The sequence below is a fragment of the Acartia tonsa genome, chromosome 11 (assembly GCF_053477335.1).
Source record: "Acartia tonsa isolate MP-2025a chromosome 11, ASM5347733v1, whole genome shotgun sequence".
In the NCBI taxonomy this organism is placed as follows: Eukaryota; Metazoa; Arthropoda; class Copepoda; order Calanoida; family Acartiidae; genus Acartia; species Acartia tonsa.
Window position 1 is genome coordinate 36,223,582 of NC_137270.1, and position 144,179 is coordinate 36,367,760.

Genomic DNA, 144,179 nt, shown 5'->3' on the forward strand with positions numbered 1-144,179 from the left:
TGGATCGAGTAGGTAAAACCCAAAATCTTCACTGTTTTTTTAATATAAAGAATTGTAATTTTAAATAATCATTTCTTATTTTTCTTATCACTTTTTAATACTTTTATTTTTTGCAATTATATTGAAAAAGTTTTATAAGGGTATACAAAATTGCCTTTGGTTTGTGCTTGTTTCTAGAAATTTACGAAATAGACTTTGTTATTGATTTTCAAAATAAGATTTCAAATTTAGATTTTTCTCCTTTTATAAGTTTGTGCCTAAGAAGGTTAATTTTGCGGATTTTTTTTATTTCACCTTCCATTTAAAATTAACTGTGGCCTCAAGATCCGATCTTAATGATGTGTCAATCTTAAAAAGTACTTTATAACCATGTGTGTGTATATATTGTTGTTGGTCAGTAATGCACTTGATGCTCTGCGGAAAGGAAAATCTCTAAATTATAAAAAAAAACTTTCCTTAAAATGGGGTAATTGTACTTTACAGGAAACTTTTTTGCCTCCATCCAAAATATTGAAAGTGCTTTCCCACAAATTTCTAGTTGAGCACTGAACCCCCCTCCTATTTTTGAAATCCTATAAAGTACAATAGTAAGTGTTCGATCTAGTCCGTTCAGATCTCTCTAACGAAAATTGAGTTATATATTATAAAGATAACAGATTTGGTCTAAATAAGCAGATTTATGTAAATGAAATGTAATGGGGAGAATTTTATAAATTCCACCACACTAAAACGCTAAAGATAAGATTTAAGAATTTTAGAGGATTCTCTTAAGGAAATCTAATGGTACAAAAATCCAGTCTAATTAATACTAGCATCTTAGGACTTTCTTGTTCGAAAGGGTAGGAAATGACAGAAAAATAGCCTAAAGCTATCCCAAGAATGAAAATCTAAAAATGAATAAACCATCCCAAGACCTATCTTCCCCAAAAAGCTGAACTTCATCAATTTGTTAGTTATAGAAATCTTAAGCTTCAGACAAAAAACTTACTACTTAATATTATAGGATAATTCTTTTACTTATTTAAATCTTTGTCTGTCCTTCTCTAGTACTTTTTCTACAAATCCTAGGGGCCCTTGGGGTAAGGAGGGGTAGAAGTCGACCTTCCACTTTTTATTTTAGTTTTTAAAAGAAAAAGTAAATTACAAATTTATTTCATGAGAGTCATCTTTTCAGAGGCATTTTTTCTCGGAAGGGTGAAGGTAACCCTCACACAAAATAGTTAAGAATCTTCCCTGGGAAGCATCTCAAGCATCTCATGCTATTACTTATTATATAACCTATCCCTTTCTCTGAAAATCTTTAGTTTAAGCCATTTGGCGGGTAAAAAGAAGACAGGAAGAAGTGTTCCTGTATAGAAGCAGATTATTAGATCCATAAATTGAGATGACAGCAATTTAACCTTTTATTAAAGACTAGCGGCTACGCCCCTATAGGACTCTAGTAGTCCTTTAAGGGGAAGAAAGGTCGACCCACTCTAGTTAATATTTTAGCTTTAAAAAAAAAGGTAAAAAAAATCTTAGGTGGGTAACCTCCCCCAAAATAATTATAAACCTTCCCAGGATCTGTGAGAGTCTACACTATAAATGAGAACCATTTCGGTTCAGTGGTTAGCGAGATCCTTTTACTTTATCATTAGGATTAACAACTAAGCCCCTAGAATTTATGGGATCTGTATTCGATCTTAGCTAAAGGGAGTATGTACTACTATTTTAGACTTAAAAATTTTCTAGGATTTTAGCCATATGCATTGTGTTGAGAATGTATGCACACTCCTAGAAAGATTCATGATTCTTCTTTCAAACACTTAGCTCACTTAACTCCTATGATGGGTTTTACAGACAGTTTCTTCTGCAGTGTTACACCAAATTTCAGCTGAAAATTCATGTGATGCTATAGTGACATTTTGTCATTGGGGAACCACTTTCATTCTCTTTCTATATCCCTTCCATTTCCTATGTTTCCCCTGCTTTTTCTGAATTTACCATATTTCACTCTTTTTACACTTTCAAATACTTTCAGCCAATGGTGAAGGGATAGGACATTGGATGATGAACAAGTCTACGGCCCTATCTTTCCCCATTAGACTACAATAAATGATTTAATGTAAGATGATTTTTCTTGTTGATTTTTCTGTACCTGAAGCAGCTTATAGTGCCAAAAAAAAAATGCACGTCATACAATACAAATGACCAATGATAGGCCAGTATACATTTTACCATTGGTCAATTATAATGTACACTGGCCTATCATTGGTTATGTGTATTGTATTGTATTTTTATAGGCACTATAAGTTGCTTCTCTCTACTTGTTTCCATGACTTTTCATAGTATTTATTTCTTATACTTTTCCTTCTATGAATGTAATCAGGGATTTAAATGGATGAGACAATGGCTCATGAGTTCATGTACATCTCCAATGATAGAATTACCCATTTTATAGATTACAATTAGTTTTTGAAACGTTTGGACGCAGAACTAACTTAACTAACCAATTAAATTCAATAAAAGTCACCAAGGTTGTTAAGTCAACGAATAAGAAAACGTTATTATGAGTCTTTGGGGACTTTTGTAATCAACAGCCCAATGTCACCTCCCTCCCTGGAATGTAATGCAGACATTATTTTTAGAATAATAGATTTATATGCTTTTTGGAATTTTAAACTAAACTAAAGTGAGTAGTTCTGGTAAAGAAAGGGCTTATTGATTTTTTTATTTCATTTCATTGCACAGTGGGGTAAAGGCAGGAATAAATTTGTTTCTCGTATTCATTCGAATCCGGTGGATAAGAACCGGTTCTCATCCATAAAAAAACTATGTCTAGCATCGTATTATATTTAGCTTTCTAAGAATATAAAAATGTACAAGGCCTTGCCATCGGCACCTCGGAGCTAAAAAAACTGGTTTTAATCTTATAATTGTACATTCTATACCCGCGGAAAGCTGTTTATAATACGATGCGAGAAATAACCATTCTTGTTTTACTGACAGTAAAGCAATTCATGTTTTTAAACACCTTTCATCTTTTATCCTAATACCTAGATAAGCCATAAAAATATGTAAAAAGAGCCAAAAAATTTCTACATGACCTTAGCGGGGATATCGATATCAAGACTTAGTTTTAATCAAATTATTATAATAAGGGTGTAAATTCAAGATGTCATTACCTGTTACAGAATAAGTAGAGATTTTTAATTAATTGCCGTACAGATTTATCCCAGCTATAGCATATCTAAACATAATCTTAAATTTTCTATAGTTAAATTAGAACAAATATCTTATCAAATTTAAATAATCAGCTTAAAAGATACTTTTAACAGTTATAAAATAGTAACTACTGCTGCTTCATAACGAAATATATTTCAAAGAAAAAAATTTTCATTATCAATCGCATCTCTTGTAGCAATATTAGCTTGGTGGTTTCAGTTATCAATCAACTAAAAATTTTTATAAAATAATGTGTTTTGAAAATAAATCAAAACTAATATTGCTAACAATTTTCTGATCACTAAAAGAACAATAAAAGGTAAACACACAGAATACATATAACTATTGGATTCTTTAATGAAAGTCTCATCTAAACACGAGTTCTAAGGTCATTTATATATCATAATAATATTACCATAGATAATGGTTATAGAATGCATTGATATTGTGAAAGATTTTTGCATACCCTGATATAATGTTGCTCCCATCTGACAACAAAAAATTTTCCTGTCACAATATCCACATATTCCATATCCATTTCATGGATTATATATTACTAGCGGCTACGCTCCTAGAGGCCTCTAGGGGCACTTGAGGAGAGGAGAGTCGAATTTGATCATCCAATTTTTTGTCTTATATTTTAAAAGAAAAAGTAAAAAAAAAATTTTTTGGGGGGGGTGATTTTTCATTTTTTGGGGGGGTTGGGGGTGTCCCACCTCCCAAGAAAATAGTTATAAACCTTCCTGGGACCTATGAGAAGCTACCCTGTTAAGGAGAACCCAATCGGCTCAGCTGTTAGCGAGATCCTTTGGTACAAACAAATACACACACAGACACACATCCTGATACTTTAGTATAAGGATACTGTAGAACTCTGAATATCTGGCACACAGAAATGATTTAATTTTTGTGTAGATTCGCTTAATTAAATGTCCTTTCTAGAACATTAGTAACATGTACCAGACAACAAACCATTTGGTTCTACATTTTTTTTATGGATTGCTAGACTAACTGTTAAGGAATTTTGGTATAATTTTAATTTTCCATTGAATGAAACATTTGCTTTTTAAGAAATCAACTACAGAAACTAGTCCTAGATTAAATGTTGTAAATAATCATAATCCAGGGCCTGCCCTGAGATCTTAGTCAAAAACATAAATTGGCACTATTTTATTAAACCCAGAACCAATTCATTATGCAATCTACATTTTCCTGGATATTTTGTCTACGGTAGTCCATAAGTGTACAGCTTTGCAGTACATTGTTTCTATTTGTTAAAGCAACACGTATGATAAAAGAAAAAGATTCTGTTTAAAGAAAATGCTTATATTTCAATCAAAATCTACATTTTTGTATTTTTTACCGATCCACTTCATTATGAAAATCAAAAGAAAATCAATGGGGAAAACGTTTGTTTTGCCCTTTTCTCCACTTTTAAAAATTAATTCTGATAAAATAATAATTTTTTAAGGGATTTATGCATTAATCATAATGAAAAACAGTTTAAGGTAGATTTGAATGATTTTTCTAAATAAGAAATAATTGAAAAAAAGAAATTCTATCCCTATCACTTTAGAGGACAGCTGCCAACCCCCAGTCTTATAGATGAAGCTAAATACATGTTAAAAATAAAAAATTAGCCTGAAAAATATACAAAAATGTTTTTTGATGTGTTAAAAAAATCCATTTTAAAATCTTGATTTTGAGAATGATGGCCTTTAAGATGCTCTTACTGGTGGTGATGGTGAGCTAAATGTCATCAAAGTGCATGCCCATGATGAAAACTTATATATTAAACTATGGTCTAATTTTTGTAGTCATAGCAGCCTCCAGCCAAGCAATATTAAAAACGAAAAAAATTGCAATTTTAATTACTAAAATTCATAGAGTAAATAATGTAGTTTTTAGATAATGGTTATATTTCATGTCGAGAGGCTCCACTGGAGGCTGCTATGACTACAAAAAATGGTACATAGGTTAATAGACAAGTTGTTGTAATGGTCATGTACTTAGATAACATTTAGCTCACCTTCACCACCAGTAAGAGCATCTTAAAGGCCATCATCCTCAAAATCAAGATTTTAAAATGGATTTTTTTAACACATCAAAAAACATTTTTGTATACTTTACAGGCTAATTTTTATCTTTAACATGTATTTAGCTTCATCCATAAGACTGGGGGTCAGCAGCTGTCTTCTAAAGTGATAGGGATAAAATTTCTTTTTTTCAATTATTTCTTATTTAGAAAAATCATTCAAATCTACCTTAAACTGTTTTTCATTATAATTAATGCATAAATCCGTTAAAAAAATTGTTATTTTATCAGAATCATTTTTTAAAAGTGGAGAAAAGTGCAAAATAAACTTTTTTTTCATTGATTTTCTTTTGATTTGCATAATGAAGTGGATCGGTAAAAAATACAAAAATATAGATTTTGATTGAAATATAGGCATTTTACTTTAAAAAGAATCTTTTTCTTTTATCATACGTGTTGCTTTAACAAATAGAAACAATGTACTGTAAAGCTGTACACTTATGGACTACCATAGACAAAATATCCAGGAAAATGTAGATTGCATAATGAAGTGGTTGTGGGTTTATAATTGTTTTTATTATTCATAAAAATAGTATAACAGCTTAGAGTACACAAATTTTAAAAAAATTAATCCCAATATCTTTATAGGATGGCATATTTTAAGACCCAAAACTATATTGTTTAAAGAAAATTAGTTGAAATTAGTATAAACTCGTACAATAACGTCTAATATATAATCTATTGTTATATCAAAATCTACCAAATCTTAGGGTCCGGTTCTAGTTTGGTTCGTGGTAAAGTGTGTAGATATTAGACCCAGGGGAACAATATCATTATTCTTGCCCCAATGTAAAAGGCATGAGTCACAGACAAAGTATTAATTAAGATTATCAAATTTAATTTTTTAAAAAAAGCTCTTCATGTATTTTCTGAGAAAAAGGTATCTAAAAGTTGATAATGATATAAGTTGAGTATTTTATTTATTCATGTCATGAATAAAAGCAAAAGTCACAGACAAAGTATTAATTAATATTATCACATTGATTTTTTTGGAAAGCTCTTCGTGTATTTCCTGAGAAAAAGGCATCTAAAAGTTGATATTAATATAATTTCACAACTTTATTTATTCATGCCCTGAATGGAAGCAAGAGTCACAGACTAAGTATTAATTAAAATTATCAAATTGATTTTTTTTTTTGGAAAGCTCTACGTGTATTTTCTGAGAATAAGGTATCTAAAGTTGATGCTGTTATAGGTTGACAATTTAATTTATTCATGTTCTGAATGAAAGCAGTTGTCACAGACTAAGTATCAATTAGATTGTTAAAAAAATAAATGTTATTAAATCATTTTAAGTATATGTTTTGTCATATGCTTTACATTATAGGAGAGGACAAACTTAACATAATATAATTTTTTTAGCACACTTGTTATGCAAATGAAATGAAAAAAATAACTGCCCTTTAATACTAAAATCTCTTCACTTTCTCATCGATAATATGGCTTGATTGTTCCCTTACTATTTTCCTATCTTCTATATGTAATTGTCCATGTTAATATTCAGATAAGTAATGCAAAGTAAAATTTTGGTCACATCTATAATAATAATTCATCTATGATATTGTCATAAAAACAATATCAGTCTAATATTCTAATCTATTATGATTTGTTATTTATGTTATTGTAATAATAGTTAAAAATTGAAATGTTCATCATTAAGTGTAAGGTTGTTCTATCTATCTATATTAATAATTTATCTATGATATTATTCTGATCTATGATGATTTGTTATCTATGTTATTGTAAGAATAGTTAATCATTGAAGTGTGTTTTGGTGCAGGGTGTGAATTTGATCACAATTTTATAACACATGCACATCTTATTGGCAGCGTAGCTACGCTAATTCATACTTGATTGGTCTGTTTGTCTGCACGTCAATGGCTATTAGACATGATTTTTTGCTGAACATGAACTTTTCTTGCGTTTACTTTAAGGTTTAACTTAGATATTAGTTGAAAACAGTAAAAGTGTCTGACTATGACGTCAGAAAAAATTAACAATTAACCAATAAGGAGCCAGTATTCACTGTGGTAAAATATATAGCGGCCTCTCATTGGTTAATTGTTAATTTTTTCTGACGTCATAGTCAGACACTTTTACTGTTTTCATATTAGTTCTATATGAGCACCCCAAAGTTTTTTTTGTAAAGCACAAACAGAAACCAGAAACACATCATGTAACTTTCATAAAAGAATTGAGATTAAACTTTGCTTTTTTGTTGGTATTCTTCCTTGTTTTGATAAGATTTGCAAAAGTCTTATAACTCACATCCTGTTACCTGATAGAATAGACCTATTAGTTTCAAACTCTTTCAATTTTATTTTATGTTTATTTAGGTTTTGAATGAAAGCATTGGAAAAACATAACAACACAAACTAATACTATAATTACTCTATCGGCACTTTCACCAAACTAACCTGTTGAGCACCTATAATACCCCCTCTTATTTTAAAAATAAACTCAAAATAAGGGGTGGTTGATTTACATTTGTTTGATTATTACTTTAGGTCCAGTTAGGTTACTAACGGTTATTGGGTATCTCCGCAAGGTTAGGACACAGCAGGTATAGGTCCAGCAGGGTTAGGACCACCTCTGAAATTAGGCATAAGAAAAAACACCTTATTTTAATAATAAGGAATTTATCACAGGAACTTTGTTTGAAAGGACCACTAAATTAAATGAATTACTATAATTTAAATTAACCGACTGTTTAATATGTATAAATTTCATAAAAATGGAAAAGACACTCTATAACTAACTCTAGTACTGCTGTCTTTCTTCATGGCCATAGTAAATCCTTCTATTTGCAACATTCATGACTACGAGGATAGAGCAATGGGCAATTATTTTCAGTCAATAATACTTTATTTTCACAACTTTCTAAGGTTTTCAAATGGTTATGGATTGCCCCACATGGTAAGGAAATTAGCCCCGCAAGGGTTAGAAATATGAGGAAAGCTACTGTGAAAATATGACGAAAAACTGTGCAACAAAATCTGCTACAAAACTTTAAGTCGACATAATTGATGTGAACCATGTCCAACATTATTGAATTGTCCTATACTCAACAAAGGGGATCATTTTTAAAAGCGAAGCTTTTCTATAATTAGAGTAGGTCCGTGACCGTCCGTCCGAGATAGTTAGCTTTTATTCGTTAATTTAGGCATGTTAGAATTGTCCTATCGATTTTATATTTTGCGTGGTGATTCCTTTAGTAGATAGGTACGATTTAGAAAGCGTAGCAACTCTATAATCATTATCAAAATGTCCGTACGTCCATTTTAAACATGTTGATTTTTTACTTTTTTAACAACAAATTTTTATGTGATCTAATCATCGGATTGATCTGATTTTTGGTATATTGATTCCTAGGACAACAAAGTATAATGTAATGAGCGAAGCAACTCTATAATCAAGTCCTAAAAATGTAAGTATGTCCATAAAATTTATCCTGTATCAAGCAGTTTTTCAACAAATTTACTTACAATTTTGCTATGACTCTTATAAATTTATATTATGATAATTAGGTTCTAACACTATACAATTGTTAATGTCCGTTTTTCCTACCGTTTCAGTGCTTCGCTTTTATGGATGTTGTCATCCTTGTTTCGCGTATTTCCATAAAGTTATGTGTTACCGTTTAGTCAAATGCGTTTATTTAGACGCACTGTTCTTAATTTTGACCAAATGTAAGTTTATGAAATGCCCATAATTTAGAACAGTTTTGGGGCTTTCTCTCAGAGTGCAATTCAATTTATTTAGGGTGGATATAGGATTTCTTTGCTCGACTAAGGACTTTGAGGGAAACCACCTGCTTTTTCTTTCTCTCTATATAGGTCTTAGTATTCCCGATTTTTATGCAATTTCTCAATTTCAATTTATAACACCCGAATTATATTTTTATTAGGTTGACCTAGTTTTTAAAATAGCGCAGCTATAATATACGTACGTACGTCATAGCTCGAAAATTTCAATACATTTATTTTAAACATGTCATAGGGATTGCAGTTAACTGACCTTTTTTTCTCTATATAATTGTTTAAGCTCTATTTTCTGTAGAACTATAGAAAAAATTCCCCTTGTAAAAATATATGTAAAGTATGATTTATACTTGAACTATTATACTTTATTATTAAAGTGTAAGATTATGACTGTAGCTGGATGGTTTTAAGCCATTTTTGGAAGGTAATAGCACCTAGAAAATGTAAAAGTCAATTCCAATCATCATCTTACCCCCATAAAAAAAGCTTAAATTTTCTTAATTTCAATACCCATCCTTAAGTCAAAAACAATAAAATTTTATTTATTTTACAATCAAATGCCACATTGAAGTCAAACTGACTGAAATGCGACATTTTCCACAATTCACAGAATTTGCTCAGGCATTTGTCATAAAAATAAAACTTTTTGGAGACATGGATTGTTATTCACAATAGACAAAAAAATGAAAAGGTACAAAAATGAATGTAAAAGTATTGATGTATAACCCATACAACTACCTGGCCCGAGTATTGCATTCTGCTCTTTTGTTGTGACTTGGCGTGATACCAACCCAAAAATAATTTCATCGTACCTTCTCCATATTTATAAATTTTTGGTAACTTGTCTGACCCAAATGGTTTTGAGTTTCAGGTGGAAATTTAACCAGAAAAATTTAATTTTGTAATTTGAATTGTCTTTATTTATCTTGATTTCTATCCATGAACAAAGTTTTGTGTAGGAGAGAATTTGTAGAATTGCCATGAAGTGTTAGGAAGAGTTTGTGTGAAAGAAAATGCATTTAGGGGTTGTTGCTTTCAAAGTATTTATAGTTAGAGGTAAAGAATTTAGGGGTTGTTGCTTTCAAAGTAAGTATAGTTAGACGTAAAGAATTTAGGGGTTGTTGCTTTCAAAGTAAGTATAGTTAGACGTAAAGAATTTAGGGGTTGTTGCTTTCAAAGTAAGTATAGTTAGACGTAAAGAATTTAGGGGTTGTTGCTTTCAAAGTATTTATAGTTAGAGGTATAGAATTAAGGGGTTGTTGCTTACAAAGTAAGTATAGTTAGAGGTAAAGAATTTAGGGGTTGTTGCTTTCAAAGTAAGTATAGTTAGACGTAAAGAATTTAGGGGTTGTTGCTTTCAAAGTATTTATAGTTAGAGTTATAGAATTTAGGGGTTGTTGCTTTCAAAGTATTTATAGTTAGAGGTATAGAATTTAGGGGGTGTTGCTTTTAAAGTATTTATAGTTAGAGGTATAGAATTTAGGGGTTGGTGCTTTCAAAGTAAGTATAGTTAGAGGTAAAGAATTTAGGGGTTGTTGCTTTCAAAGTATTTATAGTTAGAGGTATAGAATTTAGGGGTTGTTGCTTTCAAAGTAAGTATAGTTAGGCGTATAGAATTTAGGGCTTGGTGCTCTGAAAGTAAGTATAGTTAGAGATATAGAATTTAGGGGTTGTTGCTTTCAAAGTAAGTATATTTAGAGGTAAAGAATTTAGGGGTTGTTGCTTTCAAAGTTAGTATAGTTAGACGTAAAGAATTTAGGGGTTGTTGCTTTTAAAGTATTTATAGTTAGAGGTATTGAATTTAGGGGTTGGTGCTCTGAAAGTAAGTATAGTTAGAGGTATTGAATTTAGTAAGTTGTCAACCGAAGTAATTTGTGGTAGGTTTGAATTTTAGGGATTGTTGTTTCCAAAGTATTTAAAGTTGGAGGTAAAGAATTTAGTAGGTTGTCAATAAAAGTATGTTTACTTTAAACTCATATTTATCTAGTGTAATACTGCAGGTTTATTTGTGGCAGGATTGAATGGACATTAATTTTAGGATTTACCCAATATAACCTAACCTAAAGTGAAGAACTAATACAAGATAAACTGACCCAACCACTGCACTGGTTTACAATATTTTTTTCCAAGCATGAAAATTTGCCAGTTTGTTTTAGCCTTTATTAAATGCCGTATATTTTGAAATTTTGTGTCAATTCAACGTTTTTATGTCCAACAGAGTGCTATGCATTAGTTTTTCTCTGTACCCAATATAACCTAACCTAACTTAGCCTAAAGTATGAACTAATACAAGAAAAACTCCCCCTGATTAACAATTTTTGTGTATAGTCCCTTTCGTGGCATTGCCTCTTAAGGGGCATTTCGTCGTATTTTCTTATTAGCTTTTCATAGGTTATTTAGAATGGGTGATTGCCCCACAGGGTTAGAGCAGCCCGCAGGGGCTAGCATTAGGGGAAAAGCTAATGTGAAAATACGACGAAACACCCCTTAAGAGGCATTGCCACGAAAGGGACTAAACCCAATTTTTTTGAAAGCATGAAAATAATTTGTCCGTTTTTCAGCCTTTATTGAATGCCTTATATTTTGAATTTTTATGTCAATTCAACGTTTTTATGTCTAACAGAGTCCTATGCATTAGTGGATCTGTAGAAACAAAGTTGAATAATGCCGTAATTTGGAGAGTACTTAGGTGGGAATTATACAATAATTAGCCAACTTTAACAATAGGATGAGACAATTTTAACAAACTAGTGGATTCACACATAGCCTCAAGCAAATTTGTTGACATCTTATTTTTTAATCATAATGACTGAATTATGAATACGCCACTAACTTTTTAAAAACTAGCGGCTATGCCCCTAGAGGCCTCTATGGACACGTAAAAATGTTTCTTTTCAATCTATTATTAATCAGTTATTTACCACAAATATTTTTTTTTGACTTTATGGTAAAGGATAACCTCTGGCAGAAGCGTATTGGCAACATGTCGGCTTGCTGTTGGGTTCGAGTCCACATCGCGGCATACTAAGAACGTAAAACTGGCACCTACTGTTGGTATGTCTGGTACGAGAATCTAATAGTAAGAGCAGGGAGACTGCCTTGGCCCTCAGACAGGTGCAATCCATCATATCCATAAAGAGTTAGAGTAACGCATCCCATAACTTTCCAACTAATACTTTATATAAAAAAAAGAAAATTCAGTGCTGCCTAATTCAGATAATTTAGCCTACTTAGTCTTTATCCTATGTTTGCTATCTAACTGCTTAGATTTAAATATTGTCTCATCAATTCTGCAGAGAATAGGTTTAAACAAGAACGATGACGTCCAATGGAAGAGAAGGTTCTGAAACATCAGTCCAACTCACTTTCTTAAATGGAAATAGAATATTTGAATATATTGACAGAGAAAATTTTTTCGTCAATTTAGGTTGCTAATTTAAACTTCATTTATGGGTGAGTTCGTTCATCCAATAGGAGGGGAGGGTATGGAGTAAATGGAATAGGGTTATCATTATTTTAGTCAGCTGCAAGCATGAAAATCTAGTGCAACATCCAAGTAATAATCTATAGATTCTTCCTATAATACTAGTAGTAAATTTGCGAATTTTTTTTTTTGAAGCACATACAAACAAAATAAGATCATTCAGGCCAATCAAAATTAGATTTCCTAAGTTTACTATTTAACAGGGCTCGGCAGCAGCTACAAAGCCAAAATTAAATTTTTTGTTAAGAGAGATAGCCATATTTTGGTTAGGGTTAGACTTCCGGCTGATTTTTAAAGTTGTAAAAAGTTGATTTACCAGAGGCTTAACGGAAGCAGACGCGTGGCCGCCGCGCCTTGCTATTTAGTGCATAAATGTTTGTGTTATGTAGCCATAGATTAAAAAAATCTATTCTGAATGGAAGTTGGTTTGAATCGATGATACTATTGTACACAATGGCAGGGATACTACAATTGATGATAGATTATTTCTTATCTTTTCCTTATTTTTATCGTCTAAATTTTTATTTGGCTAGCTTTTTAAAAAGAGAATAAAGTGTAGTGTATTGAATCAATCATGATATTTTACCATATTATCCATATAAACAATTAATCAATGTACAAAAAATTCCAATTCTGCCCTATTTGGTATTATCTTTACTACAGCTAGTTTTTTCATTAAAGATTTTATGTAAAGTAGTAAGATGTTTATCTTTGTGGTAAAATCTCGTAATGACATATTTCATTTCAGGGAAGGTTTATATATGCCCTAGGCAGGTTTTTAGCTGTCTTTTTCCTAAAATTTAAGATTCAAGAAGAGGCAATCTTCTGGTAGATTAAAAGTAATTCAATAATTGCATCGTTTTTTTGGAGAAAAAATAAGGACAAAAAAAGCATAAAAGATATTGTATTTTAGATATCAACTGAAAATGTAAAGAAGTTATTACTAAAGAGTTTACAATTTTTGCAGTAAAGCTGCTATACAATTCAAACGTGATTTACACAACAGCACTTCAAAAGAAAATGTATGAAGCTTTTAATTCAGATTATCCTGAATAACAACTAATCGTAAATCCATTAATTTGCTCATCTTCTATACAATATCTTAAACTATCGAATGCACCACTAGATTTTAGGGGCTCTGTACTAGGAATGGTGAGTGGGGGGAAAATGCCGAAAACCACCATAAAAATTTATAGCTACCTAGCTTTGTGAGGATTCTTGAAAATTAAGAACTAATCTGAGGTGAATTCTTGAAAAACTTTTTTGGTATTTTAAATCACTAAAATAGTAAGACAAAATTATCCCCTCTAAATTTTTAGGGAGCCTCACTAATTTTAGTTTTTTAAGAATCCACCTCTGTTCCGCGCGACCTTAACGAACAAACAAATAAAATCGAAAAAAAAATAAATAAAAGGATAAATGTCAAAGGAAATCCTGTAAAAATGAATGTTTGATTAAAGTGGAAACTTAATTAACAAGTACAGTAGCATCTCTATTTAGCCAACAGCAATATCTGAACTTGAACTCAAAATGAAAGTATTTATACAAAACCGTGGACAGTTGCAGAAATGGATTTATTATTACTTGAATCTTACATCATATTATCATGTTCTAATAAAGTGAAAAATGTGGCTGGCTAAAATAACGTCACATGACACCATCCACCCCCTACCCTCCTACTAGAAGATCTGAGTTCTATCATAAAAATCATAAAAAGTTATGTTCTTAATCCCTTATATATGTATAACTATAAACAATATAAAAGAAATATTAGACATCAGAGATGGGTTTTCGCGACATTATTTCTTTTGAAACCCCATGAATATGGTCTTTAATCCACTTTAGGGACTGTTCATTTAAGCTAACATATTAATTCTTTACACAATAAAACAATTGAATATTAATTGCAGCTATTGTAAGAACACTTTCCAAAATGAACGTAGATTGATTAGTAGAGAATATTTCAAAGCTAAATAAATATACTCTCTCTGTAGAGATATTAATTTTCAATTAATTCAAACTTTCAGGGAGAAGGATATGACAAGAGCTGAGCTGTTATCTCATTTCCAAAATAGCTTTGAAACCGATTAATATCCGCTGGATAAGAAATGGTTCTCAGCCATATTGATATATCATGTATAGCATCGAATTACAGAAAATTTTTAACGACAATTAAGGTGTAAATATCAAAATTAACACCAGTTTTGTCAGCCCGGGCTTTCGTCCGCTCAGAACAGACAAATTGGTCTTTATCTTATAATTCTAATATCCGCGGAAAGCTGTCTTTAAATAAGATGCAATAATTAAATAATAGAGTCCCTATTTTTTCCTGTCTAGAACCTTAGGTTTCCTGTTGCCCTCTTGGGCTACCCAAAACTCAATATAACCTTACCAGACTAAGGGGGATGGGGGGTAATGCAACCATCTCGTAATCAGTGAGCAAATGGCACTTAGAATTCAAATTAGTCACGAAACCTATCTCCACATAATACTTTTTGTCGCTCAAAAACCTTATCAAAGGGTTCTAGTCGGTAGCTGTTGGTACTAGAAATTTTAAAAATGGTTATTGCTATCATTTAACATGAAGTAAACCAAAAATATGTTTTTAAAAGTTGATTTCTACGTAATTAATGACAAATTTGCCCTGAAAATAGGCAAAAAACGGCTAATCGGCTGAGCCGCCAGCCGTGACTTCCAACTTTTTGTTCGAATTAGGGAAAATAAACCTACCAAGGGTTACTCATGCAAAATTTTTAGATCGAAATTCTAATTCTAAGTGCCATTTGCTCACTGATTGCGAGATGGTTGCATTTACCCCCCCCCCCTTTATAAACGAAAAACTAACCCCCCCTCTCCATTATTTTCAATGCATTTCAAAATGTAAGATGGTTTCTGTCATAGAATGTGCACTTAGAGGGAAACCACTGTAATTTCATTAGAAAGATCTTTCTAGAAAACGAAACTAATTCGGTTCTACTTTACGTGCCAATTACGTTTAGAAAATTACAGTAGAAAAAAACAATTAAAAATTTTATCAACGAATTTTTATTGACTATAGTAGTATTTATATAAAGGAAAAAAATACATCACATAATAATTTTTATTAAAAATATAACGCACAAGAGAAAATAGGTTAAAAAAATAAGTGCAGGGTTGTTGGAAATTATTAATTTTATTACGAGCCATGACAACGGGATTATAATAAATGAAACTGACTGCCAAAAAAACTGGTTTTACTGGCCGTTAGTTTGAATATGTTATGGAGATCTTAATAGATGAAATTAAAATATTATTATCATATGCATTTAAGAATCATTTTTTGTTTTTTTCTTTTTAAAATATCATAAAAAATGCAAATAGATGTACAGGGAAAATATTTATTAATTCTAATCATTTTATGTTTGATTATCTTTGATGTCACTTTAACACCCATTTCCCTTCGTTCTTAACTCGATATTACATGAATTTTCCACGGATAAAAAATTAACGTAGGAGTGGACAATCAATTGTAAATCATATAGTTCCTTAAGTTCTGTTTGTATAAAAACTTTAGTTACTTTTTTTTCTTGATTGATTGGTTCATATTAGCCTTGTGTAAACTTTTCAACCTGTAATTTAAATCTATAGAACGGGGTATTTTGCTTATCTACATAAGAAATATCTTAGTTTTTAAAATATTTTCATTTATTTAAGTAAAAAATCCCTCTTGTAATAATCTTTTAGTGTTCACTATTTTTATATTTTTATGCAACTTTGGACAATTTGTCTTTTTAGGAGTTTAGTTAATTTTTTAACATGCAACGTTTGGATAGGGAGATAACTTTTAACATTCTAATCATATTATTTTTTGTGAAAAATTTAAGAATCAATATTACAAACATCTCCATTCTCAGACAGCTTTCCGCGAATATTAAAATAAAAAAATTAAGATTAAAATCAGTTTTGTAAGCCGAATATCCGGACTAACAAAACTGGTATTAATTCTATTATTTTTATTCTAATATTCGTAGAAAATTGTCTTTAATACGATGCTAAACACGATTTTTCATTATGGCTAAGAGCCGGTTCATGCTAGAATTTTTCCCCAGAAAACCTCACCGCCTTCCCTGTTATGTGTACTGCAACTAAGGTCAGGAATACAGGGTTATTACAATGGAGGGTATTTTCATCTTCTCTGAATTAAAATACAAAATTCAGAGTTCAGATAATATAAATACATTTTATACTACACTTTTCTTTCCTTAATTTCCATGTTTGGTATAAAAAGGAGAATTTTACACAAAAAATATTTTTTACGTCCATTGTCAAATCCTCGCCTCCCTGACAAAGATGCATATTATAAAGCCCAACATTAATCAACTCAAAACTCTAACATTATAGGGATAGGGCAAATTAAGATAACTATTTCTACAAAGAGAGTCATTTTTTTGCGTACTTTCTGTAAAGTTAAATTGTTCTTTATATATATACCAAATGTATATATATGAAAGGTTCATAATTAAGAACAGTTTGACTTAACAAGCGCATTTGACTAAATACTAAAACACAACTTTTCGGAAAATACGCGAAAAGTATGACCCTCTTTTAAAAATGATGTAAATATTTAAAGGACATTCATATAAAACCTGAAGAAAAAACAATCACAACATTTTGTTTCAATAATGAATTCCCTAATAATAACAATCAATGTAGACAAAAAAAAGTTATCTTAAGATGCAATATCCTTGCGCGTTCCTGGCTATATTGTATCATTAAAAACATTTTTTAGATTCTTAGATGCATTAATTTCACTTAAAATTAGATATTCAACTTAAATTTTTGAAGTAAATAATAAATATTTAGTGAAAAAATATTGAGAAAAATCTTCCAATGTAATATCACTCCCTGAAACTTACATCAAATTGTAATCATGGCTACAAATACATTTTTAAGATAAAAAACTTCACTCAGGATTTTTAGTTTATTTTTGTTCTTTTCAGGGTGTAAAAATCAAAGGATAGTCATAACAATTCTAAAAAACGTAGCAAAGGACAGGCCATTATCTATTTGAGTTATATAATATTTGTTTTATACTTGAATTCTCCCCCCACACCCCACAAAAAAGGTAAACTTCCGGAAAAAATATTGAAAATTTAGAGTTATAACTACCAGAAAGCTTAACACGAACATTATATAACCAATTTTTACACCCCTAAAAAGAATCGTGAAAAATAACCTTATACAAATAAATCACATTTTTCATTAATTTTACAATTACGATAAAATACTAATTTTAATAATTAAGATACATAAATTAAATTGTTAAAAACGAACGAATTTTTTTTTATAGTTGAGATAAATGTTATTTCACATAATGTTTAATTTAAATATGTTAGATTTAAATACGGCAGGCTTTTTAATAATAAAATATCAATATCCGAAAAAATTAAAAGTATCAAATAATAATAAGACTCTTTATTGCTAACGTGGCTTCTCTATAAGCCTAATGATAGAGACTGCTATCATTGCAATAAAGCTTATTTAAAGAATTAAACTAAAAAGTAAAAAATTGTTATTTTTTATATTGTTATTGCTACGCTTCTCATGGGTACAATTACCAATGTTAAAATAATTTTAAAAAAATGTTTTCATACATACAAAATTATTAAAAAGCCTGTACATTTAATTTGAAACTTAAAAATGTTTTTTTTGTTGTTGTTGTTTAAGTGTGAGTTTGCTTAAATATAGAAGAGCGTTGTTGTATGTATACTGGATCTGTTGAACAATCATCTTCTCTGAAAAGTAGAATAGAATTAAATTAATGTAAATTAAATATCCCCTTTTACCCTCACCAACCCTAAAATAATAATCCCGGCTTCGAAACTGTCAATGTGCAAATGGATTTTTTTTTAATTTTTTAGTGGGGTTGGGGTTGTTACTTATTTTTTAAGTTCAAGTTGTTACCTTTTTCTTTTGTTTCCCTTGCTGGACTCAACGGCCATACCGTGCCCTAAAATATATATATACACATCTAATAGGGATTTTATAAACAGTTGTCCGCAAAGATGAAAATAACAATCCTATTATGATTCTTATATACAGACAAAATCCGGCTTGTATTAAGCAAAATTTAATTTACTAAAATTACTGTTTAATGTACAATATTTTCTTTATGGAGGAGTATTTTTTTCAGGGGCGATTTCTCTTGGGAGAGCGGAGGTACTAACCCTTCATATAATTACTAGCGGCTTCGCCCCTAGCCTCTAGGGGCTTTGCCCCAAGAGGTAATTAAAGAAAAAAAATTAATTTTAAATAATTAAAAAAAAATTAAGGCGGGATTTTTTTCATTTTTGGGGGGGTTGAGGGTGTCCCCCCCCCCCAAAAAAAAAATAGCCTAAAACCACCACAGGACCAGTAGGTATATTCCCTGAAGAGTAGAATCCGATCGGTTCAGTTGTTACCGAGATCTTAAGGGACGGACAGACAGACGGACGAACAGACATCATTATACTTTGTATTATAGATAAACTATCCATACACCTGTAATAAATTCACTGTAAAAGAAAACCATATGGGTCCAGTGCAGTTGTTAGCGAGTTCCTTCGGTACAAACACACAAATACGACATCCTATTACTTTTATACAATGATTATCCAGAATTGATTAAGGGACATATTAACACAGTGAATAGGACATGTGTTAACATATTGAGAATCTTTGCTCTTAACAAGTTAATAAAACTACAAGATTCCTACATCAATCAAATCTGGCGAGAAAAAAAACTTTATCTAAGTTTGTTAAATCAGGGACGGGGCACCTGGCGAAAAACTTTTCTGCCAGTAATTTCCTGACATAAAATCTTACTGTACAACTACAAATGCAAGTGTTATAGAAAAAAACAATACAACAAATCTTAATTTTGACTGACTGCAGAGTTGTATGCAAAACTATTTCCTTTTGTGCTATATACCCGGAGAGAGAGAGGGGACAATGGGCTGTTTATTACACTAGTCTCCAAAGTTTCATAATAACGTTTTCTTATTCGTAGGCTTAACAACTTTGGGGACTTTTACTGAATTTTGATTGGTTGGTTTATTTAGTTAGGTGTTCAAACGAATCAATCACTAATTTTATTTTACAGAGGGGTTAATTTTGTGTGTCATCATTGGGTAAGTACATCAATTCATTAGACATTGTCTTATCCCTTTAGATCCCTGTGCCTAAGTTTGTATGAAAGTCTTTCTCTAACAAATGCAGATTTAACAGGAACAACACGATAAGTTTATAGAAACCACATTTAATTAAAGCTTGGCTGTAATTAACAGGTCCCATTCCTTATAATTCCTTTAATGTAAGTTTTAGTTAGATTTTTTTGTAAAGCTAAAGATCTCGAAAAATGCTGGTCCGAATAGATTGTACTTTTACAGGGATCTTAATAAATGTCTCGGGGTGGGATTAAAGCTATTTTTCTTAACTCCCTTCCCTCTTATATAGGCTAGGGGCGGAGCAACTAGGGCTGTTTTAAAGGGAGAAGTCAGCCATCATCAGCAGCTAGGACTTTATATAATGAGAAAAAAGAACAATGTCACTTTATAAAAAAATGCGGTTTTAATCTTTACTTATCCTATTTTCCTAAAATTAAACTTAATGCAACAACCCTTTTATATCTAACTAATAAATTCAAAAATTTTCCCTATGCTACTAAACATTTTCTAGATTTCTTAATCTTTATCTTAATATACCTCGATTTTGAAATAATATTTTAAAAACCAAAAAGGCTTATTTTCATTTGTACGTATTATTTTGCTTTCATTTTTACAAATTGAATCTAACATTTATGGGAAGCGTAGGTAACATTACAAGTACACAAAATAAAAGTCTAGCTTTAGATCTTGAAGACAATAAGAAACCATACTTTGATTTTATAATATAACTGCCTACGTCTTTGGTTTTTGACAAAAGTAAAAGATTTGTAGGTGTGTTTGTATGTGTTTTAATTAAAAATAAGAAAACAAGAAGTGAGGTAGGACTGAAACAGTAAAGAAAAGTAAAAAATATAAAGTTTGCTTTAAGAGTGGCTTTGCCATAAAAAATTATGGATCAAAAGTCAGGTTTGATGCTATTTAATTTAACTAAAAGTAAAGGCGGCAAAATGTTTCCTGCATTACATTGATAAACAAGCAGCTACTCTTTAATTTACATACAAGAATTTTGTAAGGTTTGTGGGGGAATTGGTACAGAAGGGTAAGGAGAAATGAGAAAACAATTATGACGTTATCCCTAAAAGCAAAGTGTACATTTCTCAAAACTAAAACTTTAGTATTGTAGGTCTCAAGCCATATATAAAAAAAAATAATATCATACAAGGATTAAAATTCATAGGATCAAAGCTATACTTTACGTCTCAAGAATGAACGTACGTATAAAAACACTTGTAGAATAGACTACTTTGGTTGTAAGAGATAAAAAGATTTATTAAATCAAAACCTCTCTATATTATTATTTATTTATGCAAGCTGCGCTTTCATTTAACTAAGATATTATTGTTTGTAAATTTTCTCTAGGTTATCAAATATTGTCATCGTTATTTGAGACGAAATTCAGCTTATTATGCAGTTGGCTTTAAACAAACAAGGATGGTAACATCCATAAAAGCAAAGCACTAAAGTCAGAAGGAAGGACAAATGAAAATGAACTCTAGTAGTGTCAGAACTTACCTAATTAACAGAAAATTAATTTGAAAGTCTAAACAAAATTGTACATATAATGAGGGTCATTTCTTTGCGTATTTTCGTAAAGGTTGATGTTTCAAGACTTTAGAATAGGAGTAATTTTTTATTATTTTCTTCTTTATTTTGAATATAACCTAAAAATAGTACTGAGATAATTTAGACTTTATCCTTAATTAGCTAAAAGAAGCAAAAGGAAAACCTATATTTACAGGGATATTGCATTTAAAGATTTATTTCTTTTTAAGTAAAGAATCAAATAGGCCCTGCGATGGTTTTAGGTTTTTTTGTTTATAGATTTAAACTATAGAATGGTTTAGGCGATTTTTATGCCTATCTGAATAGAGAGCCTCTAGATGCTAGGGGCGCAGCAGCTAGTATTCTATTACTCCCCCTCCTCATTTTTTTTACTTTTTCTTTTTAATGAAATTCAATATTTAGGGGGAGGTCGACTTCCTTCTACCTCTTACCTTTTTTAATTTATCTCTCCATGTATGAGGTTTAAGATATAATGTATCCTTATATTGATTTTATCATGCAACTCAAGCAAGACTTAGATAAGGAATAGTTATTTATCGCATCGTATTACAGACAGCTTTCTGCGGATATTAAAATTAAAAATTACAATATTAAAACCAGTTTTTTTAGCCCCGAGGGGCCAAAGGCACGGGCTATTATTATTTGTAATTCTAACATGCCTTTGCCTAAATTAATGAAAAGGTCGGACGGACCAACTCTGATCATAGAAAAAGCTTCGCTTGTGAAAATCATCTTTAAATGTAGAGTAATATTATCAATTGTGGTGATATTTTATTTTGTTCATTAGTATCGCCGCAAAAAAAATACCCTAATTTTTTAGTAGCTGCGCTAATGAAAATCAACTTTGTTTTGCTAGATAATTATCCTTGTTAGCAACTCTATGACTAACCAATTATGAATTATTAATTAGGCCATGTGCAGTTTCGTATCAAGGGATTAAAAGCAGCAATTTTCTTATATAATGGACGTAAAAATAAGTGAAAAAAATTAAGATTATTTAGGTAAATACAGAAAATATCTATTCTAAAGTAACTATCAGAAGCCAACTCGAACAACATACGTCCTTTCAAAGAGAAGTCTTTTTTTAAAATGACAGAGTTCTAAAGGTTTAAGAAAAATTGATGTATTGTACGTACATTATCAATTACGGAAAACTTAGGTAATTACTCCTTTTGTAGACTTCAACTACCCTATCAATCCTTAGTAAAAATACCCAAACTTTTAAAGCCACTAAATGGGAGAATGTGCCTATAAAACTTGGGGGTAACAGAGTAATTTACAGCCTAATGTCCGCTCCCTCCCAAGAAATTAAATAAAAATTCATCATTATTATAATTCTTTGCATGTGTTGTTCTAAGAAATAATACAATAGCCTTTAAATTGAAGCACATCCCCATGATTGATGCACAAAATTACCTATTCTGTAGATTACACAATTAGTGGTTAAAACATTTGAACACTGAACTTAATGAACCAGCCAATCAAAATTCAAAAAAAAGTTCATAAAGTTTTTGAGTCAGACAATCAGAGAACGTGCTTATTAGACTTTGGGTACCAGCGTAATTTGTATGTGATGTTCTCTATAGTGAAGTAGCTTCATTATGTGTACTTGGCGTGAAATAGAAAAAATGTTGAAATTACACTGAATTGCTACAATTAGGATTTCATATACACACATAAATATTCCCAGGTGTCAATACATTGTTGCACATAAACATTTCATGTTTAACACTTTATGTAACTAATAGCGGCTACGTACCTAGATTTTTTTATTTTGAATTTAAGATACCTCCCAAAAACTTAGTTTAAAACCTTCTCTGGACCTATAAGAAGCTTCACTGTAAAGGAGAACCGAATTTGTTCAGCGGTTAAGAAAATCCTTCGCTAGAAATAAAAAAATTAATTGAAAAACTTTGGTATTATCCTCTTAGAATCTTTTTTTCAATTTTGCCTGCCTAGCCGCAGCGCTCGGCTCCCTAGCCTATAACCTAACCTAACCTAAACTAAAATAGTTGTTCGTTGTTAATGTCGGGGGGTACTCAAATTTTCAAAATTGAAAAAAAAGAGGAAAACGCCAAAACTTTTTCATGGGTTTGCAAAAAGTAGGAGCGCTTGCTTAACACAAAGGTCTTTAAGAAAAAATAATGATTAGCCAGTTCTATTAAAACACCTAAATACCTTGGCCCCACTTAAAGTGTTTCTACCTACAGGACAAAAGTACCAAATAAGATGAGATGCGCCAATATAAATATTATCCTAAGAAGTTTTACATTGTTTCCAGTGTGGCTTCGAAATTTATTAATATCCGCTGGATTAAAACAGTTTCACGGCCATATTAGAAAATCATGTTTAGCATCGTATTACAGACAATTTTACACGAATAAAAATAAAAATCATAGAATTAATACCAGTTTTGTTAGCCCGGGCGTTCGGCCCATCGGTGCTAACAAAACCGGTTTAAATCTTATATTTTTTCATTGAAGTATCAACAGAAAGCTGTCTGAAATACAATGCGATAAATAAGTATTCTAATATTTGCAGGTAGCTTAAACATTATTTAATCTTGCCTAACCTAACCCATCCAAGTATTCTAAAGGACATTTAAAAACATTATTCAAAGCTCAATTTCTACTACATAGGTACTTTTTTTCTTCTAAAATTTAAAAGTTAATTTACTCTTTTACGTTTATGAGGAAACACCAGCATTACTGAAGCTGAGATTTAAGTGCTTTACTAGTTATACAGTCTAGAAAAGGACATTTGTGTAAATATGTAGCGCATCTATAGTTGTTACAAAAAAAGGATATTTATATGCAAAATCAGCGCAACTATAATGTAGTTAAGTTAGAAACCACTTATGTAAATTTCCAATGATGTTAGACAAAATTACGACATCTGTATATTAGAGTTATTCGTAAAAAATTTCAACATAACTATATTTTGGAAATAACCAATCAAAATTGACTAAAAGTACCCAAAGTTTTGAGCCAATAATGTTTAAGTTATAAAACTTTGGGTTCCAATGTAATTTACAGGCAAATGTTTCTTCCCTCCTCGGAATGGAGCTAACATAATAACCTAAAAAATGCCTTTAAAACATATACACTTTTCAAAGAGACTGACTAACGAACAAGACTTACAGAATAGCTTTAGTACTAAATTTGGAACTAGCCCTCTATTTCAATTCTTTATTGTCTAGATTTGAGACACAGTTAGATAGAAAAAGCAATAAAATAGTGTAAAATTAATTTAGTAGAATCTAAATGTTTATTGTAAACCTAACATATTGAAAAACTTAAAATTAATGTTACTACAAGAATAAGACTAAGGGTTCAATTTTAAATTCTTAGTTAAAGTAGAGGTTATGCCTAAAAAACCGGCATATCTCTCTACAAAACCTATTGTATACCTAAAGTAGTAAAGTTTTTTTTAATCTGTAGCTTAAGATTTTGATAACAACTGAATCAATTGGGTTATCTATTTTAAGGAAGCTTCACATTGGTCCTGGATAGTTTTAGGATAATCTTACTTTTAGATTTAATTCTTAGGGTGGTTTTAGGCTAGTTTCTTCCCTTTCCAACCCTTTTAAATATAAAACCCCTATTCGCTTGTAATGTTATACGGTAGCACAACTATGTACTCTACAATGAACTAACACCTGCATAATTTTTAGATTTAATTCTTGGTTTTTGACTATTTTCTTCCCAACTCTACCTCTTTGATTATAGAACCCCTATATGCTAAGACGCAGCCGCTAGTGATGTTACAAAGTAACACAACTATTTAACTTCAAACAGGTTGCTTCGCTCCTAACCTCCAAGAGAGGTCAGGAAAAACGCCTAAAACTACCACAAGTCCGGTACAAATTAACAGACATCCTGTTACTTTAACATAAGGATATTAAGTAGCACAACTACTCTACAATGAAGTTATACCTGCATCACGGCGGCCACCCCTTCAACTGGTCTCCATAGAGTTGGAGTCCCCATTGTCTCTCTGGATAGACTCAAAGAGGATGGTCAAATCAGGTGTGGATCTGAAATATTTACAAAGTTAAATTTTTAGACTTTATAAAAGCATTTGATGTTGGATAAATATAAAATATGGGCTTAACAAATTAACCCTCCCGCAATTACATCTAACTATTTCATTGGCGTCAGCTGAATTAATGAACGCTTTTATGACTTTGAGTGCATTTAACTGTGGACGACTAGCATTTACTTAGTCGTAGTAGACCTTCAATTCCCAAGAAAAACTCTATCTACCGATACAAAAATTAAGGCTAAAAATAATGGTTTTTAGCTGCTCCATTTCTATACCTTATTTCCCTCGTTTATGTTTTCAAAAATGCTACTTCCGTCTCCCCATTTCTCTTAGCGTATATGAAGGGCTCACCTGGCATAGCAGTAGTAGAAACCATTTTTAATCTTTAGTTATGAGGCGATGTTAAGCCGAAATTCGAACCTATCACATCCCCGATGACAAGCTAATGTGCTAAGCGTTTAGCCACGGTAGCAGGTTATAATAAATGCAGGGTTAGATATGTTTCTTTCCTGTGATTGTACTTAACTGTACTTTATACTTTATGCTTAGCAATAGACATAATGCAGAAGAACAGACTACATCTAGTTTATTATTTATTTTCTATTTGTAACATTACAATGTATAACTTGGCTCTTGAATTTATTTCAAAGTGTATTTGTATTGTTTAACAAAGATGAAATTATCCAGAAGAAGTGTTATTTATTGCGTCGTAATGTAGACAGTTTTCGAGGCGCCGAAGGCCCAGGCTAACAAACCTGGTATTAATCTCATGATTTCTCACTATGGCTGAGAACTGATCATTTGTAAAATATTTTTTAGACAATGAACGAATAGTTGTGTATTCGCCCAATTATAACAAAATTGCCCTTTTTGTAGAAGGCGGAAAAGTTTTAACATTATATTTACAACACAATAAATACTAACTACTATTGTTTTTAGAGTAGCTTCGCTACAACAAAAAAAAAATAAAATAAAAGTTCTGTGTCTAGTCTTCTTACCATTCAATATTCATACTTTTACAAATCAAATTTACATTCTTATCTACAACTTATATTTGCCATTCTAACACATGGGGGGACTTTTTATATTTTATATTGATATGTGTCCAGAAGAAGCGCAACAATAATAATATTATGACCTTTTTTGGTAAAAAAAATGTAAGATGTGTATTATATAATAAAAAATCTTTTGTTCAGTGGGTACCCTTTCAAAACCGATTAATAAGAACCGGTTATAACCCATATTGAAATATCATGTATAACATGTTAATAGAGACAATTTTCTACGAAAATTTAAATGAAAATCCTAAAATTAATACCATTTTGTTAGTTTGGTCCTTCGGCCCCTCGGGGCTACCAAAGGTGGGTTCAATATTATTTTTGTTCCTTTTAATATCTGCTTAAAGCTGTCTATAGTACGATGCGATAATTAAATATAAAAATGTTCATTAATCAACAAGTATAGCTATAAGTTTCAGGTGATGTATTATATTAAACTTTTAAAACCCTGATTAAAGAATTACTACCTACGATTTTAATGAAATGTATAGTCAAAAGGCTCCAAAAAAAGATTAAAAGTAAGATTCCTTAAAATAACAACAACAGAAATAATAAGTAGCGTAGACATTTCGAGGAAAAAAAGTTTATAGATCTTTAAAGACATAACAACATGCGTTATTTTTTTAGTAGCGAAGCTACTCTATAATTCACTTTGTCCGTCCGTCCGTCCGTCCGTCCGTCCGTCAGTCAGTCCGTCAGTCAGTCCGTAACGCTATGGGGGAAATGGGATTTACTCAGCTCCTATAAAAGATAGAATGCTGAAATTTTTTGACAACATTCCCATCAGTAAGGAGCACAATTAACTATAAAACATCATTGGCGTTCGGACCGATTTTTAGCAGGTTTTAGGCTATTTTTATATTTTTCACATTTTTCTCCATATCTTCAGTGTTTATGGTCCGATTTTCAAATTTTTTTCAGTTACAGATATCAAAATTAAATTTCCCGTCGTTTAAAGGAACAACCATGAAGGCCAGACTGCCTTTTTAGCAGGTTTTAGGCTATTTTTATATTTTTCACATTTTTCTCCATATCTTCAGTGTTTATGGTCCGATTTTCAAAATTTTTTCAGTTATAGATATCAAAATTAAATTTCCCGTCTTTTAAAGAAAACAATCATGACGGCCAGACTGCCTTTTTAGCAGGTTTTAGGCTGTTTTTTATATATTTATCATTTTTCTCCATATCTTCAGTGTTTATAGTCTGATTTTCAAAATTTTTCAGTTATAGATATCAAAATTAAATTTCCCGTCTTTTAAACAAAATAACCATGACGGCCAGACTGCCTTTTTGGCAGGTTTTAGACTATTTTTATACATTTAACACTTTTTTCCATATCTTAAGTGTATATGTTCCGATTTTCCAATTTTTTTAAGTTAAGGATTTAAAAATTAAATTTTTTGTCGTTTTAATAAAACAACAATGACGGCCAGACTCCCTTTTATCAGGTTTTTGGCTATTTTTATATGTTTTACATATTTACCCATATCTTTGTTTATTTTGATGCAATTTTCAAACTTTTATGGGATATCAGTATCAAAATAATTTTTCCCATTGTTATGAGCATCTTTAATATAATTTACTTTGACCATCGTCATCATGCAAAATAAAACAAGGTTTCATGTTTATTTTATCCAATAAATCTATTCTTGATTTTAGTAAAAACCTTTTAAATCTACCTGTACGTATTACCATCGACGATTTTTTGTGCTTCGCTACTTATGGATGTTGTCATCCTTGTTATGAATATAAGAGAGGATGAAGAGAAAAGAAGGAACTAATATCTTGTTTATTATTAGCATGACATTGTACATAACATTTTCATTTTAATGGCCTATTATTTACCTCATACATTCATTTGCAAAAGAAAAGAATTATTATTTAAACCTACATTTTGATCATATCATTTATACGACGGAAAGGTTTTTTTAACGCTACTAATAGAGAAGAGGCAAGACGTAACCACTGCACTGGGTTTTTACAACCTATCCAAAACAAAAATAATCGGAGGTGGATTCTTAAAAAACTTTTTGACTCACTACCTCACTAAAATTAGTGAGCCTCGCTAAAAAAAATTGTGAAAAATCCTCAAAAATCACATAAAAAATAACAAAAACTGAATAAAATCATAAGTGTTATTAACATAAGATTTTGTTTAATTTTTGTAGATTTCTAAAGCGATTTTTGAAGATTTTTCACAAATTTTTTTTGCGAGCCTCACTAATTTTAGTGAGGGAATAGGCCAACAAGTTTTCTAAGAATCCACCTTAGGTTTTTTTGGGGGGTGGGGTTATGGGCTAACAACCCTAGCCATCAGAGGAAATTCAGCCGTTTGCAAGTAAGCAGCTAAGAATATTAACAAAAATACAATCTTCCGTATTATCAACTTGGTTTTCCTTGTATTCTATTCAAAAAGCATTTCCAATATCCGTATGACAATAAAATAACCCTTTAGAAAACATAATACCACAAGAAAAAACAATTTGGACATCAATAACCAATACTAAAATATTATGAATATCTTACATATTATCTATCCTACTATATAAAGTAGTACGGTTTTTTCCTTGGAGCTTAATATTTCAATAAATACAGAAACGATTGAATTTTTAAAAAGGAAAGCCTCATATATCATATGTCCTGAGATGGTTTTAAGCCCTTTTTTTCAATCTACGAATACAGACCCTTAATGCTTGGAGTGCCGCCAATAGCCTATAAAACAAAGTATAGCGATATCTGTCTGAATATCTAAAGCTAAAGATCTTATACACAGCTAAACCGATCTAAAACAAGGATGACAACATCCATAAATAGCGAAGCACAAAAAATTGTTGATGGGAATACGTAGAAGTGTATTTGTTAAAATCAAGAATAGATTTATTGGAGAAAATAAACACGAAATCTTGTTTTATTTTGTATGATGAAGACGGTTAAAGTAAATTACATACTAGATGCACATAACAATAGGAAAAAATATTTTGAAACTGTTATTGCAAAAGTTTTAAAATTGGACCAAAATACCAAAGATATGGGGAAATATGTCAAACATATAAAAATAGCCAAAAACTTGCTAAAAGGCAGTTTGGACGCCATTGTTTCTTTTCTTAAAACGCCAGAAATTTAATTTTAATATCTTTAACTGAATTTTTTTTGAAAATTGGACCATAAACACCAAAGATATGGGTAAAAATGTGAAAATATAAAAATAGCCAAAAACCTGCAAAAAGGTAGTCTGACCGCCATTGATGTGTTCTTGAAACGAAAGGAAATTTAATTTTGATATCTTTAAATGAAAAAATTTCGAAAATCGGACCATAAACACCAAAGATATGGGAAAAAATGTGAAAAATATAAAAATAGCCAAAAACCTGCAAAAAGGCAGTCTGACCGTCATTGTTGTTTTCTTCAAATGACGGAAAATTTAATTTTGATATCTTTAACTGAAAAAATTTTGAAAATCGGACCATAAACACCAAAGCTATGGGGAAAATTTGGAAAATATAAAAAATAGCCTAAAACCTGCTAAAAAGCAGTCCGACCGCCATTAATGTTTTATAGTTAATTGTGCTCCTTCATGATAGGAATGTTGTCAAAAAATTTCAGCTCTATATCTTTTGTAGGAGCCGAGAAAATCACGTTTCCCCCAATTCATTAATTACGGACGGACAGACAGACGGACATTGTGAATTATAGAGTAGCTTCGCTACTAAAAAGAACCCTCCCAAAAATTATTGGGAGGGGGGGGGGCCGGGGGGGAGGAAGTCCTGGGGACAAAATAGAAAATAATATGATAATACTATTAAATCAAAATATCTTATTTTTTCAAACATGCCTTCAACTAAGGGATCTAAAGGGACGATGGCCGATAACTTGATGTACATCCCCAATGATGACATTGTCTTAAGAAGCAGGACTTCTGATAAAATAAACTTAATCCATGACGACATGATGTAAATGTTGTAAATCCACAAAATGATATACAAATTAACCTTTCCCGTAATTTAAAATTATTGGCTAAAAAAAAGTTAAGACACTATTGATATGAACCAATCAATGATGAATAGGATTAACCAAAGTTTTTTAGCCAACGAATGACGAAACGGTTTAATAAAGTTTGAGTACAAGTATAATTTACGGTACAATCCCCCCCCCCCCATTCTACCACAACTTTAAAAGGATAAGCCATTATTAGGATCGTACAAAATATTGATCACTATTGCTGCACACTCACAGTGCAAGAAACAAATATTTTTGTAGACCAAATCTTATCCATGAATAGAAACTAATAATTGGGTGCATAATAACCATGAGATTAGTGAGAAAAACAAATATAATCCTTTATTACTATACTAGTTACCTCACCCTCTACTATATTCATTTTCTGATATATTTTTGTTCCTTATCAACTCACAAATTTTGAATACACATCGGAACTAACTATTTATACAAATTGTAATGTTTAATACCTAATCTTTTAATTTAATTCCTTATTATGATTATTTAACTTAGGTTAATTTTAATTTGCAATTGAAGGATTATTTACCAGTGTATAAACTCATTAAGTAAACTTCATGGGAGGGAGAGGACAATGGATAACTCAAAATATTCCCCTTGTACAGTATGAATTAGTTGTAGCCTATAATAGCTTTATGTATTCTTGAGAGAGGGCACTAGAATATAGCAGATCTTAAAAACGTTGATTCTAAAAGCTGTATTTTGATTATCAAAGGTAGAGGAAAGATAAATAATTTACTCCATATGGCCCATCGCTATTTCTACGCTAGAAAAACAAAAGTTCTCACCTAATTTGAGTGATAAGATCTCCGAGTTGTGGATGTTTGTCAGCCCCGGGGACACTGAGTAGCGCAGCAATGGCGCGCATAGCGCTGCGCTTCAGCTCATCCTGCTTCTCATACTCTTGCTTCACACTGTTTGCCTTCACCTACAATAGTATAATCGATGTAGAATATACGTGGTTTTTATGAGTCTAGTGATGGCAATCCGTCGAATTTTTGGGCCGGATTCGGATTTTTGAAGAATCCGTCAAAAAAAGTGGCGGATTCCGGATTCTTATTTTTGGCGGATTCCGGATTCTGATTCCGGATTCAAGCAATATTTTAAAAGGATTTTTAAATTTCTAAAAAAAATTAAGTGCTACATATGTCCTAAAAATCAATGTTCTTGGTGTTCTCTATAATTCACTTCCGAGAATCGAACCAGGTTTTAAAAGATATTATATATAATGATGAAAATCTTTGCCTTCAAAGAGGAGGGGTTGAAAGAAAAAACTAAAGACGCTAATTTTAGCCTACCAAATAAAAATCCGGAATCCGCTATTAAAAAACGGATTCCGGATCCGGATTCCAAAAATGGTCAAAAATTGGGCGAATTCCGGATCCGGATTGCCAACCCTAATTATGACAGTAGAAAAGTTGTCGTCCATTTTCCCTTGGCTGTAGGTCAGGCCGTTCATCCAGTAGGAGGGGAGGGGATGGGGGAGATCATTATTTTAGCCCACTAGAAGGTTCATTTTAATAGTGAACAAGAAAATCTGGTGCAAGATCCAAGTACCTATTAATAAATCTATTAATATTATGCTTTGATTATGTTTTTGTATTGATTAATCTGGACATCCAGGATACACCACGAGATTTTGGTTTATTTCTAATCAAAAACTTGCTTAAGAAGTTTTTATTACGAGTTAAAACGTCCTTTAACCAATATCTTCTTTGATACCACAACTCTTGTCAGAAAGTCATAATTGTGTATGTTATTGAGTTATGCCTGTTTTTTGCTAGTGCATAACCCCTATTCTTAAAAATTATGTCGTGCACCTGACATAGCAGCAGAAAGAATAATTTAAATGTCTTAAGTAACGATGCGGTGTTTTGGACTCATCACATACGAGACAACGTGCGGGTGTAGTAGGTGTTACACCACAGTCGTGGGATTTGTATTGACTACAGTGTTCTAATGAAAAAGGGACGAATTCAATCCAAAGTATCATTGTTGCTGTTTTAATTGAAGTGTATTTGTGCACAAGAAAAATATGTTCCACCTTCCACAACAATAGCTGACTTCCGAGCTAAAACAACTGTTTATTGGAAATCTTAACTAATAAAAAAACACCTTAGAGTTTATCAATTATAATACATCTTATTACATCTTAGGTAAGCTTTACAGTGCTCTCGTAATGGTTTTAGGCTATTCTATTTTGAGATTTAAGTCTTGGGATTGTTTACAGCTATTTTTCTAGCCACTCTGCCTATTTGATACTGAAGAGCCCCTAGATGCTAGGGGCGTACCATTGGTATAACGTAACATAAAATAGAATCCGTAGGTAATAGTACGCTAACTGGGTTAGCTGGATATAAAATTATTAAATAGTTCTGGGAGCTAGTTTCTTGAATATTTCACTAGTTTCAGGAAATACAATCTCTTAAAAGGAAACCTCATCTGTTAAGAGTGTACAAAAAATACTACAACATTTTTTGTAATAGGTGCTAGCTTGAGTAACATCCAACCAAATATAAAGAGATATTTACTATGCATTATATCAAGTTGCCTAGATTTACAAGGACCAAGGCATTCCCTATAAATCTTATGTAGCAGCAATAAATGTATAGATGTATATTATGCAAACAACTATCTGGCCTAAGTTTTGAAGACCCTTTTCGTCTGCTAGCAAATTATTTTTATAGGGACTTGGCTGTGTTTAGTATTCAACGTTATTAGCTGATTTCAAAGACCTAATAAAAAATCGGAACATTCCCAGACAAAGAAGGTAATTTTTTTTTCGCCAAATTCCGTTAAGTTGGGTGCAAGCTTCCAGTCAAATGCGCTTATTAGGTCAAACTGATCTTAATTATAACCTAACTTAAATATTTGCTATTCTGTATTCACACTCCACCTTTATAACCCTCATAAATATGATGTCGTGTTGATAAACATCATATATGAAAACACCAACGGTATGGATGCAAATTCTGAAAACACTAAAATTTTAAGTTATGAGCTTATTTTTAAAGATATCGAGCTGATTTTTTAAATGAAACCTTTTATTACATAGATGAGTTGATTAGCCATCTCATATTTTATTTTTGCACTTTACTTCTAGGGGCTTGTAAGCTCAAAACTTATAAATTTGTATTTTGGGGGGTTGTTTTACCCCAAAAGCCCCTAGAAAATCATTTATTCCCTCGGGTAAAAATATTCATTCCTAAACAAAAAAAACTGGATAGGAATATATCCCATTTCCTATAACTGTACAAACTCCACCCCCCCCCCCTTTCTTTTATTGGTATGTAAATATTTTAACAATTATGGCTATTGGATGGTTTTTTACTAATTTGAAAATAAATTTGATTTAATTGACAAAAAGATGTGTAAGAATATTTTATTATTTTCAGAATTTATATCTTTGTCTTGGAAAAAGATAGGGTTGCAAAATATTAAAATTTTCAAAATGTTTACGAAGTAATGGTATACAAACAAGACTTTACTAAAATATGTATGTAGCTGTTAAAAAAAAGTTGGCAGTTAGCAAGACAACTATGTTTACTTTTGTATACCCTTCTAATCAACTAGCATATAAGTCAATGTTTTTGTTTTAATAATTCAATTATGTAATTTTGTATGTCATGTTCAATTTACGTTTTAGATTAGTCTATAGATTTGTGTCTACCAATTATAAAAATCTAACACTAAAATCAGTGTAAATAAAGCTTTATGGCTCGCCTTCATCCACAATCAAATATGTTTAAGGATAACTTTTGAAAAACCTGAACGTGGTTTCAGAAAAATGCCATGGATTGCCATCCATGATAGTATTATTTTTAATTTTCTAGTTTCGCACAGTTGTAAAAAGTATTCCATTCATTATATTTAATTTGTGTAGTGAGAAATATATATATTAGTTTTCTTCAGTTACTTTACATATTTCCATAACCTGATATACCTTTACACTGTTCATTAATTTCAACCAATTTTTTTAAATCTTGCGATAGTGAAACTCAGATATAATTGAATATATTAGTTCTAAAAACTTGCTCTTTGAAAAGATTTGATTTGGAAAAATTTGATGTTAAATGCTTTATTTAAGTCTAAAAAAACACAAATTAATGCTTAATTTCTTCGTAAGTCATCATAAAAGTCATAGCTTAAGCTATATAAGTTATAGCTTAAGCTATAAAAAAAAACAGTTTCACTATGATATTTTTATCATGGTGTTTTTTGCTGTTGGATATAAACACTGAGATACAGCTCTGAATATGATGGGAGAAAAATATGAGAAGAATGCTTCCATATACAGGGTGTTTTTTTTTAATAAGACAAAAATATTACTTAATTTAACCCACTTGCCATTGACAGAAGTTAATGATCTATATCTTAATTTCTTCATTGGGTTGGGGAGTTTTGTATAAGAAAAAAATACTTAGAGATTTTCAACAAATTATCCCTTAAAAACCGGTTTTTCCAAAGTACCTATTTTTGGAAGATTTTTGGATCATGACAAATTTAAAGGGTGTGCAAAAATGCATACATTTTTAAAAATCAAATTGCACAGCTTGTGTTAATAGTAGAAAAATGCTATGCATACCGTTAGAATCGTCATAAACTCTAGTTTTTGGAAATATATGTTTCATAATTATGCTATTTGTAGTATAGAAGCTACGTTGGAAAATGTGCGAAAGGTTGAAAAGTTTTAAGTCAGTTGGGACATTTTACCACGTAGCTCCTGAACTATGCGTAGTACAGAAATAGTTCTTTAATATCTAGAAACCTGAGTTTATGACGATTCTAACGGTGTGCATAACATTTTTCTACTATTAACACAAGCTGCACAATTTAAATTTTTATAAAGTATGCATTTTTGCACACCCTTTAAATTTGTCATGATCCAAAATTCTTCCAAAAATAGGTACTTTTGAAAAACCGGTTTTTAAGGGATAATTTGTTGAAAAGTTCTAAGTATTTTTTTCTTATACAAAACTCCCCAACCCAATGAAGAAATTAAGATATAGATCATTAACTTCTCTCAATGGCAAGTGGGTTAAATTAAGTAATATTTTTGTCTTATTAAAAAAAAACACCCTGTATTTTCAACTTAGTGTCATACTAACCAGATATATGGATCTAGAGAAAATACTTATTTATCATACATTTTCGTAATAATGATCATGCTGTCAATTTTTAATCACATGGCAAAACCTGAAATTTCTCTAAAAAAAGGTAAAAGGCAAATTACAATCCAAAACAGACAATATTTTGGACATCAATCTCGCCCATGCAAGGTATTTAACAGGTTAACATAATTAAAAACAATGAATTGAAGAGAATGCCTCCATATATTTTCAACTTAGTGTCATACGAACCAGATACGTGGATCTGGGAATATATTCAAATTCCAAATAAATTAGATAGATATTACAGTCCATATCATCGGGGGAAGACATAGATTTAGGTACAATCAACAAAAGTTAAATTAGAAGAGAACTAACCAGATAGTTTGATCCTGGAGGAAAAACAAATTGCAGATTTATTAAAAGTAGGAAATTACAATCCATATAAAAAAGATTTTTAGATCATAAGGATAGCATCATAAATAACTAAGACCTCCCCATCCCAAATTTTTTTTTTTAAATCTGGGACTTGTATAAAATCTAATGAAAGTGAAAGATTTTTGTCTGACTTAAAATTCGGATCCAAATCACTGAAAAAATATTCCATACATTTCTAAGTAAAGCTATCTACCTATGTATGTTTTCACTTATGTAATTCTAATATTCTGATGCTGATGTGTTGATTTATCTTTATTGGATGGAAAGGGTATTGAATAATGCCCTTTTAAAAAGGAAAAAGTAGAAAGTTAAAAAGGCGTTAGTTACACGATATGCATTTGAACTTTACCCTTATCATTGAGAAGAATTTTATTAATATAACCTATGGCTATTATTAAAAGAACTTTTTTGAATGTACCACATAGTTTAAGAATTTTTAAAAATCAAATGGAAGTAATGTAGGTAGGTAAAACTTTGAAAGGCGTTATTTTAACAATAAATCATCATAAATGTCCATTGTCCATGTTTAATGTTCATAATATTACTAAGTAATTGAATGAGGAAATACAATTATGTTCATAACTTTCAAACAAGCCGATCTTTATCACAAGGTTGGTTTAAAAAACCTAACAGTAACACACATTTTTTTTGGGGTGGGGGGGGAAACTTAAAATAACCCAAAAATTCAGGTTTTAAAAAAAAATTTCTCACCCTTTTGGAGTTATTAAATCAACTAATTAAAACAACAAATATTGTAAATATTGAATTTTTATCAAAATTAAAGATTGGAAAGCTTACAATATGGGTTAGGTTATTTAAAAAAAAACACAGGATTTTTTCCAACCCTGGTTTTTCATATTTAAAAATAACAAATCTAGCTACCTTGGTGGTACAGGTTTGTTTGAGGGGCTCTACCAGTTTGTCCAGTTTCTGCAGTACTGCTCCAGGACACAGCTGGCAAACTCTGGAGACCATAAGGTAGGTCAACATCTTTATGTCATAGTGATCACGGAGACCATCCTAAATAAATATTAATCTTGCAGATTTTACTTTTTTTGCTTTTCATGTCTCAATATATTTCTTATTCTTTAATCACTAGGTAATATATTTTAGTCTCTCAAAATTATTATATTTCTGTCTGTGTCATTGTTTCCCATTTGAAATATTTTTTCTTCGTCCAATTGTCATTCAAATTTTGTTTGTGTGTATGTTTTCCGTCTCTTTCTTTACCTATCAAATCTTAGTCCTTTTATTTTTTCATTTTACTGTCTATATATCTTTGGGGTAAGGGATATTAGACTGTAAATTACACTGGTACCCAAAGTTAAACAACTTAATAATCACGCTGGCTCAAAAACTTTGGGTAATTCTATTGAACTTTGATTGGTTGGCTACAAAACTATCATTGTCAAAACTTTACAACCAATAACTTACAATTACAAAAGGTAAAGTTTGGTTAATCATCATTGGGGATGTAAATCAATTTATCGTCAATTGTCTTCTCCTAATAGATCCCTGCTTTTTACCTGAACTCTAGAGAGAAATTCAAAGATATACAATCTATCTACACAAGTTTTAAGAAGTGTATAAATACACGCAAATATCTATCTGTTTATCTATACCTGAACTCTGGATAGAAATTCAAAGATGTCCAATCTATCTACACAAGTTTCTAGAAGTGTATACATACACTCAAATATCTATCTATTTATCTATACCTGAACTCTGGATAGAAATTCAAAGATATCCAATCTATCTACACAAGTTTCAAGAAGTTTGTACATACACTCAAATATCAATCTATCTATCTATACCTGAACTCTGGATAGAAATTCAAAGATATCCAATCTATCTACACAAGGTTCTAGAAGTATATACATTATACATACACCCAATATCTATCTATTTATCTATACCTGAACTCTGGATAAAAATTCAAAGATATCCAATCTATCTACACAAGTTTCTAGAAGTGTGTACATACACTCAAATGCTGCTTTTCTCAGATCAAGACCGTCATCAACCTAAATATTACAGCGTTGATAACTACAAAAAGTAGATTATTTTCATAAGAATTACCTAGAGATTTTAGGAAAAAATAAAATATTAAATACGTTGTTTGTCTTTTAAAAGACAGGATTCAACCAAGTGTAGTGTCTCTTTCATTTTCGAAGATGTTTTAGCATTCATAAAGTTATCCATTTTGTACTTTCTCTTTAGTCAGGGGTGTATATTCTGCACAAGATTTTTTTCCCCGGCTACAAATTTTTTTATTTCCCCCCCCCCCCTAGTTTTTTCTCACCAAGTAGGGGGGAAAATGGAAAAATATTTAAAGAATTCTATATTTTATTTATTTTATCCCTCCTACCACACATTTTTTTAGTTTTTTTTTCACCAATTGGGGCCGGTGGGGATGGAAAAAATGTTTTCAGTTTTCCTTAATTTTAAATTGTTTGCCCTCCAACCACTTATTTTTATTTTTACACCCCTGTCTTTAGTTTTTAAGCTAATCTTGACTCTGAACGCCAGTCCTTAAACAGTAATTTTATCAGCTGTTATCAAATATTAAATAGACTCTGATCATTTGTTATAGTAATGCCCCTGACCCGCCTCGTTTATGAATTTAATTACCTCGTGTTTGAAGGGTCCCATTTCAACTTCTCTAACCAGCTCTTTTCTTTTCTCTGTTTCTCTAAAATAGAATAAATAAGTAGTTGGACAAGAAGATGTCAATAGCATGAAAATATAGTCACCACAAATATTTAATATAGACAAAGGGTAGGTACCCTTTATTAGTTTGAGCCTAGCAGGTAATAAAGAGAAGCTCCCATGCGTGTCAATTAATAATGTGCTAGTCCTCTAGAAAAGTGTCTCATCCTACTACATGACTACTTAGGTCCATACTCTAAGGAACTATAGCTACACACACACTGTACTGCTATCAATATAATGCGTCTGACATAGCAGCCTTATATACAAATTGCCTATAACTATACTAAGGCATAGTATTTTGAATTAAGAAAATTACAGATGTAATACAAGAACTAGATGCACCTGTTAAAAGGCTAAGGTATTGCTACTTTTTATGTAACGCATCTGACATGGCAGCATAACAATATGTACCTACCTGTAAAGATGGGGTAGAACGTTCTTGAGAAGATCACGGATAAGAGATGGTTTGTTATGAGCTGCGCTGTTGAAAGCAACCAGGGCAACTCTGCGAACATTTAGGTCTGGGTCCAGAATACAGTTAAGGAAATCACCTGAAATTTAAACACTTAATAGGGCGGTTTCCCCCAGCAGGGATGGCAAAATAAAAACCACGTGGTTTTAATCAAATGGTTTAAACCAAAAAAAAAAAGCTAAAAAAACCAAAAAAAAACAAGGTGGGATGGTTTAAATGGTTTTTTTAATACAAATTCCTATCTTTCCAGTTATATCTTTATAATAAAGTAACAGGATGTTTGTATGTGTGTTTGTATGTTTGTACCAAAGGATCTCGCTAACCGCTGAACCGATTGGGTTCTCCTTAACAGGGTAGCTTCTCATAGGTCCCGGGAAGGTTTATAACTATTTTCTTTGGGGGTGGGACACCCCCAACCCCCCCTCAGAAATTTTTTTTTTTTAAACTTTTTAACTAAATTTAAAAATGAGGAGGGGGGGCAACCCCCCCCCCAAAAAAAAAAAATGTTCGCCCCCCCCCCAAAAAAAAATTTTTTTTACTTTTTCTTACAAAATATAAAATAAAAAATTCAATTATTAAATTCGACTCTCTCCTCCTCAAGTGCCCCTAGAGGCCTCTAGGGGCCTAGCCGCTAGTCTTTTTATAATGTAAAAAATACAGTCAAAAACATAAATACCTAATTCAAAATTCTTTTAATAGTTTAAATCTTTATACTAAAGGGGTAGTTTCACGAAATGCATTTGAACTTAATTTAGTGAACCGCATATTTTTTCTTAGTTAATGGGGTAAACTACATTTAAATAGCATATATTTGAAATAAATTCAATTTTCTACCACGTAGTTTTTAAAATATCAACACCTGAAAATTGTCTTTTTGTGATATATGCAATTTAAAAAGACGATTTTCAAGTTTTGATATTTCAAAAACTATGTGGTAGAAATTTGAAATTTTTTCAAATATATGCCATATAAATGTAGTTTAACCATTTAACCAGGATAAAATATGCGGTTCACTAAATTAAGTTCAAATGCATTTCGTGAAACTACCCCTTTATACTAAATTAGAATACTTTAATTTGGATATTATTAAAAAAAACCAAAAAAATTATTATAAAAACCAAAAAAAACTGGTTTTTATTAATAAAAACCAATAAAAACCGGTTTAAACCAAATAAACCACACTGGTTTGATCTTTTTAAAAAAAACCTGGTTTTTCCCATCTCTGCCCCCCAGTGCAGTGCCTAGTTGAGCATAGACCCCCCAACCATATTTTTTTTAAATTTTGGAAATGAGGTGCGGTGTAGATTTATGTTTGTTATTAATTAGTTTCGGTTAGGTTATATTGGATACATTGTGGCCCCGAAATGTTAAGGCACCCGCCATGGGGTCAAGAATTAGGAAAAACTACCCCTAACCAACTCATTTTTAATTCTTTTCAAAAATGAGGGAGGGGAATTTTTGAGCTCGCTAGACAACTTGAGTGAGACACCGATATTTGTTTGTGTGATGATATAAATTCTAATAAAAAAGGTGGGAGGGGGCATTAATACTATATTGTCCAATTTATGCATGTAATCAAATTACACTTTTACTTGAAAAAAAAAAAAAAACTTTATGTTTTGCATTACCAATATTCGCCTTCAGTAGATTATCTATGGGCTGAGGTTGATCAGTGATGGTGAACTTCATGGCCGTCACAATGGTGGTCCTAACCATGGCTGACGGAGAGGTCAGGGAGGCCTGCAGGGGTACACAGATAAAGTGTGAAGAAATAGCCAAGAATTACTTTTCAAGCAAGGCTTCGAAAAAGATTAATATTGACTAGATTAGAACCGGTTCTGAAAAATCATGTATAACATAGTATTACAGACTATTTTCCACGAATATTAAAATAAAAATTAGGAACTCTATACCAGTTTTGTTATCTCAGCCCTTCGGCCCATCGGGGCTAAAAAATCTTGTTTTAATTCTATAATTTTTATTTTAATATACGCGTAATGCTGTCTATAATACGAATCGATAAATAACTATTTGAAGTAAAATCATTCATAATTACATAAAAACATTATTGCTTGCATACCTATGTAGAAAATATTATTTAAAATCTCATGTTACTAAGTAGGTAAATGATTCCTATGATTTATGTTTCTGGGTTGGTAAGTGTGTCTTGATTATGGTTTTAAATGCTTTAAATGGATAGGACAATTCTATCAGCTGTCTAATTATCACTTTATCCTTCCTGTAGACGAGGTACTAGCTCCTCTGGTTTTATGAGACACAGTTTGCCCAAACATTCAGCTACAACATTCCTAAAAAGAATTAAATTAATTGGATCATTCCATCAAACGAGTATGCTATCACAACTCATACCTTTTTAATGAGACAAGGCTACAAAGTTCCTTAGGTTTTAAAAGATGAGGATTGCTTTAATTAGCAAAACAATATACATTTTTGTTTCAAAGAACATTGTGTATAATTCGAATAAACTAAAAAGTTGGAGGCACACTAGTTTTATATATGAAATTTAGATCAACTTATTACACACTATACAATGGATAAAAAATTGTTTTCATTTTTATGGCAAAAAGTTGTTTTTCTAGGTATGTTATTTATTCTTTAATCATAAGTAACCAGAATGTCAACGTTCACGCGAAGCGAAGCTTAGAAGTATGATAAATGTGAAAATAATAAGAAAAGCAGATGGACGTAAAATGTGAAAAATAAATGGAAAGTCGCAGTTAATTCCCAGGACGGACTGATAAATTGTATTACAATGTAGCTTCGCTACAAATAATAGTTATTATTTTGACCACAAAAACAAAACCGCTCGTTATATTATTTTTCTTCCAATTAATATTACATATCATGTACTTACTTAAACCAAGATAACAAGTGATTTTAATTATGTTATGTTCCTACTAATCTACAAAACAAGGGTCCATTTTTTGCGTATTTTTCGTCAAGTTGTGTGTAAGCCTCTAGTCAAATGCGCTTATGAAGAACAGTTGACTATAGGGAGAATAAAGTAAACAAGATAAGGTGTAATGAAACCTAATGCATTTCTTAGTTGAACAAAAAGATTACTTACTTTCGTCTACAGATATAGAAACCCCTTAAATGATTAGAAATTAATTTCTGCTACTTTTGGCAAAAGACACAAACTTTATGTAGACCATTCAAATAGATATCTTACTACTCTATCAAACTAACATCTTAATACTCCTAGAAATTACGATCTACTGCTTTAAGCTTAAAATCGGTTGAAAAATGGCTGATACGGAACACTTTATATAGACAGGCAGAAATACATCATGTTACTTTGAAAACGGCTATTAGCCGAAGAGAAATGACTAAAAGAGTGTCTTATATAAAATAAAATAAGTAATTTTTATAATTCATAGAAATGTAAAACAATTTTAGGAATGAAGCCAAATATTTCCACAACTATTCCAACTATTTAAAACAAGTGCAGAACTTAACTTTACTTAGGAATATAAATTAAAAGACTTATTTTTAATTTTCTTTAAGTAAAGAAATGAAAATATTATTGTTGTAAGTAATAAATCTTAAAACTTGAAGTAATCTTTAGTGACTGTCAAACTATACAACCGTAGCTCTGTGGTAAGGCACCGAGTTACGCTAATGAAAATTCTAACCAAATCGTTTTGATATTACAACATGTTGTGTCAAATTCTCCTATCAATTCACGCAACCTCCCACTAGTTGCGGTAGAAGGGAGATTGTTAGTTAGTTCAGATGCCTAATAATCAAGTGAATATTACTAAAACATTCTTAATCCAGGGCTTCTCTGTGAAGAGTGTCATTCATTACAGTGACATAATCTGGGGCACCTGCCATACTTAAAATCGGCGAGGGTGAGGTAACAACGAGGAGCTCTCATGAGACAGCGTGTCAAGTTATACTTGAACGTGGGGCTAGAGCTGGCCCTGGCGGTTACAAAAAAGTGTCTCGTAATACTCTATGAGTCTTAGGAACTGAACTCTAAGAAATTATGGGTTATCAATCAAGGGCAAACACTTGCACCAACAGACATAAAAATGTTCAAAGAATATGAGCTACTGCAAGTGTATAACATATCCTTAAACAAAAATAAATAAAGAGTATAGGTTCATGAATTAGATTGGTAGATTGTGTATTTGTTAGTCTTTCTTTGTTGTACAGTTTATACAATGTAACAAAGATTAGATCATCTAGTCCCCAAAGGGAAAGTTTCATGCCGTATTTTAATCAGTAAAGACACTTACTTAAAATAGTGATACTTCAAATAATACTCGTGAATTGTTTAGACTAGTTTTAATGAAGTAAAAAAAATATTGTTCATTACAAATTTAACAAACTTGAGTATGCCAAAACTACAGGCATATTAAACATTGAATTAGATACTGCATATATTAATAAATTGTACATTACTAGGTAATCTATGTATCAAGAGTGTCTTGAAGCAAATGATTAAAGGCTTAAAACAAGGTACCTGAATGCTAACCATATGCGTACTAAGAAGTGATGAAACTATAACGATCCTCTAGGAAAAGCAATAACACAGAATTACAGACAAACCATATTTAAATAGCAGCCGGGGTACTAAAAATTTGCTATTTTGCTGGAGCACCTATTCTGGGACTAAAAGGCTCTCATGGGAATCTCAAATACTTCCTACTTCCAGGTGTTCATTAGCGTTGACAAGAAAATTAATAAGGATAGCAAAATAAAACAAAGAGGGTATTTTTTTTTGCTTATTTTCCGTAAAGTTGTGTGTAACGATGTAGTCAAATGCTCTTATTCGGTCAAACTTATTAGGTAATTATGACAATTTCATATATATACATTTGGTAATAATTAAGAATACCTCGACTTAATAAGAGCATTTGACACCCCAACTTTACGGAATCGCGAAAAAATGACCCTATTATAAAAGCTTGTCTTCTATATAATACACAACAGAGATTTTAGATATTTTAAAGAATTCAGATTTAAATATCATCCACAGTATATATTTAAGTATATGAAAATATTTATGTATTTCCAGTAAGGCTGTACTGATTGTTCCACACTTTTAAGCAAAGTTTAGCATTGTTAATGGGCTGGTTTACGGCTATTTGACTACTCGTCAGTATGCGCTTTTCTGCAATTTATTTGTAATATGTATCTAATTTTAAGCTTGAATGTAAAAGCATAATTCAGCACACACAAACAAGTACATAGAAAAGCATTGAAAGAAACATTATATTCCATCTAGGGATAAGAAAACGGACGATACATTTATTTATTCTTCAATCTATATTGGTGGAAAAGTTTGGACACTGCTAGTTTTTCAACAATTAAAATAAATAAAAATCCACAAAATTTTAAGTATGTGAGAACAGGTTTATAAAACTTTGAATAGCAGAATTATTTACAGTTTATTATCCCCTCCCTCCCTGATTTAATACCAGTAGAGATGGAAGGATCAAGACAAAATGGTAAGTTAACTTTAGCCCAATAACAATCTTACAATTAATGTCATTATATGACTAAATATTTTTAATCTAGATTAAATGAAAAATGGCCCGCGACTAGGTATTATAAGGGGGGGAGGGGGAAGTTTGTACAGTTATAGGAAATGAAAATTCAGTATCAAATTTTGCCCTGGCCGTTTGGGCTTGTTTTCATAGTTATCAACCTAATTCTTTTTGTAAGCTCTCTTATATGAATGGATCTACCTGTAAAATTTTGAAAATTGAATTTTGGGACTTTCCCACTAGTGGCTAGTGGAGCAAAAGACCCCACCAAACACTAAAATTTTAAATTAGGAGCTTATTTTTAAAGATATCGAGCTGATTTTTTAAATGGAACCTTCTATTACATAGATGAGTTGAGTGGCCACCCCATATTTTATTTTTGCACTTTACTTCTAGGGGCTTTTGGGGTAAAACAACCCCCCCAAATACCAAATTTATAAGTTTTGAGCTTACAAGCCCCTAGAGGTAAAGTGCAAAAATGAAATATGGGATGGCTAATAAACTCATTTAAGCAATAAAAGCTTCCATTTAAAAAATCAGCTCGATATCTTTAAAAATAAGCTCATAACTTAAAATTTTAAGCCCTAGAAGGAAATTCCAAAAATTAAATTTTCAAAGTTTTATAGGTAGATCCAATCATATAAGAGAATTTACAAAAGGAATTAGGTTGATAACTATAAAAACAAGCCCATACGGCCAGGGCAAAATTTGATACTGAATTTTCATTTCCTATAACTGTACAAACTCCCCCCCCCCCCCCTTATTGCCATTTGTTGTATATTTTACTCCTGATAAGATGGTTTGGTTTTCCCCCTTTCTCATGAAATGTCCCTTTAGATATAGGGAGCAGCCGCTAATTGTGTATAAAGTAAATAGAGATTTGTAAGAGAGCTAATTGCCGTTTACTATCATTAGGAATCTTGTTTTGCATACAGGCAGAGAAAGAGATGGATATACAAATAGGTTTCAATCATGTAATGTTTTTGTCAAATTTTAAACAATCATTAAAATCCTCTTGAAATCAAGGTGCATTTGTGTTGTGGTAAAAAATAAATGAGTATTTTTTTGTATGTTTTTATTTTTTTGACTAGATAAAATTTTAAATTAGCTTACCACCTATAAATCAATGTAAAAAGTATCCTTAGTTTTTTTTTGGTGGGGGGAGGAGAATAAAGAGAAACACAATTTTCTTTGTTACAATTTTGAATAAATGAAAAGTTAAATAGAATTTTTTAGATAAATCTATTATCCCTAATAAGCAAACAGCATAAAAGAATAAAAGACATATAGCTGAAGGCTAAATAATTAGTAAAATTGCATCAGGGTTTGAAGATGCAAGGGGTTGCAGAAAAAGCAGTTTTGGCATGGCATTCATATTTTTTCCTGGCAAAATCAGTTGAATGTTTTAACGGCTAAACCATAAGTACTACAGATTTTAAAGCTTAAAAGAATTATCTTATTAATAATTAAACATTTTGTTGATATATTAAAAAGGTTCTGTGTATGAATATTTTGAAAACAATCAAGCAGACAATACCCAGACTATTCTATACAAAAGTGATTTCTAAAACCATTTTGTGAATAAATTTCACATAATATGGTCATATATTTATGTTATTGGTAGATTTAGATCCCTTCAGTAAAACACAGTGTATGTAAATCTGGCCATATTATTGGTTAAAATGTGTACACATTTTAGTGGCAAAAGGGATTTACTTTTTAATTTTATCCATGTATACCTAATAGTTCAGCTAAAAAAATTTAAAATAGCATTCATAAAATAGATTCGACCAAGAATTGCGTCAATCATGTAAGTTATTGGAATGAATCAAGGATCTAAAGGGATAAGACAATGGCCGACAAATTGATGTACATCCCGAAAGATGATACACAAACTTATTCCTTCTTTAAATTTTAATTAATTGTTTAAACGTTTGAACACTCAACTTTATGAATCAACCAATTAAAATTCACTGAAGTCCCCAAAGTTGATTGTCAAACGAATAAGAAAACGTTATAAAAAAAAACTTAAGGGACTTTTGTAAAAAACAGCCCATTGTCCCCTCTCTCTCCATGGGAATAAATAATGTGACTAAAAACAAATTTAATCAAATAGAAATTCCTCTTTAATTTAGATAGCCAAACTACAAAATCTACTAAAAAAATTGATAAGTTATTTTAGCCCGTGCCTTCGGCATCTCGGAGCCAAAAAAAATGTTTTTAATCTCTGTTTATAAAGCTGTTTATAATACGATGCGAGAAAAAACTATTCTGTTATTACAAGTTTCTTACCAACTTTAGACCCCTACCAAAGTTTGAAATCAAAGCCGCCTTCAAAGAGAATCAGAATAAACGACTTAAGTTCTTCTTCTCAAAGGAAGTAGACAATTATCAATAATAAATAAGTAACTGGATGAGTGTGTGTATGTTTATGTTTAGTCAGATCTTACAACAAATTAACAGCTCCCAATTTTCAAGAAATAAAGGACATAATATTGAAGCTTTGCGAAAATAATAACCAAAATATTTTCTCGTATTCATTCGAATCAGGTGGATAGGAACCTGTTCTCATCCATACGAAAAAACTATGTCTAGCATCGTATTATATCCAGCTTTCTACAAATATAAAAATGTAAGATTAAAACCAGTTTTTTAGCCCCCAGGTGCCGAAGGCTAAAAAAAAGAAAGCTGTTTATAATACGATGCGAGAAATAACCATTCTATTACAGCTAGGTACTAGCGCCTACGGTCCTAAAATTTGAAAATTAATTTGTTTTTAAACAAAATTACTCTTTACTGTGCATTATATTTCCTCCTTTAAAATAATATTTAGTCTTTTAAACAGATAATATATTTACTAAACTCATCGTTAAAATTATTCTTTTTTCTTGCACCCTTAGGGGTTTTAACATCCGTAGATAGAAACACAATGTGTGTTTTTTGATGTTATGTGTGTATAAAATAGAAACTGCGTAGGAACATGAGACTATAGAATTCATAGAGACTGTATTCTCAACTATTATAACAGTTGTACGGACAAACCCTAGTTATAAAGTAAATTCACAGTTAAATATATTTGTATTGTGTTTGTTATAAAATATTAACTGCATAATTCTACTTACAAACCTAAAAGTCTTCAGCAGAAACTTTATAGGCTTGAATCAAAATCAATCCTGTTCATACAATTATGCAAGCTTATTATTACAGCGCTATTTATGAACTAACCCTACTGCTAGCAGTTTACATTACCATTTCTTACCATTATGTTCCATACAATTATGGAAGCTTATTATTACAGCGCTGTTTATGAACTAACCCTACTGCTAGCAGTACACATTACTAATTTTAACAATTATGTTACATACAATTATGGAGGCTAATTATTACAGCACTATTTATAACAATTATGTTACATACAATTATGGAAGCTTATTATTACAGCACTATTTATAACAATTATGTTACATACAATTATGGAAGCTTATTATTACTGCGCTATTTATAACAATTATGTTACATACAATTATGGAAGCTTATTATTACTGCGCTATTTATAACAATTGTGTTACATACAATTATGGAAGCTTATTATTACTGCGCTATTTTTAACAATTATGTTACATACAATTATGGAAGCTTATTATTACAGCACTATTTATAACAATTATGTTACATACAATTATGGAAGCTTATTATTACTGCGCTATTTATAACAATTATGTTACATACAATTATGGAAGCTTATTATTACAGCACTATTTATAACAATTATGTTACATACAATTATGGAAGCTTATTATTACTGCGCTATTTATGAACTAACCCTACTGCTAGCAGTTCACATTACCATTTCTAACCATTATGTTCCATACAATTATGGAAGCTTATTATTACAGCACTGTTTATGAACTAACCCTACTGCTAGCAGTACACATTACTAATTCTAACAATTATGTTACATACAATTATGGAGGCTAATTATTACAGCACTGTTTATGAACTAACCCTACTGCTAGCAGTACACATTACTAATTTTAACAATTATGTTACATACAATTATGCAAGCTTAATATTACAGCGCTATTTATGAACTAACCCTACTGCTAGCAGTACACATTACTTTTTCTAACAATTATGTATGTTCCATACAATTTTGGAAGCTTATTATTACAGCGCTATTTATGAACTAACCCTACTGCTAGCAGTACACATTATTATTTCTAACCATTATGTTACATACAATTATTGAAGCTTATTATTACAGCGCTATTTATGAACTAACCCTACAGCTAGCAGTACACATTATCATTTCTACCCATTGTGTTCCATACAATTGGAATCTATTTAAGGCAGACTACTCTCCAAGTGGATGAAGAGATAGGTCCATTGACAGATTATATTTATAGCGTGGTTTTAAGGACTGTTGGCTGCTTACAGGATATTGAATACCTGATTTTAAATGCCCAATGGAATTTTATTTAAAAGTAATAATATGATGATATTTAAATTTTTTTGCAGTAGCTGTTTTACATTTTATAGATCAGGCTCATGACTGACCAAAAATATGTTGTAAGCCAATTTTTGTTTTTTACTTCTACTAAAAATATAACTTGAGACAAAAAACTTCCAATATTGTTATAGAAAATTGTAACTATATTAAATTTTATTCATCTTTCTTAATTAAGCAGAGTACCAGTTTTAATCCAGTGGAAAAATCAGAATTACCACTGCCCTGCACAAAATAAATAAATTAACTCACCCCATATATGTATTTGAAAATAACTTAATTACTCCTTGATGCATGATCTTTCTTCCCTCAGATTTGTTGTAAAAGATAAAAATAATTAAGTCAGTATTTTCTTCTTTTTGTTGCTTTCATGTTTACATTATCTTTAAATAGAACTTGAGGGGATAATATTTACAATACAATCAGCACTACTAAACAAGAACCATTTTGCAAATACAGTAAAATATAGTAAAAACTGTGATACATAGAGATATTTTTTATATGAAAATTAGCATGGTAAACTCAGGTAAAGTTTAAACTGTAAATAAAACTGTAACCTCTAGTTATTGTAAACTTGATCTCTAATTTGTTGGTTTAAAAATTTTGTGTACAAACTAACAATGTCCAAAATTTCCACCAATAATTTACAAAATAAAAAGTTTGCCTTATATTATAATAGGTGTCTTATCACTTAAGATCCCTGAGAAAAGAAAATTTTCAGATTTGATAAATTTCCTTAAAGGAAGCCTGCTAGAAATACACAGCTATAGCTGCTGAAAGACTGCCACAAGTGCCCGACACTGAAAATTTGAAGCCTCCAGCTTCAATAAAAAAAAAGTTATAGGCTTTTCGAAATGAAAAAACTCACTTCGACTGTGTCTAGTGATAATGCTTTGATGCAAATTGTTTTTCATATAAAAATTTCATTACTAATGGGTTATGCTTGTTTCCATGAAATATATGAACACTTTTCTCAAGAGGAAAAAGTTTAAAATGACATTTAAAGATTATGCTTCAAACTTAGTTGAAAAGTTTTATTTTGAATGAGTACAACTTGTACCTCCTGTCAATTAGAACTCGCCAGGGATGGAGATATAGGATAACTGTTTCCCTCTAGGTGCCTAGTAGAGAACAGAAACCTCACCCTTATTTTAAAATATAAGTAGGGTTAAGAGGAGTTCTTTGTGTTTGATTGTCACTTTAGATCAGGTTTGGTTATTTTAGGCGGGGGGTACGGAGGAGGGGGAGTAGGGGGTTAAGGGCTTCTGTGCTGGCTAGGAACTTTGAGGAAAAAGCATGAATAGAATAAGAGATTATTTTCTCTACCCTTCCAATAAAGTCTGAGTTTTGCATTTAAGAATTTGAAGATAAATTGATTGTCCAATATTTCCATCCCTGTATCCTTGAATCTTGAATCCAACTCATTAACTTTTCATATTCAAATCAAAATACTTAATGGAAAGTTTATCTTAAAGTCTTATATAACTTATGTTTTTGAAGTGTTTATTAAGCCTTTTTTAAACAAACTATTCTAAAGAGGACTATCCACAAACGAGAGCACGTGATTCTAAGTACCTTCCAGCATTGATCCTAAGTATTTTCTTTTAGAATATAATAGTTCACCATTTATTATTAATGTATTGACGAGAAAATATATGTTTCACCATGTTTTTTTTAGGTATTTTAATTGATTTTGAAAACTTTTATGAAGCTAATTCTTTTAATAAAATGGATATTTGATGATACATATGCGAATACTCGTGTTATATAGATTTTAAATTAATCCATATTAGCATTAATTTAAACATACATATGAGATATAGTAAATGTTCTTTTGACTTTTTTTAATTTTTACAGTTTGACAACCTGGACAACTAAAGACACCTTGAACTCAACAAAACGTTTGAGTGAATTTTGATTAAAAATACTGGACATTTTTAAATATTTCTTCAAATTAAAGTGGTGAAACCTAATTTTTTTCGTCAATTTATTAATAATTAATAGTGACCTATTATATTCTGAAAGAAAATACTTAAGATCAATGCTAGAAGGTATTTAGAATTACGTGCTCTCGTTCGTGGATAGTCCTCTTTAGGGTTGGTTCAAACGTGAATCCCTTCAAAACTGAGAGGATTTTTGTTACCATTAGGTCCAATTTAAAAAGCATAGAGGCAGTATACTAATTGCCTGAAACTCCGTACATCAATTTTAAATATGTTGATATTTTTTTATGTCTTACTAAACAAAATCCACAAGATCTTTTGGCCTAATAAGATTACAAATGCTGAGCCTTTAGAGCGCAGTGATATGTCAGACATCAAACTTACAATAAAACAGAGAAAATGGAGATGGTTGGGGCACACTCTAAGGAAAGGGCATGATGACTTAACCAATCAAGCCTAGACTTGGAACCCCTTCACGGGAAAGAGGAAACCAGTTAGACCAAAAACAACCTGGAGGAGGGAATTCCAGGATGAACTGAGAGATGAGAATTTATCATCTTTCAATGATGCCTCTACTGAGGCCCAATTAAAAGAAAAAAAGAGATAAATGGCGATGATGATGACTAAACAAAAAGTCCAAACGGCGAATCCTATGATGATTAGACACCATGTAACAAGCTAAGCTTCTCTGTGAGAGTAAAATGTAAAATTCTTTTAATATAAAAAGCGATGTTAGTTTGTCCCTCTCTGATTAATTAAGTTTAGCTATTACTCTTAATTTCAAGAAGATTTCCTTAAAAGAACCTATAATAATTAATTTGGACATATTGTCGAAGTCATATCAATTTGAAACCTTTATGACGATATTTTAAAAATCTAGAAACCTGAATTTTCTTAAGTTAGTGAGTTTGTATCCTACATGTTATCTTAATTATTCTTACAAAATAGAGGGAGGGAGTCCAGGGTTTTAACTAATCTTCACTAAACAAAGATTATTCTCTTTACATTTACATTTCTAAAGAATAAGTGGATACAATTTCTGAACCTTGTTAACTAGGCAAATTTTCAAAACATTGTTCAAGCTAGGTAAGTAATTCAGCAATTAAGTAAGTTTTCAAAGAATTGAGACTCAGAGGAGGAGGAGGGATTTCACACCATATTAGTTGAAATTAACCCAAAAGTAGACTAAATTAATGGTTAAAAAAATTGGACACTGCTGATTTACATGTAGAACCTTATCAAGATTATAAAAAATGTTCCAAAAGTTTTTAAACCAACAGAGGAGAAAATGTGTTTATAAAACTAAAACTTTGGGGACAAGTGAAATTTACATTCTACCTCCTACCCTGCATTTTACTCTTTACCATAAGAAGTCCTACTCCACAAACACACACACACAATAAGAATTATCCTGGGACCAGCTGGAAAATATTGAAGACAATCCACAATCAGAGAATGGACCATGATGCTGCAAGAACATACAGAGAGAGAGAGGACAATGGGATGTTTTTTACACTAGTTCCCAAAGCTTACCAACTTTGGGGACATTTAATGATTTTTGATTGGTTGGTTTATTAAGTTGAGAATTCAAACGTTTCAACCAATAATTTTTATCTACAGTAGGGGTAATTTTGAGTTTCATCATTGGGAGTGTACATCAATTTATCGGCCATTGCCTTATCCCTTCGGATCCCTGAAGAACATGGATTTGTTGATTCTCTCATGGGACAGTAGTAGGGTAGTGCGGGGTTATTCCGGTCAATTTTTTGCTTCAACTTAAAAAAAAAACATACTTCCCAAAAACTTTTACCGGTTTTTAAGAGTGCAAATGAAAGATATGGCAATAACAAAGAAGCCTGTCTTGGTCCCGTTAAGATCTCGCAACTAGAAGTCGGTCAAAAATCGGTTTTAAGGGCGGCGGTTGGCCTATACCGGAATAACCCCACCGGTGGGGCTATTTCGGTCAGTTGACTTTGGGGGGGTGGAACACGCCCTTAAAATATTTTTTTTAACATTTTAAACTATGAGTAGAAAGCTGAGGTCATTAGCTATCTAACGGTACTAGTCGCATGCAGATCAGAAAATTTTTTGACCACATTTTGCCCATTTTAAAAAATTCGGTAAAATCGCAAAAAAAAAAACATCAATTTTTTTCATGCAAACTTTTTTTTAAAAAATCATACTTTTTATTATATGATTAGGTTTTTTTAAGCTTTATACATAAATTAGAGGCAATTTCTGATTCGCAGGTCTTGGAATTTCTTGAAAAAAGTGATTTTTTCCCAAAAAAATTTTAATTTTAAAAATCCTGCCAGTTTTGACAGCAGTTTTTGATACATTTTTTCTTGTCTCAAATTGGCTAGGATTGACCTACAAGGGTGGTTAAGGTGTCTAAAGATGCAAAATTACATGCCTGACAATTAACTCGAAATGATATGGGGTCTAACTCTAATATTTCAACACATTTTATGCAACAGGAATTTTGAAAATGCAAAATCTTGAATATGTACTCTAAATCTTGGGAGATAGAACCCATATCCTGGGGAGTTTTTGTTAGGACATGCAAAGAGCTTTCTATAGACACCTTAAACACCTTTCTAGCTTAATCCTAGCCGATTTGACATAAAAAATCCAAACCGCGCAAAAATCTCGAACACCCTCTTATACGAAAAAGATGCAAGGGTTTCATATGGAATTTTAAATCTTCTAGCAGTCTTTCTAATAGACATACCCCTTCATACATGAGCCAATGCAGCTGATACATCTTCAGGAAAATATTTAAGACGTTCCTTTGGGTGATATACTCTTCCCATTACTATAAAAATGTGTCTGAAAAATTTTTAATGTCTTTACAAATTGAAAAGCTTAGGCAACAAAACATGACATAATACAAGCAGTAAAATGACTAGTAATGTACATCACACAACAGGCAAGGCAATGATTAAAGCTTAGGTCATGCATTTAGGTTGTTTATGCTTCCAGATCACCTAAATAAAACATTAGGGTATTATACAGTTATAAATACAGTAATAAAAAAAAGTAAAAAAAGTGACCGGAATAGACCCTTTTTTTGAGACGAAAAAAAAATTATGAAAAAATCAAGTTAGAACAACACCTCCAATTGCAAACGATAAATGAATGCCATATCTTTCATTTTACAAAAACCTGGGGGTCGATAGGACTTACCATTTTTTCACAATTTTAGATTGAACATGGCCTATTTTGAAATTTTTTTTTTGCAAATTTTTTGCAACTTTTTGAGGGCAAAAAAATCATAGAAGGAGTGATCTGACAAAAATTTGAAAGAAATGAAAGAAATGAAAGTATATGCAATAAACTACAACTTTGCTTTTCTGAAGATCTCTCGCAAACGTTTAAAACACCGTTAAAAAACGGTTTTAAAAAAGTTGGTCGAGTGACCGGAATTAGACCCCCCTACCGCATTAACCCCGCACTACCCTAACCAGGTACTAGACAATGCAACAACATTTAACTAAAACTTCAAGAATGAGATGGCAAGAGCTAAATTTTTGAAGGTTATCAAACTAATTTATGTAAAAGAGAATAGTCACACTGCTTTAATACCTTCAGCTGAAATACCTGTAAATTAGATCTAAATTTAATTTTTATAGACAAATAGTTTTATTGGTCAATTTTCACTAAACAATTCTTGACAAATGACAGTTTACATAAGAAATGTAAAATCTCAGTAATCTACTTGCTCCACTCATAGAAAACCTACCTATTTTATGTGTATGTTAAGGTACATAACACTTTCACAATAAAATTCTTAACAAATGGCAGATTACACTATAAAGGTAAAATATCAGTGGTCTAATTGACATAACTCCCCTCTACAAAACACGTATTGTATGTGTATATATGCTGGGATCTAAAGGGATAAGACAATAGCTGATAAATTGATGAACATCCCCAATGAATACACAAACAAAATCACCCTTTTTGTAGATTGAAATTTGTGGTTGAAACGTTTGAACACTCAATCTAATTACCCAACCAATCAAATTTCACCGTATTCCCCAAAGTTGTTAAGCCAACGAATAAGAAAACGTTATAATATGACTTTGGGGGACTAGTGTAATAAACAGATCATTGTCCCCTCTCTCTCTGGTATGTAAGTATATAAAGAAGTGGAAGCACACAAACTCTTTTCTTATTCACACCACATTAACTGTGCAATTAAACTAAATCGACTGATTCCCTATTTTCAGGGGTATTATACTCTCCTTTTTATCATTTATAGACATACGTAACATTCGAATCCGGTGGATAGGAACCGGTTCTCATCCATACGAAAAAACTATGTCTAGCATCGTATTAAATCCAGCTTTCTACGAATATAAAAATGTACAATCATAAATTTAAAACCAATTTTTTAGCCCGTGCCTTCGGCACCTCAGGGCTAAAAGACTGGTTTTAATCTTATAATTGTACATTCTATATCCGCGTAAAGCCGTTTATAATACGATGCGAGAAATAATTATCAAACTGTAACAGAGCCAATTTAAATGTGATTTAATCTACAACCCATTTTTCTACCAAAAATTTACAACTTCCTTCACACCTCAAATTTCATTATTGAAGAATATTCACCTCTTTAAAAGTTAGTTGTATAAAACTCATAAACATGAGGCTAAATTTCCACCCCTCCCCCCATTTCTATCTTCTTTAAGTTAAACCATTTAAAATCTTAAAACGTTACAAGCAGTATCAGTTTAATTCAGTAAACACGTTTTGTTTTATATTATTAGACATATGAATTATTTTAATATTAAAGGCAGCATTTTTTGGTGATGATTCCATTAACCAGTGAAAATAATCTGTATTACTCACTCAATCCGTTAGTCTGTCGTAATACTATGAAGCCTTAGTATTTCTATATGGTATAAAATGTAATTCACCCATCTTAAATAAGACTGTTGAAATTTTCTTCCTCAACGAACATATGCTTTGTAATTGACTTTGTTCATCGGTTTGTTAGCTGGCCCATAAGTCTATAAGAGAGGACAAAATAAGATTTTCTCAGCTACTACATGTGAAATGTTTCGAAACTTTTTGTGAATGACCAATAAGTATCTACTTTTTATGTTTTACATTCATCTGACAGTCTGCACATTACATTAAATAATAAATGCAAATATGATTTAATCACCTGCTAAAGTTTTTTATCCTAAAGTTTAAGTTCGTTTCCTTTATAAAAAGATCTTATTTTTATTTATATTCATAGCCTTTAAATCCATATCTATATTAGTTTATTTCTCAGATATTCCTGGGGCTTTTAACACAATTGGATATGAATAAATTGTGTATAAATTCCTGCAAAGTATTTGTTTTGGCCGGCGACTTGTGCCAGAATTTCATTGAATTGTTTCATATCTATAATACAAAGAACGATGTCTGTCTGTATGTTTGTTTGAACTGAAGGATCTCGCTAACCGCCAAACCGATCGTGTTCTCCTTAACAGGGTAGCTTCTCATAGGTCCCGGGAAGGTTTATAATTATTTTTAAGGAGGGTACCACCACCCTCCCAAGAGAAATTGACAAAATAAAAAAAATAATAAACACAGCCCTGCGGACATGTTTGCAATTAGCTAAAAACATAACTAACACCGTCTATCGGCGAAACAATTATTTTTGGCAAGTAGCTGATTTTAAAATAGATTGAAAAGAAACAATTTTACGTGTCCCTACAGGCCTCTAGGGACGTAGCCGCTAGTTTATTATAGCAACAGGATATCTATTTATATATTGCCTGCTTGTTTCTCTGTACCGAAGGTAAATAGTGTTTTTCTTTTCAGTGAAACTCCTTGCAGGTCACGGAAATGTTTATCACTATTAAGAAGCGGGTACCATAAATCTCCAAAGAGAAAAAAGTCTTGAATTTCTTCAGCATCTTATTAAAAAATAAAATTCGTTGATAACTCCCCCTTTTCAAATAAATTACCCGAAAGAAAAATTTAAAAAATTAGAATACAAAGTGCTTTTCCATTACGTATGAAGTCCAAAAATAACATATTTCTTGTTTTATTGGTTCATAGTAAATCAAACAAGGATTAATCAAGCATTAACATTATTAAGAAAAGTTTTTTGTTCTTTACATCATTTTACACTAATTCAAAGCTGAATTAAAACAAAAATGTTTGTTTATGTGCCTTTATAGATTCTTGTCAACTCTAAGAAAAGAATGCAGTAAAGCCGATCCAGATTATATTCACGTACAACTCTAGAGTGTTCAAACATTCTTACACAATAAAGAAAAATTCTTCAGCTAATTCAAATGTAAGAGTCGCATTTAAGACTATATTTTACCTATTAGTTTGTCGAGTACGTGAGTTTCAGGCAATGAATAAACAATGAGAGGGTGTGTTGTCTGATAAGTGTAATTTGTTAATATGAAATATTGGTTCCATATTAAAGATGCCCTTTCCAAGATATTCTTAAGACAAGTTTTTTGTCTGTACTTTACAATCTCATTAACTGTTAAACCGATTGAGTTTTCCATTCTAGATCAACTTTAAATAGGCCATTAAGTGGTATGTATAAGGTAATTGTATTCAAAATTTTTCTTGTGGTGGTTTAAGTCTTTTTTTTTTGCCCACTCTCTTCTTATTCGACTTCTAACTCCCCTAGATGCTAGGGGCGAAGCCAATAGTAGGACAAACAAATCCAAGCATGGAATTCTATAAGCAACGTTTCTATATATTCATTGTTGGGTAAAAATGTTACTGTATTCTTATGAATATAATTTTAAGATATTTTTTTGCGCAATTATTTGAACACTAAGCTATATGTCCTTACTTAACAAAGTAGGATAAATCTTGTAATTTTCTTCTCAATATTAGTCAACTCTTTTTTTTCATTTTTTATAATATATGTGCAATTTTTAAGACATTACACCCCAAATATCATTAAATTACTTTTAAAATAAGTTACAGACAAATTTTCTTAGATATCTTAAGATATGTTCCAAAAAATGAGGGAAGAACTCCGCGTTTTTTTTTGTGCAAATGTTTTTTAGCTTCTTGTAGCTAGAATAGCTTTTTTATTTATATAATATGATTTTATATAGGAAAGAAATGTTATCCGTCTAAAGGGGTGGTTTCACGAAATGCATTTGAACTTAATTTAGTGAACTGCATATTTTTTGCTATTTAATGGGTTTAACTATATTTATATGTTACATATTTGAAATAATTTCAATTTTCTACCACGTAGTTTTGAAAATATCAAGACTTGAAAATTGTCTTTTTGTGATATATGCAATTTAAAAAGACGATTTTAAAGTCTTGACATTTTAAAACTACGTGGTAGAAAATTGAAATATAATGTATAAATGTAGTTTTACCAATTAACCAGGAAAAAATATGCGGTTTACAAAATTAAGTCCAAATGCCTTTCGTGAAACTACCCCTTTATGTTACAAACCCCCACCCTTATTTTTTTCAGGTATTGTAATGGTTTCATTAATAAGTATACCTATCCCAAAAATTTTAGCCTCAAACAAAATGTTATCTTAAGTATAGCTTATGAGAAAACCTTTAATATAATAATTTAAATTTCCGTAAACGATAAGATAAGGTTTCAAGTAATTTGGTTAGCCAATGCATTTTCTTCATTCATAGTTTTGAATGTACCAAATTACCAAGGATTAAAACCGGTTTTAAAGAAAAGATCAAAGAATGGCAATTGACAATCATAGGCTTGATCTTTCTTTGATGGCAAGAGAATAAAAAACTGTCCTGTAAATATCCGTAGTCGATTGCAGAAAATAGCCCTAAAAATCCTTCCAAACACTTATTTTTTAAATAGCCTTAACCCATTAAAGGACCTATGTCAAGACTCCAACGGTTCGGTGGATAACAGGATCTCAACAATGTTTCACAAGTGTATTTTAGATTTAAGTAAAGCATTTGACGATTCCAATCTAGTATTTCAAATAATGAAAAAGGGATTATTTAACTAGTTAAATGTGTTTAAGTATTCTTCTATACGTCTAATTCTTTTAGTTAATCACCTTTCAGCCAATTTAAATCTGATTTGAAAGAGGTTTTTTTAAATAAGAAAAAAAGTTAAATGCGAAATATTTTTTCTCAAGATCAAATATTCTTTGAAAATGTATTATTCGCTATTTAAAAAGATATAAAACTATATACGTATGAAAGATAGGATGATTTAAATCCAGAATATATGGATCCAATTAAAATCATCATTTCCAACTTTTCCATAACTTTACTCAACTTCAACATTTAAAGTATTTTTAAAATAATCTTATCTAACTTTTAATCATATTTCAGATAATTTTAACTTTAAGGTTAAATATTTAAATCTGGTAAACTATGCATAGTAACCAGAATTCATTAAATGAGTGACACCCATTAGAAAACAAGCATTTTTTTAATTTTGACTGCTTCAAATCTACAACCATAAATAATTTTGGCTTGTTAAGCAACTGACATAGAAGCATATAAGTTAATTACATGATTTTTCTTTCAGGAAAATATTTTGGCAGAAAAACTGACAAATGAACAAATACAAAGCCAAAACCCGAAATAAAAAGGCAAGATATAAAAAAAACAACAGTCAAAGCCTGGATAATGAATGCATGAGCATGTCGCCAATAACCCTATACTTAACAAGCCGGACTTTCATTGCATGATCTTTGTCAGGAAGACCTAACTGGCTTCAATGTTCAAGTCTGACTAACAGTAACAATACAAAAACTGGCGGTGTTATAAATGACGCAAATTATTCCCCTTATCATTATTATTTTTTTAATTGGGAAGGGTATATACTCACTAGGCACTCTCTTGAAAAGCACCAACAAACATTATCTTACCTTGTTCCTTCTTCATCGCATTCTGTGTGTTTAAACAGCTGATCCCAAATACTTGGAATATACTGGTTCAAAATCTAAACAACAAACAAGGACGATTAGCAGGGTATATTTGTAGAAAACACCAGGAAGAAAGTGAAAAACAATGTGTTTCTGATTTAATGCATATATTAATGGAATCCACTTGGCATTCGCCTCTTATTACTGTATCTTTACTGTTTCTAGTACCGTAAGAGTTAGAGAAGGAAAAAAAGGGAGAGATGCCAAAGGCACGGGCTAAAAAATTGGTTTTGTTTTTATTATTTTACCTATTTTTAATAAAACTGGATATAATACGATGCTAAACATAATTTTTTTAGAATGACTGAGAACCGGTTTGTTCTAATCTGACGGATTTAAATCGGTTTCGAAGCCATACTGAAAAATATCTACCTGTACGCCAGTAGGGCTGGCACTTTGTCCAGAAATAATTTCTTTTAGGGAGTGCAACAACAAATATTGGAGGCGGGGGGTAGACTCTATCTCAGTAAGAATAAAGGGGAGGTATTCCTGAAATTAAAGGTATTATCAAAGTTTTTTTTTGACAATTAAACTTTAAGTATCCAACTACATTTAATAAATTAGTTTTTCTGTCTATTTTTTACAACTTATTGTATTTCTACTATAACATATTTCTTTTAATCAATCTAATTCTCTTTCTGTCTTTTGATTTATTTTTATTGATCAGTAATCTAAAGACTAAATCTTACTTGACTAAAATATTGTTCAGACCTAGTATCTACAGTGGGATGCTATCAAGGTGACCAAACGCTAAATCCAAGTTTTGACTTTGCTGAGTCACTAAGAAGAGCTGCAGTAGACCAATCTTGTAGGTTAAGATGTCTATAAAAGCTATTGGCATAACAAAGAGAAAACTACAACGGACTTAGGGTCTATCTCTCACCCAGCTCCCACCAGAAGGGCGAAAGTGACATCGATACGAGGAAAATTGGTCGCCTTGAAAGCATCTCACTGAATATCTTTAATGTAACAAGGTCTATGTTTTCAATGTAGAGAGTTGTTAGATGAAGAAACCGTTTCTGTATGTATGCATCTGTGCCTGACTTTGTAACGCTTTACATATTCAATTCTATACCTGTAGATTGCCAAGGGCAATGTTGCCCAAGGCATAACTGGCAGCAGACTTCACTTCCTCTGTGGTGTGGGCGAAAGAATTTAAAATTGCTGGTTTCAGCGCGGGGATTTTACTTAGATCTGCCTTGCGTCCAATTTCACCTAAACAAGGTTAATTCAGAGACGCAACAATAAATGTTAATTTTGTTTGAATATGATACAAACATTATGCCTTAAAACTAGGGATGGGAATCCGTCGAATTTTTGGGCTGGATTCGGATTCCGGATTCTGAAAGAATCCGTCAAAAAAAGTGACGGATTCTTGCGGATTCCGGATTCTTATTTTTTGCGGATTCCGGATTCGGATTCCGGATTCTAGCAGTATTTAAAAAGGCCGTCCGTCACAGAGGGATAGCTTTTTTCGTTAATTTATCACTATGTTACTTGGTTGAAGCCTTGATTTGTTTAAAGTGTTGACTTCCAGCATAACTAAAACATTTACATTACATTAGTAATTATTAAAATTTGTTATGTAGAGAAAAAATTTAAGAGGGAGTTGTAAGAAAAAACTCAAGACGGTAATTTTAGCCTACCAATTTAGAATCCGGAATCCGCTATAAAATACGGATTCCGGATCCGGATTCGGATTCCAAAATTGGCCGAAAATTGGGCGGATTCCGGATCCGGATTCCCATCACTACTTAAAACCTTAGGTAGTATCCTACAAAAATAAACAAAAACTAATGCTGTGATAAAAACCTTTTGAAATAACCATAAAATGATCAAAAAATACCTATCGTCTTTGAGCTAACAAAATTGAGTAATTATTGGAATACCCTTTTACACACACAGTGAGCATGAGAAAGGGCTAGAATAGAACAAGTTGTATTTGGAACCCCCCAAATAGTCCTGTAAAGCTAGTTTACTAGCCTCAAATCAATTATAACTAACCCTATTTGGAATATCATTCTTCATCCTACTAACATCCTTAAAAAAATGTGTAGGGCATAAATTGACTATTTAAAAAACTCTTGTAAACAAAGTTAAATTTTGGAAAACCGTAAAAACATTTACCTATAGCTAGCAGGGAGAAGGTGAGGGCATAATCTGGTTGATTTGGAATACCCTGTAGGAACTGATTAACTACAGTAACAGCCTGTTTTGTTTGAAAGATATAAGGATAGAATTAAAGCTATTTTTTTGTTTCATGAAACAAAATAATCAACAATACTTCTGGGTTGTAGAAGCTAATCAACCCAAAACTTTTAAACCAACGAATGAGATAATGTGTTATATAAGTTATAAAACAGTTTAATTTACACCCTAATGTCAATCCAAGCCATGCATTGCTCAAAGCGTAGGGCACTTTAAATACATAAACTTCTTTTTAGAACCTCTGTTTTGGAGATCCTTAGAGTCATACAAATGACTTATAAGCAATACATTTTTTCAGTGTTGCGGATCCGAATCGGGATCCGCAAGGATCCGCATTTTTTGAGTCCAAGGATCCGGATCCTGGGGTATAAATTTATGGAAAACTCTACCTAAATTTATATAAAATACCTAGTCACTTACAAATTTTGAAATATCTGGTAACCTTGTTAAGATCAGCTGATTCACTCCCACACTCTTTCCTCTTCGAGATTAAAGAATAAATATTTTTTGAAAAATTTGGTGATTTTATTTTTATTGTCAAGGATCCGGATCGGCACTGACCAAATTTGGAGGATCCGGATCCGCATACAATCAATGCGGATCCGCAACACTGCATTTTTTATGGAATAAATGGAAAAGGTTAGAACTATATGCTTCTTAGATAAAAAATATTTAAGGTTTTGTTGTTTAAGCTTTTTTTTATCAATTCATCCATATATTATATTCCTGAGTGGTATTATTACTGACAAGACTGGCGACACACTTGGCTATGTTGGCCCGGCCCTGCTTGTGCACGTTCACGCCGCAGCTACCCATCACCTAATTAAAATTAAAACAGGCCATAAATGGTCAAGTACTGGTAAGCCTAAACGGTACAGTAAAGGTCATCAAGAGGTATCTAAATGGTCAACGGTAAGCCTTGTTTTTGAAAAGCAACGCTTTAAATAAGATGTCTGCTTAATATATACATTTATTATACACATTTTTATAAGAAATTTAAAGCTTTTTCTAACACTTATCTTTGTAATATTTCAATTTGAGAGACAACTTTTAAACAAAAAGATTCTGTAATGCATCTTAAAAACCTAGGTAAAAACTTAGTTTGTGTCAGAAAGAATAAGGACTGTGTCATTCTAATAACGTACGGTAAAAGATATCATCTACTGATATACAATTACAATGCCATTTTCAACATTCAGACATATTCGAATAATCAAAGGATTGGTTGTCTGTTTAGTAATGCACGCATCATGACCAATGATCATGAAATAGTCGATGGATTGAAATTTAACATTCAATTCGATATGTAAGCGTAAGAAAAATTATCCTCACCTGATTAACCAGCTTATTGAGTAGATCCGAATAGGGCAGGACTTGGGAGTTAGCAGCTACAAGAATTCTGAAAAATAATATTTATCAGTAAAAGCAGTAAAAAAAGAAAAGGGAACTTTTACAAAGTTCTCTTTATTAATAGAATATTTAAAGTGTGATTTTTTGCCATAGAATTAAAAAAAACTCCAATTTAAAATTAAAATAACATTAAACCTTCCCTGGACCGATGCAATGCTCCTCTAAAATAAGGAACTCGATTGGCTCAGTTTATATCGAGATTTTATATAATATAATAGGATTGGGGTTACCTGAAAAATTCCAACATGGAGGCCAAAGCACCGCCCTGGAGAAGTGGGGATTCTGCAAGTTTCAGAACCTAAAATAATGATTTGGATGAATCTCCTAGAAAAATTGTAAGATTACCTGTCAATTTGTATTGTTGAATGTTAAGCAAACATTAGTACTTTTTTCCCGAGAATTAATTCTTATGATTAGACATTAGACTGTAAGTCATTCTGGCGCTTTAAAGTTTATAAATAATTTCTCTTGTGCATTGCTTAATAACATTGGATACTTTTCTTTATTTTTAAATAGTTAGTTCCAACTAGCAGCGTTAAATCTTTTCAACTAATAATTTTTATTTTTATCGTTGGAGAAAATGTATGTCAATTCATCGTCCATTGTTTCATCTAATTAAAAAGAGTGTGTTGTGATTCATGCTCATGATTCATCTCACATTAAAATTTCAGTATATTTACGCACCTGAGGAAGGGAAGATTTGCTGATGTACTGAATAGAAGTGGGATGAGTGGCCACCACTGACGTCATCAAGGTCAGGGTCAGCTGGGCAATGTGCAGGTCAGTCTCGTTCACCAACGGGGCCAGTTCACTCAACACGGTCACCAACATTTCATCACTGAATAGGTAGATGGGTGTATTCAAGCACAAAACTTGATTGATTACTACTTAGTAAAACAATGCAACTTATACAAGAGGAATAATAAGTTCTAATTTTAAAAACATTAATAACATTTTTGTGCTATTTATGGTTTAAGAGCTTCGATGTAAAGTTCTAGTGGATTGATAATAAAATGCCTTGTAAAAAGTAACAAAATCATAAAAAAACCTTACCTGATAACATTGCTATAGTTTCTGCACAGAGAATCAAGGAGGGATAGTGTGCTCAGCTTCAAGGCCCTCTGATTTTTCCTAAAATAAAAAGACGAATATGAACAATTGTAACAAAGGTCCTTATGTAATAAGATGATTCTGTAATGTAAAAATTACAATTTATATATTAACTTGTAGGTTTATCTGTCTATCCATTTTCCAATCAATCTATACCTGAGAAAACTGGACAGGACGGGAAGAGTTTCTGGCAGGATGACCCGCAGGTCAATTTTCAACGGAGAATTCGAGATTGATGTCATAGCCTTGACGGTGGTCAACCGCAAGATCTCATTCTTCAGCCTGTCCAGGAACATGGGTAGACAGCTGGGCAGTTCTGCCTGCAGGCTGTCACCAAGATGTGCAATTATTTGTCCCATGCAGGAGATGGCTCTCTCCTTCACTTCTTGGTCAATATCTTGGGCTCTCAACCTTTTAAAAATTAATAAAACAAAAATTAATATTAAATAAGAAATGAGCATAAAATAAACGTCTAACACCCAGTATTTACCATTTTCAAATATAAAATAGATATTTTTGTTGTAATTTGTATTTGTTATAAAAAAAATTGGGTGTAGGAATTTTTTTGGGGGGTGGGGATAACCCTAAGGTTTAATTTTGTTATCAGATAATTTACCAGTGCCTCTACAAAATTGCCTAAAACCTTGCTTGGACTAATGTAACACTTCTCTATACATCATAATGGAATGTTCTGTCCAGAAGTATTCGTGGTTATTAGCAGACATACAGTAAACATCCTTTTTATAGTTTATACTAGCGGGCACGCCCCAAGGGACCTCTAGGACCGCTTTAGGGAAAGGAAATGGTCGAACTCTTTACATTTTAGTTTTAAAAAGATTTTTTTTATAGTTTGAGGAAGATTTTTTTCCGGGTACGATTTCTATTTAGTGGGTCGAGGTATCCTCTCCCATAATATCTTAAACATTCCCTACACCTACACTAATAAAGATAACCAAATCGGTCCAGCGGCGCTAAGTGAGATCCTTCGGTACAAACACACAGACAGACAAACATCCTTTTAATTGTGTTCAAGAATAATACCTGACAAAACAGCACTGATAGATGGGTGTGGTGTACTTGGTAAAGTCAAAGTTAGTTGGATGCGAGTCCAGAGGTCGCAGGATCTTCACTAAGATCTGTAGGACCAGCAGGGCTTCACTGGAAATTTTGTAGAAAGAATCCCCAACAGTGCCAATAACAGCCGGTACTAAATTATTCAAATATTTTAGATTAAATAACAATGTAACATATGCGAAGCAATCATTCTACCCAAAGGAGAAAAGTAAATCACATGATTAAACTGTAAAAACATTAAGTATTTAGTCAAAATGACGACAGTTAATCTAAATCTAATCTATTCTCCTCTTCTAAATTGTCAAACTCCCTATACATATTTAATTTAAATATTGAAAATCATAATGATTAAATTATCGCATTAGTTGGCTTTATTTGGATATAAAATATTCTTAAGTAATAATTTTTTTATTCTAATAGTTAAACGATTTAAATTAATAAACAAGTTTTAATAGGGTAAAGCGGGGCGAACTCGGTGTTTTTTTCGGTTTTTTGAACCTGCAAATCGTAAAAATTATTTTTTTAAAATGGGACCAAGACCAGTAGAAAGATCTCGGAAAAGTCGATCAGGTCCTAAAAGGACGTAAACCTAGGACTTTGGGAAGTTTGTCAAAATTGATCTCTAAAACGGCACCGACTTCGCCCCGCCTTGAGGCGAAGTCGGTAGGGCATTTTCAAGCTTCGAAAAATCGATGACGTATTGATTTTATTACAGCATGCCTAAAAGGTAAAAGTTGCTAAATGTAATAAAGAGTATGCACAAAAAAATTTATTAAGATAGGTCAATTTTTTCTACCAAAAAAAATAATTTTTCCGAAGTACGCGAAATTTGACTTTTTTTTTCGAAAATTTTTTTGATAAAAATCATAAAAATACTACTAGAAAAAATAACTTTTTATGACTTTAAAGGCCTGATCCTTAAAATTCAGGCAATTTTGAATAGATTTGGCCAAAAAAAAATTAGTTCTATTAGCAAAATTTCCTAAAAAATCAAGTTGAAAAAAAGAGAAAAGTTTGGCAAAATCTGTGGTCGATTTTCCAGCTTCAAAAAACCTATGACATATTGATTTAATTACAGCATGCCCTAAAGGTTAAAGTTGCTAAATGTAATAAAGAGCATTCTCAAAAAAAATTATGAAGATCGGACAATTTTTTCTACAAAAAAAAATAAATTTTTTCTAAGTACGAGAAATTTGACTTTTTTTCTCAAATTTCACTTTTTTATATAAAATTGAAAAAGTTAGTATAAAAAGTGAAAAAACCGAATTCGCCCCGCTTCACTTTTAGCCGATTTAAGAAAAAACTATACAAGCTTTTTTAAAGTTTTAAACGGAAATGGATAGCCTATTAGATTCTTAATAAGTCCCCTTAAGACGTCTAAGCTCTAGCTCTTACCAGTTTTTGTCCAACTTACCGTTTTTCCGACCGAAGCAAAAAAATCGAAAAAAAAAATTTTTGTTGTCCGGCTTTAAGACCCAATAAGTACCCTAAAAATTCATCTCACAAAAATTTCATTTTATACTTTTTTGTAGGCAATTTAATAAGGAACAAATTTGATTTAATGTTTTTTTCTGTCGGTCGATTAGAACATGGAGAAAAATATCATTTAATGAAGGTGGTAAAAAAAATACCGACTTCACCTCAAAACCGAGATCGCCCCGCTTTACCCTACCTAAATAAAATTAACCTTCCGGACATTAAAATTATCGATGGACAAAATTTTGATACTATTTGTCTGTATCTACCATTGAGAATTCAATAAAAGTCCCAAAAGTCTAAGTCATCAAATAACATCAGATGTTTATAAAACTTTAAGGTATAATGTCGCTTTTCTCCACATGGGTGCACGCACCACCTTATCTAGTATATGAGCATGAGGATGGAAGGCTGTAGGATGATGGGTGGACAACAATAAACCTTACCTAGAATATGAGCGTGTGGATGGAAGGCTGTAGGATGATGGGTGGACAACAAGGACTGGATGAACGACAGTGTGTCAATCTTCACGTTGCTAGAACTCTGTTTGTCTATGAAAAAAGATTAAAAACATCTATACAGGTACAGAATTACAAACAATTCATAGAAATATTACAGGGATGTATATTCTGCATGGGATCCCCTGCTCAGGGGGGGGGGGGGGGGGGAAATAAAAAATAAGTGGTTGGAGGGAAAAAAAATGTAAAAATTAAGAAAACTGAAAACATTTTTTCCATTTCGCCCCCCTCCTTGGTTAAAAAAACTAAAAAAATGTGTGGTAGGAGGGATAAAATAAATGAAATATAGAGTTCTTTAAATATTTTTCTATTTCCCCCCCTACTTTTTCAGAAAAATCTAGGGGGGAAAAAAAATAAAAAATTTTGTAGCAGGGGAAAAAAAATAAATCTTGTGCAGAATATACACCCCTGAAATATTATGACCGGAAATATTTTGACCATTTTATATCATTGTAACCGAATAAATTACATTTTCCCCTTATAAGGGTACACTTATGAAACCTCAAGTCTCCACAAATGCATCTTAGATAGCAGCCGAGAAAATCGTAGAAATCTCGAATTCTCCGATATTAAAATATCATATAGGGGGAGGGGGGGGGGGGAATACATTCTACTAACTGATCCTCAAAACTTTATATGCCCCCCCCCCCCCTATAAAATTTAAAACTAGAACGTCCTTGATATTTAGTATTATCATTTTTGCCTGATTCCTTGTAGTAAACTATGTATCTACCTGAGAGGCCATATTGAATTCCAGGTATAATTGCTGGAATATGTTCTGCAAGACAACCAGGCAACACATCAATCAACTAAAAAATAAATAGTGAATTTCTGTTTAAGTTTTTGAGAAGCGAGGCTATAAACTTATGGTACTTTTATTAGATTTTAGCTACTTGCCAACTAGTAATTCTATACTTTACGAAAAAAAAACGATCTACAGATGGGATAGATTTCCTTAATATCATTGAGGATGTGCATTAATTTATCGTCCATTGTCTTATCACTTAAGATCTCTGCAAACAACCAACCATTTGATAAAATTACATTTGTATGGAAGTATTACCTTAGTAAGAAGCATGAAGCAGCCTTGTCTAGTTCTGACAGACTTCTCCCTCATTTGTTTGTGTACAGCTTTAACTACTGCGGGCACCTTACAAAGAAACAATACATCAATCAATCAATCATCTAATTAAATTACTATATATCAAACATTCAATAGGATATTATTTAGGACGACAGTAACTTATTTATTTACAAAGGGCGGCGTCATGAAGAACATAGGTGGTCATTATGTTTAATTAACTATATTAATGTTATTTAGATTACTAGCTTTTTTTGAACAAAACTTTTCTGACTAACAAAACTTTTCTAACTTAAAATGATAAAAGGAGATTTGTAGTAAATGCTCATTTATAATCTTTCAGCTGAATGTCTATGGGTTAATAAATGATTAAATGTTTTTATGTCACAGTTTTATTAACTTACAGACTAGGTGAGTTTAATAGCAGCTTGGCTACTAACAGCAAAAAGAAAAAAATCTGCGAAAATTTTCTACCTGATTTTGTAGGGCGGAAATAGGTCCATCTTCCACGTCCATCATATTTCCATCCTAGAAATAAATACACTTGTCCTTGTTTGCTTCAAAAATATTTGTATAAAAATATAATAACTCTTAACCTTTGGCGTTATAATGTTGTTTTCGTCAAGCTGAAGCATGTTTGTTTATTTTATTTCAATTTGAGTCAGAATATCTATCTTTTAAAAGATCTAGCTAACCAGCCTTTAAAGTTCAAAGGTAGATCAACATTTCAAGAAAATTGAGGTTCTTAAATGTCTTGTTGAGTACATATAATGAGGGGGGTACTTTAACATGTTATTTTTTATCTTATTCTGTACATAAAGTACTTTTACCTGATAAAATATTCCAAAGCACTAACACAAGGACTATACAATAAGAGATATAAGTTTTCCGGAATTTTAATGTAGGGAGTAGATTTGAAATCTGCATCAAATTTTAAGGATTTTTTATAAAATTCGTTTTTTGTAAAATTCTTTATCTAAAAGCGAAAATACATTTTAAGTTAATTAATTTTGACCAATAGTATAGGTGGATTTTAAACTACCTGCGCTCTAATTGGTTGAATGATGTACGACATCCAATCAGAGCGCAGATTTTTTAAATCCACCAATCACAGATGCCAAAATTAATTAACTTAATTTGTATTTCCGCTTTTAGATAAAGAATTATACAAAAAACGAATTTTATAAAAAATCCTTAAAATTTGATGCAGATTTCAAATCTACTCCCTACATTACAATTCCGGAAAACTTATATCTCTTACTATACAATACATTATTACATAGAGAAACTCACTTGTGAAATTATATTGACAATAGGTTTAGTCTGGTTCAACAAAGCAATGTAAGCGTGGAACAAATCAGCCTTCACGTTCTCTTCTCTTTCTTTGAATCTAAAATAAAATACATTTGAGTATAAATATATAGAGCACTCTTTAGACAACCAACCCTTTTGACATTCTTATTTGAAAAATTTAAAATAATATGATTTGATTTCTAAACGTATGTTTTGATGAAATTGAAATTGTTTCAGTGGATACCTAGTTAGTTACTTTGATTTCTTTCTATCTATTTAACAAGGGGTAACAGAGATAGGAGTGAGTCGTCAAAACAAACCTATTTAAGATTTTAAAATGTTGCTGTAGATAAAAAGTATGTGCCATTGAAAAGAATGTAAAGAGTGGGGACATGGGATACACTTAACCATAATCAAGCCCAACTAATAATAATTCAGACAAAGGTCATGCAATACAAAGAACAATGGTTTTCTGCGAGAGATTGGGAAAATAAAAAAAACTGAGTAGGTAAATATTACCTACTCTTTTACAGTCAGAAGCGTTTAGTCTTACAGATAATAAAAATTGTAATTGCAGAATAGTTATTTATCGCATCGTATTATAAACAGCTTTTTGCGGATATAAAAATGTACAAAGATTAAAACCAGTTTTGTTACCCCGATATCCCAAAGGCATGGACTAACAAAACGGGTTTTAAAATTATAATTGTACATTTATATATTCGTAGAAAACTGGATATATTACGATACGATAAAGGATTTTTCAGTGTTGCTCAGAACCTGTTCTTATCCACCGGATATTAATCGGTTTCGAAGCGATACTAGAAAAGTATTTACCTGGCAATAAGTTGTGGTGAAACTTGTTTATAAAACATGTCTAATAATTCAGGATGTGTTGAAATGATGGCCTCCAGACATTTGGCAGCCGCGCGACGCACCTAAACGAGAGATAACATGGATAATATTACCCAAAGTCAAGTGGTTTTCCTTAATATTGAAGAAAAATTGAAGGTTTAGAATTAAGAATTGAGTAGAGTAGTCTCTATTTTTTGTAGAAAAAAATTAGGCCAGAAGAGATAATTTTAAGGGAGATTTATATGACACTAAAAAAGGCCTAAAACCTTAACTTTATTGCCAATTGCGATTAGCGGACATAGTAGAAAAACAGATATTATTATAGTTTTAATTTAGAAGGTATTTAAAACATTTTTTATCAATCTCCCCAACATTTCAATTACTAATTTACATAACTTTCTCTTGTCTCTGAAGTATCTTAAAAAATTGAGATTTATTGACAATACCTTCCAAGACACGTCATCATCATCAGAATATTCGTCATCGGATCCATCTTCCTCCATCTAGAAACAAAGACTTTGTTCAGTAAAATCACTGGAATTAATAAATCTAATGCTCTATTCAAAGTTTACAATTTTGTTTATTTATTTTACGGTTTATTTGGTTAAGTAAAAGATTTGTAATCTACCAATAGCATCACTATTAAGGTGTCATATTTTTTTATTTCACTATCCGCGGAAAACTGTATATTAAATTACCTCAGAATCACATTCCATTTCTTCCTCATCGGCATCATCGTAATTGTAATTTGGATCATATGCGATATAGTGCAAACATATCCTAGATAGAAAGGTTGCGTGTTTATATTGAAACCAGGAATTTTTTTACTTATAGGTAATTTAAAGAAAGGGGCAGACTTTATCATGTCCCAAAATGCTAACATCCCAACTATTAAAGACAACCCAGCCTGTGATTGCACGAACTTTGTCTGATAATACTAACTAATGAGGTGCGTTTGTTTTGGGCCAAGGCATTCCCTTTACTTCACTTGCTATTAATGTTGCTTAACTTAAATAGCAGCACCAGTAGGTACAATTTTAACGCATTTAGTTATAAAGCGGTTTGAGTCAAGATTCGAACACATCACCCACATAAAACGAGGGATTTCTAGAATCAGAATCCCAATACGATTTTACAAAAAAAATAAGGCTCGAATTGCTATCCTTAATAGTAGAAGATTTAAGAGTGTCTTTTAACGATTTATGTACCAGTTAAAAAGCGTATTCGTTCATAATAAGACCGGTTTTACTTCAGTAGAAATGAAAACGATAAAACCTAAAAATCTTACTTTATAATATCAGGAATATGTGGAGACATCTCAGAACCACATTTGAAGGTCATGGCCTCAAAAGCCTGAAAATATGATATGAAATTAAAAAGGATAAACTTCTACCTACAAAATTTTAAAATGAAGTAGAAGTATGTTTTGAAAATCTTTTAAAGAAATTTCTCACCAAGTAAATGAAAATTAGTAGGTAGGTAATAAAGACATTAAAAAATCTGGAAGTCCGCTAGTTTTACTAGTTTACATAAGATACCCCCATAGTAAAATCAAACTTACAATCCCGACCTTATTTAAGATAGTTGCTGGGCTTATAAAAAGGACAAAAAACCTGCAAAACATTTTCTTTCAATTCATCATCATCCGCCTCCTTCATGTTCTTGATTAACAATGGCATAACTCTCTCTACGCCATCTCCAAACCTTTCATAAACAAAATTAGTCTCTATCAAAACTTTATGAAAAGACTAATGTCCCTTCGTCCATAAACGTACAAGCACCATAAGACAGAACTAAAAAGTTTTATTTAAAACGGCTATTAAGGCTATTACAAAAAAGTTACAAAACATGATGTTTATAAGATCAGTTTTTAGGTATGTAAACTGATGCCTACAATTTACAGAAATGAATGTAGAATATAAGAGGGTAAAAAATGTCGTCAATTTAGCTTGCTAACATGGAAATCGGTCATCCAGTAAGAGGGGAGAGGATGGGGTAAAGGGGGGAATCATAATTTTAGCCCGCTGCAAGTTTCACTTTAGAGCATGAAAATCTGGTGTAATAATATATCCATTTTTACAAAAACGAGAAAACGTCAATTTTTTAATAAGTGGAAAAAGTGAAAATTATAGGTATCTTTTTGTTTCAGAGAGACATAAAAATTGTACCTATGTCCAGCTTGTCTACAGACGGCGCCTACTGCTTGAATATAGGTTCTGGTGCTGGAGGAATTGTTAGATTTACTGAGCTCATCCAGTAACATGCTCACCAACTAAAATTAAATATATTTTAAAATATATATATTATATATTAGTGTTAGCATAAATAGTTTGTATAAAGAAAGAAGAGGGTAAAATAACATTATAGAATAACAAAAACAATGTAAGGTAATTTATTTTGTTAGTTCCTTGTAGTAGAGTATATTTTAAAATAAAAAAATCAGGAATGAGGTATCGCCATCAAGCGAAAAAAATCTAAAATAATATTTGGGGGGGCAGGTCGTCTTTACTACGATGTTGTCATATCATTTCAATTACACTTGAAATCTTTTGTTTTCATTTGGAGGGAGGGTTTCATGACTCCAAATTACTATTTTAAAAAAAACCTTCTGTAGGCTAGGAAAGGAATATGAAATCCAATTACATCAAACATTGCTGATTATTACCTTCATGTAAAGAATCTGATCACAAGACATGACAAAGTGTCCGAGACAGATAATTGCGCGTTTTCTGACCGCTAGCCGCTGGCTTTTCAGCTGCGGCTGAAGGGCTTCCAAAAGGCTGGCGTGAAATTGAACTAACAGTCCTCCAAATCTAGAAAGATGGATGAATTTACATCAATATTTTATAAATGAAAAGATATTAACAAATAATATCTAAGTAAATCAAAATTGTTGTAGACTGTCCATCCCTCTACCATGCATTAAAGGGCCCCTAGATACTAGAGGCCCAGCTAAAAGTTTTACTAGCAAGAAGAATTTATCACTAATATGAAGGTTAATATTCCTATCTGGTTTTAGGTTTTATACCTGGATAATAGGTCTGCAAGGATTTCCAGGGCCTCCAGCTGAACTGAGACGTCTGATTGTTGTGAAATTGCAGCTGACAAACGTCCTAAATAAGAGGTTTTTGGTGTTTTAGCTTGTATTTTGTATAAGTTGTAAGTTTCCAAATACTTTTAGTATTGTTAATATTTGCTTTGAGATTACTTCTTAACTTGTAGTTTACGGTAATTCAAGGAAGCGATTCAAGGCCGTAGATTAAGCACTAATACCCAAAAGTCGCAAGTTTAGAAAGTATAATAAAAATTGTTGATGGTACCTGTCATTGCCTTGCAGACGCTGGCAGCAAGGCTGGTGGTTGTCATAGGCAGCTCGTTGATGACCGTCTTCAGACCAATGGAGGAGATATCCCTCAGCTGTTCCTTCTCCCCCACCATGTTGTTGCATAAGTGGTCAACAATGGCCTCCACTTGTGTGTCTTTTACCTAAAGGGGACTATGCACGAACGAGAGCAAGTGATTATGCACCTTTCAGCAATGATTTTGAATTTTTTTTTTAATATAGTCTTATCGACTGAGAAAAATAAGTTTCATTATCAGACTTTTATATCTTAATTTACAACCCCTTGTTCTAAATATACATTTCTCATTTATCTTCGAAAAAATATATAATTTATAATTTAAACTCGTTATACATTTTCAAATTTTGTATGAACCCAAAAATGCCTTACATCACTGCTTGAAGGTGCATAAAAACACTTGCTGTCGTTCGTGAATAGTCCCCTTTTAACATTTTCTTATTTTTTATGAAAAAAAAAGAGGACAAGGTATCCAATCCATAGAAAAGAATAGGGGATGTTACGAAAAAATTATTACAGATCAAACTATAGCAGGGAGAGAAAGGGTATTGGATTGATCCTCAAAGCTTTAAACTGGCTTAAAAACTTGAAGTACCTCAATTGAATTGTGATTGGTTGGTACCAAACTAGTAAAGTCCAAACATTTTAACCCATAATTTTAATCTACAGAATGGATAATTTTGTATAGGTATCATCATTGGGAACAAATTATCGTTCTAAGTCTTATTCCTTAAGATCACAAACTCAATAATTAAGAGAATGTTAATAGTTTTAAATAGACATCTAATGGTAAGATTCTGAACTAAAATACCAACAAACACTCACCTTACAAACAAGAGGACCAAGACATCTAACGGCAAGATTCTGAACTTCTCCATTATTATCCTCAAGTAGCCTATTGTAAACAGTAACGCAATATTCTACTGGATGAATGAATAAGTTTAGGATTTTTTTTCAAAAACCATTGGAAGATTTTTAATTTTTACTCAGAAATACCTTGGTCGATAGATATGAAAAATGTCTTAAAACATTAAAATATTGACGTAAGTCGATATTTCAGTGGCCCCTTGGGCTACCTTATTTCTAAGAAGCTATAAGTATATCTTTAGATTACTAGAGTGTTTCTAAATTACTATATCCTTGAATTACGAGTTCTTTAGAACTCCCAAATATTAAAGTTACTGTTCCTTAGGAGCATTTTGACGACCTTTTTCTCGCTATCATCATCCAGCTTGATGTTATCCTTCTGCAACTCGGTCATCAGGTCGTTGGTAGCCATAAACCTTATAAAACAAGGATAACATTCATAAAGGCGAAGCTAAACATAATATTATATTGGTGGACTAGCTAATCTCTTTATAACATGTATTTAAATATACTTTGGCCTTTGGATATGCAAGTTAAAATTAACAATATACCTATCTTTATTTATGGTTAATTTATGCATGTTATAAATGTCCTATTGATTTCAAATTTGGCATGATGATTCCTATAACAATAGGGTACGATTGAGAAGCAAACCAACTCTATTAACGTTACCAAAAAGTCTGAAGGTCTAAATAATATACTTGATTCTTAAACTCTTATGACAACATTTTATTTATATGATGTTATCCTATTAATCTAATTTGTTGAATGATTCCTAAGACAATAAGATACAATGTTAAAAGCGAAGCATCACTTTAAAGAAGTCCTATACTTTTACGGAGGTTGTCGTCCTTGTTATTGTAGTATTACCAACGGGAATAGTTATTTCTCGCTTCGTTTTATAAACAGCTTTCTGCGGGTATAAAATGTACAATTATAAAATTAAAACCAGTTTTTTTAGCCCCGAGATGCCGAAGGCACGGGTTAAAAAACTGGTTTTAACATTATGATTGTACATTTTTATATTCGTTGAAAACTGGATAATAATTCGATGCTAGACATAATTTTCGTATGGATGTGAACCGGTTCTAGTCCACTGGATTAGAGGGGGCAGGAAGCGAGCAAAAAAATAAGAAAATTATAGTAGTTGGCAAAAATATTGTACCTGAAGTCCTTGTCAACACTTGTCATTTTCTCCAACAAGTTGGTGATCTGGTAGGCAGGTGCTGCCATCATCACCGACCTTTTTTTAGTTTACCTCTGAAATGTTGGACGTTAAAATCACCGATTTATCTTATTATGTAGGTATACTTTAATTTATAATGATACATTAAATAGTTTTGTTAGGATGTTCATAGTAAAACTTTCAAATAAGGGAAAGGAAGGCATTCTCGTAACTTTACCAAAATACTTATGTAATCGAAATGATTTATGTATTTTATTCACAAAGCTATTTTTCAGTTACAGGAACAAAATAACTGTTTCAAATTATTGCATGTCGATATAATTCGCCCAAAAATCATTTTACATGGTGTTTTTTTGTACAAAATTACATGATTCCAACCCCTTTAAAAAAAAACCTAGAAAGACTTTGGAAGATAAATCATTCTTATGTTCTCTCATTTGTTGGTTTGAAAACTTTGGAGATTTATATCAAATCTTGATTGGGTTGTACAAACTATAAGAGTGCGAACTCATCGATAATTTATTTATGGGTTAATTTGTTAATTTTAATTGGGGATCTAATTGTATAAATCGTTCAACGTCTTATCCCTTCAGATCCCTGTTAAATCATATTTTTTATTTGTTGAATTCTAACTCATATAAATCATAGAGGATATTTTTCATGTAAATTTTAAAATATTAGGTAAAATCCCATAAATCGCCTGGGTAACCAATCTCCCGCATTTATAAAAAATATAAATTTTGAATAAAATTTAGTAATTTTCTTACATTAAGTATTAAGACAGAATATAACTGGTTTTATTTCTTAACAAGAAAAAGGGTAAGAAGTTGGGGTTTCACTGGTGATCAACAAGATTTTACCAATTCAATTTTAATAAACTAATAACTATGAAGAAAATGAGTTAAGCTGTTCTTGACATATTTGTCTCCTTTCTGTTAGGAGTTTATTTTTGAATCTAATAATTCCATAAACTTCTTCTCCTTTCATATTGTATAACTTGTCAGCTCCCAAAACAAGCTCTCTAAAACAATAAAAATTCATTTTAATTTTTAATATTTGATAATTGCAATACAAATATACTTTGGATGCTACCCACCATTTTACTTGTAGTTAAACAATATAATACTATATTTAATAATTTTGTTTTTAGTAAAATTTTCTAAGTGCTACAAAATTCCTTAAAATGAACTATCCGAATCCGCAATTTCCATTGTATTTTATTAGAATTACCTTTGTGCTGCGTTTCTTTGCAACTGCTTAGTATAATATTCAACTCCACCTTCTAAAATAACAAAATTTCATTAATATCTTTTATTTAGTAGTTGGGTGCTTCTATGGGTGTATGAGTGTTTCTTACATTTTTAAGCTAATGGGCAGAGCTTTCCATTTTTGTTTGTACATACAAAAAAATATTGTGGTTATTTAATAAATATTGCAAAATGAATTACCTATCGGTTTAAAATATTGTCGTATTAGTATTAGAAAACTTAACCTTTCCCCAATAATTCCAAACCATATCCTTATACTAAAGTAACAGGATGTCTATGTGTTTGTGTGTTTGTCTGAGTGTTTGTACCGAAGGATCTCGCTAACCGCTGAACCGATCGGGTTCTCCTTAACAGGTTAGCTTCTCATAAGTCTCGGGAAGGTTTATAACTATTTTGGGGGAGGGTACCACCACCCTCCCAAGAGAAATGACAAAAAAATCGAAATTTTAAAAAAAAAATTTAGGGGAGACTTCAACGTCAAATAAAGAGGTATCGTACATAAAAAATTAACTTTAACAAACAAAAACATTTAAAGTGCCACTAGAGGCCACTAGAGGCCTCTAGGGGCGTAGCCGCTAGTATTATTATAAAGAACTATTTAAGATATTTGTTTCATTTTTTTATATATTGACCAATCCCTGCTTGCCGTAAAAATGTGCAAACCTGCATATTCTCTGGATATTGAAGCTGCCCCTTGATCCATTTTTCCTTGATACATTCGATTTAAAGCATCCTGAAGGAAAATTAAATAAAATGTTTGGTATTTATTAGGATTGGGAAGGATATCCGGCCAGATACTGGATATTGAAACTATCCAGATACCGGACATCAGGCTGTTTTTAAATGCCGGATATCCATTTATCCGTAACCGGATATCCGCCAATTTGCCGGACTTTGAACGTTGGTCAGATATCCGACCCAACCCAAGTATTTATGAAAACTAGTAAAAGTAAACTAAAAAGCTGTTCTTTAATATAATAAGACAAAAATAATCATAAAACGACTTATTTCAAGTTCAATATTGATCTCGTCAAAAGCAACTAGGCTCACTAATACTATACAGGATATGCTACCCCCCCTCCCCCTTGTTATAGTTTAATTTAAATTAAAAGAAGAAAGTTTTCTGTGCGCTACTAGATGAAAACTACCCAAAACTATTATTTTTATATTTTCGCTTAGTTGCATAAAAAAGGGGGGGGGGGGGGCGAAAGTGACACTTTTTGAAACCAAAACTAAAAGTCAAAGGAACTCAACTAAAAAAAAGAGTTACAGGTCTGACATTTTGCATGGTAGTTGCTTTAAAGGGGTACAATATGGAACTGTGAAGAAACGGCGGCGCAACCGCCGAAAACCGCCGAGAAAAGGCAAAAAAAAATTCGGCTGGAAACGGCGGTTTTCGGCGGTTGCGCCGCCGTTTCTTCACAGTTCCATATTGTACCTCTATAAAGCAACTGCCACGCAAAATCTCAGACCTGTAACTCTTTTTTTAGTTGAGTTCCTTTGTTGACTTTTAGTTTTGGTTTCAAAAAGTGTCACTTTCGCCCCCCCCCCCCCCCTTTATAAATTATAACAAGATCAATATCGCTCATAACACGGTAAGATAAATTTGAAAAATATACAAAGCAGCTATGCGACAGAAAAAGCTACTTGCCTTGGATGCAAAATAAATAAGAAGAGAACAATTTAGAACAGACGCATAAAGCGCCCCCCTAACAAGGGGAACTTTCTTGAATAATTTCAATGTGTCATTAATTTTTCTTGAAAATAGATGGCACATCATGATGCAAACAGCGCCAAGAGAACCTGTACAATAATATATGTTCTTTCTTATTCGATAAATTAAACTTATGAAGTGTCCTATTCCTATTTCATTGTACTACTAGCGGCTGCGCCCCTAGCATCTAGGGACTCTGTAATTTAAAGGGAAGAACTGAAAAATAGCCTAAAACCATCCCAAGACTTAGATTTTAAAGATAAAACAGTCTAAAACCATTACGGGACCTATATGAAGCTTTCCTGAAATGGAGGACTCAATCTGTTTAGTATTTATCGAAATCTTAAGCTTCAGACAAAAATACCTTATTACTTTATATATTAGGATATAAAATTCTACATTTGATAGCATATAACCAATTGGCACTCAATCTGATATTCATGGAAAAAAAATTATGAATTTCACAACTATGCTTCCATTTTCTTACCCAATAATAGGTAAGGACATTCATCAATCACACAACCAATCCCTTGATTTTATCAAAGTCTGGGATGATAGCAAAAACACTTTGACAGATAAGAAAGAACACAATTCCTTCAACAAGATGCGGCTTAAGATCTCTAACTTTCACAATTTCTCTGGCAATTACAAACTTCTTGGCATTGTCAGAAAGGACCATTCCTTCAGCTAAAATTCTAAAATCAGGGATCGTTAGTCGTCAATTTTCTAAGGGTTACCTAAGTAATACCTTACAAAATTAAACCAACTTTTTTTAGTCAGAAACTACCTATGCATGGTTGCGTTGCGCCTGTTTGTTGGTCAAGTCTTTCCTTTAGGTACAAAGTTTACATAATTTTATCACGTCCAAAAAGTGTCATTTATTAGTAATGTTTTATCGATTTTTTAAAATTACAATATATCTCAAATAAAACCTTCTCTTTGTAAGTACATTTCAATGTCAACTGACGATCACTTGCCTTGCATGTTCTGACGATCTCTCTTCGTCATTCAAAGTTTTGACAACGGCAGTTCCTTTCCGTCCATATGCTAGAGATCCCAAGGGTACCTAAACAAAGACATCAATGTATAAACTCGAATAATCTTTAAAAAGCTTTGCTATGACTTGTATTTCTATCGTTACACCACTTCTGTGCCCCTAGCATCTATTTCTAGGGGAATCATGTTTAAGGGAACAGAAAAATAGCTTAAAACCATCCCAGGACCCATGTAAAGATTCTCTTAAATGGAGAAGTCTCTCGGTTCACTAGTTAGTAAGATCTTACAAAAAAACCTTACTGCTTTATATAATACTTTAATCTTAAACATTAGCTTGTTGTTGCGGTGTACTTTTAGACATAATTAATTGTCCTTGTTAAAATAATAATTACCTCATCTAAAGACTGAAACTTAAACCAGAATGGTATCCCAACCATAGCTTTGTTGTTTAGCTCTCCCCAGCTGTATGTATCATTTAGGTTTAACATAAAAACGTCTAAATTATCTCTCTGTTCCTGACTGAACTCCATGTCTTGAAAGACTTCAGGTAATATATTCGTCCTGAAAATAAAATTTTATAATTGGGGATAGTTTAAAGAATAGGATTTTAATTAAGAGAGGGAACGTTATCGAAACTATTTAAGTAAGGGGAGGGGGGGGGGAGGTTTCTTTGAAACAACTTAATATTTTTGACTAAAGCTTTACTAATTTTAATAAGTAATGTGCTACAGTTATAGCAAGGAGTAAACACCTGCCCACATACCAATGAACCTAACTTTAGTTTACACATGAACCACTTGATGGATCATGCAGATATTTTGGACTTAAGCTTTGAGCTTCGCTGTTGTTGAATGGTGTTATCCTTCATTTTTAAAAGCGAAGCTTTTCTATAATTAGGGTCGGTCCGTACGTCCGTAACAGTTACCTCTTTTCGTTAATTTAAACAGGTTAGAATTGTCATATACAGGGTTTCGGATCCGGATCCGCAGACTCCAAAAAATGCGGAAAAAATGGAAAAATCTACCTAAATTTATATAAAATCTCAGACATTCTCTTGATGAGAGCCAATCTTTAAGGTTTAGGTTCAGACTTGAAAATTAAAAGTATTTTTGACTTTGAATTAAAGAATAAAATTTTTTTGAAAAATTTGGTGATTTTATTTTTATTGTCAAAGATCCGGATCCGCACGGACCAAATTTTGAGGATCCGGATCCGCATAAAATCAAGATTTTATGCGGATCCGAAACCCTGGTCCTATAGATTTCAAATTTGTATGCTGATTACTATAACAGTTAGGTACGACTTAGAAAGCGAAGCAACTCTTTAATTTCTGCCAGAAAGTCCGTACGTCTATTTAAAACAAGCTTATTTTTTACTTTTTTAGCAACAAATTTTGAATATTAAAAATATAATATTAATCTGATTCTATGAATACTGATTCCTTTTAAAACAAGGTACAATGTGATACATGTACAATGTACCATTGTACATATAAGCTTATCCATTAATATTCAGTTCTGACACTCTATTAGTGTTGATGTTTGTTTGTCCTCCCATTTCAGAGCTTCGCTTTTATGGATGTTGTCATCCTTGTTTTTAATCAGGTTTGGTCATTTTCTAAAGAGAAAAAAAACTTGCAAAAAAAACCAACAAACAAAAATATTACAAAATAGCTTCGCTTCTATCTTATCCAACTTACTTTGTATGCACGTCTAATTTGACTGTTATTCCACCTTGATACAGATGATAGAAGTCCTTGACATATTTCATGAGAAAAGAGTTCCTACCCCAGTACTGAGCAACATACAATCCGGATCCTTAAAAGTTGAACAAAATATGATGTAATCAGGAGATGTGTAGTTTCCTTAAAAAATCCTATTTGTAATTAGGTTTTTTGTCTTTAGAATAAGATTTTAATAACTACTGAACTGATTGAGTTCTCCATTACAGGAAAGCTTTACAAAGGTCCCATAGTAGTTTTAGGCTTTTTTTTAAGATCTATTGGTTTTTCGCTAATTCTGCCCTTCTTTGCCTTCTAGGTTAAAAAATATTCACCCCAAGCATGTAAAAGAGTTTGTACGTTCCTACAACAGAAACTGTTAGGTTAATTTGATTTTAAAAATTAAGAATAGTAGGATCTTTTTGAAACTGTCTGGCAAAAGTTTATCTATGATGATTCATAACAATTTATGTAGCAAGGCTACTATAAAATTATACTACATAGGTAGTTTCAATATATAAAAAAACATAAAGATGAACATTTTGTAACTTACCTGTTATAAAAGCAGCCAACACAGCCTTTCTCCCCGGAGGGGTTTGCCACCACCTATAGAATCTTATATTACGTGGCAATGACTCCTGAAAAAGTTATGAATATTCTAAAAGGAAATCATTCTTATATAATAAATGTAACAAGATGTCTGTGTGTCTGTCTGTACCGAAGGATCTAGCTAACAACTGGACAGTGGAGCTTCTCATAGTTCCTTAGAAGGTTTATAACTATTTAGGGGGGTGGTACGGTAACTCCACCCTCCCAAGAGATATAATCGCCCTTGGAAATTTTTTTGTTTAATTTTAATATTTTTATCTAAAATGTAAAGTGCCCCTGGAATCGCAGCCACTCATACATATCAAAACATCTACATCCATTAATCATATGCATAAAATCAATTTATTATCTAAAATGTAAACAAGGATGACAACATCCATAAAAGCGAAGCACTGAAACGGTAGGACAAACGGACATTAACGCTTGTATAGTGTCTGATCTGAATATAAAAGTATAAGAGTCAAAGCAAAATTGTAGGTAAATTTGTTGAAAAACTGCTTGATATAGGATAATGTTTAAGGACATACTTACATTTTTAGGACTTGATTATAGAGTTGCTTCGCTTATAATATTGTTCTTTGTTATCTCAGGAATTAATATACCAAAAATCAGATCAAACGGATAAATAGTTCACTTAAATATTTGTTGTTTAAAAAGTAGAAAAATCAACATGTTTAAAATGGACGTACGGACATTCTGGTAATGATTATAGAGTTGCTACGCTTTCTAAATCGTACCTAACTACTACAGGAATCATCATGCAAAGTTTGAAATCGATAGGACAATTCTAACATGCCTAAATTAACGAATAAAAGCTATCTATCTCGGACGGACGGACCGACTCTAATTATAGAAAAGCTTCGCTTTTAAAAATACGTCTGAAGAACAACCATAAATTATTATTTATTTTTAAATAATCCAAAGATTTTTGTGTCATTGCATTCATACGTTAAAATAGAATTTCTTAAAATGAAAAATAAATCCCACCCCTTAAAGAAAAATAACTTACAATTGGTATTTTTGTAGGAGTAGGGCCGCTGGGCTTGGCAGACTTTGTAGCACCTACAATTGGATCGAACTTAATGCTTTGTTCGTTCTTAGCGCCACTCATTGTACGCTTAAAATATTGCAACCATCCTTTACCGTTCTGAAATGGCTGATTGCTACGAAATATTAATTTAGGTAATAACATTTTGTTTAGTCTGAAATTAGAAAATAAGATACAGTACAAAAAATATCACTCTTTTAACTTTTTATTTTTCTCATCTATAGAATTTTCAGCTAGTTTTCTTTTTGATAAATCCCTAAGCAACACTTCAGCAGGAATCTTAACTGAAGCCCTGTACATATCTTTATTAGGGGCCACACTGCGTACAAAGGCAATCTCTTTGAGGTGAACAGTGTCCAATGTAATTCCAAGATATTCTTCGACTCTTTGTAGCACGTCTTTATGGGGATCTTCAGCCTTAGAGAATGTATAAACATGGAGAATAGGCAAAGGAAATTCGTTTCCAGATATTTTCTCTCTGTCGTTCCATAGAAGGCCTTGGAAAACATCAATTAAGGTGACCGCTAAGGCCGGAAGGTTCATAGTTATATGAATATCCCTATCTTGGCTATTTTCCTCTTTGTACATAGCCAAAAATTCTTGCAGAAAAACTTGTTTAATAAAATCTCTAGCATCCAAGTTACAGCAATTTATTCTGTCTTCCCTAATTTTGTTCTTTTTAGCATTATACTGGAGCCATTTGTAAGATTCCGGGTTTAAATCGTTTGCAAAAACGCGGCATTTTCGCGCAGCAGGTATTGCAAACGGGCCCACACCTGCACAAGCATCAAACAGTATTGAATCACTTTTCAACATCTTGACAATCCTCTCATGTTCAGTACTTAATCTTGGATTCCAATAAACCTTAGAAAAGTCAAAACTAAAAGTGTTTCCATTTTCTTTAACTGTGACCTCAAAATCTTTCTCACCCGCCAGAACTTCCAATTCAAAGTTCCTATAGGTATTGTCAATATTAGATGTTTTGGCCACTACAGTCTTTATTCCCGGTAGTTCCATAAGAACATGCCCGATAACATTCTTGTATGGTTCAGTATAATCCTTCAGGTTCAAATGTATAATATGTCCTATTCTAGAAAAGCCACTCACATCTTCTCCATCGGGTAAAATATGCTTTAACTTGTCATTAGGATTCCAATTATCACTGGTTAATGTAAAATCTTTCAAACAAAAGTTTTCGTCCTTAACTGATATCTTATCTAAGTGTTCTTTAACCGTTGACAAGTCACTAAAAGATTTTACTGTTTGAGGACTGAGAATTATCAATTTGTCACCTCCCACATCTGTAGCATTTTCTGACATTTCTGCCGGCTGGACGTTTGACAGGTTAGGCATTTTAAAGACAAAGTTTTTCAGTGGAGCTTTAAGTGAACTAACATGTTCTGACTTTACCCTAAGGCATGGTAACTGCACTTTTTTGTTAAACAGCTCGGGTCTCCATTCCTTCATGCCCTTGACAGCCTCTGGTGGTGATATTGAATTCATCTTCGATGATTTTCCTCTAGCTGTGTAATAAATGCAACTACGATGTAAGTGGAATAATTTCGGTTGAAACAACATCCGCCACAATTTAAATCCAATGTTTACATTTTCCTCTGAAGTGAATAAAGAAGGTTATTTATAAATAAAGTTTAAATAATCAACTTATAAATGACGTGTACATTTCACTCTACTTAGATTTAAGTCATATTAAAATAAAGATTTGACATAAAATTTGAGGCTACGGGCACTGCAAAAACTATTGGAAAAAGAAGTGCAACAATAAAGAGCTAAATTAAGTTTGAAATGCTCTTCTACAAATATTAATTTGTGAGATTGTTTACACCAAAATTAATGCTGAAAAATGCTTGTACCAATGTACGTTTGATGTTTTTATAAAAAAGAATTCATAAGCTTTAACAAACAAAGAAAATTAATTACTACAAACAAAATATTTAAACGCTTTTGTACTCATATTTTATAATCATTGTTTTCTTGATTTAGTAAAATTTTGTAATACAAAAAAATATTAAATTAGGTATGACAGTGCTTTATTTTAATAAAAATTTTCTTAAAACTTACAAATCAATTTGCCATATAATATAAAAAACCAATTATGTATAGTAATTTTTGCATAAAAACATAAATAAAATGATTTTTAGTTTGTCATGAGCGGCGAAAATTCGGCGTGTGCGCGTTGTGTAAGGAAATGCCGCGATTTTGTCTAAAATATATATTTAAAAAGACGACATTCAACATTTTATGAGAAAAAAAAGGGCAGCTTCAGATATTTTTTTATCTTTATACTAGCGTAGCACCCATGGAATATAAGGGCTTTGTATTAGAAAGGGTAAAAAAGGGTCAGAAAAGAGCCTAAAACCATCCCTTAACCAATATCTGAAGCTTCCCTATAAAGAATAGGATTCTTCGATGAAACATCTCCAAGTCTCAGACTAAAAATCCTTACCACTTTATATAATACGATAGTATTGTACCTTCCTGGACCTGATAGTGTCATTGTTATTAGCCTAGGTTTAAGAACCCAAATAGTTTTTTAACACTGCTAAAATTTTACGTATTTTGTACGCCCAAGGGTTAAGGACACTCACCAACTAAATTAACCATCTGAATTTAGCACTGTATGACGTCATTTAACACTGTTAAAATTTAACGATGGGTACGATCGTTTAACAACATTAAACGATCTGTAAACACGTTTGATTTGGGTCACGTGACCATTAAAATAAGCTGAATTTTGATAATTTGTCTGTTTGTTTATATACCAAGCCAAACCATTTTTCATTTACTAACATGGATGTACATTTCGTACAAGGTTATTAACTTTTATTAAATATTCTCTTTTTTTAAACAGAGTGTCAACTTTTAACTTTTGTTAATTAAGTTTTGCAATGTAATTATAAAAAAGTTTGGTTTATAAAAATAATAATTTAAGGTCAGGGGATGCATCTACCATTTTTGTTAAAGCATTTAGATGTTATAGCAAAAACAGTATAAATGTCAAAAAAGTTTTTTTTAAAGTTTTCAAAAAATAAAATAAAAGATAAATGATGTTATATTGAAAAACTATATTAATAATTCAGTAAAATGGCTGAGTTGCAATGAAAGGCAACCCTCTATTGTTTTTTGCTCTTTAAAACTTTATAACTGCCCAAATACTTATCTAAATTTGAAACGACGACATATGACGTCGACATATGAAATGACGAAATATGGAGAATGCCAAACCAAACACGGCAAAAATATAAAATTTTTCTATGGCAACCCTTAATAGACCTTGTTTACAGCGTATAACATTTAACTTTGTTAAACGTTGGTTAACACTGACGCATGTAAACAAATGAAATGTCCTTAACCCCTGGATGGTTAATTTGAAGAGTGTTAAGATTTAACATTGCTAAACAGTGTGAAAAAAAACGCTTTAAAACGCTCAATGTTCTTAAACCCGAACTATTGTGCTGCAAATAAAAAAGTTTCATCGATACTTTTATGTTTTTAAGGTAGGTATAATAATTGTCGTCTTTTATCTTAACAAAAACGACATTTTCCCTGAAAAATATATCTCACAAACTATTTTTTAAAGTCCTATCAACTCAATTCTTAAAGTTCTTTAAGACACATGAATATAAAAACTGTTTATTTTTTGTAATTTAGAAGTTATATTTACCCCTAGCAGACCAGTAGCACAACAAACGTGCTAAATATTTTAAAATAATACTGAATATGTTTTTCATTAAACTTTTAAATTTAATTATTTCCACAAATTGGGAACTTTTTAGTTAAAAAGCGAAGATAATTACCATAGGTCATATTAATAATTATAGTATTTTTCTATTTCAAAATGTTTATTTACTACGTCAGTTGTTGAGAAAGGGAGAGGAAGCAGAAAGCAGACTATTTAGGGAAAGGAATTATTTCTCTCTAAACAGCTGATTTCATATTACACAGACCTTGCAACAGCCATCAAAAGGGTTGTAACAACATGCTCGCCTCTCGGAGCACTTTTAGGGGCCTGAGAGCCCTCCAGGGGCCTCTGAAACGGTCTCTCCACAAAGTAAGTGTTGATTTATCACTGTAAGTGTGTATTTTTGTGAATTTTCATGTGTAATCGAATGAAACGCCCATACTCTACTGTTAGAATTAAATGTACTATTGGCTGTTTAATTATATGAATTATTTATGTATATTTCATTATTTTCAAAAATAAATGCATTTTTTAGTAGCTTAGCTACTTTATAACTCATTTTATCCGTCCGTCTGGATTGGTTTATATTGGGCTATGCCAAGGAAACGTGACAGTTTTGACCTCTGAAAAAGATATGAAACTCGAATATTTTAGTGAAGATTCCTTAATCACGATCGAGTAGTATCGGAGTTTAAAAGATACCTAAAAGTCTGAATTTTTTTCTTACATTAAATTACTTTAGAATATTTTATATAAAGAAGCTCTCTTTAGCATTAAAAGCGTTGGTAATTTAAGATTTATATTCCTATATATCTTTGTCCAATTTATCAAATGAACAAGCTACGCTTTTATAGATATTTGTGATATGTTAAGTAAATTGTCATCTAATGATTTACCTAGCAATGACTGAAACTTATGACTAAGAAAAAGTTGATAAGAAACAACCCTCCAAAATTCTGTCGGGTGGAATTGAGGCATAATTGTTTCCTTTAGTTTCCCTCCCCAATTAAATACTTTCTTATTAAGAACCAAGGAGTGTGTACTCGCGGTCTTTTTGTTGAAAACAGCGAGAAACCACTGTCCAAGCAGGAGTAAGTACTTTTTTTTCTAAAATCTTAGTTATGCAACATAATGATATTAGATATTGTTTTTCATCAAGTTACCAGGGGAAAATTGTGAAAATTTTAAATACCATTTTATGTCCTCTAATTGTTAAAATAAAAGTTGTTATAAATTAAACCTATTGCTGCTATCTCAGACAAAATTGACAATCAAAGTAAGATAAGTCTAGAATGAATTACCTTTCCCAGTTAGGAATTCTAAACAAAGTTAAGTACAATTATTTGGTTGGTTCTCTGTACATTGAAGATTGGGGAGAAAGGTGGTGGAGGTAAGAAAAATAGCGTAAAACCAACCCCAAGACACTTAAAAGCTTCCCTGAAACATACAACCTCATTCGGATCAGCAATTTGCCTCAAATTTAGCTTAAGACTTAAAATTTTCTTTACATTATTGGATAACAACACAGCAAAACTCGTTAAAAGGGGCCCAATAAAAATATTGAGAAGTAGTAATCTAATTGTTTTATTTAGGTACCGTGTGTTGATAGTTCCTAATAATAGTTTTCATACAACCAGATTTCTTGGCAATGAAGTTAAGGTACGTGCCATTTATATTAAATAAACACACCTAGGTATTTAAAAAGAAAAAAACGAACATTTAGAATCAAATCAATGTATTAATTCTTTTTTATTTATTTCTTTACATGAAAGAAAATAATAGCTTGCAAATGATTGAAAGCAGGGTGTCGGAGCCGTATAATTTTGATGCGGCTCCGCGGAGCCGTATTTGGAAATACGGCTCCGGCTCCTACCTTGAAATTAATATATCAATTATTTTTCATTATTGAATTTGATAAAATAAAATAAATAATATAAAATATTTTGCTTTTATTTGATTAAAGCTATATAAAAGTAGAAGGATGTGTGTCTATTTGTTAAGTAACAATAGTTTTTCAGTTTATTATATGGAAATAGATTGTTGCCAAATTATAATATTACTTTAAAAAATCATTTTTATCTAGTCCGGAGCCGGAGCCGTTTTTAACGAAAAATACGGCTCCGGATCCGGCTCCACCATAAATGTTGCTGCTCCCGGCTCCAGAACACTGATTGAAAGATTCAACCACATGGGTGTATATACTTTATATTTTTCAAAAAAAGGAAATATCCCGTATTTTTACAATAAAAATTGGAGGGAAAAAAAGAGGGGATGGGAGAAAATATTCATCTAGGTTGGAAAATATACACCCCTGTTCAAATAATAATATGAAAATGTTTTAAACTACATATTTGTGCAACGTTTTTTAAACTGTTGTTTTTACAATAATTTTGTGCAAAGTTTTTAAACTGTTGTTCTTATAATATTATTATGTGTAGGTCTTGGAATGTCCACCATTCGCGGATTCCATCAGCGAGGGTGATGTCAGGTAGGATATCTTGTTGCGTACAAATTAACATTTTTCCGTAAAACTTTCCGCAAGTTAACAAATATTTTTAAATTTTCTTTGTTTATAACAGTTCTTCGTAATATATTTGAAAAGAAAATTAATCTAGTAATGATTATTTTTTACTCAAATCATCATTTGCAAAGAACAATTGATATAGAATACGTGGATAAAGTGAGAGATACCTGCTACTCTGATAATATGTTGCTCCCAATCGGCTATTATAACGCCCCCGCCCCAATGACTTTACCCCATCCCCTCCCCTGACCATGGAGAAACGAATTGACCATATCTGGGGACTATTTTAGCAACCTAAATTGGCGACAATAAACTACAATATCATTATCCACGTATTCTATATCCATTAGTAGTCAACAGAGCGTCGTGATTCGTAAAACTTAGCCGTTGAAAATTCTAAAACATTTTAATTTTGATACTTTTAGGTGGGAAAAGCAAGTTGGAGACTCCGTAGCTGTTGATGAAGTAGTTTGTGAAATTGAAACTGATAAAACTAGTGTCCCGGTAAGATAGACAGATAGAAGGTAGATAGCAAGATGCTGAATTAGATTGCAAAATAGTTTTTAAGTATTAAACTGTAGAAGTCATAGGGGTTAAAAGATATCTGCTTGTAGGTCTGGGGGATTTTTCTATCAAAATAGTTCAAAGCCAAAAGACTGATAATACAGAACTATTTAGAGTGCCCAATATAATCTAAAAAAAAATAATTAAACGAAAAACCACCCTTATCTCTTTCACCATTATTTTGAATTATATTTGAAAACAAGGATGGCAACATCCATAAGTAGCGAAGCACAAAAAATTGTGGATGGGAATACGTACAAGTAGATTTAAAGTGTATTATTAAATCAAGAATAGATTTATTGGAGAAAATAAACACGAAACCTTGTTTTATTTTGTAGGATGAAGACGGTTAAAGTAAATAACATACTTAGTAGATGCACATAACAATGGGAAAAATATTTTGAAACTGTTAATGCAAAAAAGTTTTAAAATTAGACCAAAAATACCAAAGATATGGGGAAATTTGTCAAACATATAAGAATAGCCAAAAACCTGTTAAAAGGCAGTCTGACCGACATTGTTGTTTTCTTCAAACGACAGGAAATTTAATTTTGATATCTTTAACTGAAAAAATTTTGAAAATCGGACCATAAACACCAAAGATATGGAGAAAAATGTAAAAAATATAAAAATAGCCAAAAACCTGCAAAAAGGCAATCTGACCGTCATCGTTGTTTTCTTCAAACGACGGGAAATTTAATTTTGATATCTTTAACTGAAAAAATTTTGAAAATCGGACTATAAACACTAGACCGACTCAAAATGCTAAATTTTTTGGCGCGCAATTCTAACCCATTTCTTTTATGATATAATAACTATTGATACCAAAAAAAGTGTTCTGGTAGCTTTTTTTCAGCAATATGTCAATTTCGATTTTCATGAAAAAGGGGAAGGGTCCCCCCTGGGGAAGAAATTTTATTTTCTTTCCAACCATGGCTTTATATACCTTCCTGAATGCGTCTTGAAGAGTACATTACAGATCAAAAAACGATTTTTAAAAATATTGACCCTGGCAAAAGTTATTCTCAAAAGACTGACAATTTTGGCCATTTTAGCAAAATCAACTAATTTTGACAGTTATTTAAGGATAACTTTTGCCAGGGTCAATATTTTGAAAAACCGTTTTTTGATCCTGAATCTACTCTTCAAGACGAATTTAGGAAGGTATATAAAGCCATGATTTGATAGAAAAAAAAATTTCTTCCCCAGGGGGGACCCTTCCCCTTTTTTATGAAAATCAAAATTGACATATTGCTGAAAAAAAGCTACCAGAACACTTTTTTTGGTATCAATGGTCATTATATCATAAAAGGAATGGGTTGGAATAGCGCGCCCATTGAATTTTTTAAAAAGTGGTAATTCTGAGTCGGACTAATAAACACCAAAGATATGGGGAAAATTTGGAAAAATTTGGAAAATATAAAAATAGCCTAAAACCTGCTAAAAAGCAGTCCGACCGCCATTGATGTTTTATAGTTAAATGTGCTCCTTAATGATGAGAATGTTGTCAATAAGTTTCGCTACTAATAAGGGGATTTCTGTGCCCAATAAGGCTCTTTGAAGGAAAACGCTGGCTAAACAATTAGGCAATCAGTGGATAAGTAGTAGTTTAGTAGATCTTAAATAACACACTATTATATTATTAGAATGTTACAGTACACCTGGGTCATTACTATTAGTTTATTTATAAGAATAAGGGGTTGTCAATTAAGATGTTATGATAAAGGGAAGGGTTTGTATTATATGGGAGTAGTGTCATATGATCAAAAAAAGAAAGCTGTTTACAAATGTGTACTTACCTTAATACTTAGCGACACAGGAAATAGGTAATTTAGGACAAATCAGAATTACAGGTACTAAGGATATTTTTAAGTAGTAGGGTGAGGTGTGTGCGTGTCCAATAAGATCCCGTAAACGATTAAACATTTAGATTTACGAAGATTAGAGCTGTCCCTCCGTTTTTTTGGAACAAACAAAATTTATAATTATAGAGAAGCTTTGCTAAAGAAACACAAAATGATATTTATATACATTGATATAGAATTAAATGTATATCTTTTCGGTGGGAATATCACAAGATATAATTTCATATTTTAAAATTTATTATATTTTAATCTTTAATAGAGCATCTGAAGCCATATTATACTTTTAGCCTCTAATTATCTGTTTTTGATATATATCAAAATTTAGTATAGATAGATAGATATTAATAGACAGACACGTCAAAATACATTTATTTCACTTTAAAAAAAGCTGTCTGGATTTTTTTCTTTTGGCACGAAGAATTATGCTTAGTTCACTAAAAGGGAGGTGGGTGGGTTTGAGTCAGGTTGTAGAATATCATTCAACAGTTCATTCGATGGTTAATAGTTATAAATTAAATTTTTCTAGAAAAAATACATTCACTTTTATTCAGATTCAAATTTCTATTACGTGTTTCTAGAAAGCCGTAAGTGGACTTTTGTATTGTATTAGTTTTTTTTTAATATTTTCAGCTAATTTTCTTTTAGGTTCCCTCCACAGTAGCTGGTGTTATTGAAGAACTTCTTGTTGAAGATGGTTCTACCGTTTCCCCAGGTTATTTGGATAGATATATTCATTGGATAGCTAGATATTTAATTGGATATCTAAAAAAATATATAGAAATACTAAATAAGATGTCATTTATGATTTCATAGTAGTTAAAGATTGTTCTACTATTTCCATTTGAAATAGTCGATGTAAGTTAAAAATAGATGCATATAAAACATTGATCTATTAAAAGATGGTTCTCTAATAGATAAACAAATAGCTTGATACCTAGTAATCTAATTAGAAAGCTAGATTCCAAAGAAGATTTTATGACTATAGATGGCATAGGTACTTGTAGAACATTAAGTAAAAGCTGGATGAATAGATTGGATAGTTAGATAGCTGTGAAGTGAAACTAACTAGGTATATATCTTTTTAAGATACTTACATATATCGGGTATAGTCCCTTTCGTGACAGCGCTTCTTAAGGTGCGTTTCGTCGTATTTTCACAGTAGATTTTCTTATATTTCTAGCCCCTGCGGGGCAGTACCCCAACCTAAAATAACCTATCAAAAGCTACTGAAAATAAGACGAAACGCCTCTTAAGAGGTGTTGTTATGAAAGGGACTATACCCCATATATCCTTTAACATTTCTTAGGTACTAAGCTGTTAAAGATCAAGGTAGGCGCTGGCGGTGGTGCTGCCCCAGCTGCTAAACCTGCCGCAGCTCCCGAGCCAGTCGCTGCTGCACCTCCCCCACCTCCACCTGCAGCCGCTGCCGCTCCTCCCCCACCAGTAGCAGCCGCCATCCCCGCTACTCCTCCCCCCGCCCCTCCTGTCCCCAAGGCTCCCGCTGTTTCACGTCCCCCAATGGACCCCCTTCCACCCAGGTTTGATTTGATTATATTTCCAATGGTTTTTATTAAAGTTGGTTGGTTAAGAAAATAGCTATTTTGGCATTGAAATATTTATTTAAAGTTATTTTTCTAGTTTAGAAATACCTATTAGTTTTCATTTTTATTTGAAAGATTTGAGTCAAAAATTGGAAAATTAACATAAATATTAAATACATGAAAAAGTAATAAAAATACCTAAGTAATCATGGCACAAATGAGTTCAACTTTATTCTACTGATACTTATTACACCCGACAAGGGATAGAATTATAAACTGATTGTGTGGGGAGAATTTATGGAAATTATATTTGGATATAAAAAGTAAAGTATTTTAACACTAAGCTCTGAAATAGCTTTATAAAAATTACATTTGATTTAACCTTGCTATCCCTACCCCTGCAGGGCTCCCGTATCTGGTTCTGCTCCCATTGTGAAGATGCCCCCTGCAGATCCTACCAAAGAAATTGCTGGCACCAGGTCTGAACACAGGTATACATAATTTAACTTATTTATTAACAGCTGTATTAAATAGGTAACATAGCGAAAAAACAAAAATTAAATCAATTTTAGGAAGTATTACATACCTCTAATAGGGGATTCTCCACCTTATGATCGAATCTTACTCTTAATGATAAAAGGAAAATAAATATCCAGCTAAAAACCTGACAAGGATCTATGCCAAGCATTCCTGAAGAGTAGAATTAACTCAGTTCGGAGGTTTTCAATCAGATCTTTAGACACTTCGAATTTTGTCTAACCGTCAGTAGCTAAAAGTAAGTATGAAAAATAACTGCTGAACATTTTTTGTTATTTGAAGAGTTAAGATGAACCGTATGCGCCAGAAGATTGCTTCTCGTTTGAAGGAGGCCCAGAACACCAACGCCATGCTCACCACCTTCAACGAGTTGGATATGTCTGCTATCATGCAGGTATCTACCTACCTAATTTTCTTTTTGTTTTAGCTGTTGTAGAGAGTGCAGTGTTATCACGTAGGAGGCATGAGATCAGGGAGGGGGGGTATAATGTGCTGTTTATTACACTAGTCCCCAAAGTTTTATAACGTTTTTTTTTATTTGTTAGCGTAACAACTTTGGTGGCTTTTCTGAATTTTGATTTGTTTGGTTCCTTTAGTTGATTGTCCAAACAACGTTGAAAACACTAATTGTAATCTTAAAAAGAGGTAATTTTGTGTATGTACATCAATATATCGGCCATTGTCTTATCTCTTAAGATCCTCACATAATCACAAGAACAAAAAAACTTATAGTTTGTTTAATTTTAGTTGAGAAAAGAAAGCCAAGATGCCTTTGTTAAGAAGCACGGAATCAAGATGGGCTTCATGTCCGCCTTTGTCAAGGCCAGCGCATACGCCCTCACCCAGCAGCCCACCGTTAACGCCGTCATCGACGGCTCCGACATCGTGTACAGGGACTTTGTAGACGTCTCAGTTGCTGTGGCCACCCCCAAGGGTCTGGTGGTTCCTGTCCTCAGGAATGTTGAGGCCATGAACTACGCTGATATTGAAAAGGAACATATCATGTTTTTTATGCAATTTTGATTTAATGATTTAAAGGATAAAATTATAAAGTTCTGTAGGAAAGGGATTTCGTCCTTTTCCTTTAAAGATCATAATTGAGACAAAATGTGCAAAAAAAAAGTATATTTTTTAATTGGCAGAATTTTTGGAACACACAATTTTTTATAGATTAGATACGTTTAAGGTTATTCCGCAATGAAAAAAACATGTTCTGTTTGTAATCAGGGTATTGCTGCTTTGGGCGACAAGGCCAAGAAGAACCAGCTCGCTGTCGAGGACATGGACGGTGGCACCTTCACCATCAGCAACGGTGGCGTGTTCGGTTCCCTTTTCGGTAGGATTTTATTTTATCTAATAAGACAATGGTAATTCTTTAGGTAACAAAAAAGTTAATTCGTTCCATGATAGCTTTTTTGCCTACTATAAATGCTTATTAGTGTAAAATAAGGAAAAGTTTTAACACGAACAAACTTTAAGATATACTGGTACCCTGGCAGGTCTAATAATCACGTTTATAAATCGTTGCCCCAAAAACTTAAGGAGCCTTCTTTGAATTTTGATTGGTTTGTTCCAAAATAGTAGTGTCCAAATCTTTCATCTATTAGTTTATCGTCCAAAGTTTTATCCCTGCTAAATAGGAATTAATTGAAGGTACCCCAATCATCAATCCTCCCCAGTCTGCTATCCTGGGCATGCACGGAGTCTTTGAGAGACCTGTTGTCAGAAACGGACAGGTAATAAGATTGTAATTAGCTTCGCAACTCTAATTAGCAGAGCTCGGCAGCCGAGTATCAGCCGCCTGTAAGCCTCAGAAAATCAAACTTACAATTTTAAAAATCAACTGGAGTCTAAACCTGACCCAAATATGCCAATCTCTCTTTCCAAAAATATATTTAAAACATCTAAACGGAGTTAAGTTTGAGACTTAGTCTGCAGTTGCCGAGCACTTGTAATTAGGATATGTCTGTCCTAACAAGTCTTTTAGTGACTTGAAAAAAACTGAAACGTAATGAAGTTATTAAGTCCTCAGTTATGCTTTGCTTTTTTTGTAGATTTTTTCGATGAATCATATTCTTACGAATTTTATTAAATTTGCTAGGTACTTAATTTGCATTTTGTAGTTTCATTTAGGGAATAATAGACCTACCAAGGATTATTTACTGATGAAATTTGGATAGTCAATTGTGATGGCATTGATTACGAGATGGGTTTTTTTGTTAACCTTAATAGGTTGGACAAACTGTTCCTATTTTTAAAAACTTTTTTCTTATTAGGTGACAATCCGGCCGATGATGTACATTGCCCTGACCTATGATCACAGGCTGGTGGATGGACGTGAAGCTGTTACTTTCTTGAGGTAGGCTTAGGTGTATTGTAGAGTAGCTGCTCTGCACTTAGTTATAATTTGTTTGTGACTCGTGAGTTTTAACTTGTACGTAAACAAATTTTTTGATTAGTATAATTGAAAAGAGATATGTTTTAACAAGAAATTAACCTCAAATTTTTCCATGGAAATTAAAGGTTGATTTATCGTTAGTCGTCAAGTCCTTATGTTCCCTTTATCCATACAAAAACAAATAAGATAATCATTATTTTCTACCAATGGATTTTTAAATATAATGTACTGTACATTATTTATGTGTTTCATAGATATGTTTTTTTCGAATGTAATCTTTTTAAGTTAAAAGATGAAAATTTTATTCAAAATAAAAGAAATTTTCTTTCATTATACCCATTTTACATGAGAAAAAAAACTTTAAAAGATGAGATGTCTCTTCAATAGGTTTCTCCAGTGTTTAAAACAAGTATCTTCAAATAATTGTAATTCTGTTTTCAGAACCATCAAGCGCGCAGTTGAAGATCCCCGTGTTATGCTTATGGATCTGTAAATTATCAACACCAATGCAGGAAAAAATTAAATAAGAAATTATAAAAAATATTTTATGGTTGATTTTAGTGTTTTCATTTATAGGGATGAGATAATACAACAATGGATATAGAATATATGTGGATATTATGCCACGGGGAAAATGTTGTCAATTTAGGTTGCAAACATGGACATCATTTATTGGACTGTTTGTTCATCCAGTATGAGGGGAGAGGATAGGGTAAAAGGGTTGGATTGGGGGGGATTATTATTTTATCCAGCTACAAGAATCAATTTATTTGAGTGCATGATATTGTAAGATCCAAGTGATAATAGATCCATTGTTACAACCACAGAATGGCAAGTAATGTTATTTTATATATCATTCATAATACACCTTAGCTAACTAATTCTTTAAAACTATTCCATGTTAGTGTGGAAAATATCCGCTATTTTCGGCGATTTCCATGGAAGTTTCTTATACAATTTTTAATACAGAGCAAAGACAGAGAGGCGTAGCTGGAAGTTCAGAAATGGAGACGTGGGTTTCAAGCCCCCCTCCACTCCCTCAATATTCTCAAAAACAACCTTTAATTAAAAATTAAATTGTGACTTTTTAAAATTGTTAGTTAAATTAATTTATGAAGCACTTTATAATTAGTTACTTGTTAAAAAAAGTCGCAACTGTCACCAAATGGAATTTTAGTAGGATTAAATTATTTAGATTTATACTGGTTGCAATATTTTATTCTTATATTTAATTAAATTAATTATAACTATATCACTTTTTATTATTGATTATTTTTTACTTTGCTTTTTTATTTTTGCACCACGTATTAAAAAAATAAAAGCTTTAAAATCTGACGCAAAGTAAAAATATTGTAAGCGTACTTAAAGGACATGAAACGCTTTTTTTCTCAAAACCATTTTGATGTTATTTCAAAACCTTTTTACTCAATGTAGTCATGAAAAAATGTCACAAAAATGGTTTAAAATAATGTCTAAATGAAATGTTACAACAATACGGGAAACATCACAAGAAAAGATGTATTGTTTTTATAATTTAAAAATCACAAAATCATGTTGGAAAGCCAAATACATCATTTTTTATGTACATGTTGGTTTTTGTTCCAAAAGGAGCAAAGATACTCTATAACTAGACTATGGCCGTTAGATAGATCCGTCATTATTAAATACTTAATGTATCATAACTAAACAGTAAACAATGCGGTACTTTTTTTCAAATTCTTCGCTTTTTCTTCTCCACATCTTTTAAATTAATTGTCCTTGTCTTTTATATTTATTTGATATTTAAATGTTATTTGTTGGCTAGCTAAAAAATTATCTTATACAAGGACATGGGAGGGGGGGGGGGGGTGTAGTGTGGTGTTACAATTTTACTTACCACCCAGAAAAGTGCGTCCCTCGCACCCCAAAAAAAGCTTGGACTTGGTCTAATTTATGACAAAGTTGTCCATTTTAAAATGCTCTTATTGTACTACTACTCACTGTTAACGCTTAAACTGACTAAATTTTTGTCCATTTATTTTCAAAATCTTGCCGGATGCATGTATATTCACTATTCAGACAACCTTTGTTCTAGATTGGTATAATAAAAAGTAAAAATATATAGTAAGAATTGACAGCAGCACGGCTTAGAGAAAGAATTAGCAATTTTATATCAGCGTTTTTAAGGGGCAAGTCATCGTATGATAAATTAATTCACATTCTCTCAATTCCCACAAACAAAATTTTCCATATTGTAGATATTTTCGGAGAAAAGATTTAACACTGACATGTACTACAACTTAAGATTCAATTTAAGTTCCCAATTTAAGCTTAAGCTATCGAATGATATTTAAATAAATAAAATCAGCCCCTGCCTTGATTCAGCAAACCATCTTATGCCCTTCTCAACAAAAATAGCCGAGAAATTTGAGTTCAGCTGCCGAGCCCGAAAAAATAGTGCACCAAAAAAAGTTAGGCACTTGTGCAAAAGTCTCCAAAAATGTTTCTTATCTTTTTATTACTTTGCTGATATTTAAAAAGTTTTATTACCAATGAATATTAATGTGTGTGTGTGTGTGCTCGCGTGAGTGAGTGTGTGTGTGTATCATTCTATTGATAGAAAATCGGAGTAAAATACGAAGAATCTGGAAAAAAAATCATTAATATTTTCCATCTTTACACTTTAGCTGACTGTCTTTAATTGCAGATCAGATAAAAGTAGTAGGTTTTTTTGGTGGTACCTAATATTTACTACCAGCGGCTACGCCCCCTAGAGGCCTCTAGTGGCACTTTAAATGTTTTTTTTTTATTTCAAAAATATAACTTGAGAATGATTTCTATGTTGCGTTCAAGTCTCCACGCAAAATTTTTTTTTGATTTTTTTTGTGATTTCTCTTGTGAGGGTGGTCGTACCCTCCTTCAAAATAGTTATAAACCTTCCCAGTACCCTGTTAAGGAGAACCCGATCGGTTAGCGAGATCCTTCGGTACAGACACACAGAAAAACACACATCCTGTTACTTTATTATAAAGATATCAATTATGTTCTCCAAATTAGAGAAGCTTCACATTGGTTAATTGATGGTTTTAAGCAATTTTATTTTCATATTTAAGTCGTCGAATGGTTTTAGGCATTTTTTTGTGTTTCCTAAGCTACCCCTAGATGCCTGGGGCGCAGCTGCTAATTTTTAAAAAATCATGTCCACATTTCAGCCTACATAGAATGTCAACGGTTTTAACGTTTGCCCAAGCCTAAGGATAGAGGAACAAAAACATTTTAGCTACTAAAATAACTATTCAATGGATATAGAAATACATGGATGAAATTGAAAAATTTGCCGTCAATTTATTTTGCTAATATAGATATCATTTATTGGTCAGTTCGTTCATACATTATGTGGGGATAGAGGAGCGGATGAGGAATATCGTTATTTAAGCCAGCTGTAAGAATCACTTTTTTTAGAGTACATGAAAATCTGGTGCAACATCCATGTAATAATAAATCGATTTATAATATTCTTTAAATTTAAGCAGTTTGATTACAACAAAGCATTTGATGGTGCTATTTATAAAATCCTTAATATTAAACATTAAAGCAAAAAGGAGGGACAGGACTATATAGATCCTCAGAGGTCAATAGGGTCAAATCCACCAACGTTTCAAAAAGTATTGATGTAAAATATAAGCCGCAAACTTTCCCACAAAAGAAATTAACGGGTGCCGAACGTGGATTATAATTACATTATGTATTTTTAAAAGCTTTTGAATATTATATGACTATCGGGACTATTCTAACTTAAACGGTTTAGGAAATATTATCCAAAGAAAATCTTTATTTTCGTGCAAAAAAATCTATTAATTTTAAAGAAATAAAAACAAAGTCACGCCCCCTTAAAATTAAAGGGGATATGACAAAAAAATTAATATTTCATTTCAAAATGCTTTGACATATATCTATTTGTTTACATTTTGAGCATTTTATATACTATTATTATACAATTTACAGTTAGGGAGTTGAATCCATTTTTTTAGAAGCAGAAATATAATCTATGATTATGGTTTGGACCCCTTAAAACTGTAATCTACCCTTACACTTTCCCCTCTCTTGGTAAAGATATCTTCAACGCCGATACGATTTTTGAAATATAAGATTTCACTTTTGTCTCTCTTGTTGAAGATATCTTTACCAAGAGAGGCAAAAGTGGAATCTTAAATTTCAAAAATCGTATCGGCGTTGAAGATATCTTCACCAAGAGAGGGGAAAGTGGAATCTAACATTTTAAAAATCGTATCGGCGTTGAAGATATCTTCACCAAGAGAAGGGAAAGTAGAATCTTACATTTCAAAAATCGTATCGGCGTTGAAGATATCTTCACCAAGAGAGGGGAAAGTGGAAAGGTAGATTACAGTTTTAGAGGGTCCAAACCATAATCATAGATTATATTTCTGCTTCTATAAAAATGGATTCAACTCCCTAACTGATTTATCCCCAATTAAAAACTGGTCAAGTTATTGTTATTGACTATAATTTTTCAGTCAGAAGAAAAATAATTCTTCTTGATATAAAATATCCTGCACCAAAGTTAAATAGAAAGCCAAGAAGGAAGGGGACATTGGCTGTTTATAACACTATTCCCCAAAGTTTTTAATTAACGTTTTCTTATTCGTTGGCAAAACAATTTTGGGAACTTTTATTGGATTTTAATTTGTTGGTTCATTAAAATGAGTGTTCCAACGTTTCAACCACTAATTGTAATCAACAGAAGGGGTAATTTTGTTTATCATCATTGAGGATTAATTTACCGGCCATTGTCTTATCCCTTTAGATCCCTGAGGAAAGTGCAGTTGGGTAGTCTGGTAAAAACTTTTAAATGTCATAATTTTACAGTTTAGATAATATTAGAATTCAAGTCTAGAACAATGGATATAGAATATATGTGGATATTATGACCGGAGAAAAAATGGTCGTCTATTTAGGTTGCTAACATGGACATCATTTATGGTGAGTTCGTTTATCCAGAAGGAGGGAATGGGGTAAAGGGGATGGATTGTTTTTTTAGCCAGCTACAAGTTTCAAGTTAAGGTATATCCATATTTATTACCCTATCCTATAAAGTAGTAAGTTTTCTGTTTGTTTGTCTGTTAAGATATCGGTAACTACTTAATGGATCATTTATCCCTTTAGAAGGTTCATTTAGGTAGAAGGATGGTTTTTGCATTTATTTTTTAATTTAGATCTTAGGATGGTTTTAAGCTACTTTTTTGCCACCTCAGACCCTTAACAAATACAAATACCCTAGATGCTAAGGGCGCAGCTAATTATATTTTAGCTTCAGAGTTTAAAGATATAATTAAAGTTTAAAACTTTTTTTCTTGCAAAGAAATTATTAAAATGAAATTGGACTTTAAGAATGTAAGAAGTCACTTTTATACTCTCTCTCCCAGCATAAAAGGTTTAAAATGCAGTTTATATTTAACTTCTTTTTTTCGAAACTATTTACTTCGTTTTGGGTTTGTCTGTAAGTCGTTAACGGATAGCTCTAATTGAAAAATTTATGAGTATTTTTATTTATTAAGCGTAGCAATCAAAAATATGTACATCCAACGGCAAGACGTCCAAGGGGAGTGTGAAAAGGGGTGTTTACCTCCTCAACCTTTAAAATCACTCATTTTACCACCCTTAAAAGTAATAAAAATCAAATTAGTTTATTCACATCAAACCTTTAGACCCCCATTTCACCACCTCAAAAAAGCTTAGACGTTCTTGAGTACGCGCATTAGATTTTTTTGTTGTTAAGTCATGTTAATAAAAAACCTTTAATATAAGAGCTGTTACTCTATAACTGTTGAAATTCGGATGTCCTTCAGCTTATTTTGTAAGCTCTGTTTTATGGACGTATTCAACTATCATCCTTGTTATATAAAAGCTTAAACCTTGAGTGTATAAAGAAGCAAAAATATAAACTTCCTTTATTCAGAGAAAAAGGGATTAGGAAATTAGCCAAGAAAACAAGGCGGAAAAAAATAAAATCTTGATTGGTAAGTTCATATTATCATAGTCAAAATTTTGACCCCTTAATTGTAATCTACAGTAGGGGTAAATTTGTTTATTAACATTAACTTCAATTCATTGCCTTGTCCTAAGATCATAAATAAGCCATCAGCAATAAAATGTCAGTTATGTGTTGAGTTCAAGTCTTAGCGTCTGGGAGTTCATTAAAGAAAATACAAATATTTTAACCTACTGTTGCTATGTCAGAAGAGTGACACATAAATAGTATGGGAAATGTGATTTCCATTAATATTATACTTCTTATACTATTTTTAAGAATTTTAAGCAACGGTTTACTAATACATTGTTTATGGCTGACGACAGAAAAAAGAAATATTTTGTTGTTAATTATTTTTTCTAGTTAAAGCTTCAACGAACATTCAGATAGGTACTATATTTATGTAATAGTAAATTTGACCCTTGTAAAAGAAGGGTAGGGATTGGAATTTAACCTTAATTAAAAAATAAGGTGGCATAAAGACTCAAAGAGCTATACTAAAATGCAGGTTATCATTGACACGCTACTTATAGACATAATTGTCCTAGGTATAGTACAACTTACTTATCCCTTTATTAAAGCACCTAAACAAGTTTACAACTTGATTTCCCAAATAAAAAGGTAAAAAATAGTGCATTTAATTTTCAGATAACATCAAAAACAAACAAATGTTATGGAACAGGGATAAGTTTAGTAAAAACAAGTGATTTATATCAGAGAGAGGGGACAATGGACTAACTATACTAATCCCCCAACTTTTAAAATGACGTTATCTTATTCGTTAGCTCAGCAATTTTAGGTACTGTTGTGAATTTTGATTGATTGATTCATGAAGTTGAGTGTTTAAACGTTTCAACAACTAATTTCAATCTTCAGAAGAGGTAATTTTGTGTATCATCATTAAGGATGAACATCAATTTATCGGCCATTAGGATCCTTGGATAAGTTTAATGAAAACAAGTAGATTTATAGAGAAGATGCTCATAGGTTTATCATCACAAAAAATCAGCTTGATATCTAGGGCGGAAAAAATAAAATTTCTCCTAAAAGCGGTTCCAGGACAAACGCAGGAGTCCCAAACGTCGGAGTGGACAAACGCAGGAGTGTTAAAATATTAATTTGATGATTAAGTATTTTATACAGATTAGGTTAGGTTAAGATATGAATATACAAATAAAGCCCCCACAGGGGTTTGGCATTTAAAAAACCCAAAATATAGTCTAAAATAGGTCAGGTTAATTAGGTTTTGGACTCCTCCGTTTGTCCTAGGACCCTTAAAACATCTAATGTCCGTCAGAGCATTACCGAGATACCGATGACCTAAGTAACTCTAATTACTGGTTGCTTATTGGTAATGGAAATCTTCATAAAAGCAATTAAGCCATCTAACTTGTATAGCAGCCATTAAATTCAAGGTTTCTCATTCCGTATTTCAAGTGGTAAGGACGGAAATAGCCTTTAACCTTTTTAACACTTTATGAATAAAATAATATTAGCTACTTTAATGGTTACTTTATATAATAGGACAGAATACGTCTTTATATTGCAACAAGGGAAAATTTGTCGTCAATTTAGGTTGCTAATATGGACCTCTATTATTGGCCATTTTCCAGTAGGTAGGGAGGGTATGGGGAAAAGGAGGCGGATGAAGTAATATTATTTTATTATATTATTAGCAAAGTATCTCCATATTAATGCTCTAAAAATGTAATTATATCTTTAAAAATTATCCTATATGTAATTAATGTTTCCTCACGTTACATACAATTTTGTTTTAACTGAAAAATTAATGGTTTGCTTTAAAAGTTTTCACACTCTACAAGGGTTTAGAATCGTTTGTCATATCGTCTAATTTTAGTGCTTTGCTTTTATGGATGTTGTCATTTTATGCTCCATAGGTAAATTTGCAGAATAAAAGATTATATCTCATAAAAGTCTTCTTATTTTAAGTGTTCCATACTTTAAGTTAAGACTATTCAAGTCAAATGTTTTCTCTGTTCTGCTGTATAGGGCCGCAACATGGTTTTTAAACACAACAGTGGCTTTCAGGCTGCAGACATATGCAAAAATAAGTTGGGTCAAAAAAGATCACAAATGATGAGCTTTCAGAGCGCAGTGATATGTCAGACAACAAAACAGAGAACATGGAAATAGGCACACTCTAAGGTAAAGGCAAGATGATTTAAAATTTGACGTGGAATTCCCAAGGAAAGAGAAAACCAGATAGACCAAAATGGAGAACCATTGTGCGTGGTCACGTTCTAAGAAGGAATATTGAAGATGATGATGTTTAATGAAGAAAGGGAAGGGAAAGAACACTTTGCAAACAAGATTACTGAACAATATGAAGAAAAAAACCTAAACAAGAGTGATTGCGCAACAATTTATCAATGTTTGGCACCTATGACATTATATAATCTTGACTGTTAACAACAAATATGATAACATACATCAGTGCAAAAGTCATGAAATAAAACTTTGGTTTAAACCAGTACAAATCTTTCTTAGCTTACTTAAAAAGACTTAGATTAGTGTCTTGATAAGCTTATAAAGGAAAGTTAGAAAAGCAATAAAAATAAGAATTCACAATGTTACTTTTATTTTATTTTTTTATATTTTTCACCTTACCTTTTTTTCTGCAGAAGATTTTCTATTTTTTCCCTTTCATTTTTGGTTTTCTGTGCAATTTATTCACTTGATCCTTCATTTACAGATATAATGTTAAGTGTCCTTTTAATACATGAATCTGTTGGTGTAAGCACTACACACACACACACACAACAATTTATTCCGTTTGTAAATATTATCTCAACTAAATTTTCTCAAGAGGAAACATATTCCAACCAAATTTGTAAACTTGGTGTGAGTATGTTTACCCAGCAAATACTGTACACTGTACACCTCCTTGGCTGGTTTCTTGGTCTATTTGCCACTGCAAATTTACAGCAGAGTACCAGCTAATCCTAGACTCAAATCCTTCTGTAATAGTGAAACATTTTATAACTTTAGAATCTACCTGTTCCCTACAACACACACAATATGAAAACTGGATTTATTGCATATACATCCTTGATCCATGAGGGCTAAGAGTAACTGCTGTAAGGTCAGACATGATCACTTTAGCTTGAGAAATTTATTCTGGCAAAATAATCCCATACATCTATTACCTTATATGGCCAAAGTGATGTTTGCAACAAAAACCTCCCGGCAATCTGTGTTTAATTGATGGAATTTGATTCTCTTTTTGTAAAAATATTTATAAGATTAGATAAAGCCATAAAAAAAACATGGAATCCCTTTTTTATGCTTGACCTTTTACTAGAATGAATAGCAATATAATAATTCAGGTAATCCATCAAATTTTAATAATTTTTGTCATGCATCTTGTATCGAATGGTCAAGAAATAAATACTCATAATATGGAATGACATACAGCATATGTCTGACAACCATAGTTACTTTTTAGCAGGGTTTCGGATCCGCATTGATTTTTTGCGGATCCCGATCCTCAAAATTTGGTCAGTGCGGATCCGGATCCGGTTCCAGATCCTTGACAATAAAAATAAAATCACCAAACCTTTCAAAAAATATTTATTCTTTAATTTGAAGTCAAAAATACTTTTAAAGATTGGCTCTCATCAAGAGAATGTCTGAGATTGTATATAAATTTAGGTAGATTTTTCCATTTTTTCCGGATCCTTGGACTCAAAAAAATGCGGATCCTTGCGGATCCGGATCTGGATCTGAAACCCTGCTTTTTAGACTAGATAAATAAGTTATCATGAATCATAGAAATCATTTAGAGAAAATGAAACATTTACTATCATAATAGCTAAACCATAGAACTTTAATCAGATAGAATTTTCATATTTGTTTCACACAGTATATTTTTAACGACTGCTCTAAAAGCACAATCTTACAGGAAGTCCTCAAACCTTGCTCAACTTATAGGTTTACCAATCAGAATAATATGATCTTTATACATGTACTTTAACATTACCATTTGATATATCTTTATTTTGTCATCTAGGTAAATTTCTTTAGAGAACAAAACAATCTTATCATAGTAATTGCGCAGTTTGTTTTGCAAAAATATTACACAATTTATACCTAAGAAGTTTATTTTGCTCAGAAACAACATTTTTTTGCAGGAAAATAAAATTGATAAAAATAAGAAAAGTTATGAAATATTTGAGCTTTTTAATAAACAAAATAGTTTGCAAACTTTCTTTTCATGAAAAAATTTGAACCTTGATAAAGTTTGTGTCATGCATAAGTTTGTTAATTTAATTACTAAAGTTGAACTGTACTGCATCTCTACATAACTTATATTAATCACTAAGTTAGAAGCAGAGATAAGCATAGAAGTGTTGGTTGAATCAAGTTTGTAAACCTAGTCAAAATTATAAAATATTTGTGTACGTAATATGCATTTGTATGATCATGGTATTTCACTTTGTTTTTTTTCTTTATTTCTTGGCATTTTCTTATTTTTGTTTGAACTCTTAAGAGTAATCACAAAGCAAAATAAATAGTAAAAAATTCTGACAAAAATGCAATTATTAACTTAAAATTCTACCTGTCCTCATGAGGTCAAAAATGTACGAACTCTAACTTTAAAAATATTAAAATGTCTTGTATCTTGTTCTGTTCAAGCTGATATATGACATGTATTGGCCATTTAATGTATCTCCTAACTAAGGAATTATTTTCAATTAACCTTAAGATTGCATAGTATTAAAATGGTTGCCTCATCCTCTGTATTCTTTTTTTATCCCCCTTTTAATGAGTTTGACATAAAATAAATAGTACAATTTTTTACTTATCTTCGAATATAATGCAGCAAGAAACTAAATCTATCAGTACTATAACTAGCAACTACTAACATCAAATAGTAAAATGTTTAAGTGTTGTTTAGATTGCAGTTGACTGCTTATTGTTGGAATATGAGAATGTTTTGGCATTGTAGCAGGCATAATGCATTGACATGCAAAATTGCAGCTAGAAGTCAAGGATCATGAATTAAGAGTGGTAGACTCTCTACGCTAGTTCCAATTTTGTGGCAAACAAATAAAATATCAAGATTTAATTGACTTACACAATTTAAAGACCACAAAATTTTTTTTACATATATTTGACCTTAGCCTATTAGGATCTTATAAAGTTACACACTATTTAGACAACCATCCAATCTATTGCATGACCTTTGTCTTGAAGTCCTTACTGTGCATGTTAATGAGTTTTGCCTGTTTTGGGCAAAAGCATACCCCTTACTCTAACTATTTATATAGCACTCCTAACATAGCAACAGTAGGAAACACTTTTAACTTTTTAGTTATGACACGGTGTTGGGCCAAGATTCGAACCTTTCATCCTCCCGACAACGAGCAGATACTCTATATGTTAGACCACAGTCGCGGGTCTTTTAATTTGACCTTACTTTCAGGTATTACTCTTTGAATATACAATATTGAATGTTAATCTTTCCTATTTTATTCTTCTCTCTCCCTTCGTTTCTCTACCATCCTCTTTTAACATGTTTTATTGAGATATTATAATTTAGATTGGTAAGGTTCTTCCAAGACACAATTGTCTGAAATTGAGAAAATAATCTCTGAAATAACTTAAGTTGTCACATTGTAGGTTTTGTTCCTAAATGTTAAATGAAAACTAAATATCTAGTAATATTTACTAAGGTTTTTTTACTTCATTAGGTGGGCTAAACTTTTTTGAGTTATTTAAGGAATTATAAAATAGATAGATACCTACTCTTTTTCACAATAAATCTTAATTGAAAATGTTTGATTTTAGTTTTAAAGAATTTCTCATGTTTCTTAACATAGCAAAACAGTTTTGTTCTTATTTCTGTTTTTTTTGTTGGCTAGTAAAGGTTTTGATTATATTTAGGGTTAGGTCCCACTAAGACGGAAATTCATCAGCGCTTAGAAATTGTGCTTTCCCTAAATAAAGGCTTTTGCAATAAGATTTTACTAGTCAGCAGAGGCTAGTCAAAGTATATTATGGTCATTTGAAACAATGAAAGTAAGATCTATCTCTAGCACTATTATTTTAAAAAAGAAATACAATTGTAAGCTAGCCTTTACATAGCTAACTTTATTCATTTGTCACCAATCACTATTAAAAAGCTTTCTATACTAGCCTAGGTGTAAGGGCATCTGTAGACTTACATAGATATAAAGGTAGATTCAAATACAAATCTAAATATTTATTTGCGACACAACAAGCTGTTACATTAGAAAAAAAGAAAGATATATTACACTATTGTTACCAAGCAGTGCGGCGTAACGTAACAGCCATACGTTACGCCCAACGCGACATTTTAGTAACATTACAGAATTTTCAAATATAAATATACGATTAGACCTATTCTCTATGATGAACTATAGAATTATTTTTATTTAGTGTAGATGAAGGAGTTAAGAAACTATAACTCCCTATCTGTCCATTGCAGGGGCTGCTATTCAGCCAGTTAATTCCATTTGAAATTGCCGAAAATTGAATATTTTGTTGGTGTAGAGTTGGCGTAAAACTTGCTTTTTTATGTAACTGAAAAGAAGTGGGAAAGAAGGGGAGGGGGTTGTGGGGAAATTTTCACTTAGAACTGTTTGTCAGAATCATATTCCCTTTTCCCTGGTCCTCTGAAGTTAATAGAATTTGGCTCAGTGTACTTATTACAAAATTATTTGAGGTTACTACTCTAAAAAATCTCTTTTGTATTCTTACTCCTTCCTTTCGTAAACTTTGGGCCCTGGGGCTAGAAATTGAAATATTATTCTGTATTGGCCGGGGTAGTCCATCCATAATATTCATCTATTTGTCCATCTATCTGTCTATCCATATGCTGTAATATCAATGTTATATGAATATTAATCCATCTGTTTTGTAATATCAATGTTTAGTCATAACAAGGATGACAACATGCAAAATAAGCGAAACAAAAAAATATTATGGATAAAATTACAGACAAAGTAATGTTAAGAGAAGATGTACAGAGGTCGTAGATTAAGAATTAAATCACAATGGACAAAAAAAACATGAAGATTATTAAAGTCCCTCAACTATGACGTCATACGATAGAATAGCCAATGAGAGGCCAGTATATACTGTAATTGACAAATGATAAGATTTATGCTGGCCTATCATTGGTTATTTAATCGTATGTTGTCAAAATCTGTTCAGGAACTTTAATCATCTTCAAAAAACATGTTTATGTTTAAAGACCGTCGGACCAAGTAAATTACATAATGGATGCTCATTGGTTTAGAAAATCTTCACAAAAAATATCAGCCGTCTAAATTGAATAGCTGCAGAGGAAAACACAGTTCTCCAAGGCGTTGCGGAATGACTGGCTGACGGATAGACATAAAATAAGACAATGTGAATTATTGAGTAGCTTTGCTACTATATAGACTTCTATCAAAATTATTTAAATCAGTGAACCTTAAGAAAATAATGTTTAAGATTAAAATCGTAGGCAACACTTGTTAGGCTCAAATTAATTTACTTGCTTATGTTTAAAGCACTATAACATCTAAGAGATACCTAATAAAAATTAACTGTCATTACCGAAGGATCTTGCTAACCCCTGGAAAGTGTATAACTATCTGGGGGAGGGTACCACCATCCTTCCAAGAAAAATCATCATTAGAAAAAATGAGTTTTTAAAACTTTCTATTTTAAAACTAAATATTAAATCCCCCACCATCTCAAGCGCCCTTTTATTGTAATAGGCCCTAATGACTACATATATTGATTTTTATAAAACTAAAGATATCCAGGAGCCTGTTAAATCATTTTATCTTTAGTGAAATGGATTTCTTGGAAGAAATTAATGAACTACACAAACACAGATTCATCCAGTGGCAGGGGGAATTATCCTCAAAATAAAACAAATTAGTAACTTATATTAATTATGTGTGAAAGAAAGCGTTCTAGATTAATTATACTTATTTCCAGAATAGCTTCGAAACCGATTAATATCCGCTGGATTAGAATTGGTTCTTAGCCATATTGAAAAATCATATATAGCAACATATTAGAGACAATTTCCCACGTATTATGTAAAAACCATAAAATTGATTCCAGTTTTGTTAGGCCAGGCCTTCGGATCTTCAGTTCTCCATTTTTTTCCATTGTATCTTTTTTTAACATCTGATAATCTTCTGTTTTTAATCACAAAGAGTAAAAAATGGTTCAAAGCTTTGAATTAAAAAGTTTTTTAGAATAAAAATCCTCTTGTGGTAATACGACAACCAGACGGACAGGCAGTTTACAGAGTTGCTACGCTGTGACTTATCATAACAAACCCACTGCACTAATCTTATTATATCACCATCTATCTCATGACCGATGTTGACCCCGTTATCTAGCGGTCAAACTGGCCTGCCTAAATGTGGGGAGGGACTCAAACATGCAGCTATCACGCGCCCCTCACGCGATTATACAACCGGGAGGCGCTGCCTCCCCTTTTACCACCGCTGCCCCCACAGCCTGTCTACCACCGGGAGCTAAGCCCTAGCGTCCCACACCCCCTTCAAACCTAACCATTGTTATAATCTGTTGTATATATATAGTAAACATTGCTTGTAAATATTATTCAGTTAAATATATAATTTCTGTATGACTAAATCCTGCTAGTTTGTTTTGGTAGAATAATTCAAGGCTAGGGCTCGTTGAACTCGAACTCGTTACCCTGTGAGCCGAGAACGCTCGGCTTACCATACTCTAACCATATGTGGTACAAACTCTGTTTTTGACAGGTAGACATAATTACAGGGAGAAAGGGATAAGACATTTTTAAATTTTTTAAAATAAAACTTTGGATGAATATTATAGTAAAATAGAGGAAGCACTAGCTATAAGTGACTATACCCATGGTGTGGGGACTATGTGCCGACTTCCAATTGTTTTTTGAAATCAGCTAAAAGCGTCAGAAATATAAACGTAGTCGAGTCGTTTCAAAAGAACAGAAAGCAATTTGCTAGCTGATGAAAAAGGTCCCCTCCACTAGGGCTAGTTAGTTATCTGGATCATATATTTTACTTATAAATTTATTGGTTATGTCAAACAAAAGTGTTTTAAGAAATCAAAATAAATCAAAAGAATTTAATTTTCATGGTACAACATAATGAAATTTATGATTTTATCTATAAATTAATTGATGAGTTCAATTTAAAGTATAACATTCTATCTTTCTATATTTTTATGCCATATCCATATATTTCTATATGATTTAATCTAAAAGCATGTCATTAAAATATATTCATGATAATAAAATAACTTGATTATAATCTATAATTTGTATACGTTTTATTTTTTTTTTTAATTTCTTACGTCGACCTCCTACTTTCAATTTTAGTTTTTTTTCTAGGGACGAATTATCTTAGGAAGGTGGGGGTACCATCTACATTAATAGCTATTAGCCTTTCCAGGACCTATAATTAGCTACACTGTAATGGAGGATCATATCGGTTCAGCGGTTAGTGGGATCCTTCAGAATAGATAAACAGACAGATACAGACATCTTGCAACTTTTATATGAGGATAATGTTATAGGATAACAAAAATTACAAAATCTATAAATATCAACACATTTCTGTCTACAACATTTTATGTCCACCAAAGAGTAATTTACAATTGAATGGAAAATGTGAATCCTTTTAGATTATGAAAATTTTGTATGATTTTTAGGTGTGTTTCTGTAAAAAAGCCGAAAAATAAAGTTTTTTCTTTTAAAATTCCATTCCATAATAATGTTACCAGCGGCTACGCCCCTAGGGGCACATGAGAAAGGGGGAGTTTAATCCCATAACCCATTTTTTATTTTAGATTTTTTTAAGTAAAAAAAATTTGGGGGGAGGGTGGGGTGACCTCCCCCACCCCAACTCCATTTTTTTTGGGAGGGAGGCAATTTCTTTCTAGGCGCGATTTCTCTTGGAGGGGGGTATAATCCAATAGTTTTAAACCTTTTCGGGACCTACCCTGTTAAGGAGAACCCGATCAGTTCAGCGGTTAGCGAGATTCTTCTGTACAGACAAACAAACATCCTTTTACTTTATTATAATGATTGATTCCCCAATATTGTAAATTGTCATACGTTATACGATTTTTCAATTTGACCGTTTATTTTAAGATTTTTTCATAGTTTTCTGACGTTTTTTACTTGGTTTATTTTAGGTAAGAGTGTTTCTGTTTCAATGTCTTCACGGATGTAGGATTAGATAATAGTTATTTCTCGTATTCATTCGAATCCGGTGGATGTGAACCGGTTCTCATCCATACGAAAAAACTATGTCGAGCATCGTATTATATCCAGCTTTCTACGAATATAAAAATGTACAATATTAAGATTAAAACCAGTTTTTTAGCCGGTGCCTTCGGCATATCGGGGCTAATAACTATTATCGCATCATATTATAGACAGCTCTCCGTGGATGGATAATATTAAAATGAAAAATCATAAGATTAAACAAAATGATATTGGGCTACTGTCAATTAAGAACTTTTGAGAAAAAAAACCGTAAACCTAATTAAACTAAAAAAAAACTAGCTAGAATATAAATATCAAACGCGATATTTTAGTCAAATTGCCAAATTTTTGTTGTCTTGATATAGAAACTGTACATGTCAATTTCTTGATATTTTATGGGAGGATTTTAATATTCGTAGAAAATGCTCTGTAATACGATGCTATACATGATTTTTCAGTATGGCTGAGAATGGTTCTAATCCAACGGATATTATAATCGGTTTCGAAGTCATACTGGATATTAAGTTAAGGTATATTTTAAATGGTTTTATGACCATTGAGTAATCAGTTTTATTAGAATCTAACAACATTAAAATTTAAAATATTTTTCTTGAATTGGTATGGTTCTATTTTACATTGTTTTCGGTCCGGTAAAAAAATTTATTAGCATTTGAAGCACAAAACATTAATAGAAAAGCAGAATTTTTATCTACAGAGCAGTGGAATGTTTTCAAGGAGACCGTTCTGGCAAAAACAAATGTTAGATTTGGCGTTCGGTCACCTTGAAAGCACCCCACTGTAAGTTAAATTACTTTTTCCTTTATGGGTGGATTTGTGTGAAATATCGGTTTACTGAGCGCTGTAGCCAATATTCCAATAGTATATTGAGATTATGTACTCAGAATACATACTACCCCACTACCTAGAACTGGTTCCTGTACCAACTACAACAGTACAATTTAACCCTTTCCGGCCTAATATTTTGTTGTAACAATTATATGTCTAAGTTTCTAGAAATGGGCGTATATAGACCTTATATTCACATCATGTAGTATTTTAGAAAACTACTTCTTACTACTTTCCTCTGTAAAAATATTTTACTGCCTTGAAGATCTAAATAATTAAAAGTTTTACTGATTTCAGCAGCCAAAAACAAACCAGTCTATTGATGAAAGAATGATCTTTATTGTTTATGGCACGCAGAAAAAAAATTGACAGTGAAGTAAATTTTCTGCCCAAGCCAAACCCAGAATAACTTAATAATTTTGTTCAATCCTTACATTAAAGTAACAGGATGTCTTAAGATCTTGCTACCACTGGGCTAATAAAATAACTATTTACATTTTAAAAACTTTATCCTTATCGACTAAACTCCCCTCCCCTATATCCTCAAGTTCCCCTAGAGGTCTCGCTGGTAATAACTAAATCAATAGGGCAATTCCACCTTGTCTATAAAATCTTGCATTTGGTGAGAGAAATCTTTAAGTAAAATTAAATATTGCGTTGAAAGACAAAGTGTAAAGGAAATAGGTCACAACACCATTCACTTTCATTTCATATCACTTAGAGTAATCAGTAAATTCTGCTCTAAAATGATGAAATACTAAGTAACATGTAATAATTTACTATTATATGCAACGAAAATTGTACTTTTAGGTGGGCAGATACTTTCTTAAACTTACAAAACAATACTGAAATACTGTTTACGGTTGCTGATTCTTAAAACACAAATACGGCTTCCGAGGGTGAAGGGGGTGGGGGGGGGGGGGGTGTAAAAGGGTGTTTACTCCACCCCACCCCCAGAAAAAGATAAAAAACCTTACTACTTTATGCAACAGGAAAATTAAACAAAGTAAAATCAAACTGAGGCCACCTCAATACCTAAATCTAAAGAGTTGAATATGCATAAAGATGAATCAACATATCAAAAAGGACACTCCTGTCAATCAATACTTCTTGTACATAAAATGGACACTCCAGTGGATCAATACGTCTTGTACAGAAAAAGGACACTCCAGTTCATCAATACTACTTGTATATTAAAATGACACTCCAGTCTATCAATTCTTCTTGTACATAAAAAGTACACTCCAGTTGAACAATAATAATTTTTCAATAACAGGACACTACAGCTGATAAATACTTCTTGTATATAAAAGACACTCACACTCCAGTACACCAATACTTCTTGTATATTAAAAGGACACTCCAGTTGATCAATACTTCTTTTTGTACATAAAAAAGGACACTCCAGTCGATAAATACTACTTGTACATAAAAAGGAAACTCCAGTTTATAAATTCATCTTCTTGTAAATAAGCATAAAATCTAATTCAATAAAAAATAGGCATTTAATATGAAGTTCCCAAAATTAGATTACTAGGAAAAATCTTTACATAAAAGTAACAGGATAACTGTCTGTAGCTTAAGATCTCTCATAAGCATAAGGAGTAGTATAATCAAAGACATACGATTTTTATATGTCATTTTTATGACGCAAACGGTCGTAGATGATAGGCTATCAATATAATGATTTTAGGCTATATAATTTTAAAAGTTCTTTGGTAGTAGTTGCAAGGCAACTTTTATGAAACCTCCATTCCCCTTCGAATGCATAGCTCCTAGATTGTAGAAGTGCAGCTACTATTCGCTTGTTATAAACCAATATAAATATGTCTCCACTGAAGTCAAGTAGGAATATGATATAAAAATGCTACACATCTCTAACAGATATGTTAATTTATATATATTTTCTAATGAAAATGAAATTCTATGCACTTTAATCATTTAATTGAATGTATATTGCATAAAGTAGTGATTTTAAACCAGGGATAAAGGAAACTTACTTTTTAAAACTAATTACCTACAGGGAAAAAAAGACCCTAATTAGTAATTCCACTTAAAATTTTTAATAGTAAATAAATAAAATCAAAGCACAAGGGAAGAAAACATATGTAGTAAAACTAAGGTATTCCATTTTATAACGTACTAACTTTTTCTTGCCTGTAGGTTAAATCTCGTAAACAACAGGACCGATTGAGTTCTCCAAATCAAGGTCAGGAATTGGTTAAAGGCTGATTTTCTGCCCACTTCCTTTATTTCGTCGAGAGCCCCTAAAAGCTATGGATGAAACAACGTGTATATAATATTTTAGCCCCCTAGAGGCCCACCTCCAAGGGCATGCAAGTTTTTTGATTAGGGGGGGAGTTAAAAAATTTAAAATCATTTTTTTTATTGGGGGGGGGGGGGGGGTAATCTTTATATCATAGAGGCAAGGAAGTCCTAGCTTTTTACATTTTTCTTTAAAAAATGAAAATATTTTTTTTTTTTGGGGGGGGGCTAATCTTCATATCATAGAGGAAAGGACGTCCTAGCTTTTTACATTTATCTTAATAAAATAATACACTGGTGTTGAATAGAGACTAGAAAAAAATTAGATACAAAATTTAAAGAAGAAAGTTATTTTAAAGTTTAAAGAAACAAAAAAAATAATGAAGTAGACAAATTGTTGTTCTTACATTATTTATGTTCATGATTTTATACAAAGTATAAATATACATGATTTTATATATGATATTAGCGGCTTCGCCCCTTGCCTTTAGGGGCGAAGCCCTATTAAGTAAGGGGAAGTCAACCCTCCTATATAGAATTTGTAAGTGGTAATCCGAACCGCAGGGTCTTGGGGCGGACGTAAACGAAAATGGGGGGGGGGGGATTTTTTTGCTTTTGGGGAGGGTGGGACAACCCCAACCACAGGACCAGTAGGTTTATTCCCTAAAGAGTAGAATCCAATAGGTTCAGTAGATACCGAGATCTTAAGGGACGGATAGACCGACGGACGGACAGACATCAAGCTACTTTGTGTTATAGATATATTAGTACACATATAAATGATAAGATATTATGTAAACTGAATAGTCCATAATAGGCATAAAATTATAAGTTGTCTTCATAAAGGCAGTCATTCTATCAATCAAGGGGAAAATTCAAAAGAGCACAACCGCGCATTTCGTAGTAGCGAAACTAATATGCAATATACGGGTATAGTCCCTTACGTGGCAACGCACCTTAAGGGGGGATTTTTCGTATTTTTAACAGTAGCTTTTCTCCTATTTCAAGCACCTGCGGGGGGCTCTAACCGTGCGGGGCCAATTGCCTAACCCTGTGGGGCAATCACTTAACCCAATATAAACTAACCTAACCTATAAAATGCAATTTTAAAATCACATAAAGGGGCGTTGCCACGAAAGGTGCTATTCCCCAATATACAAATCTTGTTCTGGTAATCCAGCTTAGTACAAATCCTATCAAAAAATATAAATCAGTAAGGTTTGTTTTGCTTGTTTCTTAAGATCTTGCTATCCATTAACTCGTTTTATGGATCAAGCTTTATATATATTCTTTGGTGGTTTTAAGCTAGTTTTTCTTGGTATATCTTAATGAGCAAAGACATATATCAGAATTAATGGGTAAACAAAAGTTAAATCTAAAGATATTTTCTTTGTTTGACAGAGAAAAAAAAATCTTTTGCTGCCTTAGGCATTTTTTTCTTCTTGTTATTTAGTATCCCGTAGAATTTCTGGAACACATAACTACAAAAGACCAACAGACTGACGCTTGAAAAGTTGAATTATGACGCAAATTTAGTGAAAAGAATAATAATAATGAAGATAATGATATTCTTGCATACAATATATCTTTTCACCTGTTCTATTATTATCACTTAATTTGTCAGTCAAAGCGATTAATCAAGATGTAAAGAATATAAATTTCTTTTTCTTTTCTATATTTAGGTTAGGTCCGTCCGTCTGTTTCGTTTATTTAAACTTGTTAGAATAGTCCTATCGATTGATGATTCCTGTAGTAGTTAGGTACGATTAAGAAAGCGTAGCAACTCTATAATCGTTACCAGAACATCCGTACGTCCATTTTAAACATGTTGATTTTTAACTTTAAAAAACATTTTTTATGTGATATATTCATCCGATTGATCTGATTTTTGGAGTGCTTATTCCTATTACAATAGATACAATATTATAAGCAAAGCATCTCTATAATCACGTCCTAAAAGTGTTTGTATGTTCAATTGTTAAAACTTATATATTTATATTTTGCATATTAAGTTCTGACAAGAGTTAATGTTCGTCTGTCATACCGTTTTATTGCTTCGTTTTTATTGTTGTTGTCATCTTTGTTTTAAATAGAAGCTTCTCTATAATTAGGGTGTGTACATAACAGATAGCTCAAATCGTCAAATCAATTTCAAACTTACAATATAGAAAGCGTAAAAACTTTATAATCGTCTATTTAAAACATGTTGATTTTTATCTTTTGGACTAATTTAGCTTCTATGTTATGATTGTCCAACAAATTGATTTTTAAAGTAATGATTTCCAGGACAACAAGAAACAATGTTATAAGCGAATCATTTCTATTATCAACTCTTAAAAAATATATATATATATTCTTAAACAATATCCTGTATTTAAGTAAGTTTACAACAAATTTACAGAGAAGTGAACATAATCTGATTTAAGAAAATCAAATGTTTTGTTATTGTCAAACTGCTATAAATGATACCCATTTAATATTAAAGAATATCTTTACATAACCTAACTTACCCTCGACATAATAATACTAGTAAGTATAGTTATTGAAAATATCCGTATAATAAAGCAAGAGTATCTCTTTCTGTAATTGAATGTCTGTCTGTCTGTACCGCACGATCTCGTTAACCACTGAACCGATATGGTACTTATTTACAATATAGCTTCTCATAGGACCTGATAGGGTTTATGGTTATTTGGGGGAGTATTTGAGCTTCATAATTATCAATATTGATACCCTTGTTTTTATACTTAACAAAAAAAAAATAAAAATGATTTGACTATAAATTGCAGAAAGGGAGGGGACATTAGGCCGTTTTTTTTATATCAGTTCCAAAAGTTTTATGATTTGTTGGATTAATAACTTTGGGTATAGTCCTTTCCATGACATCGCTCCATATGGGGCGATGATTTTAATTGATCGCCTCTTATGACATGGGGCGATGTAATGGCTCCTTGAAAGGAGCGATTTAATAGCCCCTTATAACAAGAGGCGATGTTATGACTCCTTGAAAGGAGCGATTTAATAGCCCCTTGCCCTAAGAGGCGATTAAATGATCCTTTATCGCTCCTTTATCGCCCCTTCTAAAGAGGAGATGATATGTCCTCTTATCCCAAGGGGCTATTTAATTAAATATCGCCTCTTCATGGCCCCTTCACTATTATATATATCTTAGTCCCTTGATGGCCCCTACATCGCTCCTACATCGCCCCTTCATCGCTCCTCCATCGCTCCTTCTCCAAATTTATATTACATTGTACTTTGATGGCCCCTACATCGCCCCTCCATCGCTCCTACATCACCCCTTCATCGCTCCTTCTTCAAATTTATATTACATTGTACTTTGATGGCCCCTACATCGCCCCTCCATCGCTCCTACATCGCCCCTTCATCGCTCCTTCTTCAAATTTATATTACATTGTACTGTGATGGCCCCTACATCGCTCCTACATCGCTCCTTCATCGCTCCTACATCGCCCCTTCTCCAAATTTATATTACATTGCAACTTGATGGCCCCTACATCGCTCCTACATCGCTCCTCCATCGCCCCTTCATCGCTCCTTCTCCAAATTTATATAACATTGCAACTTGATGGCCCCTACATCGCTGCTACATCGCTCCTCCATCGCTCCTCCATCGCTCCTACATCGCCCCTTCATCGCTCCTTCCACAAATTTATATTACATTGTACTTTGATGGCCCCTACATCTCTCCTCCATCGCTCCTCCATCGCCCCATCGCCCCTTAATAGCCCCTTACCTTAATTTATATAAAAAAGCCCCTACATAGCCTCTCCATCGCCCCTTAATAGCTCCTTACCTTAATTTTTATAACATAGCCCCTACATAGCCTCTCCATCGCCCCTTAATAGCCCCTTATCTTAATTTATATAACAAAGCCCCTACATAGCCTCTCCATCGCCCCTAATAGCCCCTTACCTTTATTTATATAACAAAGCTCCTACATAGCCTCTCCATTGCCCCTTAATAGTCCCTTACCTTAATTTATATAACATAGCTCCTACATAGCCTCTCCATCGCCCCTTAAAAGCCCATTACCTTAATTTATATAACATAGCCCCTACATAGCCTCTCCATCGCCCCTTACCTTAATTTATATAACATAGCCCCTACATAGCCTCTCCATCGCCCCTTACCTTAATTTATATAACATAGCCCCTACATCGCCCCTCCATCGCTCCTACATCGCCCCTTCATCGCTCCTTCTTCAAATTTATATTAAATTGTACTGTGATGGCCCCTACATCGCTCCTACATCGCTCCTTCATTGCTCCTACATCGCCCCTTCATCGCTCCTTCTCCAAATTTATATTACATTGCAACTTGATGGCCCCTACATCGCTCCTACATAGCTCCTCCATCGCTCCTCCATCGCTCCTTCATCGCTCCTACATCGCCCCTTCATCGCTCCTTCTCCAAATTTATATTACATTGCAACTTGATGGCCCCTACATCGCTCCTCCATCGCCCCTTAATAGCCCCTTACCTTAATTTATATAACAAAGCTCCTATATGGCCTCTCTATCGCCCCTTAATAGCCACTTAATTTAATTATATAACATTGCCCCTACATAGCCTCTCCATCGCCCCTTAATAGCCCCTTACCTAAATTTATATAACAAAGCTCCTATATAGCCTCTCCATCGCCCCTTAATAGCCCCTTACCTTAATTATGTAACATAGCCCCTACATAGCCTCTCAATCGCCCCTTAATAGCCTCTTACCTTAATTTATATAACATAGCCCCTATATAGCCTCTCCATCGCCCCTTAATAGCCCCTTACCCTAATCTATATAACATAGCCCCTACAAAGCCTCTCCATCGCCCCTTAATAGCCCCTTACCTTAATCTATATAACAAAGCTCCTACATAGCCTCTCCATCGCCCCATAATAGCCTCTTACCTTAATTATGTAACATAGCCCCTACATAGCCTCTCCATCGCCCCTAAATAGCCCCTTACCCTAATTTATATAACATAGCCCCTACATAGCCTCTCCATCGCCCCTTAATAGCTCCTTACCTTAATTTATATAACATAGCCCCTACATAGCCTCTCCATCGCCCCTTAATAGCCCCTTACCTTAATTTATATAACATAGCCCTACATAGCCTCTCCATCGCCCCGTAATAGCCCCTTACCTTACTTTATATAGCATAGCCCCTACATAGCCTCTCCATCGCCCCTTAATAGCCTCTTACCTTAATTTATATAATCCTTACCTTAATATATATAACATAGCCCCTACATAGCCTCTCCATCGCCCCTGAATAGCCCCTTACCCTAATTTATATAACATAGCCCCTACATAGCCTCTCCATCGCCCCTTACCTTAATTTATATAACATAGCCCCTACATCGCCCCTCCATCGCTCCTACATCGCCCCTTCATCGCTCCTTCTTCAAATTTATATTAAATTGTACTGTGATGGCCCCTACATCGCTCCTACATCGCTCCTTCATTGCTCCTACATCGCCCCTTCATCGCTCCTTCTCCAAATTTATATTACATTGCAACTTGATGGCCCCTACATCGCTCCTACATAGCTCCTCCATCGCTCCTCCATCGCTCCTTCATCGCTCCTACATCGCCCCTTCATCGCTCCTTCTCCAAATTTATATTACATTGCAACTTGATGGCCCCTACATCGCTCCTCCATCGCCCCTTAATAGCCCCTTACCTTAATTTATATAACAAAGCTCCTATATGGCCTCTCTATCGCCCCTTAATAGCCACTTAATTTAATTATATAACATTGCCCCTACATAGCCTCTCCATCGCCCCTTAATAGCCCCTTACCTAAATTTATATAACAAAGCTCCTACATAGCCTCTCCATCGCCCCTTAATAGCCCCTTACCTTAATTTATATAACATAGCCCCTATATAGCCTCTCCATCGCCCCTTAATAGCCCCTTACCCTAATCTATATAACATAGCCCCTATATAGCCTCTCCATCGCCCCTTAATAGCCCCTTACCCTAATCTATATAACATAGCCCCTACAAAGCCTCTCCATCGCCCCTTAATAGCCCCTTACCTTAATCTATATAACAAAGCTCCTACATAGCCTCTCCATCGCCCCATAATAGCCTCTTACCTTAATTATGTAACATAGCCCCTACATAGCCTCTCCATCGCCCCTAAATAGCCCCTTACCCTAATTTATATAACATAGCCCCTACATAGCCTCTCCATCGCCCCTTAATAGCCCCTTACCTTAATTTATATAACATAGCCCCTACATAGCCTCTCCATCGCCCCTTAATAGCCCCTTACCTTAATTTATATAGCATAGCCCCTACATAGCCTCTCCATCGCCCCTTAATAGCCTCTTACCTTAATTTATATAATCCTTACCTTAATATATATAACATAGCCCCTACATAGCCTCTCCATCGCCCCTAAATAGCCCCTTACCCTAATTTATATAACATAGCCCCTACATAGCCTCTCCATCGCCCCTTAATAGCCCCTTACCTTAATTTATATAACATAGCCTCTACATAGCCTCTCCATCGCCCCTTAATAGCCCCTTACCTTAATTTATATAACATAGCCCTACATAGCCTCTCCATCGCCCCTTAATAGCCCCTTACCTTAATTTATATAGCATAGCCCCTACATAGCCTCTCCATCGCCCCTTAATAGCCTCTTACCTTAATTTATATAATCCTTACCTTAATATATATAACATAGCCCCTACATAGCCTCTCCATCGCCCCTGAATAGCCCCTTACCCTAATTTATATAACATAGCCCCTACATAGCCTCTCCATCGCCCCTTAATAGCTCCTTACCTTAATTTATATAACATAGCCCCTACATAGCCTCTCCATCGCCCCTTAATAGCCCCTTACCTTAATTTATATAACATAGCCTCTACATAGCCTCTCCATCGCCCCTTAATAGCCCCTTACCTTAATTATGTAACATAGCCCCTACATAGCCTCTCCATCGCCCCTTAATAGCCCCTTACCTTAATCTATATAACAAAGCTCCTACATAGCCTCTCCATCGCCCCATAATAGCCTCTTACCTTAATTATGTAACATAGCCCCTACATAGCCTCTCCATCGCCCCTAAATAGCCCCTTACCCTAATTTATATAACATAGCCCCTACATAGCCTCTCCATCGCCCCTTAATAGCTCCTTACCTTAATTTATATAACATAGCCCCTACATAGCCTCTCCATCGCCCCTTAATAGCCCCTTACCTTAATTTATATAACATAGCCCTACATAGCCTCTCCATCGCCCGTTAATAGCCCCTTACCTTAATTTATATAGCATAGCCCCTACATAGCCTCTCCATCGCCCCTTAATAGCCTCTTACCTTAATTTATATAACATAGCCCCTACATAGCCTCTCCATCGCCCCTAAATAGCCCCTTACCCTAATTTATATAACATAGCCCCTACATAGCCTCTCCATCGCCCCTTAATAGCCCCTTACCTTAATTTATATAACATAGCCTCTACATAGCCTCTCCATCGCCCCTTAATAGTCCTTTACCTTAATTTATATAAAATAGCCCCTATATAGCCTCTCTATCGCCCCTTAATAGCCAATTTATATAACATAGCCGCTACATAGCCTCTCCATCGCCCCTTAATAGCTCCTTACCTTAATTTATATAACATAGCCTCTCCATCGCCCCTTAATAGCCCTCCATCGCCACTTAAAAGCCCCTTACCTTAATTTATATAACATAGCCTCTACATAGCCTCTCCATCGCCCCTTAATAGCCCCTTATATCCTCCTTCAAAACAGTTATACACCTTCCCAGGATCTATTGGAAGCTACCCTATAAAGGAGAACCATATTGGTTCTGCAGTTAGCGATCTTCTTTGATACATACAGACAATGATCCTGTTACTTTTTATAAGGATTAAAAATAAAATGGCCTAAAGCCATCTCATTACCCATAGGAAGCTTCACTGTAAAGGAGAACCATGTCGGTTTAGTGGTTAGCAAGGTACAGACAGACATACATACAGACAAAGATCCTGTTACTTTATTATAAGGATTAAAATAAAATAGTTATTAACCTCCCCAGGACCTATGAGAAGCTACCCTATTAAGGAGAACGATCTCAGGACCTATAGGAATCTTCACTGTAAAGGAGAACCATATTGGTTCATCGGTTAGCAAGATCCTTCGGTACAGACAGACATTCATACATACAGACAAAGATTCTGTTAATTTATTTTAAGAAATACAGATAAAATTGTTATAAACCTTTCCAGGCCTAAAACCATCTCAGGACCTAATTTCTGCCGTTGACAACTCGAGTTAAGTTACTATATTATTTTTACAATGTTTAACTTATCTGTTATTATTGGCTGACGAAAAGTTTGGGCAAAAAAAAAATTTATTCTTCAATGAAATATCTCTCCAGTATAATTTTGCCAAGTGCTAATTTATTAAGAATAAAGTTTGCCACAAATTTACCAAAAAATCTCATTGTCATTTCGCCAGGGAGGATTAGGATAGTTCCCAAAGTGTTATAAGTTGGCTTATCCAAGAGTGCTGTCTAGTCTCCAAAGTTTTATAATACCGTTTTCTTATTCGTTAGATTAACAACCTTGGGGACTTTTTATTGTTTTGTGATTGTTTAGTTCATTAAGTTGAGTGTCTAAATGTTTCAACCACTAATTCTAAACTAAAGAAGGGGTAATTTTGTGAATCATCAATGGGAATAATTAATATATAAACATACATATATATACAGTGTTTTTTTTTATGAGAGCATTTTTGAAAGCAATTTTACCCTACTTATAGTTATCAGAATTTAATGATTAATGGCTTATTCTCTTCGTTTTTTATAACCATTAACAGAAAAGCAAAAAAATATTTCAGTTTTTATTTAAAAAGTACAGTAAATTCAAAATTTCAAAACATGGGTGTCAACATCTAAAATAGTTATTTCTCGCATCGTATTATAAACGGCTTTCCGCGGATATAGAAAGTACAATTATGAGATTAAAACTAGTTTTTTTAGCCCCGAGGTGCAGAAGGCACCGGCTAAAAAAACTGGGTTTAATCTTATGATTGTACATATCTATATTCGTAGAAAGCTGGATATAATACGATGCTAGACATAGTTTTTTCGTATGGATGAGAACCGGTTCCTATCCACCGGATTCAAATGAATACGAGAAATGGTTTTAGCGCATTTTTCTTATGCTCAAATCTTCTACCCTTTCCAAGAATGGAGGGAGTACATTGGGGGGCCAGTATTCCCTCCCTGGTTGAGATATGGCCTTCAAATTTCAAAATGTTCTAGTACATGTCACAAGTAGTATCTATATAAATTTTTAGCTCAATATCTCAACTTTGAAGCGTTTTGCAGCCATTCTTGCAAAGGTAGATTATAAGAAAAATGCACTAAAACCATTTTTAGATGTTGACACCTAAGTTTTAAATTTTTTAATTTACTGTACTTTTTGAATAAAAACTGAAATATTTTTTGCTTTTCTATTAAAGGTTATAAAAAAGAAGAGAATAAGCCATTAATCATTAAATTCTAATAACTATAAGTAAGGTAAAATTGCTTTCAAAAAAGTTCTCATAAAAAAACACACTGTATATATGTATATATATCATTTTATCGACAATCGTCTTATCCCTGTAGATCTCTGATTATCAGAGCATTTTTGAAATATTTGCTGCTTATTTTTTGGCTGCCTTTGGCAAAATAATTTTTTTTCATAAAAAATGTATACAAAATTATCGTATTAATTTGGTAAATATATGATTGCACTTGAATTATTTTTAAGTCACTAACGGCTAATCCCATAGATGACCCTAGGAGTACTTTAATGAATAGATGTGGTGGAGAGGGGGGGGAGGGGGAAGGTTAAGAATTTAAGGGAAGTGATACCTTCCGGGGGCTGAAAGTGTTAGTCCCCTCCCCAAAATGAAAACTGCGAGTAAAATAAGCTTCAATGTAAAGGAGAAGCATATCGGTTCAGTTGATACTGATAAACATCCTGTTACTTTAATGTAAATATTAGTTTAAGGATAGTCTGTATAATCTCAGGGATAAAGGAAACATTAGGCAATTTTTACAATAGTCTCCAAAGTTTTATAATGAAGTTTTCTTATTCGTTGGCTCAAAACTTTGGGGACTTTTGTCATATTTTGGTTGTAGTGTTGCAATTTTGTGTATCGTTATTAGGGATGGATAAAAATTTATCGGCCATTGTCTTATTCCTTTAGATCCTTGGTATAATCAACTGAATAACAGTTCCAACAACAAAAATTAAGATATTGCTTCGCTTTTTATGGACAAATATCCTGTTATTTTATTATAAGGAAAAAAATAAACTATCTTAAAATCATCTCAGTACTCAGCGGTTAGCAAGATCCTACGGTATAGACAGACAGACATACATCATATCGGTTTAGCAGCAAACGAGATCCTTTGCTACAGACAAAAAAAAACTTTGTATATCGACTAGCGGCTACGCCCCCAGCATCTATTGGCTCTGTATTCAAAGGGGAATGAATAAAAGCCTAAAGCCTTCCCAGGACTTAAAATAGAATAGCCTAAAACCATCCCTCGACTTAAAATAAAATAGCCTAAAGCCATTACAAGACAAATATTAAGCTTACCTGAAATAGAAAGCCCAATCTGTTTAGTAGTTATTGAGATCTTAAGTTTCAGAACAGAAAGCCTTACTAACGTGGACAAACACAGGATATTTCGGACAAATGTCGGAGTGGACATTATATAAGTAAAACGCAGAAGTGTCTATAATATCTTAAAAATTAGGTTTCAACAACATTTGTTTAGTTATTTCTACACAGGTTAGGTTAGGTTAAGATATAGATATACAAATAAGCCCCCTGCAGGGGTTAGGCATATAAAAAAACCTATTTGACAGTTGTAAACAATGTGAGAAAAAAATATGTTTTAGTTTAATGAAATGTTCTATCTGTTTCAAACCTTTGCCTTTCGATAGAACTTACCTACTTTGGAAAACTGTTAGACTGATTTTAAAATTTCAGTCTGTGAGAAAAGATATTCAAGATTTTTTTTTGTTTTGAAAGATTTTTATCTTATAAATAAAATAAAAGACACTCCTGCGTTTTACATAAGCAATGTCCACTCCGACGATTGTCCCATTCCTAGGTTTGTCCACTCCAACGTTTGTTTATGTTTTACTACTTTATATAATAGGATAATATGTATTCTTCTTTTATATTTCTCTTTTCTTATTCACTTGCAGCTGCGCTCTTTTTAATGTAAGGAGGCAGAAAAATAGCCTAAACCAATTAGGGGCTTAAATCTGAAAATGAAAAAGCAAAAAACCATCCCATGACCTATGTGAAGCTTCCCTTAAATGGAGAATTTAGTCAGTTTATGAAATTTTTAAGCTTCAGACCAAAAAAAATACTTTTTTTGTTAAAAGAGAGACTTTTCTACAATTAGGGCTAGTCCTTTCGTCATTGCTCTTCTCATTAAGTTAAGCATGTGGTTTTCTCTGCTATTGTTAAAGATAGACTGTTGAGATTTTTAGTGAATATTCCCATGACATATGTATATCCAGTCTATAAATTATTTTGTCTGTCTCTCAATTATGCTTCAAAAGACTTAGGTTTCGTGATAATCTTTGAGTAATAGCATATTCTCTTAAAGTCTGCTCTATAACTTACTTTGTCTGTTTGTCCATTATATGATCCTTATTCAATATTCTATTTAACTAAAAAATTTCATTCTCTTAGTTTATTTTTTTTCTTTATTTCATTATGTTATTATATTATTTATATTTATTTTATTAATTCATTATATTTTCATTATAATTTTCCTTTTTAAATGCGAAACTTTTCTATAGTAAGGATTGGTTTGTCCGTACGTCCAAACGGTTAGACGACATTTTCTTTAATTTAGACATGTTATAAATATCCTATCGATTTCAAACTTTGCAGAATGATTTCTATAACAGTTGGGTACAATACTATATTCATTACTAGAAAGTATGTACGTCCATTTTTTTGTATAATATCATTGTCCCATTCATCTGGGTTTTGGAGTAATGTTTCTTAGGACAACAAGGTTTAGTATTATAATCAAATACTAAAAATAAAATTATGCCCTTTTACTATATTCTATACTAGCAGATTCGCCCCTAGCCTCAGGGGCTTTGCCCCAAGAGGTGATAAAATTTTTTTTTGGCGAAATTCGTAATAGGACCAAGAAAATCTTCAGCAAAAAAAAAAATGGGGGGGGATTTTTTTGTTTTTGGGGGGGTTGGGGGTATCCCACCCCCCAAGAAAATAGCCTAAAACCACCACAGGACCAGTAGGTATATTCCCTGAATAGTAGAATATAATCGGTCCAGTGGTTACCGAGATCTTAAGGGACTGACAGACGGACAGACAGACGGACAGACAGACGGACAGACAGACGGACAGACAGACAGACGGATGGACAGACATCATTCTACTTTGTATTATAGATTTACGCTAATTTTAACAAAATTTATGTTTGACCTCCTGATTTTAGAGCTTTGCTTTTGTGAATGTTGTTATCCTTGTTATCTTGCTTTTTTTTCCTTTTTCATAACCTATTATATAAAGTAGTAATCTTTTTTTTGTCTGTAGAAAAGCTAACCGCTGAACCTCTATGGTTCTCCTTTACAGTGAAGCTTCTTTTAAGTTCATAGAGGGTTTATAATTATTTCGAGGGAGGGTATCTCCACCCTCCCAGAAAATTCACCCCAAGAAAAATATTACCCCATCCCCTCAAAAAATCTTTTTAACTTTTTAAAAGCAAAGCTTTTCTATATTAAGGATCAGTCCGTACGTCCGTAACGGTTAGCTATTTTCGTTAATTTAGGCATGTGATTCCTGTAGTAGAAAGGTACGATTTAGAAAGTCTATAATCATTATCAGAATATCCATACGTCCATTTTAAGCATACTAATTATTAACTTACAACAAATTTTTATGTATCAAAATTATCCGATTAATCTGATTTCTGGGATACTGATTCCTAGGACAACAAAATAGAATGTTATAAGCGAATCATATCTATAATCAAGTCCAAAAAATGTGAGTACGTCCTTAAGCATTTTCCTGCATGTTAGCAATTTCTCAATAAATTTACTTACAATTTTGTTTCGAATTTTAAATTTATGTTCTGACTATTCAGTTCTGACACTCTACATTATTAATGTTCATTAAAGGACGCCTGCAAGAAATAACACGCTTTAACTGCTAAAAGACTGCCACAAGAAGACCCAATACCCCAAATTATAAGCCTTCAGCTTCAATAACAAAAAAGTTCTAGCCATTTCAAAATAGCATTTTATGTACAATGGAATTTTTGAAAGATTTCCAATGCTCATAAAAGAAAAAACAATATTAAATTACGTTGCCTAGACATAAAATTATAACCTTATCTTTGTCAGAAACTTAGATTGCCTGTAACTGATTACATTTTTACAATAAAAACACCACATTTCATAGTCAAAATCTATGAAAAAAAATCGATTTAAATTGCATTTTTAAACGAAAATCATAGCGGAAACAAAGGGGTAAACTAATACAAGCTTAGCTGTGATTGGTTGTTAAGCTGATTCAGCCTTCTGATTGGCTACAGTACATTCGGTACAACGCAAGTAAAACTTATTTTTTTTTAATGATTTTGACTATAAAAATGGGTATTTTTATTGTAAAAATATAATTAGTTACTGGAAACCTAAATTTATGACAAAAATAAGCTTATAATTTTGTTTCTAGGCCACGTAGTTTAATTTTAAAGTTTTCAACATGAGCATTGCAATTCTTTCAAAATTTCCATTGTACATAAAATGTCATTTTAAAATGCCTAGAACTTTTTTGTTATAGAAGCTGAAGGCTTCAAATTTGGGGTATTTGGTCTACTTGTGGCAGTCTTTCAGCAGTTAAAGCGTGGTATTTCTTGCAGGCTTCCTTTAAACTTTTTTCTACCGTTTCAGAGCTTTGCTTTTATAAATGTTGTCATCCTTGTCATCCTTTTAAAACTTAAATTTAAAACTGTAGAGGGTCACATTCCTTCCTTACCTTAATGCCCTACCTTCTATAATGAAGGGGCAATACAATTACAGAGGCTGTACAGGAGCCATAAAGGGCCTATGTTATATAAATTAAGGTAAGGGGCGATGAAGAGGCTATGAAGGGGCTATGTTATATAAATTAAGGTAAGAGGCTATTAAGGGGCGATGGAGAGGCTATGTAGGGGCTATGTTATATAATTAAGGTAAGGGGCTATTAAGGGGCGATGGAGATGCTTTGTAGGGCCTATGTTATATAAATTAAGGTAAGAGGCTATTAAGGGGCGATGGAGAGGCTATGTAGGGGCTATGTTATATAAATTAGGGTAAGGGGCTATTTAGGGGCGATGGAGAGGCTATGTAGGGGCTATGTTATATATATTAAGGTAAGGATTATATAAATTAAGGTAAGAGGCTATTAAGGGGCGATGGAGAGGCTATGTAGGGGCTATGCTATATAAATTAAGGTAAGGGGCTATTAAGGGGCGATTGAGAGGCTATGTAGGGGCTATGTTACATAATTAAGGTAAGGGGCTATTAAGGGGCGATGGAGAGGCTATGTAGAGGCTATGTTATATAAATTAAGGTAAGGGGCTATTAAGGGGCGATGGAGAGGCTATGTAGGGGCTATGTTATATAAATTAAGGTAAGGAGCTATTAAGGGGCGATGGAGAGGCTATGTAGGGGCTATGTTATATAAATTAGGGTAAGGGGCTATTCAGGGGCGATGGAGAGGCTATGTAGGGGCTATGTTATATATATTAAGGTAAGGATTATATAAATTAAGGTAAGAGGCTATTAAGGGGCGATGGAGAGGCTATGTAGGGGCTATGCTATATAAATTAAGGTAAGGGGCTATCAAGGGGCGATGGAGAGGCTATGTAGGGCTATGTTATATAAATTAAGGTAAGGGGCTATTAAGGGGCGATGGAGAGGCTATGTAGAGGCTATGTTATATAAATTAAGGTAAGGGGCTATTAAGGGGCGATGGAGAGGCTATGTAGGGGCTATGTTATATAAATTAGGGTAAGGGGCTATTTAGGGGCGATGGAGAGGCTATGTAGGGGCTATGTTATATATATTAAGGTAAGGATTATATAAATTAAGGTAAGAGGCTATTAAGGGGCGATGGAGAGGCTATGTAGGGGCTATGCTATATAAATTAAGGTAAGGGGCTATTAAGGGGCGATGGAGAGGCTATGTAGGGCTATGTTATATAAATTAAGGTAAGGGGCTATTAAGGGGCGATGGAGAGGCTATGTAGGGGCTATGTTATATAAATTAAGGTAAGGAGCTATTAAGGGGCGATGGAGAGGCTATGTAGGGGCTATGTTATATAAATTAGGGTAAGGGGCTATTTAGGGGCGATGGAGAGGCTATGTAGGGGCTATGTTACATAATTAAGGTAAGAGGCTATTATGGGGCGATGGAGAGGCTATGTAGGAGCTTTGTTATATAGATTAAGGTAAGGGGCTATTAAGGGGCGATGGAGAGGCTTTGTAGGGGCTATGTTATATAGATTAGGGTAAGGGGCTATTAAGGGGCGATGGAGAGGCTATATAGGGGCTATGTTATATAAATTAAGGTAAGAGGCTATTAAGGGGCGATTGAGAGGCTATGTAGGGGCTATGTTACATAATTAAGGTAAGGGGCTATTAAGGGGCGATGGAGAGGCTATATAGGAGCTTTGTTATATAAATTTAGGTAAGGGGCTATTAAGGGGCGATGGAGAGGCTATGTAGGGGCAATGTTATATAATTAAATTAAGTGGCTATTAAGGGGCGATAGAGAGGCCATATAGGAGCTTTGTTATATAAATTAAGGTAAGGGGCTATTAAGGGGCGATGTAGGGGCCATCAAGTTGCAATGTAATATAAATTTGGAGAAGGAGCGATGAAGGGGCGATGTAGGAGCGATGAAGGAGCGATGGAGGAGCGATGGAGGAGCTATGTAGGAGCGATGTAGGGGCCATCAAGTTGCAATGTAATATAAATTTGGAGAAGGAGCGATGAAGGGGCGATGTAGGAGCAATGAAGGAGCGATGTAGGAGCGATGTAGGGGCCATCACAGTACAATTTAATATAAATTTGAAGAAGGAGCGATGAAGGGGCGATGTAGGAGCGATGGAGGGGCGATGTAGGGGCTATGTTATATAAATTAAGGTAAGGGGCGATGGAGAGGCTATGTAGGGGCTATGTTATATAAATTAGGGTAAGGGGCTATTCAGGGGCGATGGAGAGGCTATGTAGGGGCTATGTTATATATATTAAGGTAAGGATTATATAAATTAAGGTAAGAGGCTATTAAGGGGCGATGGAGAGGCTATGTAGGGGCTATGCTATATAAAGTAAGGTAAGGGGCTATTAAGGGGCGATGGAGAGGCTATGTAGGGCTATGTTATATAAATTAAGGTAAGGGGCTATTAAGGGGCGATGGAGAGGCTATGTAGGGGCTATGTTATATAAATTAAGGTAAGGAGCTATTAAGGGGCGATGGAGAGGCTATGTGGCTATGTTATATAAATTAGGGTAAGGGGCTATTTAGGGGCGATGGAGAGGCTATGTAGGGGCTATGTTACATAATTAAGGTAAGAGGCTATTATGGGGCGATGGAGAGGCTATGTAGGAGCTTTGTTATATAGATTAAGGTAAGGGGCTATTAAGGGGCGATGGAGAGGCTTTGTAGGGGCTATGTTATATAGATTAGGGTAAGGGGCTATTAAGGGGCGATGGAGAGGCTATATAGGGGCTATGTTATATAAATTAAGGTAAGAGGCTATTAAGGGGCGATTGAGAGGCTATGTAGGGGCTATGTTACATAATTAAGGTAAGGGGCTATTAAGGGGCGATGGAGAGGCTATATAGGAGCTTTGTTATATAAATTTAGGTAAGGGGCTATTAAGGGGCGATGGAGAGGCTATGTAGGGGCAATGTTATATAATTAAATTAAGTGGCTATTAAGGGGCGATAGAGAGGCCATATAGGAGCTTTGTTATATAAATTAAGGTAAGGGGCTATTAAGGGGCGATGGAGGAGCGATGTAGGGGCCATCAAGTTGCAATGTAATATAAATTTGGAGAAGGAGCGATGAAGGGGCGATGTAGGAGCGATGAAGGAGCGATGGAGGAGCGATGGAGGAGCTATGTAGGAGCGATGTAGGGGCCATCAAGTTGCAATGTAATATAAATTTGGAGAAGGAGCGATGAAGGGGCGATGTAGGAGCAATGAAGGAGCGATGTAGGAGCGATGTAGGGGCCATCACAGTACAATTTAATATAAATTTGAAGAAGGAGCGATGAAGGGGCGATGTAGGAGCGATGGAGGGGCGATGTAGGGGCTATGTTATATAAATTAAGGTAAGGGGCGATGGAGAGGCTATGTAGGGGCTATGTTATATAAATTAGGGTAAGGGGCTATTCAGGGGCGATGGAGAGGCTATGTAGGGGCTATGTTATATATATTAAGGTAAGGATTATATAAATTAAGGTAAGAGGCTATTAAGGGGCGATGGAGAGGCTATGTAGGGGCTATGCTATATAAATTAAGGTAAGGGGCTATTAAGGGGCGATGGAGAGGCTATGTAGGGCTATGTTATATAAATTAAGGTAAGGGGCTATTAAGGGGCGATGGAGAGGCTATGTAGGGGCTATGTTATATAAATTAAGGTAAGGGGCTATTAAGGGGCGATGGAGAGGCTATGTAGGGGCTATGTTATATAAATTAGGGTAAGGGGCTATTTAGGGGCGATGGAGAGGCTATGTAGGGGCTATGTTACATAATTAAGGTAAGGGGCTATTAAGGGGCGATGGAGAGGCTATGTAGGAGCTTTGTTATATAGATTAAGGTAAGGGGCTATTAAGGGGCGATGGAGAGGCTTTGTAGGGGCTATGTTATATAGATTAGGGTAAGGGGCTATTAAGGGGCGATGGAGAGGCTATATAGGGGCTATGTTATATAAATTAAGGTAAGAGGCTATTAAGGGGCGATAGAGAGGCCATATAGGAGCCTTGTTATATAAATTAAGGTAAGGGGCTATTAAGGGGCGATGGAGGAGCGATGTAGGGGCCATCAAGTTGCAATGTAATATAAATTTGGAGAAGGAGCGATGAAGGGGCGATGTAGGAGCGATGAAGGAGCGATGGAGGAGCGATGGAGGAGCTATGTAGGAGCGATGTAGGGGCCATCAAGTTGCAATGTAATATAAATTTGGAGAAGGAGCGATGAAGGGGCGATGTAGGAGCAATGAAGGAGCGATGTAGGAGCGATGTAGGGGCCATCACAGTACAATTTAATATAAATTTGGAGAAGGAGCGATGTAGGAGCGATGGAGGGGCGATGTAGGAGCGATGAAGGAGCGATGTAGCAGCGATGTAGGGGCCATCAAGTTGCAATGTAATATAAATTTGGAGAAGGAGCGATGAAGGGGCGATGTAGGAGCGATGAAGGAGCGATGTAGGAGCGATGTAGGGGCCATCACAGTACAATTTAATATAAATTTGGAGAAGGAGCGATGTAGGAGCGATGTAGGGGCCATCACAGTACAATTTAATATAAATTTGGAGAAGGAGCGATGAAGGAGCGATGTAGGAGCGATGTAGGGGCGATGTAGGAGCGATGTAGGGGCCATCAAAGTACAATGTAATATAAATTTGGAGAAGGGGCGATGGAGGAGCGATGTAGGGGCCATCAAGTGGGTTGTTATATAAATTAAGGTAAGGGACTACGGAGGGGCGATGGAGAGGCTATGAAGGAGCCATCATGGGGCTATAGCATAGCCTCTTATCATAAGAGGCGATATTAACGCCCCTTCAAAGGAGCTATTAAGAGGCCATGAAGGAGCTATAGCATAGCCTCTTATCATAAGAGGCGATATGAACGCTCCTTAAAAGGGGCTATCACATCGCTCCATATGATAAGAGGCTATGCTATAGCTCCTTGAAGGAGCTATAGAAAATCATCGCCCCATATGGAGCGATGTCATGGAAAGGACTATACCCATAACTTTTAATACATTAATAGGATTTTGATTGGTTAGTTTATCAAGTTGAGTGTCCAATCGATATCAACAACTAATTATGATCTACAGAAGGGGTGATTTTGATTTGGGATATACATTAATTTATCCGCCATTGTCTTATCCATTTAGATCCCTGATAAATTGTTAATTGCACAGAAGCCTCGCTCCAGTTCTATAGCACCCCCCCCCCCAAATTGTTCTAATTATTGTTGAATATAAAATAATAGTAATTAAGAAGCAAAACCTTGTCAACTTGACAAGGAGGACAACATCCATAAAAGCGAAGCTGTAAAATCAGAAGGAATGACAAACGAACAATGTCTTTTGTAGAGTGTCAAAACTGAATAAGAAGAATAAAAATGTATAATTTCTATAAGATTGTTGTCAAAAAAGTTAAAAATCAACATGTTTAAATGGACGTACGGACATTCTGGTATTTACATGTTTAAATGGACCTACGGACATTCTGGTATCGGTTATAGATTTGCTACGCTTTCTAAATCGTACCTAACTATTATAGGAATCATCATGTAAAGTTTGAAATCGATAGGGCAATTCTAACATGTCTAAATTAACGCAAAGAGCTAACCGTTACGGACATAAAACATATCTGTTCGGCGGTTAGCGAGATTCTTCAGAACACACAGACAGCTAAATAAACATCTTGTTACGCTTACAATGGATTAGTAGAAGAGTACAGCTATACCTAGGATCTGTAGTTATGTTGTAAAAATCTTGATATTTCATAAACAACAGAGATTTTTGCAATATAAAATATTAAGCAGTTCAATTATACACCTTGAAAATCACGAAATCTTGTATGATTTTATTTTCAACAAGTATGTATCTTAGGAACTATTAGTACATTTCTTTACAAGGCATTACAAGGTAAAAATTTTTCAGGTAATCACTATATTTGTGTCTAATAAATTATCAATATTATTATCCAATATCATCATGAACCTATATCTATAGTCTTATGTTGATATGGTGACAGCATAAAACTTTGAAATGGCAGAGCTTTCCCACAAAGTAACTTGTTGAGCAATAATACCCCCCCCCCAATAAAATAAATTGAAAATTAGGGATCGGAGAGCAGTTTACAGCCAGTTTTTTAAAAATTTATTTAAAAACAAGGGGGGTATCAGATTCCAACAAGCACTTTTTGAAAAAGCACCGAATTGGAAATTTTTAAAGCAGATTATAGTGCCTAATACATTGTAATTGACCAATGGTAAATGTAAACTGGCCTTTCATTGGTCATTTGAATTGTATGATGAATTTTTTCTTAGTCACTATGCGATGCTTCAACATTTTTACTTTTTAAAAGCGAAGCTTTTCTTTAATTAGGGTCAGCCCGTACGTCCATACGTACGTCTGTAACGGAGAGCTTTTTTCATTAATTTAGGCATGTTAGAATTGCCCTATCGATTTCAAACTTTGCATGGTGATTCATGTAGTTGTTAGGTACGATTTAGAAAGCGTAGCAACTCCACATTCGTTACCAGAAACTCCGTACGGCCATTTAAAACATGTTGATTTTTAACTTTTTAACAACAAATTTGAATGTGATAATATTATCCAATTGATTTGATTTTTGGAATACTGATTCCTATGATTACAAAGTACAATGTTATAAGCAAAGCACCTCTATAATCAAGTCCTAAAAATGTAAGAATGTCCTTAAACATTATTCTGCATTTATGCAGTTTTGCAACACATTTACTTACAATTTTGTTTATACTTATTCATTCAGTTTTGACACTCTACAAGTGTTAATGTTTGTTTGTCCTACCGTTTCCGAACTTCGCTTTTATGGATGTTGTCATCCTTGTTTATATTAATTGTGACTGTGCAAGAATGTTAACCATATAAACATAAACTTTACCTGGATTCCTTTCTTTATGGATATAGAGTGTACCTGGATATTGTGAAAATTGTGGAAATTGTCTTAATTTGCTAAATTATTGTTTAGTTCGTTCATCCAGTAGAAGGGGAGGGAATGGGATAATTATTTTAGCCAGCTTCAAGTTTCATTTTGTTAGAGTACATAATAATCTGGTGTAAGGTCCAAGTAATAATAAATCCAATCCTTTCATAAAAGTTGCAATGTGTTTCCTATTGGGGACACAGGGATAGTTCAATTCAAGATAAATACATACTTATTCACCAAGCCCAATACTGATAAATTTAAATATTTTGCAGTTTCTTAGCTCAAAACATGAAGCTCTTTACAAAGCCTATAAAAAATTCCGTCATCAATACAAATGACCAATGATAGGACAATACACAGACTAAATTACCAATAGCAGAACATTATACATTTAAATTGACCAATTGTAGGCCAGTATGCCGTCATTATTTATAGGCACTATAAAAAGCTTCCAATATTGATATTAAAATTCTTTGGCCCATTTTATCATTATTGTGATAACATTAGTTTTATTTAGAAAAATCAATTTATCTTTCATTGGCCCAAGGTCTATCTCCTAAATCCCTGCTTTTCTTGTCGCCAATTTTCAGGTCTATTTCCCTTGCTGTGTAAAGGACGATTCCTTTTTGTGCATGCATCTTAGGTAGCGCAGCTAAACTATACCAATAGTATGTGAGTAGTAAACGTTCGTCTATTTACAGTTATATATTTACTCAATTAATATTATAGTCTGTTTAATGACAACGCCTCTTAAGTGGCGTTTCGTTGTATTTTCACAGTTGCTTTTCTCCTATTTTTTTTAGCCCCGGGGGGCAAGAATCCTTAACCTGCGGGGATATCACATAACTTAACCTAACCCATTTTTTTTGTAAAATGGATTTATTATTACTTGTATCTTACACCAGATTATCATGTAATAAAGTGAAACTAGTAGCTGGCTAAAAAAGCGATACCCCTTATTCTACCCTTTTACACCATCCCCTCCCCTAGATATACCACACTTTTCTGGGATCTTGCCAAGTCAAGTATCAACTGTGGGGAATACCAAAGGATGACTCCATGCAAAATTTGAACCGATCCGGCCTAAACCGGCTGTGATTTTGATAAAAAACCGTTTTTTTCCGGTCTTTAGAGGGTATCTGTAAATCGATTCAGCTGGAGCAAAACCGGTTGGAGGTACAAAAATTTTACTTCACAAGAAATTTAGCCAATGCAATTGCCTACATGCCTACAAAAATGTACTTCAGCATTAACTTGATTGGACAACTCTTTCCCCTCCTAAATGTCCATTAAAACCTAGGAAACGACAAAAATCGCCTTGATGCTTGAAGTCTCTAAAACGACTCCTTCCCCTCCTTTAAGGGGAAAAACTGAAAAAACGTGATTTTCAAAAGTATGCCCACTTCGTGGGTGTGGGGGCACTGAACCTGTCACCTCAGGGTCACCAAATATAAACTCTAGGCGGTCACAGAATTTTCACTAAGTGAAAGTCTTGTGTCATTATCTCTTATGAGTAAAAATTTATTAACTAATTAAAATTTCAAATTGTGATTTTTTGATGGATTTCTTTTATAACAGACAGGCTGGTCAATTTTTAGGCTATTTTTTGCGGTTTTCGGCCCGCCACGCCCAAACGGTTTGAGATAATCTCACGGGACCTTTTGCCCAACCTAAGTCAGGTTATTTGTGAGGTCTAAGAAATAAAAATCCTGGATTGGATGAAGCACAACGTCGCTGCGCGCTGTCAAAAATTGCTGGTCGGCTCATTTTGCCCCCTCTAACCCTCACCTTGTGCCATTTTTCTATGTAAAGATTATAATCAAAATCTTTTGCCTAAGTCTGATTTTTTCCCTGGACCTCACAAATAACCAGACTTAGGTTGGGCAAATGGTCCCGTGAGTTTATCTTAAACCGTTTGGGCGTGGCGGGCCAAAAACCACAATAAATGGCCTAAAAATTGACCAGCCTGTCATTACATCAGAGAAATCCATCAAAAAATCACAATTTGAAATTTTAAAGGGCGAATATAGGTTCGATATGATATGAGCTTATATCAAAGGTGCCATTACATACTTTTAGAATATCTATGCCAAATTTAAAAATTCAAAAAAATCCTTAAGTAGATTTTGCAATTTTCTGTTTCAATTGAACATATAATAAATGAGATTGCCGACAAAATCGTTTATTTTAGCCCTTTCCAAGACTTTTTTTTGACTATTTTGCTTAAGTTTGATTGACTATTACATTGGCACGCACCTTAAAAGATAATTTAAATGTTTATTATTTTAGATTATATACTAGTTTATTTAATTCTTTAAAAAGCATAAAATAATTTGCGTAGAAGGGCGTCAGGAGTATTGACAGGGTAAATAATATGTCTTAAAGTTTATTTTCTGTACAGAGATCTTTGATTAATTCATGATGATATAAACAACCCTTTTGTACACATTTTCAACACACACACACACGGCCACAAAAAAACAGGGATTTGAAATCATTCTTCCTCCACGAAAATTTTATTGATTATTTTTTTTTACTTTTTACATTATTTGATGTTTTTTTTTTAACTTTTAAATAATTTACTTTATGAAGGTAGAAGGAGGGTATATTTACCCCTGATTAATTGGTTTCCACGTTATTACGACTATCATTTAACGAAAGCTTTTTAATTCAACCTTGCCACGAAGCCTTGTGTGATGCTAGGGTGTTTGAGTTCATAGGGAACCACACTAATTACAAAATATTTTCTTCGAGATTGACGGGTTTTAAGCTATAAACAGACTTATACAATTGAATATGTCAATATTTTTAAGTTATTTATAATCTATGGAATTGCACCTTTGATATAAGCTCATATCATATCGAACCTATATTCGCCCTTTAATTAATTAATAACTTTTTACTCATAAGAGATAATGACACAAGACTTTCACTTGGTGAAAATTCTGCATTGTGGGCCGCCTAGACTTTATATTTGGTGACCCTGGGGTGACGGGTTCAGTGCCCCCCACACCCACGAAGGGGCATACTTTTAAAATTCACGTTTTCAGTTTTTCCCCTTAAAGGAGGGGAAGGAGTCGTTTTAGAGACTTCAAGCATCTCTTTGATGTTGAACAACTTTTTGAGGCGGACATTTCTTTACTTATATTTGATTCGCCTCCGGCTTGGCGTTTAGCCGTTATTCGCCGCCGAAAGCATGATTTTTGGCGATTTTTGCCGTTTCCGAGGTTTTAATGAACATTTGGGAGGGGAAAGAGTTGTCCAATCAAGTTGATGCTGAAGTACATTTTTGTAGGCAATTGCATTGGCTAAATTTCATGTGAAGTAAAATTTTTTGTACCTCCAACCGGTTTTGCTCCAGCTGAATCGATTTACAGATATCCTCTAAAAACCGGACAAAACTGTTTTTTTTTATCAAAATCACGGTCGGTTTAGGCCGGATCCGGCTCAAATTTTGCATGGAGTCATCCTTTAGTATTCCCGACAGTTGATACTTGACTGCAAGATACCAGAAAAGTGTGGAATATCTACCCTCCCCTCCTACTAGATGAACGAACTAACAATGCTCTACATACAACCCCTTTACCCCATCCCCTCATCTCCGACAATTTTTCCCTTGTCATAATATCCACGTATATTCTAAATCCATTTTTTTTTGTAGATTCCCAAAACTAATAGGAATAATTAAGTTTCAACTACTTTTGTTCTATTTTATTTTAAATTTCTTTATTTATTGTAAAGTTAACGCAAGAGTTCAATAGTCTATAGCCTTGTTGTGCTTGGTTTGGATAGTACCATACTTGTTAAATCCTTATATAAAAGTAACATGATCCGTTATAAACCGCTGAACCGTTATGGTTCACCTTTACAGGGTAGCTTCTCATAGGTGCTGGTAAGGTTTATAACTATTTTGGGGGAGGGTACGACCACACTCCTAAGTATGACTGACAAGGTTGTGGAAACTTCTTTTTTTTAAAATAAAAGTGAAAGGTGCGGGGGACCCTATAGGCTTCTTGGGACGTGCCCGCTTTTATTAAATAATGTATTTCATGTAATTGCAATAAAGTTTATTATTTGAGAAGAAAAAACTTCGCAACTATTATATCTTGATCTCCTTGTTTTGATAGAAGAAACTGGTCAGAAATGACCAACATTTTACTATGTTATGTTTATCAGGGAGTTAGGGAGGTGGCAATGGCAATGACACTCTCATTCTTTGGCTCTCAAACTTTGAGTACTTGATTTGTTAATTCAATAACTAATTTTGTTTAAACTTTTCTTTTTAATAGGAGTAATTTTTTTTACATTGTTATAGGACGTTCAAACCTTTTCATTTGAAACTTTGGGGGGGGGGGGGGTTAATCTTTATATTAATTAGGCAAAGACGTTCGAGCTTTTTAATTTTGAATGGGGGGGGGGGTTAAAATTCAAATTTCATTTGGGGTGGGAGGGGATCGCCTCTTCCCCCCCCCCCCCATTGAACGTCCTTAGCTGTACATATACTTATCGTCCAATGCCTTTTCCCTTTATAGCCCTGAATGTTTATACTTTTTGTTCTGGAAGATTTATGCATTTTACAATACATATAAATTCGTTTTACAATTTGATTTCTTATTGAAAACATTTCCAAAATAGATGCTATTCGGAGAGGTAAAATATCTTGATATATTTTGAAAGGAAGAACTTTTTCAGATGCGTTTCTCTTGGGAGGTATTTGGTACCCTCTCTTTATATTGTTATAAACCTTTTCATGACCTATACGAAGTTTACTGCAAAGGAGAACCATGTCGTTCGAGAGGTTAGCGAGATCCTTCGGTATATACACATAGAAATCCTTTTACTTTTATATAAGTATAGAGGAAAGATGGAAATCTGTTTTGGGAAGATTGAAGTGATTTTTTTGGGAGGAAAGTGTCCCAGAAAAAAAGCCTTATACAATCGTATGGCACGTATGGCAGTTATGATACTACACTTGCTTTAACGTATCTAAAAAATAATGAGGGGACAAAGTCGCTCAAAAATCAGGATGTGACGTCATAAAAGTGAGTTTTTAAGAGGTTTTCTTTCCCACTCCTCCTCTCCTACTCCCTCATTTTTATGACGGTAGAATTTTTTTGAGCGACTTTGTCACCGCACCTAGAAATATAAAATAATTAAGACAGGACATACAAAAGCCCCTTTAAAATAAGCAATATAGACAGACAGTCATATGATCTTGTAATGACAAAAAATTTAGTTTTAATGTTTTTTTTAAGTAAAGACTAATGGAGCCTAATGATAGAGTAGCTGCGACACTAACAATGTTATAATTTTGTTTCTAGTTGATGACTAGTTATGATAAGAAACTTTTACAATCAATCTAATTACAATTAACGTATTAGGTTTAGATGCTGAAACAAATAAATGGACCAATAGCCACCAATCTTTTATCAATTGATGTATTATTACTTGGATGTTGCATGTACTCTGATAAATGATGCTTGCAGTTGGCTACTCCCAATCCACCCCCTTTTACCCCACTGCATCCATTCTTATTCGATGAACGAACTGACCAATAAATCAGGTCCATATTAGCAAGCTAAATTTTCCCCTGTCAATACATCCTTAGATAAATGTAACGTGATGTCTCTTTGTCTGTCTAAGTTTCTGTACCAAAAGATCTCGCTAATCGCTAAACTGAAATGTTTTACCTTTACAGTGCAGTGTAGCTTCTTTAATGTCCATGGAAGGTTTATAAGTATTTGAGGAAGACAACTTTTCCTTTTAGGAACTGAAGTGGAAAGTATAACACGACCACTCTACAAAAATAAATCCCCCTAGAAAAAAGATCCCTCTCAAATACTCCAACCTTCTTCCATTGTGTGCGCCAGTAACATCTCCCTGGTGAATCCCTGTGCACGCAACTGGATGAAACAATTTGTTTCAATTTGGTAGCTGGATAACGTGTCTCAAAAATCAGCCATGTGACGTCATAAAAATGAAGGAAATGAGAGGAGAAGTGGGAAAGAAAACCCCTCAAAAAGATAAGGATAATCCCTTATTTCTATGACGTCACATGGCTGATTTTTGAGACACTTTGTCCAGTTACTTCAGTTTGGTATTTCATTGTATTGTAGATCTACTCTTAATATATCTATTGTAATAATATCTAATTTGAGTCCTATGGATATTTTAAAATGAATTAATACAGTAAACTTGCATCCTTACATAGAGGTAACAGGATGTCTGTTTGTACCTAAGGATCTCGCTAAATATTGATCCGATATTTTTCTCCTTTACACTGTAGCTTATCATAGGTACTGGCTTAAAGTTTTTAAATATTTTGGGGTAAGGTTACATCACCCTCCCAAGAGAATTTCCCACTAGAAAAAAATGTACCCACCTGAAAGATTTTTTTTACTTATTCTTTAAACTTCCTTCCCCCTCATCTTAAGTGCCTCTAGATGCCTCTGGGGGACGTTGCTGATAGTAATGTGATACAGTAACAAAAAAAGTCCCTGGGAGCAGCGTAAAGTTTTTTTAACCATCAAATTTTTAACCACGATGTCAAGGCTAGAAAAAGTTTTATTGTAGTAGGAAATTACATTTATTTCCAATCTTAACTAGAACATTTTTTTATATTTTTTTTGTTATACATAGTATATACATTAAGAAGCGTTGTTACTCTGTATTTTAGAGTTTTTATCCGTCTTAAAGTCCTCAAATGATATAAAATATTTAGTTGAGACATTGAAAGCACCTAGTGAAGATTTTATCTGGGCACCTTACAGATTGTTTTTAGTCAAAAGTCATGCAAATCAGACAGTCAAACAA

General features: G+C 32.8%; 4 protein-coding genes and 1 long non-coding RNA gene across 7 annotated transcripts; 1 reads left to right on the forward strand and 4 right to left on the reverse strand.

Moving 5' to 3' along the window:
- Positions 1-15,570: 15,570 nt before the first annotated feature.
- Positions 15,571-17,484, reverse strand: LOC145331553 (uncharacterized). Its single transcript, XR_013883781.1, has 2 exons — positions 17,336-17,484; positions 15,571-15,811 (listed from the first exon to the last, which is right to left on the reverse strand). It is a non-coding gene; the product is annotated as an uncharacterized LOC145331553 (long non-coding RNA).
- A 275-nt stretch (positions 17,485-17,759) lies between these two features.
- Cand1 (Cullin-associated and neddylation-dissociated 1) lies at positions 17,760-76,565 on the reverse strand. Its single transcript, XM_080176265.1, has 39 exons — positions 76,438-76,565; positions 75,569-75,688; positions 75,231-75,300; positions 74,367-74,532; positions 74,075-74,159; positions 73,712-73,859; positions 73,215-73,318; positions 72,660-72,750; positions 72,335-72,399; positions 71,745-71,826; positions 71,493-71,549; positions 71,029-71,129; positions 70,192-70,288; positions 69,373-69,426; positions 68,881-68,967; positions 68,551-68,626; positions 67,746-67,850; positions 65,791-65,956; positions 64,906-65,160; positions 64,693-64,770; positions 64,324-64,477; positions 63,870-63,937; positions 63,562-63,628; positions 62,955-63,048; positions 62,149-62,229; positions 61,097-61,236; positions 60,394-60,510; positions 59,965-60,038; positions 41,376-41,446; positions 40,766-40,876; positions 39,081-39,216; positions 38,585-38,645; positions 37,870-37,977; positions 36,836-36,973; positions 31,196-31,335; positions 25,227-25,327; positions 18,488-18,533; positions 18,204-18,318; positions 17,760-17,935 (listed from the first exon to the last, which is right to left on the reverse strand). The coding sequence occupies exons 1-36, from the start codon at positions 76,506-76,508 to the stop codon at positions 25,249-25,251; spliced, it is 3,717 nt and encodes a 1,238-aa protein (XP_080032391.1). The 5' UTR covers positions 76,509-76,565; the 3' UTR covers positions 17,760-17,935; positions 18,204-18,318; positions 18,488-18,533; positions 25,227-25,248.
- Positions 76,517-83,998, reverse strand: LOC145331550 (transmembrane protein 177-like). Of its 3 annotated transcripts, none has more exons than XM_080176264.1 (11): positions 83,775-83,998; positions 82,710-82,794; positions 82,136-82,253; positions 80,829-80,997; positions 80,418-80,506; positions 80,034-80,135; positions 79,378-79,528; positions 78,390-78,459; positions 77,689-77,740; positions 77,319-77,479; positions 76,517-77,158 (listed from the first exon to the last, which is right to left on the reverse strand). In XM_080176264.1, the coding sequence occupies exons 1-10, from the start codon at positions 83,955-83,957 to the stop codon at positions 77,344-77,346; spliced, it is 1,155 nt and encodes a 384-aa protein (XP_080032390.1). In that variant the 5' UTR covers positions 83,958-83,998; the 3' UTR covers positions 76,517-77,158; positions 77,319-77,343. The 3 variants fall into 3 exon arrangements, with proteins under 3 accessions (XP_080032390.1, XP_080032388.1, XP_080032389.1); XM_080176263.1 differs by having other exon boundaries at positions 76,535-77,158; positions 77,298-77,479; XM_080176262.1 differs by having other exon boundaries at positions 76,517-77,479.
- On the reverse strand, positions 83,967-85,440 carry LOC145331549 (tRNA (guanine(37)-N(1))-methyltransferase). The gene has a single exon (XM_080176261.1). The coding sequence runs from the start codon at positions 85,389-85,391 to the stop codon at positions 84,003-84,005; it is 1,389 nt and encodes a 462-aa protein (XP_080032387.1). The 5' UTR covers positions 85,392-85,440; the 3' UTR covers positions 83,967-84,002.
- A 2,284-nt stretch (positions 85,441-87,724) lies between these two features.
- On the forward strand, positions 87,725-98,142 carry LOC145331554 (dihydrolipoyllysine-residue succinyltransferase component of 2-oxoglutarate dehydrogenase complex, mitochondrial). Its single transcript, XM_080176266.1, has 15 exons — positions 87,725-87,882; positions 88,540-88,604; positions 89,106-89,172; positions 89,952-90,001; positions 90,463-90,541; positions 93,112-93,178; positions 93,773-94,004; positions 94,412-94,498; positions 94,827-94,938; positions 95,292-95,535; positions 95,770-95,880; positions 96,198-96,280; positions 96,821-96,903; positions 97,384-97,451; positions 97,909-98,142. Exons 1-14 carry the CDS (start codon positions 87,811-87,813, stop codon positions 97,433-97,435), a joined length of 1,404 nt encoding a protein of 467 aa, XP_080032392.1. The 5' UTR covers positions 87,725-87,810; the 3' UTR covers positions 97,436-97,451; positions 97,909-98,142.
- The last annotated feature ends 46,037 nt before the right edge of the window (positions 98,143-144,179 follow it).

Bases quoted from the DNA above. Each gene is read 5' to 3' on its own strand.
- LOC145331554 (XM_080176266.1), top strand. From the start codon at position 87,811: ATGCTCGCCTCTCGGAGCACTTTTAGGGGCCTGAGAGCCCTCCAGGGG. The intron at 88,605-89,105 runs GTAAGTACTTTT...TGTTTTATTTAG, and splicing joins AAACCACTGTCCAAGCAGGA to GTACCGTGTGTTGATAGTTC. The intron at 96,281-96,820 runs GTAATAAGATTG...TTTTCTTATTAG, and splicing joins CTGTTGTCAGAAACGGACAG to GTGACAATCCGGCCGATGAT.
- Cand1 (XM_080176265.1), bottom strand. From the start codon at position 76,508: ATGATGGCAGCACCTGCCTACCAGATCACCAACTTGTTGGAGAAAATG. The intron at 70,289-71,028 runs GTAAATACTTTT...ATTTTATTTTAG, and splicing joins TCACCACAACTTATTGCCAG to ATTCAAAGAAAGAGAAGAGA. The intron at 60,039-60,393 runs GTAGATATTTTT...TTTGTTGTTTAG, and splicing joins CCAGCCCTACTGGCGTACAG to ATTTTGAACCAGTATATTCC.
- LOC145331549 (XM_080176261.1), bottom strand. From the start codon at position 85,391: ATGTTGTTTCAACCGAAATTATTCCACTTACATCGTAGTTGCATTTAT.
- LOC145331550 (XM_080176264.1), bottom strand. From the start codon at position 83,957: ATGTTATTACCTAAATTAATATTTCGTAGCAATCAGCCATTTCAGAAC. The intron at 82,795-83,774 runs GTAAGTTATTTT...TAACTTTTTCAG, and splicing joins CTCCTACAAAAATACCAATT to GAGTCATTGCCACGTAATAT. The intron at 77,741-78,389 runs GTTTGCACATTT...TTGTTATTTTAG, and splicing joins AATATCCAGAGAATATGCAG to AAGGTGGAGTTGAATATTAT.